Source organism: Anser cygnoides, chromosome 13, assembly GCF_040182565.1.
Source record: "Anser cygnoides isolate HZ-2024a breed goose chromosome 13, Taihu_goose_T2T_genome, whole genome shotgun sequence".
Lineage (NCBI taxonomy): Eukaryota > Metazoa > Chordata > Aves > Anseriformes > Anatidae > Anser > Anser cygnoides.
The window spans coordinates 6938863-7046457 of NC_089885.1; the positions used below are offsets into that span (position 1 = coordinate 6938863).

The 107595-nt window shown below is 48.3% G+C and overlaps 4 protein-coding genes and 1 long non-coding RNA gene across 18 annotated transcripts; 1 reads left to right on the forward strand and 4 right to left on the reverse strand.

Moving 5' to 3' along the window:
• Window positions 1–6761: 6761 nt before the first annotated feature.
• Window positions 6762–7595, reverse strand: LOC136791870 (uncharacterized). The gene is made up of 2 exons (XR_010834817.1): window positions 7349–7595; window positions 6762–7265 (listed from the first exon to the last, which is right to left on the reverse strand). It is a non-coding gene; the product is annotated as an uncharacterized lncRNA (long non-coding RNA).
• LOC106037642 (tumor necrosis factor ligand superfamily member 10-like) lies at window positions 7577–14804 on the forward strand. Its single transcript, XM_067005111.1, has 5 exons — window positions 7577–7855; window positions 11173–11319; window positions 11623–11656; window positions 12198–12305; window positions 12681–14804. Exons 1-5 carry the CDS (start codon window positions 7634–7636, stop codon window positions 13130–13132), a joined length of 963 nt encoding a protein of 320 aa, XP_066861212.1. The 5' UTR covers window positions 7577–7633; the 3' UTR covers window positions 13133–14804.
• A 7125-nt stretch (window positions 14805–21929) lies between these two features.
• Window positions 21930–72359, reverse strand: LOC106037710 (H(+)/Cl(-) exchange transporter 5). 10 transcript variants are annotated; one of them, XM_048080548.2, is made up of 14 exons: window positions 72278–72359; window positions 68202–68587; window positions 50801–50950; window positions 38245–38396; window positions 36052–36151; window positions 34379–34563; window positions 33658–33780; window positions 32887–33093; window positions 31767–31847; window positions 30331–30873; window positions 28858–29044; window positions 27577–27975; window positions 25452–25668; window positions 21930–24390 (listed from the first exon to the last, which is right to left on the reverse strand). In XM_048080548.2, exons 3-14 carry the CDS (start codon window positions 50931–50933, stop codon window positions 24300–24302), a joined length of 2418 nt encoding a protein of 805 aa, XP_047936505.2. In that variant the 5' UTR covers window positions 50934–50950; window positions 68202–68587; window positions 72278–72359; the 3' UTR covers window positions 21930–24299. The 10 variants fall into 10 exon arrangements, 9 of the variants coding, with proteins under 9 accessions (XP_047936505.2, XP_047936474.2, XP_066861199.1 ...); XM_048080517.2 differs by having other exon boundaries at window positions 68511–68587; window positions 72278–72347; XM_067005098.1 differs by lacking the exon at window positions 38245–38396.
• Window positions 72360–82767: 10408 nt separating this feature from the next.
• Window positions 82768–92281, reverse strand: LOC106037779 (regulator of cell cycle RGCC-like). The gene is made up of 5 exons (XM_067005112.1): window positions 86921–92281; window positions 86366–86521; window positions 85784–85864; window positions 84779–84841; window positions 82768–83659 (listed from the first exon to the last, which is right to left on the reverse strand). Exons 1-5 carry the CDS (start codon window positions 87291–87293, stop codon window positions 83652–83654), a joined length of 681 nt encoding a protein of 226 aa, XP_066861213.1. The 5' UTR covers window positions 87294–92281; the 3' UTR covers window positions 82768–83651.
• Window positions 92282–92424: 143 nt separating this feature from the next.
• On the reverse strand, window positions 92425–107313 carry ARHGAP36 (Rho GTPase activating protein 36). Of its 5 annotated transcripts, none has more exons than XM_048080627.2 (12): window positions 106980–107295; window positions 106180–106281; window positions 103133–103299; window positions 100333–100395; window positions 99489–99748; window positions 98488–98683; window positions 97917–97972; window positions 97349–97499; window positions 96453–96601; window positions 95429–95599; window positions 94676–94773; window positions 92425–93704 (listed from the first exon to the last, which is right to left on the reverse strand). In XM_048080627.2, exons 3-12 carry the CDS (start codon window positions 103245–103247, stop codon window positions 93572–93574), a joined length of 1392 nt encoding a protein of 463 aa, XP_047936584.2. In that variant the 5' UTR covers window positions 103248–103299; window positions 106180–106281; window positions 106980–107295; the 3' UTR covers window positions 92425–93571. The 5 variants fall into 5 exon arrangements, with proteins under 5 accessions (XP_047936584.2, XP_066861211.1, XP_013039075.3 ...); XM_048080637.2 differs by having other exon boundaries at window positions 93567–93704; window positions 94660–94773; window positions 106980–107300; XM_067005110.1 differs by lacking the exon at window positions 100333–100395 and having other exon boundaries at window positions 106980–107313.
• Window positions 107314–107595: the final 282 nt, after the last annotated feature.

A 107595-nucleotide genomic window follows, 5' to 3' on the forward strand; every position in this document is an offset into this window, starting at 1 on the left:
CGGCAGGTACAGGGGCTGGAGCCTGCTGCCCCCGAGCACTGTGCAGCCAAAGCCGGGCATACACTGACCCAGATCAAGCAAGGTGCACTCAGCAATTTCCAGAAGGATGTTTCTACTAAAATATTACTAGGCAGAGAGTACATCGGCCCTGTGAACTGCCTTGACAAGGGGAAGGGGTCCCTTGCAGTTCTGTGGGTAAAACCTAAATATACCTCAGCCTGCTGTCAAGGAGCTGGATAGTTCTGGGGATGGGGAGGGAGGAAGGCTGAAAAAGCCCTGAGCCAGCAGGAAACCTGCGGTGGGAAGCTCTGAGTCAGCTTCAACTACTGTTTTGCTGAAATCGGTCCTCCCCACAGCCTCCATATGGTTTGCATGTTTCTCCAAATTCCCTGGAACAAAGCAGAGGGTCTGCGTTCCTCACAAAGAAAGCACACACTGCCTGTGTCTGTGTCGGGTCTGCTTGTGTGTGTGTGGTGGTTTTACTCAGGTGGGCAGCCAAGCCCCACCACAACTGCTCTCTCGCTTCCCCCTCCTCAAAGGGAGAGAAAATACGATGAAAAGGGCTCAGGGGTTGAGATAAGGACAGAGATCACTCAACAATTACCATGACGGGTAAAACAGACTCAGAGTAGGGCGATTAGAGAAATGTATTGCCCATGACTAACGAGCTAGAGAAGTGAGAAACAAAGAAAACAAACCAAAAACACCTTCCTCCCACCCACCCTCTTCCACCTCCTCCCCCTCTCCCCTCATCCTCCCCCTTGCTCACGCCAAGATGCCACGAGGGACGTGCGAGCAGCCCTCCCAGCACCATGCGCAGGCAGCACGTCCCCGCACAGCAGCTGTGGCTGTCCTGCAGAGCCTCCAGAGCCACGCCTGACCTGGCTGTGCAGTGCTCCGCTTGCCCTTGTTGCTCCTTCACCAAGAGCTGGGACCGCCTTTCCTGAGGGATATTTGGGATGTGGCTGAGGAAGAAGAGTTTCTCTGAGTGTCTCTCAGAAACACAGATTCCTCCCATCACGAAAACTTTGGCTGAGGAGATTTGCTGCTGGTTCAAGAGTGGCCTTAGGCAGATTGGGACTGCCGATCCCACAGAGAAACTGGGTGCCCAGTTACTGCTGTATCAACACTTTGGCATTGTTAGACAACATTTCTGGAGTGCTGAGTCACGCTGTTTGGGTGCTGAGTCATGTCTGCCTGGGTTGCCCCTTCCTGGTCCTGATGACACAGAATCACAGAATCACAGAATCGGCTGAGGCTGGAAGGGACCTCTGGAGATCATCTGGCCCAACCCCCCTGCCAAGCAGGGTCACCTAGAGCACATTGCACAGGATCGCATCCAGGAAGGTTTTTAAACCAGAGAAGAAGACTCCACTCTGGGCAACCTGTTCAGAGCTCTGTCAGCCTCACAGTAAAGAAATGTTTTCTCATAGTCAGTCAGAAATTCCTGCATTTCAGTTTGTGCCAGTTGTGACTTGTCCTCTCTCTGGGCACCGCCGAAAAGAGTCTGGCCCATCTTCTTGACACCCTCCCTTCAGGTATTTGCACACGCTTATAAGACCCCCTCTCAGTCTTCCCTTCTCCAAGCTAAACAGGCACAGCTCTCCCAGCCTCTCCTCGTATGAGAGACGCTCCAGTCCCCTCATCATCTTCGTAGCCCTCCGCTGGACTCGCTCCAGGCGCTCCATGTCCCTCTTGTACTGGGGAGCCCAGAACTGGACACAGGACTCCAGGTAAGGCCTCACCAGGGCTGGCTGGATGGGCAGGATCCCCTCCCTCGGCCCGCTCGCAGCACTCTCCTGAATGCACCCCAGGAGACCATTGGCCTTCCTGGCCACGAGGGCACGTTGCTGGCTCGTGGTTAACGTGCTGTCCCCCAGGACTCCCAGGTCCTTCCCCGCAGGGCTGCTTTCCGTTCTAGGTGGAGGAGGAGATAAGAGAGCAGGCTTTAATCACCCCTCCTTGATCTAGGCAGCAGCAGGACTGCCATGGCCATCTCCAGCTGCTTTCTGCCCATGCCCGACGGAGGGATGGTAACTTTCTGCTTGGAAAGATGTTGCAAGGGAAAGCACTGCTTCTTGGAAAGTCCGACACTGGCTGCAGGAGCTGGGACCACGGTCCCAACGCTCTTGGTACTTCCCTCTTGGCATCCATCCCTTTGCACTATTTCCACATAATAAGCACCATGGGAGCTCTCCTGCTATTTACGTGTTTTCTGTAATCTGCACCCAGACCAGCCTTTCCTCCCTCTGAGAGAGCACGCTCAGCCAGGGCATGTCCCTGCAGCAGAGCATTTGCAGCATCCCCCAGGATAAACAAACACCAGGGCATTGTATAAGCTGGGCGTCTTCCTGCCAGTGATCTCAAGCACTTCGGCAGCCTCACAGGGAGCAAGGTCCTCTGAAAACCGATGCTAGACAGAGGGAAAATGAGGCACAGAGGGGCCGGGGCCAAGGCATGTCATTGGCACATCATCTTCTGTTTCTCAGGTTCCCGCTACCTGGTAAAATATTACACTGCCCCAAGGAGGGGGTGAACCACCCGGGCTTTGCTGGGCCACAGGAGAGGACTGGCCAAGGGAGCAGGGCTGGTTCCTGCCACCCCAGGAGCGGGTGCTCGCTGAGGGAGCAGAACCGATCACAGATGTCAGGCACAGATGTCACAGTGCATTCTCCACGTGGTTGGGGCAGACCTGCTCAGGAAGGTGAACTGATCCAGTACATCAGCTGGAAGCACTGAGCTTCCCATTGAAACTTGGAAGTATGGTGTGAAGGGGGAGAGTTTTTTTTTTTTTTTTTTTTTTTTTTTTTGCAAATAAGGCTTGGCACAGGAATTCATTGGTTCCAATCAAAAGACAAATGTTAGAGAGAGCATGCCAGGGAGGTTAGCAAAGTCATTCCTGAGTTGCACGCACTGATTTCACATCCCGGGGGGGCTGCTGTTTCCTGAGATCATGTAGCCAACACATGTTAGAAATCATCAGCTGCTCAAGCAAACGAGGCCAGGCTGGGGCTTGCCTTAAAGGAGCAGCCTCAGGAAAATGAGACCTGGATCTGGATCTCCGCTGCAGAAGATGCGAACTGGGAAAGAATGCTCTGTTGCTGACCATCCCAAGGGGGGTGTGGGGGAGTCCAATCTAGGCTAACCCGACAGATCCTGCACATACTATTGTCTCTGTAAAACCTGGGAAACTAACATGACTAAACTGCACATTCTTCCATCATGACTGAAGCAAAGCCAAAGTGAATCTAAGGGGCAGAGTGCAAAATCCCACACAACTCACATTATACAGGCAATCTCTGCCTAGTTTCCCCCCTCCAGTGCCTTGCTGATGACACAAGTAAGATCCCAGCAAAACACTCTCTCCCGCTTTTCTGCACTGATTCTGCATCACCCAGTGCTGAGGAAACAAACTTCCAGGCTCAGCTGGCCCAACTCTCCTACTGCACAGACCAGGAAACATTAAAAGTAAAAAAACAACTCAGCCAGTCTCAAGAGGCAGTTCTTCATCTGACTCCCATCCAATTTTCTTTGCACAGTTCAAGTTCTGGTCCTGCCCTCACTCACAGGCTTGGCTGCTTTGCAAACCTCCTATCTTCAAGGCACAGAGAGCAGCCCCAGGCTACTAAGTTCTTGTAGCTCCAGGCATCTACTCATCAGAAGAGCGCAGCTGGGTGCTTGCCCCATCCTACAGAGCAGCAAATGGACCAGGATCACAGCACATGGATGAGCAGTACCCAGGTTGCTTCTGCACATGCATCCATGTCCCAGACTGCAAATGCATTTGGCTCCTCAAGTCCAACTCCACCAAAAGCAGGGGTATGACCATCTCTGCTCTCTCCCCACACTGTCTGTCTGGTGCCTCTGACAGGCAAACCTTGCCCCTTGCATGTGGGGTTCCTGCAATCCCTCAGTGCATGCATCCCTTCAACACCCAAGCAGGCAGAATTGCTGCCTGAGACTAGGGCAAGATTTTGCAAGTGTTTCCACCCCCAGATGCACCTTTTTCTGGCTCTGCCTCCACTCTTGCTCAACCTGGTTCTGAAGGTACTGAGCCTTTTTAATGAGAACAACCAGCAGGGTTCAATCTCCACCGCATTTTTAGAAATGGATAGCCACCTTTCTCCTTGCTGAGTGCCCTTCCCCAGCTCCAACAGAAGCACCTTGCCTGTGGCAACAGCCATCACTGCATTTGGCATGTCACTTCACTTGTCTTCCACTTCCAGACACTGCCCAGAGCAGGGGCAGTGCCCACACTAGTGCCTGAGCAGAGCAATGCCTGCCTCTCGCAGGCTGTGGGCACCGTGTCATGCACTGACCTGGGGGAAACCACTTGACTTGGCAGGTGTTTTTGGCTGCAAGATCCCCTTGTCTCAGGAGTATCCTTCTTGACACAGCATGATTAGATCAGTGATCTAAAGACATTTGTACGGAGCTTGCATTATTCAAGGCTTGGTGAAGTCTTTCATAAAAGCAATAAAAGCAGATAAGGTGACCAGTTACCCACTTTCCCATGTCTGGGAGGTCATGACTGCTCGTCACGTGGCTCCTCTGCATGCAGGGCATGCCAGCAGCCTGGAGAAGCCTGACGTGCCTGGCCAGTGCTGCAGGGATTACTGAAAATTTGTGCGTACTTAGGGCTAAATTTGGGCTTGGGGATATGAAAGTGCTGAGACTGTGACCCTACCATCAATTCACAGCAAATCAAGCACGGGTGGAGGGAGGCCCATTGAGGAGACCCCTGCAAAACTGCTCCTGGGGTATGTGCCTTGCCAACCCAGCTGCGGTGCTGGGTCCAGAGAGCAAGGGTCGAGAGGTAGGATGAGTGCACAGGCATCAGTCTGAGGGGCAAGGAGGGAGCAAATACCAACCCCACAGGGAGACCTGCCCAGGGGCTATGGCAGGAAGCCATTGCCTGCAAAATGAAAGTGTCTGCTTTACAAGAAACATGAGGAAGGGTGGGCAGGGTGAGCGGCTGGGCAGGGGGCTCCCCAGCGTTGCTGCTGCGGCACAGCTGGACCTCTGCACAGCTGAGCACTCCAGGCAACAAAGAGCTTTTCCCTCCACAAAAACAAACAAACAAACTAAAAAAAAAAACCACTACCTTCTACCTCCAGCTCCTGTGCCCTTTGCCAGGGTGCAGCACCTCCACAATGGGTGTGAACTGCTGCAGAGACAACACCTGCTTCCAGGAAGGGCCACCAGCATGAGCCAGGAACATCCACAGGCCACCAAGAACGGCTGGTGCCGTGACCAGACAGCCAAGGATGATGAGGAAAGGAGAATGAAGGAGGCCCAGGGGTCGCTTCCAGTGCATGGGGACCACCTGCTTCACTGGAATGATTGCTCTAAATCAGGCACAAGAAAAAGATGGACCTGCTTGAGCCCTTGTCATGCTCTGTCTCCACGCAGGACCAGCTCAAATACCAGGGCCACCAGCCCACCTCCCTGCACGCTGAGTGGTAGCTGCATTTGGGATGGGCAATGGGGCACTCTCAGACAGAACCTCCTCCCAGCAGGGTCCGTCTCCTCCAGGCTGGCAGGGACCCCCAGAGAGCCTCACACTGCCTCACCCTCCAAACAGGGCAAAGAGCTCCAGTGCTCCAGGAACAATGAGGCCGTCTGTAGGGGCCAGAGAAGTATGCATAATTAAAGTAGGACTGGAAAGATGCTTGAGAGGTTTTAGTTCAAGCTCTTGCTCTGGCACTGAGGGAGGGACAATTCCTATCCCCCCTTACCATAGCCCACGGCAATTATGTACCAGACAGGAAGTTGATGCTTCCCTCCCAGACACGCAAAGGAATCAGAGCAGCCACAATGTTTTGTAAGAAGAGATACTGGAACTGCCCTTTTCCTTTTAATGTGATTGTACTTGTGAATAGCTCCGTCTCCCTGAATCCTGACCAACACCGTGTGTCCCACTGGGGCTCCCTGCTGGAAATTTGTCTGCAGAAAGACAGAGATTTCAGGATTCAGTGGAAAAGACAGTGCCTGTTGTGGTTTAACCCGGCCGGCAGCTAAACACCACACAGCCGTTCGCTCACCCTCCCCCCTCCCTCTCTGGGATGGGGGAGAGAAACGGGAAAGTGAAGCCTGTGAGCTGAGATAAAGACAGTTTATTAAGACAGGAAAATAATAATAACAACAATAATAATAGTAATAATGATAATAGTGTTACTACTAACAATGTGTACAAAACAAGTGATGCACAGTGCAATTGCTCACCACCCGCTGACCGATGCCCAGCCTATCCCCGAGCAGCCGCCCCCCCCACCCCGGCCAGCCACCCCTATATATTGTTTAGCATGACGCCAGATGGTATGGAATACCCCTTTGGCCCGTTTGGGTCAGCTGTCCTGGGTCTGTCCCCTCCCAGCTCCTGCTGCACCCCCAGCCTGCCGGCTGGCAGGACAGAGCGAGAAGCCGAAAAGTCCTTGGCCTGGTGTAAACACTGCTCTGCAACAATTAAAACATCAGCATGTTATCAGCGCTCTTCTCATCCTGATCCAAAACATAGCATCCTACCAGCTACTAGGAGGAAAATTAACTCTGTCCTAACTGAAACCAGGATGGTGCCATTTCTGGCAGGCAGGATGAGAAGTGGAACAAGTCCTTTTCTTAAAGGACAAAATGCCATTCATTGTGTGAGAGTGCTAGAAAAGCGAGCCACTGGCGAGCGGTCCCTTCCTAGCAGCTTCCTTCCCCAGTTCTGAGGTGGGGGAGGTTCCTCAGATGACACATGCTCTGCAAGATCCAGCCCAGAAAGCTGAAGCTTAAGGGGCAAATCCTGAATTGATTTTATTACTGAATTATCACAGACATTTTTAATACCCTCAAGGATCAAAGCTCAGCCTCGTGGAGCTGTGGCTCACAGCTGTCACGGACGGCGTGCAGCACGAGGTGGGGACCCGAAGGGCACGAAGGGAGCACAGCCGGGCTGGCACGGCGTAGCTCTGGCTCCATGGCCATGTCTCCGTGGCCACGTCCCTTTGAACAGCGGTTGCTGCAGCACCAGGCTGTGTCCCCGCCTAGGAACGGCTGCGTGGTGCAAAGACTTGGGAGGGCGGTGGGCCACGGGGCAGCTTCTTCCATCGTGGGTTTCACCGGGGTCCAGCCTCTCTCGCTCACAGTCAGGTCCTGTTTCGCCCTAAGCCATAAATTTGCCCCCAGCACACCACTCGGTGCTACTACAGCTGTCTGCGGGTTTGGGCTGGGGCCGGTCCACGGCTTCCCCATGTCCCATCCTCAGAGGAGAGAAGGCAGATCTGGGAAGACCGAAGTGTTCGTGTATTTCTTTAAGGTCTCACTTCCATTCCAGAGATAAAAGCACTAAAGGCCATAGACTCACCTGACCACGAAGTCGTCAGGCAGCAGCCTTTCTCCAGGCTTTCTGTTTGCTTTCCAAACAACCTTTCAGAGCAACCGGGAATGCTTTGGGATCGGCAGCCAGACGGCTGAGAGCACCGAAACTGCCTGCCCCTCTGCCAGCCGAGCCCTCTGACCAGCCCCTCCCGGCACCCGGCCCCGCTCCCCCGCCGCCCCCCGTCCCGGGACCACCCCCGCCGCCTCCCGCCCCGCGGCCCGCCCCGCCGCCGCTCCCTTCCCCTCGGAGCACGGCGGCGGCGGCCGGGCCATGGCCCCGCAGCAGCCCCGGGCCGGGCCGTACGGGCGCTCCGACAGCGGCGGCTCGGAGGCCCGCATGCTGGCGGACGGCCCCGGCGGCGGCCCCCGGGGCGGGGGGCGGCGGCGGCGGTGCGGGCCGCTGTGGGGCAGCGTGGCCGTCATGGCCATCGTCGCCCTGCAGATCGCCTCCACCACCGGCCTCTTCGTCTACTTCACCATGGCCATCTCCAAGGTGAGCCCGCCGCGGGGAACAAAGCCCCCGGCACCGGGAGGGGGCGGCGGGGGGCGGCGGGGCGGCGGCTGCCCCCCGGGAGAGCCCGGCCTGGGCTCGAGCTTCGGCGCGGAGCCGTGCTGGGGGCTGAAGCCCCGGCCGGGGGGGAGGGAGGCAGGGAGGGAGGCGGGGAGAAGGGCGCCCCGAGCCCCGTCCGCGGCGGGGCAGCGCCTGGCCCGGGTCCGCCCGGAGCCCCGGGTCCGCCTCGGAGGCCCGAGCCCGGGGAAGGGGGCTCGGCACCCGGCGGGGCTGCTAAAGCCTCTTTGTGAGCCTTTGGCCGGGGAGAACCCCCGCGCCAGCAGATCCCGGGCACTCGCTCCCGCTCAGTCACGGCAAGTGACCGGGCTGGGGTGCAGCCGTTCTTGCCCGCGCCCAGCGGCACTCACACCGACCCGTTCCCAAGCTCAGGACCCACGGGCCGGGTGCTGCGACCCGCCCCAGCCGCTGCTGGGACCCTGCAACTGCCCTGCCCCACTGCTGCCTGCTGGAGACCCCGAGCCCCAGAGCTTCAGGGCCCCCTGTGACCACTACACAGATGCTGTCCTTGCTGCAACGAACTTGCACACAATAGACCTGATCCTGTTACCAAACCCACCTACACACCTTACTGCCCCTGCTAAGACACAGCAATCCCCTAGCAGTGGAAAGGTCGAGGAGGCTAAACACTGAACAGAAGAGATCTTTGCTATGGACAAAGGGAAACTAAGTACTGCCAAGCAGCTTTCTGGGCAGCTCTACCAATGGGAACCGTCAGCTTTGGTGATGGAGGGCTCATCGTCAAGAAAAGAGCGCTGGAGTGCCAAGCATTGCACAAAACCACAACAGAGGGGGAAAAATTGGAAAAAGTGCTGCCCATGGATGCAGGAGGAACAGCCTGTCTGGTGCCCGGTCCAGCATCCTTTGGAGCAGACTCCCCTCCAGGCTTTGTTTCCATGCCTGGATCCCATGTGGCACCCACTGTGAAGGATTTACATGAAAGGCAGCAGTGAGAGGACAGAAATGTGGGCAGACAGAGCCTGGGGGAAGGTATGAAAGAAGATGGCCACTTAAATATACCTCTTGGGATAATTTTGGAGTCTGTTCGTCAGATCCCTGCATGGGATCGGTGCTAGGTATAGGCAATCAGAGCTCAGCACATCTGGGGACTCTGAATCACTCAACCCGGGCAGCCTGTCCTCACCCCAATGCACACGCATACACACAGTCCACCTTCTCCCCCTGCGCCCCCCTCCCCCAGTTTTACAGAATTTTCTCTCCTGCTTTTCACTGAATTTAAAGCCCTACCCTGTGCATGCTTCCCAGAAGGGGAGACAGACACGGCAGGCAGAGCGGCTACCCTCTAAAATGAGAAGTGCTGGTGGCACAGGCAGCCCGTCACAGCAAGCTTTATTGGAGGCAGTTAGCATTGCAGTCAGCGCCAGGCAGTTGTTAGTGGAGAGAGGGATAAAGCGCGTGGCTGCAGTGCCCGTGGTTATGCTGGGACTGTGCTACCTCGTTACCAGGACTGATCGGATGAGAGTTGACCCTGGTTATGCGTGCACGTGCTGTGATCTGTGCTCCTGGCAGTGCAGAGGAGCGTGCTGCGTTCACTGGCTTTGCCCAGCCATGTGCTCATGTTGTGGAGCTCCGTGTGAGCAGCCCCACTGCTTGGAGATTTACTTCTTCAGCAGGCGCTGTGCATCCACCCGCGCAGACAGGCACGTCTTTGCAAGACTGCAGCCTAGCTGCCTAAATCCACATGAGACAAAACTGCTAAGGCTACGCTCACCCTTTTGCAGTCATCCAGCTATACGAGCCACCACGTCGCTTCCTCTGTGTTCATCACTGCAACCCATCCCCCAAACACAGTGCTCCTGGCAAATCCAGCCAGCCAGCGCTAGGACTGACTGTTGGCCCAATAGGAAAAAAAAATACTTTTTATCTTACTTCATGTAGCCTTTCTGCTGGTACTAGAGTCTCCATTGATCCCAGTCAAGAGGCAGGCAGCGGTCTGGTGGGAGCTGCAGGGCTTAGAGCAGGCAGGGACCCTTTGGAAACACAGGATGCTGGTGAGACTGACAGTGTGGCCAAGCCCAAGGACTCCTGGGTTGTGTCCTGATCTGGGACAGACTAGGTGATAAAGGTGGGATGGTCAAGGTGCTTGTGTTCGTTCCTGGCTCCTGGCACACTGATTTCAGGGCAGTTGTCCCAGCTGTGCCTTGGTTTTCCCACGCCCTGTACAGCAGAACAGCAACCCAACAGCCAGCCATGCCTGTCATCCGTAGGGCAGCTCACCCCACTGGGACACCAGGGTCAGAACTGAGCCAGGTCAGCCTAGGGACACACTGGCGAGGCACAGTTCACCATGCAGCAGCTCACATCATATGGAAAGAAGGCTTCCCATCCCAAACCACGAGCCAGCAGACTAGAAAGTTTTTGAGATCTGCCTGGGCTCATTCTCCAGCCACCATTTTGTATGGCTCAGCCGTGGAAGGGAGAAGGTGCGTGAGAGCTCTGTTTGCAACAGGCTCAGTTCAGCAGCAGTAAGGCATGGAGCCTGGTCACCACGCAGCTGCCTGGACGCTTGCAGACTGGAGTGGGAGCTCTCACCTCTGTGCACAGCCCCTGTGCAGGCCTGGGGCACGTGGAGGGCAGTATTGCAGGGAAACTGCTTCCCCAGGATCTGCGAGTAGCTTGTTCAAAGCTAAGGCTGGGTTTTTCTGATCGAGACACCACATTTCCCAGGGCAGGAGCAGAAGAGGTGAAGGAGATGGAGAAGGGGATATTTTGATGCCTCTCCTTTACGTGGTGCTCTGCAGTTTGCAGGAGTTCATGTCTCCCTATCTCCTCATGCTCAGCACTGGGACGCAATGAAAGGGGCTGTCATGTTTCCCCAAGAGCTGGGATGAGCAAAACTTGCTTCTGCCAGCCATGAGGATCGTAGGAGGACAAGACGAGCTCTAATCAGTCCAATTCACAAAACAGATTTTTGACAGAACTCGGGATCCACCCAGCCTCCTGCCAACTAATTCCTTCCCAGCAGAGCAGCTTGTCAGTGTTTGTGTCCCAGTGGCACCAACTCATCCCACCACCAGCTCTGTGATCAGGGAAGTTCAGGGTCAGTCTCCATTTAGTGGTGTGGCTGTGGGCACCCTGACACAGGAGGAGCCAGGCCAAAGGCAGCTGAACCCATACGCATACCCCACAGGGGAATCGCCTCTGCATCCACCAGCCAAATCACACATACTGCCTTTGCCTGCTCTGAGCAATTCGTGGACGTCTGGGTGTTTCCATTCCAGCTCAAAGCCCAGTCACAAGGGAGCTCGGAGGAGCTGAGGTGTCTGCAGCTCATCAATCAGCAGCAGGAGGGCTCCAACTTGGAGGAGCTCATCAGCAACCAGCCTTGCCTCAAGCTGGCCAACACCATCAAAGCCTACGTGGCCATGGTGAGCACGGGCCTGTGGGTCTGGGGAGGGTGGGACACACAACAGGAGGGCTCCTGCTTGCCTCCCTGCATCAGTTTCCCCATCCGTCTCACAAGGGGGTGGCAGAGGCTTGATTTAAGCAGGATCGGAGGAGTGCAGCTGCACGCCAGGCCCTCTGCAGATCTCTGCATCGAGGAGCTGGTAGAGTCCAAAGGCACAGTGTGAAAGATGGAAAAGCCTGCAAAAGATGTGAGGAGCTGGGGAGCAGGAAATGTCCTTTGCATCTTTAAACCATGGGGCTGTTTTTCTTCTCTAACGGTTCAGGTGACGGAGAACATGATCCACAGGAGCGTGAAGGGTGAGTTCGTCCTGGCTGAGCACCTGGGGCAGGAGATGGGGCTCTGCTCCCTGGGGACTGGTGCTGCCAAGCAAGGATCTGTTTGCTCGCACCCGAACTGCAGCTGGACAGACGGAGCCACAGCCCACGTGTGCACCGCTCAGCGTGTGGCCAGGGATGCCAGCAGGCTGGGCTGCTCGGTTGCTCCCGGGGCAAACTCCACCAGGCAGGGCACCGCGGCTGTGAGCTGGGGTGGGACAGGGGGGCGCAGACTGTCCTGCTGGGCGGGGAGAGGGCTCACATCCCTCGACACAGGTTGGAGGGACAGCTGTGTCTGACTGGAGCCTGGGGAAGCAGGGCCTGTCTACCACAGGGACAGCACCGAATGTTAGATAATAATTGACCAGACATTTCCACTCCCAAGTAAACTCCCCCTTTGTAGGGTCAGTGGGGCATTGTCCTGCCCAGTTCTTTCTGGTCGCTAAGGACGTGCTCTGGTGGCATGGGTCTGGGGGTCCCCATGCACTCTGGCCTCTATAGCCATTCTTCTCTTTCCTCACAGAGGCCCGGAAGAGCTACTTCAATACCTCGGAGGGACAGGTTCCTCCCAAAACACCTGGCAAACCCTCAGCACATCTCACCCTCCGCCCGCAGAGCCTGGCCCTGGATGGTGAGTTGGGGGAGGCTAGCAGGGCACTGGAGAGTTTCCAGGGTGGGAAAAGGGAGGAGATCTCACCCGAAGGGCAGGGGGCTCAGCACGGGAGGTTGCATTTGGTGGCAGGTGGGGAGATGTTTCTCCTCTCCAGAATCACAGAATGGCCGAGGTTGGAAGGGACCTCTGAAGATCATCTAGTCCAACCCCCCTGCCAAGCAGGATCACCTAGAGCACATTGCACAGGTCTCCAGTCCAAGGCCACACTCTTTACCCCCACTCCAAGCTGCATGACCGTAAGAGAGTGAAAGGGCCGCCCCCTCCTTTCCTCCTGACCCTGAAGGATGCTTCCCAGCACAGTGCACTCCTTTGGTGACCCTTCCTTCTCCCCAGGAATCTCCAAGCGCTTTGGGAACCTCTCCCAATCCTGCCGCCACGCCATTGCTCGCTGGGAAGACAGCACCATCCACTCCCACCTGCAGAACATCACGTACCGGGATGGCCGGCTACGGGTCAACCAGGCGGGCAAGTACTACGTCTACTCCCAGATCTACTTCCGCTACCGCAGCGAGGGGGCCGAGGGGGCCAGCACCCGCGTCTCCGTCCCCCAGCTCGTGCAGTGCATCAACTGGAAGACATCCTACAGCCAGCCCATCCTCCTGCTCAAAGGGGTCGGCACCAAGTGCTGGGCACCCGAGGCAGACTACGGCCTCCACGCTCTCTACCAGGGGGGACTGTTTGAACTCAAGGCCGGCGATGAGCTGTTTGTCTCGGTCTCCTCGCTGGCCATCGACTACAACGATGCAGCAGCCAGCTATTTTGGGGCCTTCCGGCTCGACCTGTGACAGCCTCCTCATCCTCACGCCTCCCCTGTGCTCCTGCTGTATCGACTCTTCCGTGCGGCCCAGGGTGGCAGCTGTTTGAGCTGCTGCTGAATGCAGCTCCCACATGGCCGGGGGGCCTGGTGCAGCGTCGTTCCCTGCCTGTGTTGTGCCTTGTGGGTGTCTGCTGGAGCTGGGCGAGACTGCAGGGATCGCAGCGTGGGACAGGCCTCCAGCAAGAGCCGCACCACCAGGATACCTTGTGACCACCCCCCCCACCCTCCACAAAGCAGAGGCACAGGGGTCACAGCCACAAATGCAAGACCAGTTCTCCCTGGGGAAGGACAACCCCCAGCAACTCTGAATCCACGTTTGGCAGAGGCAGGTCCAGCAAGCCAGGCTGCGAGGCTCAGCGACCCTGAGCTGGAGGCGTTGGGGCAGAAGTCAGGATTAGCAGAGAGCAGTGGCACAGCGAGCACTGCGCCAGGGCCGCCCGCCACCCCAACAGCATCGGGGACAGCCTGCAGGCACAAGGCAGACCCAGCACCAGCTTCCAGAAAGCAGCAAAGGAGTTTCATTTCAGGATAGTTAGAAACCTGGACCAGTGCCAGCAATCAGCTTCTGAGGAGTCAAAGAGCAGGGCCACAAAGCTGGGATAATTACCAGCACAAGCAACCACACCTAGGCACGTGGCAGAGATGCGCACCTTGCCCCGGTGGATTAGACGTCTTCAGTGGCACTACAACAACAGAGCCCAGGGCTTAGCAAGTCTAGAGCAGCATCTTCTCTCCGTCCCCAAATAGCTGAGACTGCGTCACACCAATGAGTGTGCCACGCCATCAGGAGCCTGGGGAAGCCCATCAGAAGAGCAGAAAGCTGGGGGCGCTTCAGACCCTGGCACCCTGGTCTGGTCCTCAACAGGCTGGCACAAGCACCAGCGCCCGCAGACCCCCCCCCCCCCCCCCCCCAGGTGCTTCTTCGTGGCCCACACAAACCCCCGGCAGCAATGAAGATACTTCGAACCCCCAGATCAGCTGCTCCCTGGGAGCAGCCTGGCCTGTGGCAGCTCCCCATGAGCCTTGTGTGAGAGCAGTGGCATGCAGGGAAGGGGTGCCCAGCCCCCTGCTGCTGAGCTGTGCCAGCTTCGTCATGCTGCGGGTGAGCTGGTCCGTCCTGTGGGACAGGGTGCAGCTCAGATGGACAGAACCAAGCCGAGGTGCTTGGCATCAGGCCTCCCCTTTGCTTCTGACCAAGCATCCCTTTCCTGAGGGTTTTGTTTCTCCCAGCCCTGTTGGGCCAGCACAGCTGCTCTCTTGCTCACACCATGAGCCTTCGCAGCCGTTACCCTCCACAATTTCAGCTCAGGCCGTGCGTGAGCCCAGGCAGTAGCAGCACGGAGCCCAGCATGGACAAGACCAAACCCCCCTGTTGTTAAACTCCCAGGATGTGACAGACACAAAAGACGTGTTCGAGCAGAGCAGAGCATGATAAAGCTGGCTGGGACACTGGGGTGGATGCAGCCCACTTTTGTAATTACTTGTGTATGCTGTCATATTAAGTCTGTTGGTGTGCAAGTCGCTCTCCTGCACGGACAGGCCAGCAGCACAGACTTCCACGAAGGACGCAAGTACCCCTCCTGCTGACACAGCTCTGGGGGGGTCTCAGTGCCTGTTTAAATAAATCCTGTACTCCAGCACTGGCCTTGCACCTCTGCATCAGGTTCACCCTGCGTAATTAGCGCTATACCCCTGCACAGCCACAGTGCTGCCCAAACCTGACAGTTTGATGTCTGAGTCAGCTCACATGCTTTCCACCAACATGCTGCAGAGCATCTGGGTTTTGTGCAGCCCCCCCCTCACTGCAGGGCAGCCTTCTCTGCACCCCCCCCCCATGCCACATTCCTTGCCCTGGCAGATAATCCAGCACAAAATTGCAGCAGGCAGAGCGCTGCACGGGCTGGGAGCAGCGGGCTGGCCTGCCCCCTGCTTGCTTCAGCCCTCAGCCCTCATAGTTCCTCACCTGCCTGAACAGAGTCCTGCTGCCCTGACCTGCTCCCAGCCTGACCCCCCCACCACGAGGCATGGCGCAGCGGTACTGGTACGCCAGCAGCAGCAGTGAAACAGCTCAGGTGTCGGGGCAGAGCTGTGAGTGCCAAGGCTGCCCTGGGGAAGAGGCGTGTGTGGTTTCCAGCAGCTCCATCCCAGGGACTTGCAGGCAGACCCCAGTGAACGCTGCAGGCAGTAGCTGGTCCTGTCCCATCTTGCATCCCTAATCTCTCCAACGGCTCTGCAGCCCAGGCCAAGGTTGTGCCAGGGCAGCTGCTGCCACTCCCCTGTGGATGCCTGAGGCTTTCCCAGGGAGATGTACCCCTGCTTCTGACCCCCACCGGGGGGGTGCACGCTAGCTAAGCCCACCTGGCGCATTCAGCCTTCACACCATTCCTCTGCACCATCCTGAGCCAACTCTGCAGCTCTTCCCCACGGTGCTGGGAAAGGAAGCGCTTGGGCATGCCGTGCAGGAAGCAAACGGCTCCCATCAGCTCTTATCCACAAGTAGCAGGAGGCTGGGGGGTCTCATGGGCTACCTCCCAGTTTTCTGGGGTAGTTGGCATCCTTGTGCTGCTCCTCTCTGCTTTGGGATTGCCAAGCCCAGCCCAAGGCTGCTGGGACCTGGGACAGCTCAGCCAAACCAGGGCCAAACCCCAGGGTACTGAGATGGGCTTGTTCCCCTCCACATTGAAGCTGGGCAGGAGTTGCTCTTTGCTCCTGCCGTCCACCCCACAGCTTCCCAGGCCTGAGCCTTCTCTGTCTTCATCCTTGGCCGCCCCCACACTGCCCTGCTCTGCGCCCAGCACCCTCTGCGTTCCCCTTGCTCCACCGCCCCCTGGCATTTCTGTGTCACCAGTGCTGTGCCGCAGAGCCCTGCTTCAGCCCCAGCAGCCCCTCTCCGGAGGAAGTCCCATGGCCTCAGGGAAGGAGGGAGGGGAGGCTTGGCCACGCAGCGTGCTCGTCTCTGACCTTCATGTTTTGCTCTTGCCCAACACAAACAAAACAGCGAAGCCTGCAGCACAGCTGTGTCACACGTAATCCTGTTTAGCAAAGATCCCCAACCACACCAGTCCTCATTGCACGCCTGCAGACCAGCTGGCTTGTGCTGCTATTGCAAAACCCTTCCCTCAAGAAGTACCGTTCAAATGGGACTTTATTCTTACAAGTCTCATTTTCCCTCTTGCTTTCTGGGCTGCCTTGGTGACTAGCGACAGGAATCAGACTCCCAGGGCTCTTCCGAGAGCACCGAGCTCATCTGGGTTCCTGTGGCCTCAGCCCCTGAGCTGCCTTTGGCAACGGCTGTAGGAGCTCAGAGCTCAACCAGACAACTCAGAGCTGCAGGAAATGGAGCAGGTGGTGCAAAGGTTTTCGTTGAAACACAGCTTAGCTTTCCCCCAGCACGGAGGAGCAGCTAGGAGGTTGCTGTTTCCCATGCAGCAGCCAGGAGCCCATGGCATCCCAGGTAAACCATCCTGTTGCATGATCTGGGAGAGTCAGGCCCAAGTGGGGCTGCTCCACTTTCCTGCAGGGGAGATGACTTGTGGGCGGCTGTTCTTTATACAAGAACAAAAAGCATCAGGCCAAGTGGCATCCTCCTTAGTCTGGTGAGAGCCAGGCAATGCTGGGCAATGAGAGAAGTGACAGACTGGGGGAAAAAATAGCTAGCACAGGGAGGTGGAGCTTGGCTCTGGCCTGGGACCGTCCTGTCAAGGCACTGCAACATCGCTGGCAGCTCTGCAGCTTTTCCAGTTCCCCCGGTCTGTGTGCTTCACAGGGCCCAGCCCTAGGGAGAGAGGTTTGCAAGTGTCCCCCAGAACTGGACCTGCTGCCAGCTGCACCTCTGCCACCCCCAGGTATAGACCGGGCCTGTGGCCACCTTGGAGGAGACCAGGCTCCTGCAGAGCCCTGATGGAGCAAGTCCCCAGCCTGATTTAGCTCAGGGCTCTGGATCATTCCTCTTCCTTCGCTGGCTCTCAGACAGCTCAGGGAGCAGGTGTGCGTTCCAGCTGCTCCTGGCTTCTCTGGAAAAGCAACAGCAGTATTTTACAGGTGCTCCAGCCTCCATTTCGGGCATTACAGTCATGTAAAACTGCAACAACCATCACCAGAAAACCCTCTCTGCCTCACAAAGGGTGGTGTTTTGTGTCAGACCTAAGCTGCCTGGGATTTCACCAGCTGCAGACAGAAGGTGACCCCATTAACAGCACGGAAACAGAGCCCCACAGCCAGGATAAACAGACGGGCGGCAGGCACTGCTAGTGCTGCAGGGAACCACCCTAGGGAAGAAATCTGGGGCCCTGCTGCCTGCACCAGCGCTGTGGAGAAGGGCAGTGTGTCCCCTCGCTGGGAAGCAGGCCAGGCCCCGTGGCTGGCAGGAGCTGGGCCCCAGCTTGTCCCCCAGCACCCTGCCCATCTCCAGCCCCGGGAGCAGCCACCTCCACTCCCAGGGGGCCTCCTCGGGGCTGCTTCTGCACATCCCACCCAAGGTGGCAGGGAGACTCTGGGTTCATTCCCACAGACACACTGATGATCCCAGCACCAGGCAAAGCTGCCTCACTACTTGCTGGTACAAAAAACAGGCCCTGAATTTTTTAAGTTTGATTTTAATTGAAAGTCCTGATGACTGGGCAAGGTCAACCCAACAGCCACATGCACAACCACCCTCAGAAACTGAATGTCTTCATTTTAAAGGCTGCCTGGAGGAAGAACTTGGCTTGTGCCTTTCTCCACATTGTGATTTCATTTGCACAATGTTATACAAAGATCTTTTTTTAGGAATACCTGCAGAACACCCCGAAGACATGAAGAGGATGGGGAACCTTTAACCAAGGGATTTTGAGGTCAGAACTATAACCTGCTTAAGCGCTCATTATCTTATTTTCCTACAATTGCCAGAAATGGAAAAAGCAGTTTGAGTTAGCCAATAAATGAGAGCACAGAGCCAGCACTACTCATTTTCTTCATCAGAAGACTTGGTCACTCATTAAGCATCTGTGCCTCGACTACCTCACCTGTACTAGATGCCTAGTACGTCAGTCTTTGTAAAAGTCTCTGAGACCCACAGGTAAGAGCACGATATGGCACTGCAGCAGTGCAGCTTGCAGAGTACTTTTATCCACCACAGCAGCTCAAGGAAAGTCCAAAGCAATGTTCCCAGCAAGCATGGCTCTCATCTCCTCACCTGTCCCAGGGTGAATTTCTGGTGGCATGGACAACACTAGGCAAAGACCTTGATCTACTCCACGCCATGGATTTTACACCAAAAAGCCTGTACGTGCCTATGTGTGCGTGCACGTGTGCATAAATACAGATACTTTGCCACCTAGTAGCATATAAAATAATACCATCTGTTTCATTACTCATCTGTTTGCCCACTGCAGCGTTACTTTGCCCTGCAGTGATTTCTTCCTGAAACTGTGAAGGCAGAGCCAGAGGCAATGTCGGGCAAGGCGAGTGCAGGGTGTGTGCCAGCCTGCCTGCATTACCTGGGAGAAACTTGTGGCTTCAGGGAACAGGATCACTGCTAAACCTCAGTACTAGCAGCCCAGTTACCAAAACTGCTCCAGAACAGAAAAACCAGTTTGCCCCCCTTCACCGACCACAACCTCCTTGCTCCCCAGCCTGCTAGCGCTGCGAGGTGACATTTCACAAACCTCCCTTCCCTGATGCTTGAAAAAAAGATAGGGGGGGATGGAGGACGCAACAACAGCTCTAATAACATTTTCAGGTTGACCTTAATTCTCATGGCTTCATCATGTTTATTTGATCCAGACGCATACTCCTTCCTTGTAGTTGCTGCCAAGTAATGTCTTATCTTCACTGTCTCGAAGCTCTGCTTTCAATTCATTGTGTGGCTGCGCAGACAGCTCAGACAAACTTGCCAGACAGCCCAGGGTGTTTACAATGCTAACTTTGTTGCCCTTTGTCTCTAAATAAATTCTGGGGCTGATATTTTCTTTTTTTTTCATTTTTTCTTTTTTTTTTTTCCCTCTCTGTTGTTATTAACCAGTTCATCACTACGTCCAAGTCTTTTGTTTCCTTCCAGACAAGATTTGGTTTTACTTTCAAGTCCCAAGCCCAGAACAAGTTCTCAGACGTAAGGAGGAAATCCACACTGAAAAACATGTCAACACCCCAGGAAATCATTTCTTGGAACACTGTAAATAAAGTGTACAAAGAGAAAGCCCACGCGGGAGGTTATGACCTTACTATTGCACACACCCAGACACAAGAATTCAGAGAGCTTCCCTGTCCTGCAACTGCTCCTCCTGAACCTCCTTGCCCACCTCACTTCCCTGCACATCTTACAGTACAGCTCAGTACTGCTCTGAGATAGCTCATCCCCAAGCATTAGTTAAGCCTTGAAAGAGGAAAACGAAACACAGCAAACCTATTTCCTTCAGCAAAAAGGATTCGTGTAACTGGAGGAAGCAGGATGCTCATTAAACCAGCCCTACCTACGGGAAAACATTAATGCTCTTGCAACACGAGTGAGCAGTGAACCAGAAGAGGGAGACTGCTCTGAACATAGTTTCTCTGCCCTCCAAAAGCGATTTTCCTTTTACCGCCCAGACCTTGGACTCTGAGCAGCAGGCCTCAGATCTGCTGAAGCAATGAAACTGATTCCAGCAGCTCGGTCATTCCTCCATTTTCACTCACACAAACATCACCTCCTTCCTCTGGCGCTGTCCCAGACCTCCCTGCCAGCACAGCCAACTCCCTGGCTCTGAACACGCTCTCCGTTTGGGAAGAGCGAGCTGTATGCAACAAAACAGCTGAGGCAGCTCGATCCGGACCCATGTATGCAGAGCATGAAGGGAAAGGCTGTTTTCCTCTTCCCCGAGAGAGGCAAGCCGGGGATCCCAAGAAAAAGGATTCCAACACCTACTCCGTGTAGCAGCATTCCTGGGGCACAGCAGAGGCAGGAGGAGACCTGCCCCTCACTTCTCCCTCCTGCCCATCAGCAGAGCTGTTAACTAAGTTCTGACTCCAGTCCCAACACTGCCACTCCTGACTCCCACCTGCCTTGGGCCAGCTGGGAAGCTGGCAGGGTGGGAAGGGCTGGCATCAGGCCACCTTACACACGACATTTCACGGCGACAAAGTTCAGAGAACAGCAGTTTCTTTGTGGGCAGGTAGAGAGGATGGGCTTTCTCCTATGCTGGCTGCTCAGCTCACTAGCCCCATATCTCCATAACAAACTATCTCGTGAATTTTGCACCCTGTTCAAATCCTAGCACTACACTTCCTGGGAGGAAAAAACAACAAGCTCCAACTCATAACCCACCCCTAAGAAGGCCCAACAGGCATTTAAGCCTCTCCAAAATGATCCCAAATAATGTATTTCATAAATACAAAACTACCCCCAGGGAGGTGGGGGGTGTGTGTGTGTGTGTAGAGATTTGTATAATGAGCTGTTTGCTGAAGAGAAACTCCAGGGCTCCTCCTGGAGTCACTCCGAAAGTAAAACAATACAAAAGTAAGAAGAGGATAGGGCAAAACCCTTAACAGCAGCTAGAACTGCCCTAGGCAGGGGAACCCTTTCCCAAACCAGCACCATTGATTACAGGCAACGTGGAAAACGTTTGACCTCAAAACACTGATTGTGATATCTCCCCTGAATTTTTGATGAAACAGTTTAACACATTTTGGTAGGAATTAAAGTGAGGAGACACTCCATTAAACAAAAGCTCACACCAAACAGCTGGGAGTCCCTGTAACCAACATCTTACCTGCAGAAATGAAGGCACCAATCCCAGTACAGAGCTATCCACCCATAGCAGCATCATCCCCTAATGAGCCCTGGGTTCTGACACCCCTGCTGCAGCTAATGCAATAACATTGACTGTGTCATTTTGCTGCAAGTTCCCCTGTAGAAAACTACAGCTCAGAAACAGGGCTGGAGCTGAAATGAGTATTTTTGTTACATGGAAACCACTCCCATTGGTTTTATGTGGTCAGCAGGTTTTCACTCACAGAGCAGCTATGAAATCACTCTGAGCTTCTATTTTCACCTTACCCACATGTACCAGACCTCCATTCACTAAACTGTATTCTTGTTCACCAAAAAAATCTGTTTTCACACTAAAAAGATGCAGGAGTGGAGAAATGTGTTCAAGTAAGAGGAAAGTTCCTCTTCAGAAGCTTGCAAATAAAGGCCTTTTACTATTGCAAAACTTTTTTTATTTGCCCATCTTAATCATGTTTGGTTTGGCATTGTGAGGACTTGAAACCCTGCCTCCATCAAGGACTCAACTTCTCTAAAACTCTACCAGACTTTCCCACAAATCCTGTGTTTTCTCACACACTCATCTTCCTGTGTATGATTTTCTCAGGCCAACCTTTTGAGGACAATTCCTCCATACCAGGAAGCCGTGTGATAGGCACATTGATGGCTCTTTGTCCCCTTCTACCCACAACACTACTTTCAGAAATCCTAAAATTAATTTTGCAGCTTCATGCTCCCGCCCCCACACAACAGACTGGCTGTGGTCTGCTCTGAAAGGTTGCTCTCTCTGACCTGCCGATTTCCCCAAGAGCTTCTCCTTTGGACGCAGGGCACGAGCCAGCTGTGACACTCCAGCTTGCGACTGGGTTTTCCTGTCGGCACCTCTTGCAATTACCTGACATGCTGGACTAAGGCTATTGCAGCCTTCCCACAAGCAGTCCCTCCCTTTCCCTTCTCTGATAAGGGCACCTACCACAGTGACCGAGTCCAGCATTACATGTTAATGACTGTTAGAGAAATAAGCTGTCACGTACTGCAGATCTAATTATAACAGTCTTTATTTTTCAAGCTAGAGACTCCCTGCATATTGCAAAGTAAGCAAAAAAAGGGCACAAAACAGAAGCTTACGTCTTCCTGGTGTCCCACGCGTGCCGAAGAGAACAAAGCTTTCTGAACAGCATGCAACGGGCACCCCTAGCCTCCTTCAGTGCAGATATCCTCTGCAGGAAGCCTGCAAGGAAAAGAGGAGGCTTCTTCCCTGTTCTCAGACCCAGGCTCACAGAGCATCCTTCTTACTGGCAAGTGGGGGACAACCCTCTCAGAGCAGGGCAAAAGCATTTAAATGCACAGCTTCTGCCACCACCAGACAGCCTGCTGACAGTCAGCAGAGAGAGAACGCAAAGCATTTCAAGTTGCGAGCACCTTATGGGCACACGGTAGGCCTTGTTTCGAGTCTAAGATGACTCAAAAACCATTTGCTGCCGTACAAAAACACCACAAAGTTGTGGCATTTGCTTTATAAACATAAGATATTTCATCCATTGTTAACATCTTGGCTTGATTCAGCTTTAGGCCATACGAGAACTCAAGTGGTAGATATCACCTCACTACCATGTTAAAGTAGTGGCAACGGGTACTTAATGGTGGATGGCTTTGAAAAAAGAAATAAGCTGGCTTTTGTTCCAAGTACAATGAGGAATATATTTATATTTAAGAGAGCCTAAGACTGAGAAAATCTCTAGCCATCTCTAGTCAGGAGCCCCATTTGGCCACAGAAGTTTATCCTGCACAGAAGCAGCAGCCTCATATTGACAACCCATCACCTCCTGGCACTGCACCTCATCTTGCAGGTACTTCAGCCAGGGTGAGGGAGGTTGGTACTGTGGTGGCTGCGGCTGTGCAGAGTGCAACGCCTGCTTAGCGGCTGGAGGTTTGTCCATCAGGAAGCAGAGTACGGGCCCCTACTCATTTGTCACAGACATTACTCAACGGGTCAGCTCCTGCCAGCCAGATGGCCCTGGGCCCCCTCCTGCGCTGATGGTGGTGAACCAGAAGTGAAAGGGAGCTGTTTCCGTTGACGAGCCTCAGCCACAGACAACAAATGAAGTCTGCTTTAGACAGAAGCCATAATAACACTGATCTCCAAAAGGAATTTATATACGTTCAAAATTCCAGTTAACTGTCACATTTTTATTAACAGAAAATTAATTGGAACAGGGATTCAAGGAGCACAGACTTGGAACGGAGCAACTCTCAGGAACAAGTTACGTTGCTGACAGTTGTCAGGCAGGGTTCTTATTGCATAGTTAGTGAAACGAGACATCGAGTGGCAAACATACATAAAGTGGCAGTGTTCTCAATCCTAGAGCCAGGATCCGAGCCTGAGTTTGGTGCAGGGCTGAAGAGAGTAGCAGGGAACACAAAAAATGTATCCATGTAAACATTCTGGGCCCACGAGTCTCCATTAAGACATCCTCAGCAACATAAGACACTGCTGATTAAGGAAGAGGTCAGTTGCACAATAACTAATATGATCAGACTTTACTTAGAAGTGCAGTAAAGCCAGAGCTTTAGGATTCAGTCTGTGCAATTTTAATTACATGCTCAAGAGAAATCAAGAAGAAATCCTTATGCACATATCTAAAAAAAGAGAGCATGACAAGAATACAACTGTTAACTCTTCCTGTCTCCTACTCGGGATTCTCCTAGCAAGCTAGCATCAGAGAGTAATTAAATACATTCACAGAAGATTAATCAAAAACTTTTTCCCAATTGAAAAGTCTTAAGAAGACTGGTCTTCTGGGGGATTTTTTTTTTCCTTCTCTCAGCAAAACATTCTTAGCTAGCCAATATCGATAATTGAGGATAATTGAGCTCTTATATGGAATTAGTTACAGAACCACCTGACAATTTTATAAGTGTTTTTTTTTTTTTTTTTTTTTTTGACTGTACAAGGTTCTTATTTTCACTAATTGGCTCACTGGAAATACACTGCCCCTGAGTTACAACTGTATCCTTCCGCCACCACTTTAATACTGTGTGCAAAAATCATCCGCCTTCAAAATTTCTGAAGGTATACACCTTGTCTTTCCTCCCCACATTAGTAATAAGAATTCAGATAAAGTAAAAAGAAGAGAGATAATTCTGTAGCATTTTGCTTTTACTTCTTCATGGAATCTTTCCAATGCAACTTCACAAAAGCAACGTAGTCTTTTTTTCTTCTAAAAAGAAGATTAATTTTCCACAGACTATGTAGTGCAATTGGTTATCTTGTAGAAAAAAAATTATCTTCTTCAGCTCCATGAAAGGAAATGCTGAAATTAGTTCCAAGGTCTCAATAAAAATAGGAAAGAATATCCAGGTTCTTCTATAAAGTTTCTTTTGTGTTTAACACACAACACTTACTAGTCTGCCATTAATTGAAGAGTATAGAATCTGGGTCCTGGTTAGCCAGCTGTGCAATGTGCTTTAGTACATCCTTTTTGGTAATGATTCCAAGTAGCTTCCTGAAAAATTAAAACACATTTTCAGTGCATCAACATCCAAGGAACATATCCTTGCTCTTGCATAGCTTCTCATATGACAGTTTTAACTCCTTGCAGTAGCTCCAGTATTGTTTGGATCACAACGCTGACACTCCATGCAAAGTACAGTGCTTATAAGCCCAAACAGACACTCTATCAGTATCTTATACTGAAAAAGGTAAGACTTATAACCAAGACACAATTTTTATTAACACCCACCTGCCTTCTCCAAAAAGATCGACCTAAATGTCTAGGACTGCATTCTAAGTGCTGGTAGTCTCAACAGCTACACTTCCGTAAGTATAACTGATCAGTCATGATAGGTGCTAAGGAGTTGAACCCAACTTCCGTTAGGAAGCACTGTATGACAAAGCTATTTTTTATCTGAAACTGAAATGATCAACTGGTCCAATGGCATCACAGTGAAGAACAGGGAGAGAATCCCTTTTTGGTCTGGTCCTTCAAGGAAAGGACCATTTGTTTCTATTCTTTACCCTTGTCCCTTCCCACCTCACCAAGCTCACTGCTTCCGAATTGACACCGCAATGAGTTCAAATGGGGGCATGATACACATGACCAGATTTGCAATGGTCATTTGCTGAGCCCTTTCCATCAATTTTAGGGATATCAAACCCATCACCACATGGAGCTGTCTCTGACCATTTCACTAACCTTACAGGATTTATGTTACTCCTTTAACTGAAAGAGGTTCAGTGGTTTCACAGGTTTTTTTGTTTGTTTTTTTCCCGGATTACTTTTTTGCCCTAACTGACATTCAGTTCTACATATCGGAGGCCTTCTCTCACTTGAAGTTCTGACTGAGATGCAGAGGTTTAATCATCAAATCGTTTGAGTTGGAAGGGACCTTTAAAGTTCCAAACCCACTGCCATCTTACTCTCCTGCATGGAGTTTTCCTACTATAGTTGAGCTGAACAGCTCAAAGATACCAACTAATCCAGCATTACCCATTGGGACTCAGGCCCAAGATTGCATCTACAGGTAGTTTTTTTTTTTTTTTGTTTTGTTTTGTTTTTTTTTTTACCCATTATGAGTAACCAGGCACTGGCGCAATCCAAGCTTGCGAAATATATCCACAACAATTTCCATAGGTGTTTGGTCTGTCACTGTAAAAGGACTGAGATCCAGGATGCTCCTGAGTTTCAGCATAGAGGGGAAGCTTGGAGGCAGTGGAGGAGAGTGGTCAGTGAAATAAATAATTGAAGTGCTCACAATTCCATCCTGCTTCTTCCGGGCATTTTCTAGAAGAATAAATATTTGATTAAATAACCTTTCCTTTTTTAAGTTGAAGAACATATCCTTTTCTCTCTGCCACATTGGAATGGCTTTAGAGGTCCATTCCTTCACTTCACTTGCACTGTTTCTCAAAACATGTAACTAATGACCCAAGCAGGCAGTGAAGTGATTTGTACTTTTACCAGTCACTGATCTGGGACCTGTGCAGGGTAGCTGACTAATAAAATAAGTCTTTTTTTTTTTTTGAACAAGGCAAACCCAAGAATTCAGTCACACCACAAAGTAGCCTGACAGAAGGATATATGACAGAAGGATATAATATGATAGTGCAATTCTTCTGTATTTCATTACATTTTGTCATAAGCATTTGACCAGATACTTATCAGAAAAGCAATACTTACATACTCCAGAAGAATATATTGTATGCAAAACTGACACTGACAATTTACCTTAAAAGAGGGAACACACAGGGTTGTTTCATAGCTGCAAGCAACTTAATTATAGAAACTACTCTAATTGTGCCATGGTACAACCCCAGCTCAGGACCAAAAATTCTAACTTTCCATACAGAGAAGTATCAAGCTTGAGCTAAGACAGCACATTAAACCACGCATTGGAGATCACACCACAGAGCTCAGATGTGTTCAACCCTTAATAATCATGCTGTTTCCGTGATCACTTTCTGCTTCTGTCCAAGGTAACTGCCACCCTCCTTCCAGCAAGCATGCTCTCACCTGCTCTCTTTCACCAGCATTTGTGTGTCCCCACAGAGAGCCAAAACAGGGGACCGATCTGCAGGAAGCTAATCGAGCAATGACTGAGATATGTATACAGCTAGATCAGGTCTTCCATCCAGCTCACCACAGGGCTTGCACGGACTCTGCCTGGTGACGGCGTAAGGAAATGTGTGAGTAGGCATGGGAGCAACTCCAGCTCACTCAAGCTTAGCATAGATCCTTGGAGCCTGAGGTCCAACTGAATACAATCTATACAGACTAAACAGGCACGGAGCATGGATCTCGACTCCCTTACACCCAATCTTCATTACAGAGCAAGTGTGTTTTTTTGTGTGTGTGTTTTTTTTTTTTTTAAGACCTACATGCCAATGTACCCCTCAACCCTAACACAGATTTCTCCTGCTTCATCAACAGAAGAAACACTGCCTCACACAACCAGCAAGAGACAACATGACCACAACTTGTACTCAGGCCTCATGTTTGCAAGCATTACTTACAGGCTTCTAAGCAATATGTGAAGAAGAGGAACCTAACTGTGCCCTAATAATTGTAAAATACAATGCTGTTTCCAAAGGAACTCAACTCTCATGTCACAGACGAAAATCGTACGTGAGAGATGCCAGGACAGTGTCTACCAAATTCTGCCAGCACCACACATCAGCTGCCTCAGAAGAATGCTGGAGCACATGTGAAATGAGCAACAATTGGGATGGCTTTCAGTGGTGCAGAGAAAGGAAAGACTCTCCTTAAACATCAGTATCAATATTTACAGGTTTGATAACGCCACCTCAGAAGTGACCCAACATTCAGTACATGAACCAGACTTCTTCCTCTAATTAAATAAAATAAGGTTTGAGACATTAACAGTTAAGAAAGCCTTCTGCAGAGTCATCCAAAAGAAAAGGTGGCTTAGATCTTGCTGACAAGAAGCCTCATACTTCACAAGACTTTTGCATGTAGCACAGCCATTATAATTACAATAGACAAGCCATGCTGTCCCTTCACACTCAAGACATGCAAACCTCACACTGCAGGGGGATGGAGATGCAAGCTTCCGTAAGTATATCCACCATCACCACTGAGTGTTTAAATTTGTTAAGTCATTTACAGTTGGTGCCATTTAAGGCCTCTAACTGCACCATTTATCTACATAGCATCTTGCCTTCCTGCACTTACCGATTGAAATGATGAGGTCTCTCCTGAGAACAAATCCTACTAGTCTTTGGGACTCCCGTGACACCACCACTGGGTAGCCACTGTACGTAGTTTCATTGATTATGGTCTCAACATCTTCTACGGTCATGCTGTCCTGAGTAATGACAGTCAGAGGAGGATCATTCCTCCGTGGTCTCATTACATCCATTGCAAGTGTCTTGTGAGAGAACTCCTCCTTGGCTTCCAAGAAAGGGTAGCCGTTGAGACGAATATGGGCATCGTAAATGCCTTCCCGCCCGATAGCGTCAGCCATCCACTTGCTGGTCATGGCTGCTGCCATCAGAGGAACTATGTATTCCAGTCCACCCGTGAGCTCAAACATAATGACCACTAGTGACACGGTCATTCGGGTCACCCCTCCTACAAACAGAACACAGGAAGGCAGAAGACATTAATGTGTTTTGGAGGATTTCCAACCAGTAGAGCTGTTCTGACAGTTGCTACAACTGTCCTACACCAATGCATCTAGACAACGTATTATATCAGTAAAAGGTTGTATTGTTGGACTTCTAGCTAGAAAATAAGCGTCACATTTAGCATTGTAGTGGAAGCCAAACATGAACAGAACATACTGTTAAAGCCATCTGTCTGCTCCAAAATATCATGCTTGTTATGGGCCTTTCTGCTACTTTTTTTTTTGGGTCCTTTTAGGAAGCAACCTTAAAAGGCCATATTAGTTTCAAATCAGGTCATAAGAAATACCCTAGAGTCACGTGTCCTTGGATAGCACATCTTCTGAACTACAGAGATCCATGGGCGATGCGGTATGTCTGTCCAAAACTTACTTCTTAAGACTATATATCAATGAAATATTTCACAATGAAAGTTTGCTGGGAAGGTCATCCTGTTACTTAAACACAAAAGAAAGTGAACTAGCTGCAGAATAGTCTGTCATGCTGTGAAATGGCCTTACACACGTAAACCTGTTTTATCAGTGTATGGAGTGATCCCTATGATAGGCCATGCAAAAAAGACAAGTGGCATCTTGACATCCTCTGGCTACTATCATTAATTTTCCTAACAACATGGCTTCCCTACATGGGAATCTGAAGCCCCTGGACAGTCTCATTTGTTCTGGCTGCATATTCAGGAGATTTCCCACGGAAACCTATCATGTCCAATGATAGGTTGGTGCTGGTAAAAGAATGCAAATAGGATAAGAAACACATTATATGTCCTACTACAAAGTAGACCGAACCCCCAGACATGCAGCCTGGACTTCAAAAGAAATCTGTTGCTTACCTAGACATGCTGCAGCCCCAACCATTGCATATAGGCCTGGAGTGATACAGTCAGCTCCTTGACTGCACCAGCCACTGAAGATGACCCAGTCATGGTGGTAAAAGGCCAGCTGCTCCATTGCTACTCCTAGCAATCTTCCTGCTATAGCACCTACTGCCATGCTTGGGATGAAGAGCCCTGAAGGGACCTATGAAAAAACACATCAGTGAATAAGGCATTTCTCAGGGAGGCAGTATTCAAAGACTAGTGACAGAAGTTCAAACAAGACTGATTTAGAGGTTATCCTAAAGTTAAAACTGGTATGGATGCCATGCTCCATCATCTTTGCCCTTCCCGCACCAAAAGATGTGATGGGAGAACATCATCTTGTATCCTTGGATGGAAAAAGGGACAGCACTGGGTATGCCAAAAGCCGTCCTCACTGAAACAAAGCATGCTCTAAAACCTCTCTAACAGAGTATGAATTGTTTGCAGTTACTTCTTTCTGAGCAGGAGAAAGACCCACACAACAGTTTAGTGTGAAATAGAATATACTTTTTTTTTTGCAAAATTTTCCTAAAAAGCAAAGTTTATTTCCCAGAATAATAAAACAAAGTTTCATTTGCACGCCACTAACACTCCCCTGTGCCTTTCCAACTAACCGAGTACTTATTTATGAAATACACATGATCCTTCAAAGTGAGAGTGCTTGTAATTAGCATATTAGTGATACCCAGTAGAGCCACTGCCAGCAAGTTTCACCTCTGCACTTCAACTCTTTCTGGATTTCAAAAGCTCCTACTCTTTGAAGTCAGAGAATCACCCCCTTGCGCCCTTTACATATTTTTCATATAGCTTTCTCCTACACAGTGTATTTTTCCTCACAGTTTTGATAATTGCCCTTGAATGTCAGTGACAACCTCAGTGCAACAAGGAGGTGCAAACCTCTGAGGTAGGGTCACCTCTTTTGGACAATCCATTCAAGGGAGTGAGGGGCAGGGTTGATACACTTAGGATCCATCTAATAAAGCTCACTGAGGGAAAGCTCAGACCTAGGCAGTACATCCACAGCTCAGGAGACCGCCACTGAACAAGAGCAAAACAGCCTGATTAATGAACAGCTATCATAAGCATTTACAAATGAATATCTCAATTGCTTTGCAATTAGGAAAGGGGAGATATAATGGAAGTATCAAAAAGGCTTAAGTAAAGACAACTTAGAAGCATTCAATGTTTGGAAAATGGGCCATGAATCCCTAACCTAGCAGCTTCAGTGACTGCGTGTGGTGGCAACACACAGGATAAAAGATTTCTACCGCCCTCAGTTACTCACAATGGAACAAATAATTGCCATCTATCACCCCCTACAAAGCACAGTTTCTTCTCCTTAACAGAGCCTGGGGAGAAAAACATGTCTGTTTTTTAAATGGATAAAATCCTAGGGTTTCTGCATCAGATGAAAAGAACACGAGCTGCTTTACAGGTAACTCTCACCTTCATGCCAAAGGTGAAGATTGTGATGAAGACTTTCATTATAAGGGCCAAAGCCAGCTGCCACATGGCTGTGTAAACTCCTGGGCCAGCAGCTCGGTCTGGCAGGTCATCCCCTTTGGTGCTGTTGAAGTCATTCACATACTCACAGAGCTTGGAAGAGTCCAAAATCCCACAGTCATTGAAGAGTTCTGAGATCAGCTCACTGGTGCTCATTCTGGTATACTCATTAGGGAAGGCCAGGATGGCTGTGATGGCAGTCACTACAAACACCTCCAGCACAGGGTATTTACCAAGTTTGGTTGTCTTACGTCGCCTGCACCAAGCAATGTTGCTGCGAATGAAGAAAGCTCCCCAAAGCCCACCAAATATTCCCAAGAGGACGAATGGCACAAGCTCCAGAAGATGCCATGGCATGTGAAACTCCACGTAGAAGAGAACCAGGCGGCTGTTCCCAAAAGGATTGATGGAGCGCAAAGTAAAGGCAGCCACCAGAGCAGCAAAGAAGGAACGCCACAGTGTCTTGAGAGGAAAATAGTAACTGACCTAAAAAGGAAAAACAAAGCAGACTCAGTCACTTGTCACTACCCTGATTGGTGCCCAGTAACATCACTACTGTATGAAGTACAAGAAAGGACTGAGACTGGTGTGAAATGAGGACTGAAAGGACTGAGACCGATGTACCTTCCCCTTCAGCCAAGACTTGATTATGAGGTCCCCTCTATACAGACTACAATGACCAGGATGGATCCTGGTGTGTGTGCTTGCAGCAAATGCCCTCTATGATTCCTGAGGCGTAGATGATTTATTCAAATAATAAAAGTTGCTACAAATCACCTATGAGCTGAAACCAGAGAAGTATTTGCCTTTCATGCTCTGCAAGGTCCAGAAGTGCCAAACAATGGTGTTTGCCATAGTAGCCGAGCATGACTATTGCTCAGCTGAGCAGAACCATCCCACTCTTTCTCTGAGTTAGGCCCTGAAGCCAGAAATGGTGATCCGTTTCATGTCTGGATCAAAAGAACATGAATTAGAAATTACTTGGTAAGAAAAAGAGTTTGATAAGCAAGGTAAGTTTGTTCTGAGGTACTCTGAGACAGAGCTGTCTGGAGAGAGTGGACATATGGAATGACAGAGGCTGTGGCTGTGAGCAGTCAGTGTTGCTGAGCATGGACAGATCAGGGAAAAACAGCAGGTTTATTTTAAAGCCAGATATATACATCATTCAAAATAAGTTCTACAGTATTCATAAGAATTACCTGTAACCCCAGTAAAGTTTAGGTTGCCTGGCAGACCTTGTAAATACACCACCAATCAGTATTCAACAGAGTCTCCTTTCCACACCCAAGCAGTTATGAGTGGACTGTATTTTAAAACCAGCAGGGTCAGTTCTTGCAATAAAACAGCTCACCAGAGCTAATAAAAAATGCTGGTGTTACCTCTTCCAGACTAAAGAGCACTCCTCCAATCGGTGCACCAAAAGCTACAGACACACCAGCAGCTGCAGCTGCTGATAAAACCTATGAAAGAAACTGAAGTCAGTCACACATTTTCAGCTCCCCCCTCAAAATCTTTCCCCTTTTTTTGTTGGACGTCTACTGAAATGTGTACAGTTTTTATCTCCAATGATTGCAGAATAAGCTAATGTTTGCCTTGTTTTAAAGACAACAGGGAAAAAATGGACTGAGTTAATTCCCTAAGAAATATTCTAGATGATCTTGGAGGTCTTTTCCAACCTTAATGATTCTATTGCAATCCACAACTTAAAAAAAGCATTACCATTTAAACAGTTCCAACCCTAAATCAGTAGAACTGACATCAATTGCAATTACCTTGTTCTTTTTCACCTGATTTCTTGCTATGCTTGCAGCCTAGATAAAGCTTTAGTAAGACAGAACAGCAGTACTTCCACTTCCCAGAACATGACTTTTGCTACATTTGCCTGCCTCACGTCTGTACCTTTTCTCAGAAGAGAACAACATAGCGTAACTAGAGATGTTGTGAAGACATCCAAAACCTTGCCTGCTCACTGTGTGGATTCTGTCATTGCTGTGTTTAACAGAAGATAAGTTGGCCAATACTTCTACACATTTCACACTAGTCATTCTCCAGTGACTTGTCCAGAAAAAAAACCTTACATCGTGAGGAAACACTTATGAGCTTCACATTAGATGTTAAATTGGTCCTTACACCATGTCCTTCCCAACAGCACCAGGTCCCTGAAAGTGAAGCCCTTCAGCCTACTCCTACAGCTAGGTCCAAGTCCCTCAAACAGTCTTAATGTAGCCTATGAGGCTGTATGACAAATGCAAGCAAACTTTGCAAAACTGGGTGTGCAGTGGGCTAGCATCAGTGAATGTTCCTCTCACAACTGAGATGACTACCTGTGCTGGGGAAAAGCTGCAGCGTCACTGAGATTGCTTTTGCTCCAAAGAAGTGTCGCACTGAGACGCTCCGAGAATATGCCAAAACAAGAGCTTATATTCATCACAAAGCACCAAACCCACCAGCTTTCCCATGCTATCTCAACAGTTTAACAGTAACACAGTATCATTTTACCTCTCTGCGCTTGGCTTCATTCTTCCTGTACTTGGTGAAGAGGTGACACAAGATATTTCCACAGCAGCAGGCAACATGCACCAGGGGGCCCTCTTTTCCCAAGCTCAGGCCAGAGGACACCGCCAACACTAAGGTAATGGTTTTGATGATCAGCGTCCACTTGCCCAAGTAGCCTCTAATGATGAAACCACTTAAGATAGTTTTGATCTGGAAGTCAAGCACACAGAGCTCTACAGGCTTTCATTCAAGTCCTGGTCAGAGCTCCAGTTTTACTAGGCTCTCCCAGACCTGCTTTCAGCTTTTCCCTACAGCTTTCACAGTCCCTCCCAAGCTAACAAAAGTAAAATACAGTCAGTAAAAATACCTCTACGTGCAAAGACAGAAGGTGCCCTTTACAGAAGGTGCCCCTTTGAGTCCTTCCTTCAGGACTGTTTTTCCTACTGAAAAATAATCTGATGCTGCTTTTGCAGTCTTCCACAAATGGTGCGCTTTTGTTTGTACCTTGCATTTACTTTTAGTAAATTTATTTTAGTTTTTAAAGGGATTCTGTGGAAACTTAAGTACTAGACATGTTTTAGGAATAAAGTTTGGAGCAAAAACAAAAAAGCATATATTAAGCCACCATACATTTCTAGAATATAAGGAAGTATTATTCCATAGCAGGCAAGCATAATCTTTGGATGGTGGATCCCTACCCCACCTTAAAACAAACTAACACCACCACCCCCCAAAAAAAAAACAACAAAAAACATCACTTTCATTCTTGCTCACCTCTGGAATTCCTGAGCCACAGGCATAAGGAGCAAAGCCCTTCACAAGTAACACGGCAAGAAGTGAGAATAACAAAGCCCAGATAACATACATCAAGTAGTTGAGAATGTATGCAAAAGCCCCCTGTAATGCAGAGAAAGTTAACAGATTTGTATCACTTCAGCTGAGATTATGTCAAACCAGTACACTGAAGCAAGTGCACAGAAATAGCAGGTAATCTCAAATACAGTTATCATCAGCCAAAAATAACAGGGATCATAATAAGTCTGTAGTTCCAAGGACAAGTTACATTTGCTGGGTTACAGGAATGTGAGCCACCCATACTTCCAAAGACCACTTTATAAAATGGCAAACAAGTTATACAAATACTGTCCCAGTCAAGCTGGCTGCTCCACTGGATAGAACTGCCAGAACTTGGTTCTATCCAGAACACAGGACTTGAACTTTAAAGTGTTCATGGGCAAAAACATTCTCCAAGCAGTAACTCTCAAACACAACTAAAGCAGTACGCTTGTAAATGTGTCGATGTTTTGCTTCCCCACTGAGGAAAATACATAAGTAACTTATTTACACCCTTCAAAAGACCCCAACATTCGAATTTACATCACTGAAATATCTTCAGTTAGCACTTCTGGCATATACATACAGATCATACAAAGAGACAATACAGGCTGGGGAAATGGGACATTCAGCAGCAGAAGTAGTTCTAGGCACACATTACCTCTCCATGGCCAATAATAAGCTGTGACCAGCTCTTCCATTCGGGACACTTGTCTCTGTCTGTAAAGGTAGTGTTGGATTTCCAGCAGCAGTGTTCATGGTTAAACCAGAAGCCTGCTAAACACACTCCTTCTTTCAAATCTGTCATCCAGTGGGCAGAAATGTCTATCAGACCTGCTAAGGAACCTGGTTTAAAAAAAAAAACAAAGGTGAAAACTTAATAACCATCTTATGCAGGCTCACATATCTGAAGGTTACAGTCTGCCCCTACTTTGACTCACCTACAAGCAAATAGGAGCAGCACTGATATTTTTGCCTACAATTAACTTTTATTCTTAAGAGGGCTAAAGGGAAGATTTGCTTAAGCATACATTGAAAAGAGTAGGTCACAAAACTAAGTGTGGCTAACAACATTTCCAAGGTTGACCCCAGCAAACTGCATTAAAACCTACCCTAAGTCACTAGAAATTAATTCTTCTCAATTAGACTGAACAACCACATTAAATATATCATGGCAAGTAGTCAGAGGCAAGGAGGGATTTATGTTTCCAAAGAACATAAAACATGTCACTGGTCTCCAGCACAAGAGCTGAAATCCACAAGTTACACTAACAATGCTAAGACTGTGCAAGGAATAACTTTGAATTTGGAGGAAACATTTCCAATCCCAATTAAAAACAAAAACCAAACAACTAACAAAAAAACAGAAGGGAAAGTTACAACTACGCCAAATAATACAACCAGAGAGTCAGTAAGGAAAGTAATTCACAATTTAAAAAAGAAAGCTTCAAGCAATTTTATGTTTTTCTGTTAAGGAAAACTCCTATAGCCCCCCCCCCCAATAAATGCTGTAATTGGCTCCGTTCTCAGGTAAAATGCCACATCAACACAGAAGCCAGGAATACAGACCTCTGATCTGCATGATCAGAGGCTCCAGAGCCAGCACTAAACATTTAGCAAATCTTCCAGTTAATGAAAAACTTGCTAGCAGCTTTCCTATGTAAATATTTAACAGAAGACTTAATTTCATCCCGCATGATGAATGTTTAGCTGCCTTCTATCAAGAAGATTTGCATCCAACTGATTTACTACTTTTGCACTTGGGTCCAAAGTTTGCTTCTGAAATAATATAAAAGGCCTCAGCCAGTCAACCTCTTAAAGAAGCCTGACTTTCCAAGAAATACTGCTCACCTTTTATTTTTAAGTATAGTGGGCCTTTTTTTTTTTTTTTTTTTTAAGTATAGTGTGTGTGTGTGGGGGGGGTAATAAAATTTAACACTCCTTGACATCAGCCTCTCCAGCGTCAAAGAGCATTCAGCAAAAATGATTCACATCATGATACTTCCCTCTGAACCACCATTTTGATCACCTCCATTTTGCTACCTACTATTATTTCAGAGCTCTGTACCACTATCAGATCAAGAACAGTCCCCAGGACAGCCTTCAGTCTGAGTTTTGTATCTTGGTATTTATACGGATAGGGTCTCGGGGCATTTAAAAATAACTCTCCTTAAATTGCAAAACAGTGGCAGAGCCATAAGTATCAGTGTAGCTTCTCAGCCCTTGTTTCTGGGACAAAATCTCCTGCTTTAATGATATAACAGGGTTTGTGCTAGGAATCAGTAGTGATGGTACAGAACCAGGACTCAGTTTTATATTAAGGTTTGCTCTTACCTGCTAACAACCCAATGAACAGCATCAACAACCAGCCAGAAAAAGCATCGCTCACGCTGTGTATCAGGGCCCATGTTGACTCTTTACTTCTGCTGGTAATCTAGAAGAATTAAAAAAAAGAATCCATTAGGACACCGATCTAATTCCCTGTAAATACCTTAAGAGTTACTTGGTAGCATTGTAAGTTGGAGATACACCCCTAATGTTCACTACAACAATCGTAGTACATTCTGTTTTGAGGGACAAGACGGAAAACATCAGACAGTGGCTGGGTTTACAGCTGGTATAGTCCAATGCAGCTCCAGTTCAGACATGAACAAGAATTAATCAAGGATACTTCCACTCTTCCCAGCATTCATGTAACGTTTTCCTCTTAAAAAACTTTTGAATAAGAAGAAAACAAAATCCACCCTTTAGCTTTTAAAAGACGTTTCTTATTAGCAATAACTAGTTACTACTAACCTGATGCCACAAGCAAATGTGAATGCTCAAGGGACCCTCACAGCACTTTGCCCCCAGCAACTTACCCACGCTGCCTCACGGGTATTGACACCACACCAACTGGGAAGCAAACAGAAGTTGTCACCAACTTCTCGTAGTCTTCAGCTACTCCCTCAGTATTTGTAATACAAACTAGATGTTACTCTGAGCACAGCAGACTGCCAAGCACTGCTTGCCATAAATCAGCCTCCTCAGCCGGACACAAGAAGGTTAGCAGGTTTCAAACCAACAGAGCGTGGATGAGTTATGAGTCCTGGAACCTACATGTGCTGATTGCATTTGAAAGCAGGACTCAGAGCCACGTAAAGAGGCCTCAGCCCAGCGAGCTCCTCTGGCCAGGCCCTGCCAGCCTGGCTGCACCTGGCGATGGCACGAAGGGGCGCGAGCAGCCTGCCCGCTGCCCTGGCGCCAGCACACCACCATCATTCCCTGGTGACAAGGCACATTGAGGAAAAAAACATTCTCACTAAACGAGGAAGAATCCTTTCTTCCTCAATGATTTTCATTTTTTCCCTCTAGATTTTGTCTTTCAAATGCTGCACGCTTCATCGGCATCACTGCTACTGAATGAAGGTGGGAGTTCAGGCGGTGGCCAAAACTATTCCCTTGACATTTGTTTTTATTTGACCAAACGTACATCTCTTTGACCAGCAGTAATTTCTGTCTTTACCTGATTTCAACTTCTTGTGATAAAAAATGTCTTTCTGTAGATAGGGAACAGATTGTCCTTTTCCAAACTCACAGACATCATCCTTGACATGCCTGTGTGTGAGCGTACACATGTGAGATTTGGAGTCTGTACTCGTAATGCACAGATAGAAACAGTTTGGGTTTTTTGGACACTAGGTATTGGGCATGGGGCCTCTTAGTTGAGTCCTTACTTGCTCAGATGTGGGCGTTATACTGTAATTCCCACACACTGAGCAGCAGGGATGGAGTTCAGCTTGTGCACTACGATTGTTTAAGATGAGTTGTTTTGTAAGGCTCAAAAATAAAATGTCAAAGAATATTTTGGCAAGTAAACAGCAAAGTTTAGTTCAGTCATCACCCTCCAAAAGTTCCACCAACAAGGGTTTCTCATGAATCAGGAGCATGCTGGGGACATCAGTACTTTATTTAAAACAACCCTTGTGTTCTAAGCAGATTCCTTTAATTGCAAAGAGCAATGAAGCCCCAGAAGCAGAATTTGTTCCAGTTTTCTCAACCATGCAGCACAAACTTCAGTAGGAAGAGTATCCCATTTCTTTATCAATAAGCAAATGTGTATAATGGAGTCATGGGTGCTTATATTCTTACATATAATCCAGGAATAGTAATATAGTTCTTCTAAACAATGCATGCATCTTCCATGGCTAGGACTGTAAGTTTTGCTACACTTCAGAACTGAGCAAGCTTAACAATGCATAAGGAAATGAGTGATCAAGGCATCTAAGCCATATATCAGAAGAACGTATCATTAAAGCTTTTAAAATAAAGCCTTGGACAGAAAAGTAGCAATGGGTAAACTGCAACACATTCAATTTAGTGTTTCTTTTCCTCAAAAGGTAGAGGCTTTCAGTTTCCCCCTTACAGCAATCCCTTGGTATTTTTCATGTAACTGGCTCCCTAGTAAGGTAATTAGAACTACGATTAGCTCTAAGCAAGTTAATATTTCCGCCTTCAATGCCAGCAAGGAGTAGTAAGAAATGTTACCTCTCTGTGCCTGTCCCGGTCCCTGGACTTCTCTCGCACCCAATCTATAGTGTTAAAATCTTCATAGGTCCCCACACCAGGAAGAGGTTCCTCCAGGAAATCCATCATTTTGCTTGTGCCGTTCATCTCTCCTCCATTATATGAGGAAAATCCTGATGGGGGAGTGAGGGGGGAGAATTGAACATTTCTTAGTTTTCCCCCTTTTTAGAAAAAAAACTTCAAAAACATCACTGAAGTGCTGACTTAAGTGGAACAATACAGATTTCAGGGTAAGTAAACAGCTTACGAGCTGTTCCTTCAGCTACATGCACCAAGCAAGCGTCCCAGGGATTAACTGCTCAGCACCCATATGCACGTCCCCAGCTTCAACAGTTCATAAGGAGATGGGCTCTTTTCTGGAAACATTTGTTCAGGAACCAAAGTAAACTAGCACCTAGATTTTACTGTTCCCTAAATCCAGGGCATAGTGTGGCTGTGCTCTGACGCTTGAGGGAAACAGCGGGGAAAGGAAGAAGGGAAACTGAATAAATATTTAAGACTTCCACCAGAGCTGAAGGGATTTCAGTGAGATCCAGTGCAAGAATAAAGCAGGAACCAAACTAGGACTGTGAATGGCAGCAGGGAGAAGCAAATGCCCACCTGACCCTATCCTCCCCAGCCATCGCTTGAGGGGAGACAGCAGTGCACACAAAGCAGAGACAGCAATCGGAGCTTGAGAAGAGCCACGTTTCCCCGTTACCCGAAGGGCTTGCTGTCTCCTTTCAGGTCAAATAAACCCAGCCAACTACCAATCACTTGACTTTGTCTAATCTGCTCCAGCCCATGATGTTGAATAGGAAGCTCCCAAAATTTTGGTCACAAGACCATCTCTTCACAGTTAGAAGCACTGACCAAGGGTGTGGGGCAGGCATAGTAAGTGCTTGCAGAAAACTATTAATCTACAGTGTGACGAGGGTTGACCTTGTCCATCTGGAGATGGCATACAAAAGCTCCGCGTAGCTTCAAACCCATGCTTCAAAGTAAAACCTCCTGAGCGTCATTCCTACAGTTCCAACACCCTCTGCCAAGTAGAAAATATTAATTCTGGACCCCGTCGCAGGAAGTGGGTTAAACCCAGCGGATTAGTGTTGTCTTTGTGCCCAGATGCCAGGCCCCTGCCACCTTCCGGCCTATCCCTCTGCCGCGCGATTCCTCCTCCCGTGAGGGCCCCACTTCCAGCTCCTGTGCTCCGGCCGCAGGCCTCCCAGGTGCCTCGAGGGAGATGCTCCTCCACGTCCAGCAGCTAGAAACAGCCATCGGGAACTGAGCAGCACTACTGACCTCAGCACTGATCAATTCTCTGACTCCCCCAGCACCGGTGGTTAACCAGTGCTGCCTAGCAGGCTTTACTGGCTAAACAAAAAGGATTTTTTTTTTTCAGCCATTGGGACAGAGACCTTCAGCAAAGAGGGCCTCCAAATGAAGTAAGAGGCAGAGAAGGCAAATTGCCCAAGAGCACAGGGTTCGGTGAGTAAGGGGAGAGAAAATCTTGCCCAGCACCCTGCCCTCCTCACTGCTCCACCTGAAGGAAAAGGCCGCGGGCAGAAAAGCAGCAGAACGGAGCCGACGCTATGGCTTCCAAGGCAGAAACCTTGGACCTGCGTGGTTTTTAACTGCCCTGGAAAACGCACTTAGATCTCTTCCACCTGGAAAACACTCACAAATCTATTCCTGCTTTTCTTTGCTCCTAAAATAAAATATTGGCATCTTTGATCTGAAAAGAAACTTTGGAAATCCCACTAGTGTAACGCTTACTCCTTGCTCCTTTAAAAACTTGTTTCTTAAAGCCCCGTTCAAGCAGTTTGATGGTGTTGAAACACATCAGGGTAGGTGGGGAAACACACAGAAGTCTTTTAAACTTTAGCCAGGGAAATCAAGGAGTTCTCCTGACAGATTGACATGGAACAAGTTCTTCCGTGCAATTCAGCCCGAGCTTCATTCTTTTGCTTGTGCAAGCACTGAGGCCTCTGCTCCAAGTCAATAACAACAGAATTCTTCATTAATTTTACTCCATGTATTTTCTTGCTAAGCCACCAAATGCTGAAAGGGCAAAAACTTGCTGGGTTACTGCAAGAAACAGTGTGTTAAATTTCAGTGGAGATGAAAGGTGCCCTACAGTATTTTCCAGTATACAAAAGTGTCCTCTTAAGATAAAAATGATGCTACTTTACATACTGAATACTAATTTTGAAACTCCCTTAAGAAGCTTTTCATGCTACCTTCGTTCCCAAAAGCTCTCTCCATGTCCCTAACAGCCAAAGAGCTCCTAAGCTTTACCTTAGTCTGCTACGGTGCTATTTGCTTCTTCATTTAAAAAAAAAAAATCACACTAAAGAAAAATGACTATTTCAAAAGTACAAACCAGGAAGGGTTTCTTAGAACTGATAGCTGACAACTCCGTTCTTTGCAGAGCTTTAGTTCTTCTGAACTGCAGCCTTCACTCACTGACAGTTATGATCCAAACCAAGCTCAAGTGAAAGAACACCTTTCCTAAAACAAAGCTGTGCGTCACACGATCAAGAAGGGAGTTGCACAGATCAAGTCCCTGTCATCCCAGCTCTGCAGACCTCTTAAAGTAGGCTTGTACAACACATATTCCTGTTTGGAAAGTGGGAAGAGAAAGGTGCTGCCAGCCAGACTGCACGCTGAGCAACCTCAGTAAGTAGTTGCCAGCCAGCAACAAACCAAAGGGAAGTAGAGGACATAAGCTATGAAAAGGCAGCAAGAGACTAAGGTACTCAGTAGACAGCTTCTCATTTGAGTTAGCAACCCCCTAACTGATACAATCAGGAATCATTCACTTGGCAGTCCGGAAAAAAACAAATGCCACCTAAACACTTTATGTTCTGCAGAGCAAGCATCAGCTCACATAGTCCTCATAACCCCATCATGCGTGTTCCAGTCCACCATGCATGGTCTTCCCCCCAAGATTACACTGCTACGGAGAACTTCCAAGGGTGTACAGATGGAGACACTCTTGGTAGAGAGGTTGATTTATCAGACTTGGGCAGGAGAATAAATCTAGGTGCAGTTCTGTAAGACATGAAGTGTTTACAGTTATTCAGAGGCAAAAAAAAGATAAAACAAAAACTGGGTCAAAATTGAAAGGCAGTAAATGAAAAAGTATTAGAATTCCCATATAAAAAAGATAATGTTTAGTATTTCATTTATAGAATCATAGAATCACTGAGGTTGGAAAAGACCTCCAAGATCATCCAGTCCAACCTTTAACCTAGTACTGACAGGTCCACCACTAACCCTTGCTACTAAGATCTACAGCCACGCGTTTCTTGAAGACCTCCAGGGATGGTGACTCAACCACCTCCCTGGGCAGCCTGTTCCAATGCCATAGTGAAGTCTAGGTAGACAACATCCACAGCTTTTCCCTCATCCAGAGTGCGGTACCTTCTCACAGAAGGAGATCAGGTTCATCAAGCAGGACCTGCCTTTCGTAAGTCCATGCTGACTGGGCCTGATTGCCTGGTTGTCCTGCAAGTGCTGCATGATGGCACTCAGGATGACCTGCTCCATCTCTGGCACTGAGGTCAGACTGACAGGCCTGTAGTTCCCCGGGTCCTCCTTCAGGCCTTTCTTGTAGATGGGTGTCACATTTGCTAGCCACCAGTTGGCTAGGACCTCCCCAGATAGCCAGGACTGATGATAAGTAAATGATGGAAAGCAGCTTGGTGAGCACTTCTGCCAGCTCCCCCAGTATCGTCACATGGATCCCATCTGGCCCCATAGACTTGTGTATGTCTAAGTGGTGTAGTAGTTCACTAACCATTTCCTCGTGGATTATGAGGGCTTTATTCTGCTCCCCGTCCCTATCTACCAGCTCAGGGTGCTGAGTACCCAGAGAACAACTGGTCAGTACCCAGAGAACAACTGGTCTTTCTGCTAATGACTGAGGCAAAGAAGGCATTAAGAAAAAAAAATAATGAAGAAAACAAGATCAGTCTCATAGCACACTTGAAAAGTACCACAAAATAACCTACTTCAGGAAGAAAAAGAAAAAATCCTTGCTTCATTTAGGATAAAAAAAAAAGGTTAAGTGAGTTTCTCCAGAGATCTCCCCAACCAGTGGAGTTCACAGACCATGAATCCAACCCACCCAACTTGCACTGTAAAGAAAACAGTACACATTTGTTGAGAGCCTGGAAGTACTCTGTTTTCAACAACATTTTTGCACTCAACAGAAAATACACAAACTGGTATCAATGTTTTCAAAGACTTCCCCATTCAAGTATGCCCACTGGAAATCCCAAGTACTATTCTACAGATCTGACAGACCAAAATCTCCTCAACCACCCGTAACAGTGGCACAGAAAAACGATCTTGTGACTAACAGTAGAGGCAACAGATTCAGTACATCCAGCAAAGGTTACTGACTGCTTTGAACAGCATTAAGGAAAGTCAGCATCCATCCAGACATTATTTAGGGGACGGAGCTAAAAATAAAGGAACCACCGTTGCAACATCACTTTTAGAATAGCTTCAGATTGAAACAACAAGATAGCACTACTGGGAGGTCTTTGAGGCTTTGCTAAGTGTGGGTGATGAGGCTTTTTGTTTCTTTTTTTTTTTTAATACCATGCCCAGTTATCCTAAGACTACATTACTTCTGCCTTGAGAAACGTAAAATGAGATAAACTACCAACTCCTGAACACACCTCTCAAAACCAAGCACATCAGTCAAAATAGTTCGTTATTGCTTCTAAAGGAATGACCAAAACTTCTAGAAGTGCCATAGCATTTCATACATCCATACTGGAGACAGCACATTTTCACTGTTTGCTCAGTTTATCCGGGGACACTTACCACAGTCTTTCTTCAAGATAAAAATTAAGGCCAAAGAAAAAGTATCAAAAGTGGTGTTAAACCAAGCTGATACAACATTGAGAAGCATTTTCTGCTGAAAGATGAGATGGCTGTCATTCCTTGCTCGATCTTCTGAAATAACTGCCCAGGCCAGTGACTTTCAGCTGCCCTGGGAACCTCCTCCCAGCTCAGAGCTACCACAGAGCAACACGGACCAGACCTAAAGGGCACAGCGTCAGTACAGAGCACTGCTCAGCAAGCGAAAGGGGCTGCAGTAACTGAATCCTCAGGTCTGCCCGGTTAAACAGGGCCAAAAGTCACACAGGTATCAGCCTCCACATTCCATCAAGACGGCAGCCAGCAACCGCACTGTGAGTCTCTGCAAAGAGGTCAAGCACAGAAAGGACAGTTCACCTTGACTCGCCTGCCCAGGAACAGCCAGGTGCATTCTGGAGACCGAACCTGCTCTCCAGACACTGATCCCATTCAGCAGCACAGTCTCCCGTGCCTAAAGTGACTGGATTTCATATTACCAAATCAGAACCCCGAAGTCCCCAAGCAATACATGACAACTTCATGGCTGTGCAAGTGGATAAGCAGTCTATTTCACAAAAAATAATGAGAAAATGTCCTTATATTTTTTTCCCTGATTAATACTAAACTATAAAATGGCTGACAGCCATAAATATTTATCAAGATCGTATTTCCTGCCTCAGCTTGTTCAAATAAAGAATCCTAGGAAATTCATATAGGAATAAATCAGGAAAATCTGCTCAGTAATGCCTTGTCAAAACACAATCATGATGATCCTGTAGGTCTCTCCAATTCCTAACATATATACCTCCAAATCAGTATTTAAAACCCAGAGACAGCAAGTTCAATACAGTCCTGTCAGAGAAGTACTGTTCATATTTAAACAGATTTTATTTTTATTTTTGGATCACCTCTTCTTCCCTAAATGGGTTAATGCTCCATTTTAGAGATTCTTCCTGGCTTAAAAAAAAAGAAGGCAGTGCTCTTTAAAGTTACAGGCATCTGTCATTTGCAATACAGGAAACCTACAGCGCTTTATTAATTGGCCTGCCAACACAGCACATGCAAGAGAAGTGTCCTATGCTGCTTTCCCATAACAAATACGGAAAAAGAATCATATTTTTTTTTCAGACAAAAGGAAGAACTGCTGTACACAATCATCACACAGCAGAAATCCAAAAGACCACCCTGGCTGCTCACCCTTTGCAATCAAACCCTTCGTCTGAGGAGAAACCAGAGCAGCTTCAGAGCCGTGAGCAGCAGTTTGCTGCCTCACAGCCCCTGCAGTGTGCATCTACAGGCAGATGTGTTCCCCTTCCTCCCTGGAAACCATCTCCTTACCCTCACTCGCTCCTTTTCCTGCAGAAGGACCTTCACCAGCCCATCGCACAGCGACGCGAGTCAAGGGAAAATGGGTGTTGGTTCCTCTACGGCAGCGCTCGCTGCATCCTTTTCCCTCGGACTCAGGTGAAGACAAACGCGGGCAGTGCTGGGCTCTCCCTGCTCCCCAAGCATGTCGTCAGCAGCCACCGTCACATGAGCCAGCCCTTCCACCGCCTGGAAGGGGCAGGATCTCGGCAGCACAGGGAGAGGCTCCCGCTTGCAGGCAGGGAAGAAAGGGCAAAGAGCGGACTACATCCACGGATTGCGACTCCTGATTTACGGAAAGAGGTCTCATCCTGAAGCTGCAACCAGAGCTCCTCTGACAGCCTTCAGGACATTTTGTCCGGCGGCATACATTCCCCAGCACTAATATCCGCCTGCTTGCTGTGCTGCACAGACTCAGTGCGCAGATGGCTGAAGCTGGCTGCGCAGGGGCTTTGAGATGCAGAATAACTTGTTGCTAATGCTGTTTGCTCTCTGAAGTCGGGTGGGTTAGAGCTGTATGCTGAGAATTTCCAGATACCCTTCACCCCAACAATCCGATTCCAAAGACTGACAAAAAATGCCAACTAACAACCTCATCCGCAGTCTGTCTGTGGAGGGATGACCCCTATCACGAGCACTGACAGTTAAACATGTCAGATGAGAGCAAGGGCTATGATGCTCCTGGCACACACGCCTGGGACCAAGCCAAACTACATTGCAGGAAAACACATTTAGCAGCGGAGTTTCCTGAGTGGGGGAATCAGTCACAGATGTACTGCAAAGTCTTTCTTCTCCCACTTCGTTGTCATTTTGCTCACTAAAAGGCTAGTGGCAATGCTCTTTGCTTACCGCCTTCTAGCAGGCAGACAATTCATTTATTTTTTACCCTCAAGCAATATGTCATTGTGCCGTCTGCAACCCCTCCAGGGCCTCATTAGCACTATTTATCTTGCCATTCAATGTACATAAGAACTCAAAGGGGCTCGTGATTAAGTTTTTCTGGCTTCAATTACTAGTGATAACTTGTCATTTAAACCTTGTCTCACAAGTCTGAAACACTACACATTAGCAAACGTTAACTTTGGTCTTATCGTCTTATCATTGTGCTGGGTAGAGGCTCAGCAGGGCATCCTACTGCTCTGGCAATATGGAATTCAAGGACAAATGCAGCTGAAGAATATGCCAGAAGTACTGCCAGATGAAGCAACAACAGTAACATGTGGACTTGCAGGTCTGAATTTAGCAAATACAGCTGCAGAGAGCTGACAATACCACTTCCACCAGATGTATTCAGTGTTATGGTTCCAATAGCAGATCTGGCAGCCAGGACTGAATGCCTATCTTCAGCTGGTCCTCTTCTCACAGCCCTGTGTATTAACTTATTATCCTGCTTATTAGCTTATCCTGCAACACTTTAGGGCATACTCCTAACACTACTCTAATTCTCAATTCTTCCCTTAGAGCTCAAAAGAAAAAAGAAACCTTAAATTGTATAACAAGAGACCTTTCCAGCCTTTAAATGTTTTAAGTCTTTCTCCTGAAGAAGTGGGGAACACAGTCCTGCTTTTGTCCCCTACAATTTAAAGTACATCCAGAGGCTACTGTGATACCCAAGCACTGCACCTTGTTCCTCCCGTTCCCAGTACCTGCCTCACCACTGTAATGAGTTGAGGAAGAGCCGCGAAAGAAAAGCGCAAAATAAGTTGGCATCATTGACTAACTTATACACCCAACCAGAACTACTGTTCAGAGAAAACTATCTGTAGATACAAATTTAATAGTTGGGAAAAGGAATACCAAGTACAACTTACCTTCATAACAAACAACAGAAGCAATAGCTGAGCTAGGAGACTCAGTATTTGCTAAGGCATCTGTTCCAACAGAGCTTTTGTTACAGGAATTAGACCATGTAAATCTTGTATTTCTTCCAAAAAGCAACAGGACCACAGACATAATAACTGACAATGTATTTGGGTATCCCTGAAGCTTTTTACAGAACCTTCTTTAGAGGGTCTTACGCAAATAAAGCTTTCTGGGAATCACTGGGAAAGTTCTCTCACAGAAGACCAACTGGATGAAGATACAGGATGCTAATGGCTAAATTCACTGGTTTTCCAAACAGGAGAAAGGAAATGGTGGAATCTCACTCATTTTTGCTTGTATTGGACTACACAGCATATTTGTAAGTCGTCCAAGAAAGCAGTGCCTACACTTACCTTAACTTGTACTGGGTAACTAGCATCTCTTCAGACAGCTTTGAAGGACTACAAAAGGGCAGGATTACAAAAGGAAGGATTACAAAAGGGCAAAAGAAACTCAAGTGTTAACAAAGCAAGGCAAGGGAGAGGGAGATATGACAACACAACTCTAAACAATGTCATGCTCTAAGTCAGTATGTCTGACAAAAAATCAAGTGTCTGTGGATAATTCTCTGAAAATGACTGCTCAATACTCAACAGCAGTTAATCAACAAGGAAATAGCTTTTTCTAAATCCTTTAAACTAAAAAGATAAAAGATTTGCTGCTGTATAAATGCACCTTGAATATCCTGTGTAGGTCAGGTTACCTTTACTATGGCACAGAAAGGAAGAAATGCCGTAAGACAGAATAACTTACAGAAAGCACAACTGCATCCTTAAGAGCACTGTGTCACCCTACCTATCTTTTGGGCAAGGATACAATTTATGCTTTCTCCTAGATTTCTAGAAACACCTAAGGTAAGACTAAGGCAGTATCAGAAAGAAGTCTGTGGCCTTTGATACATCTTCTAATTTAGCACAGCTGCTGAGGTGCTAACAACTTTGACAAACCACAGCTAGGATTCAGTTGCTGCCTGGCATAAGAAATACTATTGCCTTAGTGTCAAGATAGGGAAAACTAGAGAAGTATCAGTGGATTTTATAAAAAAAAAAAAAGAAAGTCAAGTTTGATTCTCAAGCACATTGTGTAAAAGCAAGGAGACTTACCTGTTATCATTTATTGACAAAATGCTGAAGTCCAAACAAAAAAAGATAAGAGTAATATCGTGTTACTCATGGTGACTTTTCATTAACGCAGACAGCACAGTAGCAGGCATTAAAAGTACCTGCAGTCTTGCAAATCATTTCGACTGAACCAAGCCTGAAGAACTCAGAATATCTACAACTATATCAAGCTCTCATAGAACTCAAGACTTTAGAAAGTAGGTGCATTCATGCAAATACCAGTTAGGAACAAAGTCTCACACTCTGTATAGATCCTGTGAAAAAGGTATTTTTCAATACAAGCATCACATGTTACAGGCCACGTGCAAGGCTGCCTGTTTCCATCTGAGACCTAACACAGCAAGAAAATCCTGTCTCTCATTAGTCAGGGCTCTTAAGGAAAGCTTGAAAGATCACTGGCTGTGAAATGCAATCCAGATACACAAATTTATCAAAAAGCACGTGATACTTCTTCAAGTCATTTCACAGGATCTAAAAGCTCCAGTTGCAATCATTTTCATACTTGAGATGCCACAACTAATTTGCAGGAGAGTTTCTAAGACACTGCTAGTCTTGGAGAAGGTGAAAGAGGACTGGATTCTGGATTCAAATGGCATCACTAAAAAACCTCCATTCTTCAACGTGTCACAGCAAATGCAGCACATGAGAAATACAGGTCCCAACCAGAAGTTTGCAGAAGACTCCACCACAAGAGAACTTCAATTACCATGGCTCCAGCTCAGGTAAAGCACGTGTCACTGCTACACCTTTGAAGGACAGGTTGGGCACTTGACACCCAAGTATTTGTCAACAAACATTTTCTGAGTTCAGTAGGGGAAATCCATAGAGAACTGAAACCAGCATTCAGGGAGGCAACTACTTCCCTTTTTAAATTTCCTCTTTTCCTTCAATGTCAAAACCAGCAAAGATTTATACTTCCTGTTAACAGAAAGAGCCCCTTTTGCTGAAACTGCTTCTCTCCATGATTAAGTTTGCTAAAATCGCAAGAAACAGACAAACAGTTGTTAAACTGCAGAGTAGCAGTCTGCGGCCTCCTCAAGTGCTGCCCCCACCACCTTTATTCCAATTCATGTTTTAGTGGGGCATACTTAACCACTCCAAGGACCAAGGCCAGCTGTGCTAAACTGAAGTCCGCTTCCCTGGAAGTGATTCCTGCCACCAAGTTTTTTTCATAGTAGGTGTCACAGGCCTTCAAAATGCACTGAGCAGAGGTGGAAAATTCCTACTTAAACAAGGAGGGAAACAACTGAGTACTGTTTCAGACAAGCGGCAAAACATTTTGAGGGGATAAAGAGGGGATGAAGTTTCAGAGCAGGAGTTTCAGGCAAACAGCAAAACAAACTCAAGTTATCTGCCACTGCATGTTACATTACCTACCACTGCTTTGAAACCCCATAAAGTAATTAATTTCCTTACAAAAAGTTAGAGAAATAATTTAGCTCATTCTCTCTAAATATTAAACACAAACACATTTAACTTCAGATAGCTCATACCCAAACAGCTACAGAAAAAGCATCTTGCAAGAGGAGATGCATTAACAACATGCATAAAGTAATTATTTTTATGTATCTAATTCTGCACATAGTAGTAATTAATGTATGTTCAGAAGAACTTCAGTCACAAGTTATTATTTCATGTTATATGTGAGGAATTTTGAAGTGGACTCCCAGACTCACAGGTTGCCAAGAGACGTTGTGGAGTCTCCTTCTCCTGAGATATTCGAAACCCGCCTGGATGCCATCCTGCACAATGTGCGCTAGGTGATCCTGCTCGGCAGGGGGGCTGGACTAGATGATCTTCAGAGGTCCCTTCCAACCTTGGCCATTCTGTGATATGTCCGTTTCTAAAAGTCATGGACATCACGAGGTCAGGCTGGAGGAGTATACCGCCTGCTATCTGTGACAGCGCGAACCTGTCAGTACTAGCCACTGCCTTTCACGTTAGATGGAGTCAGCATAACCCACGAAATACCACGTTCAAGACGCACATCTTTCACACATTCCCTTTGTAGACTTATAGAACTTCATAACCACAAAGTCGCGCTTATCACTCAGAACTGATGCAATTGATACAGAAACAGTAATTCTTCTCATGCTTGAGCCTGGAAGCGATGAAAGGGGCCCAGACAAGAAGAAAACCACATAGTACTCACATAGTACTCACAGTATCGCCAGCAGAAGAGCCAGTTCAGCTACTGGCAGGTGACAGGCGCTTGAGGAAGTCTCTTCATTTGTACTACCTCAAGATCACACAGTCAAGAATCAAAATAGAAAGATTTCTTTTTAGTTTTTACCCTAAGACAAACAAGGATGGGAGAAAAAGATGACAAAAGGCTTATGGGAAGTCACAGAGACTTGCAGTTGGCTGTCCAAAATAAAATATTTTCACTTTTAAACTAATTTATGATAATTCATGGAAGACAAAAACCAGGTATATCTTGCTTATTTAGTGCCAAAGGTCAGCAAAAGAATGTGCATTCATCTCTCCCGCATTAATTTCACTAATTCAGGCTCAGACAGAAGTAATAACAGATCCTCTCTTGACAGACAAGAGGTGGCAGGGGAAGCCAAGTGTTTCATACTGCTCAGCATCAAATCCTTTTACTCTCTTAATCTTTTGAGATTCTCTCCACTGCAGCAAGGCCAAGGACAACCTTTAAAATTGTAGGTAAGGAAGACAGGAAGGGGAGGGGGCAGTCTTTGTTCACATCACAGCCCCCTAGGAATCACTCTGCACTGTCATCTCCACCTTTCACACTGACGATAAAGATACTTCCCTCATAGCACGGTCAGCTCTTCCCTGCAGCAGCTACTTTTGGAAGTTCTAGAAACTTTTCTATTCAGGAACCTTAAAAGCAAGTGATGAGACAGGATATACTACGTTTTATAGTAAGATGACCACACAGATGGCTAAAGAACAGTATTCCTCCTTGCCACTGGAAGCACACAGCCAGCAGTAGGCAGCTCAGTCACTAGAGCTAAACAAGCAGCGCCTCCCCACCACCACCCTGAAGTCAACCACGTGCTTCTTGCAATTGCCATTTATTTTAAGGATATTTTCTGCTTGTACTGGACACACACCTCCCATCAACCACCTTTAAAAAAGCAGTATCAGATGCCAAGCATGACATGTGAGTGTTCTGCAGAAACCTATTCATGGATATAATGCAGTGCAGAATACTCCAAAATATTTGTATTGGTGCCAAAATGCTAGTCTTTCACACTAGAAAAGTGAGATCCACAGAGCAAATATTTACATTAAATCCTGCCAAAAGACATTATGAAAAAAGAAGTGGAGAGATGCATGAGTATTACCTCCCATTTCTCTGTCGAGTGGTGGGTCATCATCGGCCATGGGGAAGTCCAGAGATGCTCCTGCTATTTCTAGCATATCTTCATCGCTAGTGCTGCTCTGGAAACTTCCTCGTCGATAGCCTTTTTGATCCATGGCCAGAACTTCCAAACCTGAAAAAAAGGGAAATTTTTTAGAGCACAAACGTGAAGACTCATTTTCTAAACCAACTGGATGGATGTCTACTTGGCATTCTGTCCTGAAGTACGGGAGGCACCAATGCACAGTACCAAAGCACACAGCAGACCCTGTCCTGGGACCGTAAGTGCATCCCAGACAGCTTGTGCAGGTGTGCTAACTCTCCAGCTTTGAATGAGGGCAGCACATACGACAGATCCAGCATGCAGGAGGAAAGGGCCAACAGCAGCCCCTCCTCCTGCTGCTGGGCTCCACGGCCTGCAAAACTAGCACAGCAAATAGCTCCTAAACACTGCAGCCTAGGAGCACAGCATTAGTTTTTTGCAGGATGTGAGCTCCTGACCTTACAGACAGCAGGGTTATAAACCCCTTCCTGTGATGCTCAGTTAAACTGAAAATGGTAGTATATGAAATATGCTTAAAAATGATTTTGAAACACAGCGAGCCAGCTGCCAGACATGAGACAGGTTTAATCAGGGCAATGAGACTGACAAACTATAAGCAAAGAACAACCCCCTGAAAAACTGGAAACAGACACTACTTCAGCTGACCATAGCCCATACGTATTGTCACATGTCACTCACCACCAGTTTTCACTCCTGTGAATCAGATGTCAGTGTGATCATTTGGAAAATTAAATGCTATACATACAAAGTCCAACATCCAGTAACAATGCATGAGTCAACACAAGCTTCTGCAACTAGGAACTCAAACCCAAGAGCAGCCTGAATGCCTCAGATGTTTTTCTCTGCAGAGAAACAAATATTTCTACAGATATTGGTCTAAAAAGACACTCAAAGCATTTCCTTTTTCTCCAAATACTTGTCTTTGGATGACCCACAAAGACTGCAAATCAATTTATATTTGCTGATCAATACCAGACAGAGCAGTTAAAAATCCACTCTGATGGCAGGTAAAGAACGACTCCGGTCACCACCATGTTAGTTAGACAAGGCATGTGACATCCATTGGTGTATTTTCTAAATAATCTCTGCATGTGCTTCCAACAAGTATACAGTGACATTTGGCCTTTTTATTTTTTTTTTTTTGACTATTTCACCTCCCACTGTGTCCTTGTATTTATTGCTAGACCGTCACGCAAAACCCGTAACGGAGAAAGGAACCTCGCAAACACAGCTGGGTGGTGTTCTTCAGACATGCTGTGCTCACTGACCTACCTGCCCTGATACAGACAAAATTATCAAAACAACCCAAGTTAATATTGACTTTTCACTACCTAAACACGATGCTTCAAAATGCAGTTCACTCATGGAAGCGTGCTATTAAACTTCATAAATAATCCTGATGAAGTGTCCCTAACCTGCTGCCTGCCCTACCCATCCCAAGGAGGTGCCTGTACCAGACCATGACACAAGACCTGTCTCCCCTCCTCCCCTCCTCTTCCCGAGGATGGTAGGGAAACTAAGAGCACAAACTCTGAACACTTAATCCTAACATAATTTGGAAAAAAAATAAATCAGGTCATAGCCTCAAAAAGAGACCTTGCAACCTGAAAAATGGAGATCTTTTCACCTTAACGAGACGGTAGGCCACGTTCGCTTTTTTCTCGCGAACAGACATTTTTCAAGAGAATTAGAGAGGAACCAAATATGCAGCTCAGCCTTATTTCAGGAAGGGAAAAAGACAGCATTTGCAAACAGTATGAATTACACAGCCTGCAGAAAGCACTTCCTTTTACAAAAAAAGGCACCACACCACCCAAAAATATCTTGGCATTACACAAAGCGACACACTGAGCTCTTTACTGAGCCTTACCCCGTGGAGCACAATGTTGCTTAACTTTTAAGCCCTGTTCACTCATTAAACTGGTGCAGAACACACAGAGTAAAGAAAGTGCTGAGCACTTGCTGATGCAAACTCATCAGTTGAATCCTTGCTGATGGGCGGTCAGGAAGGCACGTGAGCTGCTGCACTCTGCCCTGCCACAAACAATGCCTTTAACACATTCTGAAAGCACAAAGACATACCTCGATCAGCAGAAAACCAAAGACTTCAGTTTTTTAAGGATTCAAAGCTATTTGCGAGCTAACGATAAAATTGAATTTCAAGAGCGTGCTGTGCTGTCCCTCAGACAGGCTGCTCCTAGGAAGCACAGGGCTCCAGTTCCCAGCAGACAAGGCCTGATGCACCCCAGAGGAGAGCCAAGAAACTCTGTGCCTGTGTGTCACAATAGGTATTTTCAAGTAAGACTGTGCAATATGTGAGTAGGTTTAAAAGAAGTCTGTATTCACGTATTCTGTTTGCACTAAAAGCACAAATTTATAGCCTGCTAAAAGCTGAGTCCCTTCTCTGACAAGAAGCATAAGTGCCTGTGCTGAAAAGAAGGAATTGGAGTTATGTCAGCTCCCCGTTCCTCCCTCTTTATCTCCAAATTTGTTCTCACCATTTAGAAAACAAAAGCAAAAAGCAAAACACTTTTTAGTCCTAACAGAACCCAGATAACATCTAACATGCAGAAAAAATGCACACAGAAGATAATTCAATTACGTGTTACAAGTCCTAAAGCAGCCCTCAGAGATACAAATTTAAGCCACCTTCCCCCCCACCCCAAGAATACTCCCTCTACAGGCAAGCAAAGCTTTTCCAGGCTAAACCACGCACACAAAGACACAATGACTGTTCTCACGCTTATCTTATGGTTAATTTACCACAATACTTCAGTGGGCAACTGCTGCTTGTTTCCTACCAGATCTCACAGAACTGCTGGCACAGTTCACGCGCTCTCCAGGACTCCCATGGCAGGCATACGTACCAAAAGGCTCCAGGTGCTCCCAGGGCTTGCGGGCATAAGAAGCCATTCTGCTGGAGACGCTTCCATTAATCTCTCCTACTTTTTTCAGTCTGGCATTTTTTTCCATCTCAATCAGGCAAAGGGAAGCAAAGAAATAAGCCTGAAGAAGTTGGCTCTGTAATGCCTGGAAGTGACTCTGATGACAGCAACTGCAACCAGGAAGCGAGAGCACCCACTGCCATCCTGGCAGAACAGAACCACCCCTAGCCCAGTGTCAGCTCCATCGCTTGCAATATACAACTCAACACCAGATACTGCAGGCTCCTCTTAGTCCATGCTTCAACATCACCTCTCACATGCAGTAACATCTGCTCCTCTGCTCGCTGGAGTGCCGGTCCTGGCGCTGCCTTGGCACCAGCAGGATTTCCCCGTCCCCTCGCAAGGCACCAGCCCAGAGGTACGGAACTGCAGCAGCGACCGCAAGCCTGCCAGTGCCTGCCTGGCTGCTGCTAAGCCATGCGGGGGGCTTTAAAAAGCTTTTCCAGCATGCAAACCTGCATCTTTCAAAAAGTCAGAGCATGCTGAATGTTTCCAAAACACTTTTTCTTCCCTGTCTGACACAAGGCTTGGCTTCAGCTCCACCACCAGCACAAGGACATTATGTGAGAAGAAGAAATCTTGAAAAAGAGCACAGAGTAATTCTGATCAGCTGCCTTCGTGAGTCATTCTTCCTGTGAGGAAGGAGCAAGTTTACCACCTAGCGGCTACTTTAATCTGAAAAACCAAAGCCCAGATCACAAGACTGCTCTTTTTCAGAGATTAGAAAACCAAAGATGAGCTTTGAAGTTCAGGGCACTTTTTCCTCCCCGCTCCCACCTTCACTTTTCCTCCTGAGCCCCATGTTGTCCCCGCAGGATCTCCGCACACAGACAGGCACGTTCCTTTGCACAATGCCAAGATTCAGCCATACACAAATGAAAAACACATGAGAAAGCAATTGTAACTGGGAAAAAAAAAGAAATCATGTAATTATGTCAATACTTGTTGTGTCAATACCTGCCTTGGTGCCAGCAGAGCTTTACTACAACATCATCACTCCAGATGCTCACAGTGCTGTAAGGAAAAAAAAAGGAGGGAAAGCATTTCATGACAGAGGAGCTTACTCTACGAGGGAAACCTCAGTGCACTGGCAGACTAAGCAAGCTGTTTCAGACTTCCTCATATCACAGTCCATGACACGTAAACCTCATAGTCCCAGGTCCCTACATGCAGGCTGTAAGTTACAAGAGGGAAGTGGCCAGCAAACGCTGCTCGTTAGAAAAATGCTTGGAGGCCTGGGTCAGATGAGCCCCAAAGTTTAACAGGTCCCAAAGCAGCCCTCTCAGCTTGCCCTCGGGTTCACCTTCACGTGGGATGAAGCTGCAGAGCGCGCTCTGGGTGCTTTGTGAAAAGACAGAGGAAGGGGGATTTGTTTTTTTCTTTCCGATTTTAATGAAAGATCAAAAGGAAACTTTTGATCTTAACAGAGAATTGTAATTTCTTCTTTAACTGCTAAACATCAAGAGACCATGCATACAAAGTTGGAGGTAGTAACTTCAGAAGACCTCCACAAGTGCTTCTCCCGTGGTTACCCCGGGTCCGGCCGCCTAAGGGAAGACAACGCCAGGCACTAATTGCAGAACAACAGAGATTACTGCAAACACCTGCTGTAACAGCCGCGGAGATTTATAGGAAGATTTGAACTAAGCAGCTTTATGCCCTGCCAGTGCCAAAACAAATACCCCCAGGACAGGGAAAGCAGCTCTGTCGCGTGCACTGTGACGAAAAGCAGAACGCTCTTTGTTGCGGCAGGGCTGCTCTGCAGCACCCTACCCCTCGCAAAGCTCTCAGAGCCCACGGGAGGGATTCCACCACCACAGCACACAGCATAAAGGTGCCAAATGCGAGAGGAGCTCTCCCCTTTGGAATTAGCGTTCCTTGAGAGCTAAGTTTGCCCCCTCCTGAAAACAAGATTTCAGTTCAGATACCAGGGCAGCCTTTGAAAGCGGCGTGAAGTGATACACGAAAGGCACACGAAGTGACCAACGGGTGAGCTGAAAACCAACGGGATTTTTTAAGCCACGTTTTGGCTCCCTTCGGGTGCAGAATGTGACGTACAAAAATCTTCAGGGAAAAATGCAATGTTCTTTCAAAACGTAAACCATGTTATTAGCAATGCCTCAATTTCCCAAGCAGTGCATAAATCATTCAGCAGAAGGGTTTAATGGCTCAGTTAAGATTATCAACGTGCCTTTTGTTATTGCAATTTTAAACATTGACAAATAAATGCTTGTATGACCATATGCTTACATTCTTGCTGTCTGGCCGCCTGTTTCTATTCTGAAGAGCAGACAACCGCTTCTTCCTCACGCATTAGTACACTTTGCTCACGTGAGGTGGTGAAAGGGCTCTGGGGCTTCTCACAGCCACAGCACAGAGACGAGGCGAGGAGGAGGCTGCCCCTGCCCCTCCTGTGCTCGCTGACAACGCGCAGGGTGGATTTGGCTGGAGGGCTGCAGCTCCACTCCTCCCCTCAAAGCCCCATCGCACGTTTTCCACAACCCTGCTCGGTCGCTCCCTCAGCTGCTGTTTGAACAACGGCAAAGAACTGCTGTACAGCCAGACTGGGCTGAAACACTCGGCTGCTTTAAAGAAGCTGGGAAGCCTCCCAACACAACCTACATACAAACACTTAGAGGTTTAGCGTTTATATGGGGTTCCTTTGTTTATTTTAAACGTAATCCTACAAGCCCCAAGGAGATGAGCGGTAAATCACAACAGAATATTCTATGCTAGGATCTGCCATAGTCATAGTGAGATAACGTTGTCATGTTTTACCAGGTAACGCTACACAGAAAGCAGCACACAAACCCTGCAACGTTTCAGGTTTCCTGGACGCTTGTGTGAGTTGGGCTGATACACGCAGCATGTTAACAGACTGATTGCCATCCACGTATGCTTGCTTACTGACAGCCATACAGAGACTTAAACGTGATGTCTTTAAGCCTGCATTACTCTCACCTCATCTCGAATAAGTCATCATTTCACTTACATCACGCAGCCCAGTACAGTGGAAAACTCAATTGGAGGCAAACATCAGTCACAGCTGATTTCATCCAGCTCATGAGCAGCTATACTTTCCTTCAGAGTGACTCGTTTCTGCGAGTGTTAACAATCATATATAATTGTCAGATAACCTCCAAAAATTGAGATGTCTCAGTATTTCATTTACTAGATTAAAAATCCCCCACAACTATCCAAAATTGATTAAAAAAATGGCTTACTGCAGTACATGCTTTGCATAAAAGGGATTTTCTAGAAATAAGAAATTGAATCGAATTTGCACAGCTCTTGTCAGAGGTATTCAGAGCAAGTCAGAAGAATGAATGGAAGCAGAACATACCGACAGGGTGAGTTTGCAGGAAAGCTTCTTGACTTTGTTCAAGTGAAGAGATCAGGGTTGGATAGTGTGTGCGTGCGTTAGTTTTCATGGAAGAGGAACACAAGAAGCCGAAGACCTCTCCTGGTGTTTTTCACATAATAAACCATGAAAACACGTAACATCTACAACGCAAGAAGTTTTTACAGATTTCAACTGTTCATGTCCTAGGTCTGAAGAAACCTCTACTTATTTCCAGTGGATCAAAGGAGAGCACAGTGGTATGTCATGTGAAGATAAACACCTCTTTAGTCAGATCACAATCAAGGAAGTGCAGAGTTGTCCCACAATCCAACTTTTAAACTAATTTACAAATACTTTTTCCCATCAGTACCTAAAAGGCATGTATCTTGATAAAGGCATCATAAAACCTTATAAAACTGGTATTTCAAAGAAAAGTTTTCACAATCTTCATAAGCATAAACATTGTGCATGCTGCTCCTTCCTAATCCCTGGGTATGAGCACATTTAAAAAAATAAATAATCCAGGTAAGAATGTGCTTACTGCTATTATTCACCACGCACTTGGTAAGAGGAGGATAGGCACTATGGAAGCATCTGTCTTTCTGATGGGAAAACAAAGACAAAGGATATCCACAAAGTGTCCTGCCTTGTTCATGCCTCTACAGCACATCAGCCAGTTTGACCACCCACTACCACAGAGACTCACAGACCTTACAGGCTCCATAAAAAAAAAAAAAAAGGCAAGAGATGGAAAAAAGAAGCACAGGGATGGTAAAATCCCCTGCCAAGGGTCATCTCCAGAAACCAAATGCTTCAGGTACACGTTTCTTTCATTACGGCTCTGGGGAAAGTGCATACAACTGTACAAAGTCTGCCATTACACCTTTCAGTACCAATAGGGAAAAAGACATGAAAGAGACAAGGCAGCGCAAACCTCACAGAACAACTCTGTAGTTTTAGCTAAATCATTATCTGCATCACTGTCTCCATCAGCTGAAACAGGCAAAACACACAGGCCTGGAAGAAGCTGGTTCTGAACTACTTGCATGAAAGGGAACTGTGCATCCAGACGAGTACTGGGGGTAACTCGCTCTGCAGTGTTTCACTAAAAACAGTGGATGATAAAATCACTTCTAGAAGCAGACTGCTGTGTTCATAGTCCCCATCCTAAAAAAGCACTTGGAGGTTTTTGTGGTTTTTTTTTTAGTGTTTAAAAAAAACAACAAAAACATGTAAAGGCACTGGGAGCTCCTACACCAGCACAGCTGCTAACCTCAGGTATGATTCAAAGCAAGTGGCAGCTGGGACCAGCGGCTTTGGCCGTGCGATGCTTCCAGGCACACGGATGGAACCAGAGGCATTCCGCTTCCAACCCAAAGCAAGACCAGGGTCAGTCCTCCAAAAATGACTGGGAAAAACAAAACAAAGCATTGTTTCATACAAGTTCAGCTCAGCTGCCACTGGTAACAACAGTAAATCATAACTCATTACTAGTAATATATTTTCTTTACTACTTCCTCCCAGTTATCTGCTGCATCAATTGGCCTATCCAGGAAACCTCGTTGTCCCTCCCTCTTCCTGTACACTCTCAAGCTCTTTGAAATATTAATCACGCTAGGTACAGTTTTAAGGAATTGTGCTATAACGTTGCCAAGTCACATTTAACTCAATAAGTCTGTTCAAAATTGAATTGGGATCACTAAGCTTTAGGCAGCTAAATCACCTCTGGTTACCAGGTCCTGTTCTGACAGGTGGCAAATTCGTATTACAAATTTCATAAGATGCTGTAAGGCAGCAACAGGATAAGCTCTTGTTCAAAGAGGAGTTCTCAGCAAGTTTTTATGAACAAAAGTGAAGACAGCACGGGAAGTAAAAGAACTAACCAACACTGGCCACCGATCTGTAAACAATATTCAAGTTTCCTACAAATTCTGCAGAAAACAGGTTTCTAAACAGCCTTTGACAAGGCTACATTAGCTCCCTAACCCACACAGAGCCTTTCTTGCCTTTAGGGCTTTCCCACCTGGTGTGAATTCAGAAGCAGTTCTACAAGTGGATTACATTTCCAACAGATAGCTTCTTTTCAGTATGTTACATCACCTTGCACCACTTCCTAAAAGCTGAGAAATGGCTCTTCCTCATAATTATTGATAGAGCAAACACAGCTTTGAATCTCCCACTGATAAAGCTGTAAATTTCCATTTAAACATTTTTGTTGATCACAGAACCACAGAACTGTAGGGGTTGGGAGGGACCTCGAGAGATCACCGGGTCCAACCCCCCTGCCAAAGCAGGTTCCCTAGAGCAGGCTGCCCAGGTAGGTGTCCAGACAGGCCTTGAATATCTCCAGAGAAGGAGACCCCACAACCTCCCTGGGCAGCCTGTCCCAGTGCTCCCTCACCCTCACCGTGACAAAGTTCTTTCTCATGTTGGTGCAGAACTTCCTGTGCTCCATCTTGTGGCCATTGCCCCTTGTCCTGTCCCCACAAACCACTGAAAAGAGGTTGGTCAAATCCCTCTGTCTCCCACACTTAAGGTAGCTATAAATATTAATAAGATCCCCTCTCAGTTGACATTGCCATTTTTTCTCGTTAGCCGTGCCTCTGAACTGGGTCCCTGCAGGCTGCGATAGCTACACACACCCACGGATGCAAACAGCCGGAGGTGCAGAGCAAGGCAAGCCTGCCGCACAAGGAGCTACCTGAGGAAGGCTGTGAGAAGATGAACACAGGTCGGCAGACCCTGACTCCACTCCGAACTGCTATGCTCTTTTCTCAGAGGGTGGGATTTCTTCCTGTTTCATCCAGAACAAACCCCTGTGACAGCTCAGATAACCTGCCTATTGGAGATACAGACTGCACCTTAGATTTCACAATACCCACTTCTGTTTCCGAAGTTAAGCGCTGCTTACATCTCCTCCCAGACCAGGCACTTCTGCTTCCAATCCACATGCTCTGCATTGCAATCCGCCCAGCTTCTCTGCCAGGAAGTGATTCAGGAGATAAAACCCACAGCAAAGCCAGCCCAGGCCCTGCTACACAATTACCATTCACATTTCCAAAAGACTGTTTAATTGGCTGCTGTCTTGTGACACTAACTACGGGCCCGTGACAGCTCCTGGGCCCAGGCTAGCTTCCTGTTTTGTCTCCTAGCTTTCTCTAACAGCTTTGCTTTTTCTCCTCTTCTTGCTTCTCTTCCCTATGCTCATTACAGGAAGGCACGAGTGCCCAACAACTCCAGAGACAATAAATTTTCAGGTGTCGTTCTCCAGGAATGGCACCTCCAGCACAACTTCATATTCCTCAGCTGTCTGGTCAAAAACATAACAGGTCATCATGAGCACGTGGGTCCAAATCAAAGCAGTCTGACCAGCAGATTTACCATGATCACAGACCTTTCAGTGCTCTTCTCCAGGAACTCCTATTTTTGTAGGACGCTTCATTGTACAGAAACACAACAAATGCCAAGATGCAAATCAGACTGCCTTGTTTTCACTGTTTTTTTTTTCTTTCTAAGCTTTTTATAATCTCCATTTTCATCTTAAAGCCACAAGCTAAACAAATCTGTAGGAATGCAACAGCATAGTCTTACACATGTGCTCTAAGGTTAACACAGTAAAAAAGACGAGAATCACCACATATTGGCATGGCTATCCTGTACCTTTCTTATTTTCAGCATAACCACGGCCCCTTGCGTGAGCAAAACAGGTTGCAATTCTGCACACACGCCATGAGCATGCTGCCCTTCCTGCTGCAGAACCTACTGCAGGGTAGGGTTTTGTCAAGACGTGGCTCAGAACACTGTCTTCTGATTTCTGTGGGCTGTTTTAACCGTAACACGTCACAGATGAATACAAGATGAAGTTTCAGCCTTCAAATTTGAGATAAAAGTTTTCCATTTTCCAGCAGAGAGACCACCACCCATCCTTTCCTCTATACACTTATGGAAATACAAGGGGCTGCTAATGCCGAAGGTAAAGCCTGGGTCACCACGAACAAGAAAAACCCCATGCTTCTGCTGAATTGTGGGAGATGCTGAATCTTTAAGACTATCCCATTTCAGAGAACAAATTAAGCATTTAAAGGTTTTCCCCACCAAGATTAGACAACTGACAGATCAACTCTACATGGAATTCGGGAGGCCAAATCTGGCCAATATGAGAAAGTTGAGAGAAGGGGCATTTTGAGGCTTGAAAGCAGATTTTTGTGTTTGAAAAAAAATATATGTTTCTCTCTCATGTGAAATTACAAGCAGACATGAAAAGTCCCTCTTCAAGCACCAAGCGACTTTAGGAAAGGCAACATGTTCAACTCACATTAAAGTTTGTGAGTGTACACGTTGCAGTGTTGGGCAGTGACCAACACACGTGTATCGCTTACACTTCGCTGCATAACGTCAAAGCCTTTCCCTTCGATGCTGCTTGCCCTTTGCTCATTTGCCCTAAGTCCCAGGATGAAGAGAGTTCCAAGGGTTTCTGCTGGGCTCTTCTAAAGGGAGACCACCAGTTACTCTGGAGCAGGGCTGGGCAGCATGTGAGAATAACTTTTAGTTCCAGACAGTCCATCTTTGCACAATTTTCTTTCCTAGGACAGATTTTCTTGCCTGAAGATGCACAAAACCATCCTTTGCTCGCATCTGGAAGGGCAGTCTGTTGTACTCCCACTTCAAACCTATCGGTGGAAGTTTTATATCCACCTAGCAGTAAGGATGCCCTTGCTTTCTCTGACTAAAGGAGGTGGTGTAAAGCAAAGCGAAGAGAGGATCAATTAATTGGTCTTCCTTCAGACATCCCCAGGAAGATACACGCCGAACATTAGCAAGTGACCTGTACGTGTATTTGTGAAAAGAAGTCCTTTAAGGGAGCGACCAGAGGAAAAAGTGTTTGGTTTCCAAGAAAACAAGTTACAGGTCCTCACACATCTTTCTGCCCTTCAGTTGAATAAATTGTGACCCAAAAGTCTTCCTCATACGTTTATGAAACACCGTGCGTTTCAGTAAACAGGTCACCCTAAATTTACAGGCAGTTTGTAACTGTGCTATGCAGCAGACTGTTGGGGGGGCAGGGTGGGCACACACACACACAAACTTTTTTTTGGTAAAGATTTCTGTATTTTCTAGACCAAATTCAGTTACTTACAACAGTTCCCATACTGAAACACGGAATCGACAGCTTCTCTGCCACTACTGCCCACTTTGGAAATCCAGGATGCTAGAACAGGTAAATTATCAGATGTCTGCGTAGCAGCATCAACCAAGCTACAGTCTTGCTTTTAAAACATAACCGTGTAGCTAAGTGATGATTAAAAAGTATCTACAGGCCATCCTCAAGTTAGCAAACCTTCAAGAACATGCAATCAGATTTCCTTGAATTTATCTAGCCTTCCCAATGCAAATCAGAAGAGCATGATCCTAAAATGACACAGCCAGACTAAGCACACGTTTTTCATCACAAGGACAGCATTAAGATCAGACACGCTTTTCATCCTGAAAACATCAAAATCTTGGATAATGACTCTGAAGTCAGCTCCTGCCAAAATCTCTAGTTTAACTGGATCACAACCAAAGCTGTCCTCGCAGCCAAATCCTTTACTAGGAGAGCTCGAGGAAGCAGAACCACCCTACAGGCCTGTTTTCATTAGCAAGGTAGGCTTCTTCCCCTTTCCTCGGCAACTATTTCCAACGTAAGATCGCCATAGCACTGTGCTGAAGTAGCTACAGCCAAATTTCACACCTAGGAAAAGTAGAGGTGAGCCAAGGGGTCCAAGATCCGTGGCACTGAATGCATTCGCACGCCCGAAGGCTGCAGCACCTCCCTCCATCCTCTCCCCCCAAGCATCAGGAGGCACCAGCCCCTGCGGTCAGTCCAGCATCCATTTTTCAGTCCAGCGCAGTGCAGTAAGTTTGAGCTTGTAGCTGGGTGTGCTCTAGGCTGCACCCACGGGTGCCAGGGCTTGTGGCAGCTCTAAAAGGCACGTCCCTGTCGGTCAACTCAGCTTTAGCCTGTATCAAATTACCATCTACCATTCAACCACAGCAGTCACAGCCCCTACACCTTAGCTTCTCTGTGCCACGCACCACGCAAGACCATTCTATACCACAAAAACCCACGATGTGCCAGGCAGCAGCATTTTTAAATACTGGTCCTCTCCTGTTTACACGAGTAGGGTAAACAAGAAAAATCAGTTAATTTATTAGAGACGCAGATAAACTTTTACTTCCTGACTAAAAGAAGTTACTGGAGCCACAAACCTAATGCTTTGTAAATTCACTTTTCAGGTTAAACACAAACCTCCTCATGGTCACACTATTGGTACCATAATCACTAGTTGTGCAACCAACACGACGACGGAGGATCTTTTCTTTTGAGTATGTGACTTACAACAGTGTAATCATCCCATTATTTCCGTATCCGTTGCATTTAGTTATTTTACTGGAATTCAAAAAGGACAAGAATTTGACGTTACAGAGCTGAAGTCTTCCAGATCTGATGAAAACAGCTGATGCTCAAAACTTTGTCAGACAAAAAAGCCAAATAACCACTGATAAAATATTATGTCTGCTTAAAACACCACCTTTTAAAATTATTTTTATAAGGACCATCGTGGTTACAATGGTACAATTTGAACAAAAATTTCCAATTACGTTTTATAGTCCACTTTTGTTTCGAGCTTGCATAAAGGTTCAGCTGGAAAACAGTCATTCCATACTTTTGTTAAGCGATGAGTAGTGTATTTCTTCCAGCAGCTTACCTTTACCTTTTACGTTGGCTTTTATGAGACATTTCACAGCACACCCTTAAATTCAAACAGCACAAAGTGGTGTCAAGTAATATGTATTCTGGGGAGACCGCTTTTCTCTTTGCTTGACAATATAGAAAAAGCTCGAATTACTGAAATATAAACTACAACAGACTTAAGAGGGAATTTTCAGAGGCACAAAGAAAACATAAAGCACCCAGTTTGCACAAAATTCTCATTGAGAAAACAATACTTAACTTCCCTTTGCAATTGTAAGCAGGTCATAGGAGGAGAACCAGAACACTGAAGAGAACTACTCTTAAATTTCCCTAGGGAGGTTGTGGTTAGTGATTCAAAGAAATGTTACCAAATTGCACCGAAAATTGCACCTGGCACATACTGAATACTATTAAGTAGCCAAGCCCTGAGTGTTGTATACACAAGTTACCTTCCAAGCATCTCCCTCTCCATGAAATACACCTGAGCTTCTCCGCGCACACCATGCCGCTGATTTTATAGATTTTTCTCAAAGCAATGGATCTCATTCTGCTCATAGACACTTCCTCAGACTGACTATTTAATCCAAACTATATGCACTTTTTTCTTTTGCAGTCACTAGATGTCTAGCAAATTGTAATTCTACAGTTTTGAAACCCATTTCACTGAACCAGAACAAGCTGGCACACAAACGACAGGGTAGCCAAAGGCTAACTCACTGACTCAAATATCTAAGCAGCTGTCAGGACTCACCAAATTTCTACAGGCATTTTGGTCCCCTGCAAAAGAAGAATGCACATTCAACAGTTCCCTTTCCACTCTCCAGCAACAGAAGGCAGCTGCCAGGTAGCATAAGGAGATAAAACATTTCAGCGTACAAACATTTTGTAGCTACCCAGAACTCCAGCTCCCTCAAAATATGAGGAGATTGCCATATCCCCTTTGAGAAAAGTTATATTTCTCTAAAGAGTAACGCAGCTAAGGACACAGAAGTAGGCAGCCTAACCCTCTACTCGATTTCCAGCAAGTTTCTCAGGAAGCCCATTTATCTAGCAGTCTAACATTTCCTAGAACCAGGCTGGTGATGGAATACTTTCCTTACCCGTGACAGATAGCACAGTCAACACAAGGGTTTCTGATCTCCATGTAATATTTGCTGAATACCTACCATGTTGTTTGCTACAAGATGTCCTGGAAAATCTAAATGCACATACATTTCACCAGTAACCATTCAATTTATTGTTATAAAGCACTTTAGAGAACTTGGACACTACACAAACACACAAATGACTTGCCCTTTATGGATATGGTTCTTTTGAACCATATCTTCTCCTTCTCGAAGGATAGCATAAATGGATTGCCACTCACCACTGCAGTATACCTTTTTATTTAAAGTGATATTGTAGCATATGTTATTAAAAAAGGCAACTTTATGTATCCTCTGTAGATCTTAGGACTAGTAGATAGTACTATAATTTCTTGAGAATTTTCTGCTTAAATAAAAAGCCCGTGAAGAAGCAAGAGGACTATCAAGACAGAAATAACGGACGGAATGAAGGAACGTACGAACTCCTTTCTCTTCAGCTGCCTCCCCACCTCAATCCCTCACAGGTTGCCTCTATCCAACCAAAGTGCTTATTTGGGTATCCTTGTCACCCATAACTGTTTTACCCAAACATGCCTACAGTGTTCTCCTTCTGAAAAAATACAAACACACCCAGTACACAAACAAATCAAAGGTTCAATTAATTGCCTGAGTTCAGTCGCAAAAGAGCCATACAGAGACACAGGCAGCTTCCATGGAAGACAGCTCTGTGCTGGAGAACTACAGGAGATTTTGCCCTACTCTGCAGCTACGTCTTCTCCAGATAACAACAGGGTGCTGCAAAAGCCACCTTCTCTGCATACAGTCTCTTCGCTGTTGAGGAAATCCTTGGTGGTTTCACATGGTTAAGCATGCAGGGACAGGCATCTTGCAAGACTCAGCTACACAGAAAAACAACAACTATGAGATAATACTACCAGCGTCACCACAACAGGCCCTTGAATAATAGTTAAGGTCTTTTAACACCACTTCACAGTATCCAAGCATTTGCCTGAAACTGCAAGTACTAAACAAACTTCGGCAGCTTAAACAGTAATGGGCATACAAAGCTACAGAACGCTAAATCACGTACTTTACAGCTTCTCATCATCACAGTTACCTTAACCACTGCGTCTAGTCTGTACCACGCAGCAGGCTCCCCAAGGGCCCTGTGGAAGCTCACTCATCTGTTTCGCCTTTGAACGCTGTTCAAACTACATTTAGGAGATGGGTGGTCTCCATGTACCTCCATTCTCAAGGGACTCATTCAGAAAACGATCTTCCAAAACCAGGGTTTGCAGTGCTTCAGAAACAAGTACAAATGAAACCGTGCTGCATAATCAAAAGAGTAAGTTGTTATATCAGCATGAATAATTAAAAACGTGATGGAAAAAATATATAAATATTCAAACTCACACACCTGATGTCAAATTTTGCAGTCAGGGACTGCGACCTGAATTCAAAGTCATGGACAAACCAGCTGGATTGGTTTAGGGCCAGCCTGATGGCAACATCAGCCAGCCTCAGTTCTTTCCTTGTTAGCACTCAGTTTGGAATGCAGCCTGCAAGCACAGCCTAAGAGGCAGCTCCTTACCGAAGAGGCTCCCCACACCATTAGACTTCATTCACTTCAATTTTTCCAGAACACCTGAATGAAGCTGCCCACAAAGGCCATGAAAGCGAAGGCCCAGGTACACTGGGTGTTTGTCATGTCCTATGGATCAGCTGTATCCCTATATAAAAATTGTAAAGATGATGAATTTGAGGGGGGTGGGTTTGCCATCTTTCACCAGTGACTGTATACCACTTGATACAGGTGTTGCCTTCCATATAACTCCAGCAACAACGATGGAGCAAGAAAACTAGGGAACACATCAGAAGGAAAGAGATAATACAGGCATTGGGGCTGAGGAGCACAGGGGGGATACAGGGCAAAAGCGCAGAAGAAACAGGTCAGCCTTAAGTACCCACAGAGCTGAAGAAAGCACCTAGATCAGAGGGGAGAATGCCACCACCAAAGCACAGACACATGCTTGAAAATAGACAGTCATTTACAAAACCATTCTGAGGTCAATAAATATATCACCTGCGCTTAAAATTCCTACGCCAACCTATACTGTAGTAGTACAAGCCTACGTGATGTGAAAGGTGTTTCCAAGCTCCCTAAGAGCAGGTGACCCTCCACAAGAACAAAGCCACCTGCCACTGCCCCACTGCAGAGCTGCTGCCTGGCTCAGGGACACAGCGCTGAGCGCCCTCCTGCTGCCCCACACAACGCCTGGTGCAGGCAGAGCTCCCTGGCAGCTTGAGTTCACGACTCACAAAATCCACAGAAAGACTGCAGGAAATTTGCTATTATGTTTTCAAGTGTGTATGGTATATGAAGGGCGGAGAAGGTGCAATGCAACTACATAAAAAAACAAACACATTTGGTGTCAGATGTTCCTCCCAATCCATTTCAGCTTTTGGAGTTAACAGAGAACAACAGTTTTCCACAATATCCTGGACACACCAAAATAAAACCAAAACAAAAACAAAAACACCAAAACAAACAAAAAATACCAACTAAAAAAAGACAAATCCAAAGCTCAAATATATTTTAGTGCAACCTGTTTTAAGGTCTTATACCAAAAAACGTCACCTATCACCATGCAGAGGACAGGAGACTATTTTAGAAAGGGGCGGTTCAGCAGGCAGTTCTGGCAGCCAAGAAATTGATTAGCCTGCTGCATCACAATTAAAAATAATTATCTATTTCATATCACTATTGTTCAAATGGTATTTAAACAACAACAACAGAAGTCCTGTAGTTTTCAAGTTCTTCTGTGAAGAAATGGAAAAAAAAAAGTTACAGTGAAATATTCCAGCCACGTATCCCTGCTGCCAGCCACGCACCAGCATTCGCAGTCCAGCCCCACATCCCTACTCTGTCTGCTAGGTCAGGAGACCAGTTTGGCTAACAGCAGAACTGAACACGAAGCATCTTGAAAATTAGGAAATTCTGCTGACTATTAGCATTTTACAAACACCTGCTTTGCACAAGTACGAAAAATTAAATACTTTATTTCATTCCGCTTACAAAGAAATTTGAGGAACAAGTTTCAAGATTAATGAAGGCTTTAAAACTCTGACAAACTAAAGCTAACAACATCCAGAAGCTGGTTACACGTATTGTATTAAAAGACTGCCAAATTCTGGCTGACAGATTTCTCACCCTGTCTATTCCTGGACGCCTCCTCAGACAGGATTTTTCTTCAAGCACCCAAACAAATCAAGAGGGAAGCCACCTGCGATCATTTGCTCTTCCAGCAGAATCAGAAAAAAAATGAAAAGAGGGTGTTCTTCTCTAGTGCTAAGCAGCACTCTGTTCTTGGGCTACAGACCACTGTCCTCTGTAAATATCTGCTGGAAAGTCCACATCACAGCAAGCTGTTCAGTCCAACAATCACTCCAAGGTTTCCATTCTGAGCATCAGCATACATCCCCAGGAGAGGTGAACCGAAATTAGGAGAGGAACATTTACCCATCAAACAGCTTCAGTATCTTCTCCCAAGGCTCAGTTACTCCTTCCTTCACTCTGATGCTTCTTGGAACCGTAAGCTGGAAAAGAAAAAGTAACTTGCTCAGGCGCGTAGACACTGGTGGGACACCCAGCCTTTACTAGATGATGAACTGTCAGCAGTAAATGTCAGTTCTATGATTCAGAGCTACGCAGCAGTAAAAGGGAAGGCCCCTACTGAAGTTGTGCCAATTCTCATCAAGAACATCACTGCACTTGCAAAGGGAATTGATGAATTTTCCCATTTCGTATTTCTCTTAGTTTCCTCCTGTCAGCTTTGTCAAGAGCTCCTGCTTCTTACCTCCATTTCTAGCACTGGCGCAGTACGGACTAGAGAAGACCAATTTAATGTTAGCTGACATAAGCATTAAGCCCGTACCGGAAAGAGAGGTCACGCGGTGGGGCAGGTAAATCGACAGACTTAAAAATCAGCTCTTAGCTTTTAACTATATTTTGAAAACTTCGTATGTTTGAACCTGGAACACAATGTGACAATGAAAGAGAGAATTTTCATTTCCAGTAGCAGTTTCTAAAACATTTATAGGAGTTCAGCAGATAACACTGTTTTCCCAAGGAGTAAGGAGTACAGACTCCCTAAACACTCTCCTTACAAACTGACGAGATTCACATTTCTTCTGGAAAGAACCCAAGCCTGAGCAATGGACTGGATATAAAGCCTGACCTAGCAGATGGCTAAACACTGCTGAGGGAAGTCATTCTCACGCTATTTTAGTTTAAACCTGCCTTTCCACCTTACTATTGAGAATGAAGTTTTAGACTGATGCAGCCCGATGAGAGGTTCAGCACCAAGAAATCACAGCGGAGGAGAGGAGGGAGGGAAGTATCCCTCCTTCATCCCACCCAACGCAGGCAGCGAGCTAGAACTACGATGCTTTGGATCCTTCCCCTCTGCAGCCTACCCCAACATCTCACATGACCGAGCACTTCAGAGCAAAGAACAGCGGGACCTCGATACTGACTGCAGGCTGGCAAAAGGCTAGCGTGGACCATGCTGCGTGCCCTTAGCAAATGCAGCAGGATCCTCCAGCTGCTTAGGCACTGCTGCCAGATGCCCTGATCCCAGGGCGCTAGCTGCTCCTCCCTGCTGACACCTACCCCACGCTTCAGGTCACCTGAGACAAGCACTAGCCTGAAGGATTCCTACGTCATCATCACTGCTAAGACCAGCACTTTGGATAACACATGTCCTTTTGAGCTTACCTTGAGCAGTTTTATTTCTTAGCAGATAAAAAAAAAAAGGCAAGAAAACAACAGCCTAGCAATCTTCCTCCAACTCCCTCTCCTCCACATAATGAGATAAAATTTCTCACACTGATCTGAGAGAACTATTACCAACATGCCTGGCTAATCATCACGAACACATCCTCATTATTTATTAGCTGTTCACTCCCACTGTTGGTGACAAGACTGGCAATCTTGCCTCCCATGTGAGCCACTTCACCTTGTCAAAACAGAGTAAGAAGATACAGCACGTGGTTACACACTTAGCTCTGAGCAATCCTCACCGAGTCTCAAATACATGTTTTGAGACTCACACGGCTCTGCCTCACTGGGAAGACACTGCAGGAGACTTTGGGTTTATTCGATGCTTGGAGAGGCATCTCTGCCACAGAGCACCAGTTTGCAGGGAGGGTTTTCCTGCACTGCACAGCTGACAACACTTCTAGAGGGAAGTGCATCTATTTGCAGATCACAGCCTGCCACTTCCAAAAACCACTGCTGCAAGGTGCAAACTACTGTAGTCACAAAATACCACTGTTCCTCCAGCAGCATACCGGCTTGCCTACAGTTTCCTATGGCAGTCGTTTAGCCAGAGGAAGAAAACAAGCAGCCATCCTTCATTCGCTTCAGGGCCACGCGCAAGCCACCACGAAGGCCACCCAGAGCCAGCTGCGCTGCCATGAGCTCAGGCAGGCTAGCCGAGCTCTCTCTGATCCCCAGCAGAAAGCTGCAGACCTCGACTGTAACTGCCACCAGAACCAGGCAGGGGTGATCCTGCAACCATTTCCAACATACCAGGAGCATCACCAGAAAGATGAGGCTACAGCTGCCTGAATGCCCATCAGCTGGGCTGCTACAGCAGGTGGCATGCAGCCACTTAGACCACGCCAGCCAGGAGGTGAATCTAAACCATGCCCACTCCTATGGCTTTTCACAGCAATGTGTTACCTACTGATGCAAAGATATTCGTACCAAGCAGCTTAAAGTCCACGCTGCCATCCTCAGTATGATGGGAATGCAGACACAGCAAAACGCAGACTGCTGTCTTCAAGCTGCACTACATTTGCAAACCATTTCAACCATTAGAAAGGACAGAAACACAAGGCTCTCAGCAGCGCCATCAGCTTCCTCCAGTGTTCAAACCCACGTTCCAGTTCTTCCACCAACAACCAAAGAGCTTCAGGAGCCAGCTAAAAGTTTTGAGAGTAACCTTCAAGGATTGGTGTGTTAAAACCCATAATTCTTCTGCAAAACCGCCAAAATGATCACAAGAAAGACACAGGAGGAAAAAAAAAAGCCAGCTCAAAGAATATTCCTGTACACCAATGTCCTAGAGGGCAATAAACAAAGCCACAGTCTAATCTTTAGGAAGCATTATAAATCCTTTCTTGTTAAAGCCCTCCACCAAAACTAGTGCAATAGTTCTCATTTCACAGGACCACAGAATATCTGAGCTGGAAGGGACCCACAAGGATCATGAAGTCCAACTCCTGGGTCCCCAAAGGGCCATCCCAAAATCAGACCCTGTGTCTGAGAGCGTTGTCCAAACACTTCTTGAACTCCAGCAGCTCGGTGCTGTGACCACTGCCCTGTGGAGCCTGTCCCAGTGCCCAACCACCTCTGGGTGCAGAACCTTTCCCTAACACCCAGCCTGACCCTCCCCTGTCCCAGCTCCATGCCGTTCCCTCGGGTCCTGTCGCTGTCCCCAGAGAGCAGAGCTCAGCGCCTGCCCCTCCGCTCCCCTCGTGAGGGAGCTGCAGGCCGCCATGAGGCCTCCCCTCGGCCTGCTCTGCTCTGGGATGAACAAACCCAGGGACCTCAGCCACTCCTCATACATTTTGCCCTCCAGACCCTTCACCATCTTACCATCAATTTCCTCACTTCACCTCTGAAAAACCAATCCACCAAAGCCACAAACAACAAGGGCACGACTCCCTGCACGCCGCAGCCAGCCCACCGCAGCTCCAAGGCCTTCCCTGCCATCAGCGCATCGCACCTGACACACCGTGCCCGGTCTCACGACGGGCACAACGCGACAGCCTCCAGCAGCCGCCCGGTGCCCGGCGGGGAGCAGGGGACACGGGTCCTGCCTCCCGGTAGGAAATGGGGGAGCCATAACAGCCCCCCGCACCCCCGGGCGCTACTGCTGCCCTGACAGCTACCGCGCTGCGCAACCCAGCCCGGGTGTTGTCCGACGACCTCCCTGAGATTTTTCCCGTGTTCGGCTCCAGGAGAAAGGCCCTTTCAGTTTAAAAGAATAAAGAGGATTTTGAAACACTTAAAGTTAAGGCAGAACCTGGCTTCACCTCCCCGTTGCCACCACAGGGCCCAACTCCATCCCGCCCCCCAGCCAGCAGCCGGCCCGCGGCAGGCGCAGCCCCTGCCTGCACCCACGGGGGGACGCGGGGCTGGGGCAGCCCCGGGGCGCTCACGCCGCCGCCCTGCCCCGTCCCCATCCCGCAGGCAGCGCCGCGACCCCCGCCCCTCACCTCCGCTCCGCCGAGCCCCGCCCCGGCCCCGGCCCCGGCCCCGGCCCCGGCCCCGCTCCGCTCCACCGCCCCCCGGCCCGCCCTGCCCGTTCCGGTCCCGCCCGTTCCGGCCCGCTCCGCGGCGCCATCTTGGGCCCGGGCCGGCACCTCGCGGGCGGGTGTCTCTTGTTGGTAAATCTTGTCAGAACTCCCCAGAAATAAGCGCCCGCTCTGCCCCCTCCTGCACTTCCCAGTGGGAGGGAGCAGGGACAAGCACGTTTAAAGGAGCCTGAGGGGCACGGAGGAGCTTCTTGACTTGAAGACCTAGGCTGGCACCTTCCTACAGCTAGAGAATGCATCCTTATAAATGCTGGCTCCGTGTTACAATATATTTATAGGTGGTATGTGCCATGGTTTGGCTTTAGGAGCAAAATAATGCTGGTAACACGCTGATGTTTTAGTTGTTTCCCCACTCAGGGAGGGGGAAGTGAATGAACGTCTTTGTGGCACTTAGCTGCCTGCTGAGTTAAACGTCCCGCTATCAACGCACTAAATATTTACATGGTGTTAGCGGTTTGTGTGCTCAGGGGGCCCTCAGACCACTTGTGCCTTGGCACCAGCTCCCTGAGCTTGGTGGCTCTCAGTCTCAGTGTTTCTTTTGGTGTCAGGTCACCATTGTGGCCCCATCAGGAACAGGATCCAGCCTGTGCTCTGCACCCAGCAGCACGTCTGCGCCCAGGAAAAAGCCAGACAGCCAAGGCAGCAGGGATGTAGAACAGGTATAACCCAGCGTGGCACAGATGACTTTTCTCTGCCTCAGTTTCCCAAAAGCTGAGGAAGAGGAAGAGAATGACAAACTCGTGAACGCTGGGAAAGTGTTTTGAGATGCCTGGAAGAAACAAACTGAAGGCATGCAATGTACTGCTACAGTGACAGCAGCCTGGATCAGAATCACCAGAGGCACTGGTTTGGGGAACAGCCTCTCTGCTAACACCCTGCCAATGGGCAGGTGTTAGACACCTCTGGAGCAGAGCAGCAGCAGCAGCACAGAGCTGGCAGCTCCCATGCCCCTGGGGGGCTCCAGGGAAGGCTCCGTCTCCTGTCACTCCCCCTTGCTCCTGTCTCCAAAGGGAACAAGCCTGGAGGAGAAAAGACAATTTTAATGAGCTGATATAGTTGGGTTTTAGGACTGTTGCTTTTTGAGGCAGTGACTCGTGTCTCAGACTGGGATGTCAGATGCTGTGCTGTCCACTCTGGTGGAATGCTCTGCAGCTGTCATGAGTGCTGTCACACAGCATGTCCTACATCCAGCAAACCTCTGCTTCCTCCTTCCTTTTAGGCATCGGAACAGGCTCCCCACAGAAGGGGTCACAGCACCAAGCCTGCCAGACTTCAAGAATTGTTTGGACAATGCTCTAAGAAATATGGTCTGATTTTTGGGTGGCCCTGTGAGGAGCCAGAAGCTGGACTTGATGATCTTCGTGCAGGTTTTACAGACATTCCCCCCCAGCCACTCACGCTCACCCTCGGTGTGGTGGCAGCCTTAACACCACTAAGCTCTTTGGAGCAGCAGCTGGGGGGGGTTAAGTGTCGTGCACCCAGCACCTGGTACAAATCATTCCCAGGCAGAGTCCCCAGATTCTCCTGCGATACAGATTTTAAACAGCCTCCCCTACTGCAGCCGGCTACCAGATCCCACATCCCAGTCCCTCACCCGTCACGCCAGTCTGTCCGGGACCAGGCAGGGGAACAGACGCTGGCAGCACTAGAGGGCAGCAATGGTGCAGCCAGGAGCAGCCCGGAGTCTCTGAACGGCCTCGAGCACCTGGCTGGCACTCCCTGCTGTCCCCTCGGAGAAACTTTTAATTCTGTCTGGCTGCTCCGCAGGTCACAGCCCGTTGCATATCTCCCCTGAAGCACAGGACAGTCAGAAAACGGCCTGAGCCCCTGGAGGCTTCTTATCCTCTTCCCATGGAGACTGGCTTAAAACCCAGCTGATTTCTTCTCTGGGCCTGGAAGCACAGCTGATCCCCGCTGGGAGATATCCCAGAACAGCATAAAGACATGCTCAGGACACAGCAGAGTGACACAGATGTAATTGGAGCAAAAAACTTGTCCCAGGAACAGAAGTCCATGTGGCTGGAGGGTCTCCTGAAGCTCCTCGGGGTGAGTCCTCAGGACAGAGCAGATGTGTTTGCTTCTCTGAGGAATGTCTGCTCAGCCACTTCTCATCTGATGGCACGTGAAAAACCCTACATCCCTTATTCAAAGGCTTCCACCCAGTGCCCGGTGTCCTGGTACCTTCAGGCCTCCCATGGCACTCCAGGCGGGGGTGGGAGGCGAGGTGCAAAGAGGATGAATATCATGGTGGGGCTGGCAATGCTCATGTTTTAGGGATGTGGGAGAAAAGACACTGGTTTTAGCATAACAACTGCCATACAAGATAGCATCGGCATCATGCCATGTATGTGAAAGTCCTTTAAAAGAAGAAGACCCTGCCACAAATCCTGAAGGGATGAACCCTGGATTTTTCTGATCTTCTGTGATTACACAGCTTGGCCAGATTCCCCCAGTGATTAGTGGTGGGAAATGAACACCAGCTCCTCTAGCCTCAACTCCAGGCTGTGCTACTGGACACAGCCAGCCCCACCACATCCCTGTGCTATCCCACAGTGTGAGCAAGTTGTGGTACACCCAGTGTTCTCCTCTTTAGACATGCACTGGCCTGGTGCATGTTCTTGGCTGCCTCCAAGGGAGCTGAGGCTGCTGGATTTGGCTTTCCACCTTCTTCCACCCGTGCTCGGTGCACTGGGGCTGATGGGGAGTAGCAGGCAGCCAACAGCTCCCTCCCTAGAGATGGCCAGCTTGGCAAGGGCAGCCATACCTGTGCTCTGCCCAGAGGCCCAGCACATGAGAAGGGCTCTCCTGCCCTGGTTGCTCTCCTGGTCTCTTTCTTATCCCCTTCTCACTTCTTCTCTGAGTTACTGACGCAGGCCTGTGGAAATCCATGTGGCCTACGGAGGAGGTCCTTGCTGTCAGAGCTCCTGAGAGCAGCCCTTTGTGGAGCTCCCATGGGACTGACAGCCCCAGCAGGTGCCAGCTCGGCATTCCTCCTGCTGCTGGCTGCCCTCCTCTTGGACAGCTCCCACCCACAACTGCCTGCCCCCAGTGTGCCAGCAGACTCCTCGACAAGAGTCCTGAGGCAGGCTGAAAACCTCCCATCAGGGTGTTTCCAGGTGGGAAAAGAGATTTTTCCTTTAAATAGACTTCTCATTTATTCCCCCTGGAAATCAGAATTTGTTTTTTTTCACTTGCCTAGTATGCAAAAGGCCTGGGACAACCAGAGACAAATAGCACAGGGTGGTGAACCTTGGAAACCTCAGCAGAAAATAGACTTTCTGCAAAGCAATGGTCTCTGGGAGAGAGGAGCAGGGGTGTGGAACTAGGGACGAATGGAGAGGGGTCTGCTCCATGATGCCAGTGTCACGCTCTTCTTGACAGAGAGAAGCAATTCTGTGCTGACTGTCTGGGCAGCTCAATGGGGAAACTTCAGTAACAGAAACCCAGATTTGGAGGTACTCACAGACAGATGCAGACATGCACAAACAATACATGTACCGAGGAGCCAGGGAAGGGAAAGGCAGGCAGCTTCAACCCATTTTCCTGTCCATTGTTTTCTATGCTACTTGCCTGAGAGCTTCACCAGAAGAAAAATTCCTCTGTCTGAATGTGAAAGTCAGACCCATCATATGAAGGCAGTGACAGCCCCACAGTTGCCTGTTTTGTCCCCAGCGTGCTGGGAAAACACTTGTTTTAGGGAAACAGGAAGCCCTGAAATAGCAGAAGCTGGAAACACGTGGCTGGCTGGGGCTGACAGGGAGGTGAGGAGCAGGGCCAGGAGCACCCAGCATCCTGACACCCCCCGTGCAAGCAAGATTTGCTCCTCAGCATCATTTTGTGCCTTTTCCTCACCTGCCATTGCGCTATCCACCCTGTCCAAAACCCTGGTCCACAGCACTGGGACAAATTCCTGCCACGCTGTGAGCCACACTCGATCTGGAATCCCACCTGGAGAGCACACCCAGAGAGAGGCGCAGCCTCTCGCTGCTGCCTGCGGAACAGCAGCCTTTCTGCTGCTGCCTGTCTGATGCAGAGCTCAGCCGCACACATCCCCTGTGGTGGGGAGAAATGGAGACAATCCTCAGGAGAGAAACAACCAGCTGCTTAAGTGTCTCTGCAAGGACATTGTTCAGGGACAGAGCTGTTGGCCCTGTGATGCAGGCAGAGCAGGAACCCCTTAGACATGTCCAAGCCACCCACACAGAGGAAAGAGCAGGTTCTCTGTACTATGCGAGGCTGCAGGGAGGCTGCTGCAGCACCTCCTGCTGCTTTATCCACGTGATATTTGTATGTGTCATCTATCAGCAATTTGACTCAACATTGATCTTCCAGTTGCCGACAGCCAGCGCACATTTGGGAGACAGAAGATGTCAAGGAACACATCCAAAGAAAGCAAGCTTCACAGCAAAACGTGAAAAGAGTTGAACTTTAAATTCTAAACATATCCTATAGAGGTAGGACAGACAGGACAAGAAAACTCAAGTGATACAGTGGGGAAAGAAGCACGTGGCTGGTCATCATACTAACAAAACCAATTAAAAGAATTACAAAAGAAAAGGTATTTCAGATACAAAGATCACTGCAAATAGTATGAAAAGGCTGCGCACCTCTGAGTGCAGAAAATCTGAGGTAAAGAATTTGCAGGTTTAGCTGGTGGGCTTGAATGCAGGCTTGGTGCCAGAGGGATGGTGACACAGGGCTGTATCATCCTGGTATTAGTTTAATTAGTTTAATTGTGAGGTTAATGTCATCTAAGCCAGCAGGGAGCCTGAGCATGGATCAGCTGTGTTCTGTTCTCCCTCAATTTTGCCCTAACCTGAGCCAGTCTTTCCAACGTCAGACAAAGGGTTTTGGCAAGGGTGGAAATCAGGCTCCTGCCCCTGGGTCAGGGCTGGTTGACATTGCTGTTGGTAGGGAGTGCCAGAGGGCAGCTCCCAAAGAAGTAGGAGGAAGGGCGGCAGGAGAAAGCCAAGAGAGACAGGATAACCTTCCCGTGCCATTGTCCCATGCAACAGGTAAGCTTTGCCATTGAATGAAATTCCACTGGCCAAGAGACATGCGACACTTGTCCATTCCTTGTCTCCAGGGATGGCCAGCAGCCAACCCTTGTCCTTAGCAGAGCAGAACAATCCAGGGAAGTGACCTAGGGAGGTGAGGAGACAGGATGCTGTGCTGGCTGCCACTGCCTGTATTGTGCCTTTGGATACCCTGGGGACGAAGTCAGACCCCAGCCTGCTACAGACATCACTGCTCTGCAGTCTGTACAGACGGGCGCTGGAGACAGTACTGCACTGCTCACTGTGGGGATGAAGTTGTTCACTGAAGGAGTTCGCGTAGGGAAAGTCCTTCAGGCTCTGGTTGGAGCAGGGATGCAGCTCACAGGCTGTAAAGCATCCCGAAATATGGCCCAGGAGAGATTCACTGTTCATTGGCAAAAATCCTACTGAAGGCTGATGTAGCTGGGAACGCCTCGGTCGGCTGTAAAGGATGCTGCAAGGTGACTGAGGAGAAGCATGCTCAGACTGGCTTTCTGAACACCTTGTGTTTGATAGAGACCTCACATTTCAGCTTTGCCAAATTCATCCTGTTCTTCCTTGCAAGTAGGAAGTTCCTGAACTCACCATGGCTGTTAAAGCCCCTAGCTTCTTGCCTTGCCTGTAAGGGCCACTTTGCTGTGTTCTGCAGCCACGTTCCCTTCGCTCGCAGTGGAGATCTGAGCTGGTCAGCCTGAACTACAGCTCTCCTTGCAGCTCTGCTCCAACCAGCCTCCCTCCTTCGTGCCTTTCCCTCTAGCAGTTGGGCTGGCTGCTCTGGGGAATTTCCAGCACAATGGCGACCTGTGAAGTCCCTAGTTTCCTATGTCCTCACTGGATCCCTCCGTGGTTTCACATCCCTCCACGGCATCACTGCTAAAATCTGCTGTCTCCGAGGTGGAAGTTGTGGTCGAGGCCAGTAGAGAGATGATGGCCTAGTGTCTCTGGGCTACACCACCCCTTTCACTTCTGAGAAGGAAGCTTGTTTCTGAGGAGCTGGTGAAGCAGTCAAAGCCTATTCTTATTTTCCCCCTTGCCTAGGTGCAGGTTCCCACTGGAGGAGACAAAGCCACCCCATTTAACACAGAGGGGTGACCCCTGTCTGGGGTGGCCAAAGGCCACTGATGTTTTAAAAGAGAGATGGCTGGGTTCATTATGTCTGGAGGCGGGCAGGGTCACCATGCCAGTCTTCCCTTGGTCCTCAGAATTGACTTGCACCCCAGGAACTTGTATCTGGCTGTGATGATCGGGCACGGTGAGGGATGGTGGCTCCCTGCAGGTGAAGCCAGGGCCAAGGACAACAGCCCACAGGCAGGGAGGGGAGGGCAAGGCAGGGGCCTCGCGGCAGCAAAGACAAACTCATGTCATAAAAACATCACAGGATGGGCTGGGGAGGTGGAGAGCAATGAGCCGTGCTTTTGGGAGGGGAATTATGTGAAGTACAGGGAGATCTGCTTCCTGCCCTCCTGCACCTCTCCAGGAAAATAAAAAAAAAAGCATGCTGAAAAATATGCTCTTACACCAGGACCTGAAACTGCCCCATATCTCCCTTTTCCATAAACATGGAAAGATCCCCCCAAAACATGCCAGAAGATTTGTCAGAAAAGAGAGGAAGCAGCAGGTATCATCCCTAGGGTTAGTTATCTCCCAAAATAGTTACAACATCTTGAGTCACCATAGCCAGCCCAACTGTCTGGAGGTCTAGATACTTCCCTCCCCACGAAGGATGTGGTTACTCTCTGAAACGCAGCGTGGTGCACAAGTCCCCAAGCCAGCAAGTGCACCCAGCCCTGGGCAGCACTGTGCAAACATCCTCGCTTGGCTGCTGGACGGGAGAGCACCTGCTGGGGCTGGCGGGGCTCAGAGCAGGACCACAGGCAGTCTGGAGAGGGTTGGAGAGCTCTGGTTATACGTGGATGAGGGAGACATGTTGGTGGAATATTGAGTTTCTGATCCAAACTGAGGTCCATGTGAGATCCAAGTGAGGTCCCTCTCATTACTTGGTTTTAAGGCCAGCAAGAGCAGCAGATCTTCTCCTTGGTGTTTTCATGAAGAAATACCTCAGCATATGTTCCTTTCCCATGGCTGACATGGGCTAGCTACATGCAAAGAAGGAAATTCTGTCCATTAACCCGTAATTTATTTTGAAGAACAGTGGTAACTCCTTTTACCCTCCCCTGAGGTGGGGGAGATCTCTCCGTGTGGGAACAGCTTCATCAAGGAACATCGAGGCTGTGGTGGTCTGAGGAAGTACATCCTGCTCCATCAGCCTCCATACACAGACAGAAGGCCTGACATCTGCATGCCTGCCCTCCTCCCCTCAAACCTCAAGGGAGGCCACCATGCAACAAACCTTCCTGTGGATGGTAGGGATGGGAAAAGCGAGAGGGCCTGTGAGCACAAGGAGGCACAGGCAATATCTGCCCGGAGGTGGCTCCTGTGGTGGTAGCCACCAGGGAGGTTTCTGGATGCCCTCTGTGCTGCAAGGGAGGGAGGTGGCTGGTAGCCAGCCAGCCCACGTGTGGCCATGGGCCACCTCTTCTAAACCTCCACCTCCATCCCAACATAGCTGTTCGGGCCTCCAGGATGCCATCAGAACTGTTCCTCTGTTATCTTGCGTCGCGGCTGGAGCTAAATGCCCCCAGCCTGGAACTGGAGGGACTCAAAGACCTGTGAAGAGACCAGAGACCGTATGAGACCTGCTGCTAGAGCAGCGCCTGTTCCACAGGTAAATAAACACTCCGTTCTCTGAAAAGGCTATGGTTGCAGCTGAGCTTGTAGGAAAAGGTGCAGGCAGGAGGCTGCGATTGCCTTGACTCTGGTTAGCCACTTCCCGTCCTTTGTCAGCCCTGCATGCGCTATTCTTGCTTCTAAGAAAACGTGAGGCAGCAGACCGCACTGTAGCGAACACACACGGCTGGAAGCGGTGCCTGCCTTGCAGACACCCTGCCTAGGGCTGCGTGTCCTCCCAGACTGCAGGCTGGGGGCTGCTGCTCACTTTCCCTGCCTCTGCTTCCTGTGCCCCGGCCTTACCGAGGAGGGCTGGAACACTCCCAGCACCCCAGGAAACCCCAGTTTGCACTTGGCTGTGCTGCCAGCCCCTATTTGCGCGGTGTGATCAACGAGGGGTCTCCCCTCTCCCCACCAGCATGGGCCCATCTCTCCCTGCTCGTGCCATAGGCTCCAGCCTCCCGGGCTGTTCCCTGCTCCTCCAGCACCCCGTATGCCCTGACAGCACCACGGGTGCGGGAGGCACCCTGAGCCCTGCAGAGGACCCTGCCCGCCGTGGGCTGGCTCAGCCTTACAGCGCGGGCTGCCAACCTGACTCAGGGGGCTGGATGGCCAGGAAACAACCAAGCCCTTCTCCTGGCGCACCCACAACAAACAACCCCTCTGGTGCGTCACGGTGTTATTTTGCTGCAGGGGTGTATTCAGAGCAGCAAATTTTGGGGGTTGAAAGTATTTACATACGCAGTCGCTTAGCAACATTTGCAGCAGCCTCGCTATTGCGAAGCCAGCGAGCAGCAGCTGGGGCCATGGCAGCGCATAGCGCAGGGTGCCCCAGCCGAGCACCCAGCGCCACGGCTACCCGGTGGGAGACCATGCTATCAGCCAGGTTGGGGGCAAGGTTTTAAGAATACCCTTCCCCCATGTGCACGTAACGCATGAGTGATACTCACAGGGAAAATGGGACCGTGGGTGGAATAAATACCACACTCAGAGTAAGAGTGCAAGGGAGAAACTCCTGCACACAATGAATCAGAGGGGAAAAAAAGCGTCCCAAGTGACATCAAGGGGCACTGCCATCACCAGCCACCCACTACGTAGACAACATGAGCAATCTCGGCAGCTTCTGCTGCCCCGGCCCCTCTGATGTGGGATGAGTCTCGCTGCAGAGCAGGGTGCTTCACACCCCAGGACAGGAGCACAGGAACGCTGTCACGCAGCATCTCCACCTCCAGCCCCACAGCACTGCTGTCACCCCCACCCTTTAGCTGCCCTTTGAGGGCTCAGGGGTCCATCCTGGGAGGCAGCTCTGCAGCCATGTCACACAGCATGGGAAGAGTGGTGTCAGAATTTGTCCCACGCGCAGCCTGCCCTTTGCCGGGCTCTGCTCAGACAGCTCAGAAGCCCTGCTGCTTCCTTGCCCAAGTGCTCGAGTTCACCGGACCAGCGTTTTGTCAGCAGACTTCTGGGACAGAATTAGCACCCAAGCTGACTGACTACATGACCAGTAGCCTCAACATCAGCGTATCACATAAACCAAGGGGTGAGGGGAGAAGCTAAATCTGTCTCGTTTCCTGCTCAGACAATTGCAACAGAGCTGCACATGTCCGTGCTTCACAAGGACGTCACAGGGAAGGAAGGGCAGCATCAACAGCTGAAGCAAGCAGCCTCCCCCCCCCCCCCAACCTCTCCCTGTGTTCCTCCCAGTCGTCATGCTGCTCAAAGGGCAGCTTCTGTGTGGGGGAAAATTCTGTGTAGGGGAAAACCCAAAGAAAGCATCAGCAGGGCCTCTCCCCTAGTGAGCAGGAGCTGCTAAGAGCAGTGTCTGTACACGGTGTTACCCACAGACATCTTCACCTTTCCGAACGTATTGGGAATAAACACACAGCTGCAAACCTGGCTCCACAGCAAGGAATCTTGTTCTCTTCTTGTTTCTTTAGGACAGTCAAGAAATACTCCCTGTAATGTACTTTCAGGGTGGAATAGATGGCTCATCACCTCCAGCTCAACAGATGGAGATGGAACAGAGTGGATTCTGCCCGAGGCACTTTTCCTCCCCTCCAGCCAGCAAGGCCAAGGCCATGCAGCAGGGTACCTCCAGCCCTACTAGGGCAGTCAGGCTCTCTGCCAGCTCCTGAGACTTCTCCAGGGAGTCCCAAACTAAGAGACTAATATGTCCCACCCGGGCACTTCCCCAGGGGGTCACAAGTCAAGATGATTTGAGTCCTCAGGACACAAAGGACTGGGGCTCATTGCATAAGGCTCTGCTAAGGCCCCCCAGCAGAAGCTGGCTCCCTCCTTTGGTCTGTCCATCCATCACTGCTCAACAGAGTTCAGTGGACATCAGCAGAAGAGCACATCCACTAGCAGTCTAGCTTCCAGTGTCAGCCAGGTACAGACAACCTGAGCCCAGGCAAGGGCAGAGAGGACCACGGTGTCCCACTGGGGTCCCCCATCCGTCTCCAGGCAGAGGAGGGCTGCTCAACTCATTCTGAGCTCCCCCACAACTGCTCACAGCCCACTGGCTGGCAGTACTCAAAGCTGGAGCAGGGTTTGCTCCCACCCCCGCAGGCAGCTCCAAAGATGAAAGGAGCCCACAGGAACTGGCTGGACAAAAACACAGACAAGTGCAGAGACTTAAAATCCCATTCATAAAAATACAGCAACTGTACAGTGTACAACATCATTTTTACAGTGTTTATAGCAGAAGCCAGGGCAAAGGTACCTGGGGTCCAGGCAGGGGCCTTATTTGCAGATACCCATGCAAAGCAAAGGGCAAGCAGTGGCTGCTGCATGGCATACCACAGCAGAAACAGGCTTCCTGAACCAGGAGAGGACACCAAGGTATCACTGAAGCACTGCAAGCTCATCTCCCCCCATCATCCTCTGGCTTCAGTGGCATAAATCCCCCAAACCCACTTGGTCTATGGATGCCCAGCCCTCCCTCATAGAGCAGAGTCTGGTGCCTGTGATTACATTAAAGCAGAGCTGCCTATGCCATTCCAGCCAGCAGACCGCAGGAGATCTCCCAGCAGGCCAAAAGCAAGGCTGAGGAGAGAGCTGCTCTATGGCTGTGCCCACACCACCAGGGAGGAGCACCCTCAGGCTCCCATTGCCCTCCCAGCAGCCTGCCCTGCCCAGACCCCCGGGCCTGAACAAGCCATGAACACAGAGCTGCCACAGGCCTGAGCCCATCGGTGCCAGGAGACTGGCACAAGCACAGCTGCCCCAGCACCCCAGCCCCACAGCCCCAGAAACGCATCCCAGCTCTCCTGCTGCTGGTCCAGAAGGCAGCTGTGAAGGCAGGCTGGAGGAGGCTGGCCTGCTCAGGCAGGATCAGTCCATGCTTGTGGTTTTCCTTGCCTTTCCCTGACACGGAGTAGCACGTCCCATGGCATAGAAGAGCTGTCATCCACTCAGGAGGGGAGCGGCGGGGCACAGAAGCAGAGGGTACATCGGGGAGGCACTGTGTGCATCTACTGTGGATGCTCCTCCAAACGCTCCAAAGCCACATCTCACATCTCTGCAGGACAAGCAATGGGGGGAAGAAGTGGTGAGACCTCAGCTGGGGAGGCTGCACAGTACACTGGACATCCCCACCACTACATCCAGCATCACCTGCAGCAGGGTTAGAGCAGAGATCTGCTCTCAGGGCCATGTCTCCCTTCCTGGTTTACTGACTCCAGCTATGACTCAGAACCAGCAGAAGCAACACTTCCCCACGAGACAACTCATTTTGGACACTCAGAAGGGAAGGAAAGTAACAGGTACTGAGAACTGTGACCTATGTAGCGTACTGGGGAGGAGAGGAATAAAAATAATCACATTCTAACTCAGGAACCCTTTTAGAGAGGAGTTGTGGACCCCATGCCTCAGTTTCCCCAGCTAGAAAGCTCCTGGGGACTCTCCTCACGATACTGTAGCGCTGCCTGGGTAAACCTGCCTAAGAGGTCCCGCATGGTATCACATCCTCCCCAGGGATACCTGCAACCCAGCCCTTTGTCAGGAAGAGGGAATCTGCAGAGTGATACCACAACCTGCTTGTGCTCCCAGAGTACTGGGATTCCCCTGTCACTGCACATAACACGCGAAGTGGTTTCTGCTCTGCAGAAGTCCCACTATGATAGACTTGCCTACTGCCAACATGTCCCAAGTGGCATTTGCTAGGTGGTACTTATCAAGTCTGAATCTTCGCATTCCTCACTCCACACGGGATATTTCCACAGGGCCATACCACTAGTACAAATACTCTCCCCCCTCCTGCTCACCCACTCTGTTGCCTGTTGCAAAGAAAAGCCTTTGAGCAGGTATGACGTAGGTAAAGAACCACAAGTGTCTTGAGATCTTCCTGAAAATGCCAATAGCCCTAAACGATGCTATGTTTAGCCACTTTTCTCCAAGTCTCTCTTTCATCCTGCTATGCTGGATGCACCTACCTGGGGGGTATTTCCTAGAACAAGGGAACACCAGAATACAGCCAGACCAACTACAGGAAATAGGCACTCTGAGACAGAGGGGATAAGTCATGCCCCAGCTCCACACCAGTGGAAGAGCACAGCCAGCTCTGGAGAAACCACACTGATGTGTTAGAGGCATTCCCATGTCTGTGCCCAAAGTGTGGTGACCAGGGCTGCATACGTACCCTCTAACACTTTGTCGAGATCCGCAATGAACTCCTCCAGCTCCTGTGTGTCTCCAAGTTTAGCTAGTGGACAGAAACAGACACCATCAGTCCTCTTTCTTTCTTCCCCTCCTCTAGTCTAAGAGAAGATCTCTGCCCCCTGGTTTTGACTACAATTACTCAAGCTGTCTGCTCTTTTCACAACAGTCATGCAAATTTGCAGACTGCCTGGGAGTATGTGGGCAAGGGTTTATGCAATGGCTGCATAGACACTTGTGGGGGGGCAGATGTTCCACACCCACAATATTGCCCAAAGACAGCGCAGAAAGGAAAACCCCAGGACTAGCTCTTACCTGCAGATACAATCTTTCCACCCTCCAGCGCTAGCTGCCTCCACACAAAGCCTCACAGCCCACCAACCCAGTCCTCTCTGCTCCCAGTTCCAGACTTGGGCTCTTGGGCTACGATAGTGCCAACAGGCATCACCATGCAGATCAGCATCCTATACAGCAGCCAGTGGCAATATAGGCTTGTAATCAGAGAAAACAGAAAGGCAGGGACACATCCTCCCATGCACATGATATGAGGTAAGTCAGTATGGACTCAGCTGAGGCCAGGGAATTGGATTAGTATGTAGTGGGAGGAAGACAAGTTCCCTGTGTTTTCTTATCCCTGTAAGATCCTGTGCTTCCCAGGTCAAAGCTTCATGCTAAGACCCTCCTAAAGAGACCCCTTGTCAGCCTAGCCTTGACTGGGAACATACCAATTCAACTTCATATCTCTCTCGGGATCCAGCCAGGGCCTCAAGCCTCATTCCCACCTCCAGATCCTGCAGTGCACCACTGGCACAGCTGCACACACACACACACACCTCACAGAGCAGGTGGGTATCCACTGCTGCTGAGCCAGGAAGGGGTGACCTCAGCTGCCCGACATGGGAATTTCTTCACCGTTTTAAAGACTTCTCCCAAACATGCACAAGGAAACGCTGGCAAACAGCCTTTCAGACAGATCTTTTAGCCTTACCTTTAGAGGGGTAAGCACTGGCATGTGTGTTAAGATCCTCCTCACTGGAGTTTAGACTGCTTGCTGGGGATGTACTGGTACCTGCAGATGCAAAGCATCAGTCAATGTTCAAGGCCACAGGCACCTTGTAAACAAGTTGCAGGACCAGGGACCGATCTTGTCCATGGAATAGGACCCCGGTCTACCCCGACTCTTGCCCAGCCCACCTGCTCTTCCCTGGCTACAAGGAATGCTTGTAGGTTGCCTGGGCATGGCCATGGGCATTCCTCAGGGTTACTACAGAGTGCTGCTTCCTTTTGATGTTCCCTGTTATCTCAAGTTACCAGCAGTCCTACAGAAGCCAACCCAGCAGAAACAGAACCAGATGTTGGCAGGCCCTGGACCAAGATCCCATGGTAATCACAGCCCTCCCAACGTTACTCATCCAGCCCTCAGGGGATGAGTCAGGTAGGCAGCCCAGAGCTAAGTCAGCAGGGAGCTTTAGCAATTTACCATGGAAGAACCCCATAGCTCTTAAAGCAACTCCATCCTGATGGATGCCATCCTCCCACACCCCTCCTTATTCCCCAGCTCCAGACTCACTCTCCAGCTCATCAATGCCGCTATCATATACACTGTGGCCTGCTTTCCTCTTCAGCTCCTCCAGATGCTGCTCGGACTGACAGGCAGGGCCTCTGTCAAAGTCCTCCATCGCCTCGTTGAACTCCCGCAACAGGTCACTGAAGTCGTCAGACATTGCTGCGGGCAAGAAATCAGCAGTGAAGTGCTTGGGACATGCACCAGGCGAACAGCCTCCGCCAAGTCCCTTCAGGAGCTGCACTGCTGAGCACCTCTGTGCAGTCAGGGCACCGGCTTTTACTGATCCTGGACCCAGCCGCACCCCATGCCTTCAGGTGAGATGACAGCAGGGCTGAGGTGGGCCCTGGGCTATTTTGAGCTGCAGCAAAAGCGCGCTGAAAGCCCACGAGGGACCTGCTGAGAGCTGGCCCCAGGGACGTGCCAGGGACCACCTCAGGGGGCTGCGCTCAGGGCGGCTCCGGGGAGGTCTCAGACACCTGCTGGGCGCTGGGAGGACGAGGGCTTGGGACCCCCCCCCCCCCGTGACGGGTCTCCCTCCCCGGGGCCGCCCTCACTCACCGCGTCTCGGGGTGCCGGGGCCGGCGCTGCTCGGGCGGGGCGGGCGTTGGGCCCGCGGCCGTTTTGTGCCGGCGGCACCGCCCCGAGGCCGCCCCGCGCCAACCGGAGCCAGCGGCCGGGGCTCGGGGCCCGGCCCCCAGGGAAGGCCCGGGGCCGCCTCCAGGCCAGCCGGGGCCGCCCCTCGGCGTGGTTCTCCCGGGGCTGAAGGCAGCCCGTGTCCGTGAGGTTCTCGGCTTCCTCCCGTCCTCACGCCCTCGGCGTGTGAGGAGCTGCTTTGCAGCGAATGTATATATTCGTGTGTTTTAGCCTCTTGCACGTCTGTGTGCTCAGCATAGGCACAGCTGCGTAACACAGATTTGTAGTCTACAGCCATTTCTGCCTTTGTGCCCTCTCTCTTGAGGTCTGGCCTTTTTGGTACAGAGCTTCTGATCCATGAGTGAGCTCCCCAGCAGGATTTCCCCAGCTCGTCCTCACAGCAGAGCCATCCTCTGCGACCCGAGGAGGTTGCAGGAAGCCCCCACCACACTCCGTAGGTACAGGTTGAATTTAAACCTTGCCAGTTCCTATTCCTTGGTAGCAATGGAATTCACCAGGTCACCATTTCTTGCTTAAGCACTAGCTGCCTGTACTAATCAAATAGCCCAGCTCTTCACAGCAAAAAGAGACGGAGTTTTTAACCTCCAGTTGGCTGATATCTGCAAGTTGTCACAAAGCTGCTGATGGTGCACTTGAGTTTTGCCCTGGCCTGAAAAACTGACCTGCAACAAGGGTGAGCGGCTGAGCCCAGGGGATGGTGATCAGCGGCATGAAGTCTGGTTAGATGCAAGTAACTAGCGGTGGAACATGACACAGAGGGAGACTACAGTCTGTAGATTAAAACAAAGGGTGTTTCTGTGTTTTCTAGCTGCGATGGCTTGGAGCTTTCTTTAACTCTTACTCCTGTACAGAACCATCAGCTCATGCTGACACCTTTGTGGCTCCAGGTGGAAGTCTATACAGGCAAGCTCCTGTTCTTCAGTTTTACTTGTAAGTTTTCATGTTGAGAGGTCTGTGTCTGGACAACACTCCCACAAGTGATAGGTGCAGCAAACACCACTGTTCTGCCTGGAGCTGAATAATTTCAGCACCTACAATTGGCAAATAGAAGAGGTCCTCAACCATCAAACTGTCTGACTGCTTGATGAAGAGACAAGAACAAATACTGGAACATCATCTAGAGAAGATTGCCTAGCAATTGTGGACTGTGCTGGGAAGCCTCCTATGTTTTTGCACCTTTCCCGTTAAATGTATACTGCAGGGCAGAGGAAGGCATTCACTGCCCCTTGCTGCTGGTTTGTGGATATGGATACTCTAGGAGTAGAGTCTAGTTTATTGTTGCAGATGGACAGTATCTTTAGTATTAATTTAATTTTTTTTAATTGTTTTGGATAGCCATACCAATAAATCGATGATGTCAGCAGCATTTGTCAGTGTCTCTAATTCTTTTCAGTGCAGGGTGGTGCACAACATTTCAACCCAATTCACAGCAATTCACATACAGAAAGGAGTATGTATACAAGTGCTGTACTGCCCTCAAGTGGAGGTTTTAGCAATATCCCAATGTTCATCCTGTACTAAGCAGTTTTCAGTCTTGTGATGTGGTGGAAGGTCCTTGCAATCACAGTCATTTTTACATTTTCTGAATTAAAAAACTTCAGCTTTGAAAGGTGGATTTCTCTGAGTTGACTGCAAAAGACACCACGGTTACAGTGTTTGGAAAAGCAAACTTGAAAAGCAATTTTCTTGCAAAGCAAAGCAAACAGCATTTCAGAGTACCTGTCACCTTCAGGTTATCATAAGCTTGAACAGTAACTCAATGTTCTCTGTAGTGGCTTTTTTGAAAAGGGCTCTGCAATGCCCTGCACTTCTTCCCATGGCCCAAGGGGATCAGCACATGAAATACAACAGTGAGCTTGTGTGCGCACATTTAAATTAAATTTGAGGGCAGCCAGCCTGTCTGCCAGGAAGCCTCTACAGGGCTGACTTAATCCTCTTCTAGGCTGTCTGCTGTAAGGCACGGTGGTGATCACAAACCTTTTGGTCACCTTTAAGTCCCTGTGTGGCTTCCAAGGGGGCTATGCACATAGGTTGCTTGACAATACAGTCTAGTGTAGACCTGTTGGTCAAAGCATCTGCAATCTGCACACCTCTCCATCCTCACATTTGGTGTGGCTCTGCAGAGTGTGTTTCCCAAAAGTGCATGGGATGTTTTGGTGTTTTGCTTGCATCTTCAAGAGGATATGTCAGAATGCACGTTATCCACTATAATTGCTCAGTGCTTGGTTCTTAGAGAGAGGCATATGGAAAGCTCAGTGAAATTAAAGCTCAGAGGAATCAAAGTAGGGAAGCCAATGGTGCTGATAGCATTAATCTATGCCACAACCATTCTCTGAGTGACTTGCTAAAGTGAGGGGGAACATGGAAATGTTCGCTCCGGTTGTGTTTTTCTTTCTTGATACTGAAAAATTTGATCAAAAACATGATGGCAACAGATGTCTGAATTTCTCACCGTTAACTTCAGTGCTAGATCAGGTGCCGCTGGTATTAGTGACAAGCCAAAACCATACCTAGAAGCAGTGTGATCATGTTGTGCTCTGGCCACGACAGGACATAAAGCACTTCGCTGTTTTGTACTGTGCTTGAGATCCTAATGTCAGCCTTGATGCTTCTGGCTTCCTCCTTTGCAAGCACATAAACAGCTGCAGCTGCTGAAATGTTTAGGCAGCAAAGTTCTTGTAATGTTCTCACAATGAACAAAGATGAGGGATGCGGAAGGTTTGTGCCATCTCTGTCCATTTTCTATGTCTCAGTCTTGCCAGCACCACATACAGGCAGCGGACTCTGTCTCCAGCACTGCTAGCAGTGGTGTGCCATTCTGCTTGTCTGTGTCCCTCCCCATTGTGCATTATGAGTTTCCAGACGTTGCATCACCACTACTGCTACTGCACACTTGTGCCCTTCCTTTACCTCTTCCATAACCTCCTCCATTAGAATATGCTATATACTATTCAGTCCCCAAGGAATCCCATATATGACACTTTTAGGAAGGTCCTTCCCAGGATATCTCATCAACCCACTGCACTTACCAAGACTTATCCATCCATTCCCCATACGTCCAGGACTCAGACACTTCATATTCCCACATGATGACAAAAAAGCTGATTCGCAGTCCAAGTTTCAGCTTGGCATCATGGTTTGAATGTGCTTTTATCCAATTAAAGTTATAGAGATCATCTGCTTTCTCTTGGATTCAAAATTATTGGTGAATGTTTGTAATGACTCCTCCCAAGCTGAGGATTTTTCCCCTTCTTAATGCTCCCTTTCAAAAGGGATGCAGAAAAGGTGTCCTGGTGTTGTATATTCCCCCTTCCCTGATCTGCCAACAGCAACAGTTACTAGGACACCTTATCCTTGGCAGTCCTTTGCACCACGTGGGAACAGTGAGACCAATGCTGGCAGTTGACTGAGGAGCAGAGTCTCACTGACATGCCAGAGTCTTTTAGGAAGAAACTTGGAAGGTCCCCCAGAGGGTCTGCTCTTGCAGCAGGAATAATCCTGCAGACTGTCTGCACAGAGCAGCTGCTGCCTCCTTGGATGTGGTCTTGGTTACACAGCTGATGCCTGAGTGTGCTTAGTGACCCCAGAAGCATTCAGCAGACTCATGGTGTCCTGGGTTTATCTGTTTTTTGCAGATTCAACAGCACTGTTAATCTTTGAAGTTTATCAGTTTTGCGGAGGCTTTCACCAGCTATCTCTCAGCACACTCTTCTCTCTTCAGCTTGCTGTTCTCCAGGTACTATGTCTCCACCCATACTGACTGTACTCGTGCAGAGAAGGGGCCTTTTCAAAACAAGAGTTCAACCCTGAGCAGTGCACCATCACTGGACAGATGCAACTGAGGCTACAGTGTAATATCTCTCCCTGACTGATGGCAAAGAAGGCTCATGCATTCATTAACAGCCCTCTCGATGCTACAAAGGGTGGCCGAAGCCGTAACACCGCAATGGCAAGCGTAGGGCACATGAGCTGAGCTGTGGACTCCCTGCTCACAAAACGGGCAAGGCATCGGCATTGCTGGAGCACACTGGTCCGCACCAAGGTGTCAAGCATTTCTTCCTGCCTCAGTGTGGCAACTGGCAAACCAGCCCAGCTCGCCTCAGGCTGGTCCCTGGCTGCTGTTCCTCCTTGAGGAACATGCCTGCAGAAAAGCAAGTCCTGACACATGGGGCCATGGCTGGGCCCTGATCTCATTGATGGTGGCTGTTCTGTGCTCTCACCCTCAACTGCCTTAGCTCAGTTTGGTATGGGCTCATTTTATTTCAAGGGGCTCCTCTGGGCTGCAGGAGCTGGTTCCCTGGGCTAGAACGACCATCCGTTTTATGGGGCCACTGCTGTCACCTAAGCAACATTCAGAATTAGACTGGAAAACTGAGGACTCACACTGTCAAAACACAATGCTTGGGGAAAGAGGGGTAGGATGCTCCATATCTCCTGTAGGAACTGCTGTCAGCTCCCTCTTTGAAGGGAGACACTGATCAAAGGCCTGAGCTCAGCCTTGCCCGGTCTCTCTATCATTAGCTTTGCCATGGAGCCAGGGCTCCCCTGGGGTGCACCAAAAGGCATTCAGAGGCTGCCCCTGGGGTGCATCAAGTAAGGGCCACATGATGGAGCCAATTCTGTGGGACCACAATGGAAAGCTGCTGTGATGGGCTATTTTTCCACCAAGCAACGAAGGACCAAGTCCAGCATGCCTTCTTCACCTCTTTCCTCTTCTTCCATGAACAAATCACAGGCTCCATGGGAACTCAGGGAGGGACTGGCTCCTCTGGGAGGACGTTTCCTATAACCAGAGCAAAACAGCAGCCCCCCAAGGTCAGTGCCATGAGGAAAGGGCTGCTCCTGGGAGGGAGGGAGGCAGCTACAGGGCCATGGAGCCCTCAGCAACCTGAAAAGTGCAGGAGCACTGGGGCCCAGCTCCCTGCTTGTACCAGTTTGACCCACTGGATCATGGTTCCACTATGGGGCCTTCCCAGTCTGACCAGCACCAAGACGACAATGACACTGACCCTGTGTGTTACCCCTTCCCTAGCTTGTCACCCCCACAATTGTTCCCATGTAGAAAAGCATTGGTGGTGCAACCATTTTTTGGATGTGACCACATCCCAGATGATGGTCAGGCTTTTTTCCCAGCTGTCCAAATGGAGCAGGACTCCTGGGAATCCCACTCAGGAGGCCACAGAGCCTCACCCAAACCCTGACCTAACACCAGCTAGAGCAAAGCACAAAGCCTCTCAGCTCCCAGTGCACATCACTGCTGGGAGGACTCATACCTCCCGTGCACCATGGCATTGCCCTGAGGGTGCCTCCGTCCAAACAGAACAGCAGCATAACTTAACTGTGGCAATAAAATTGTCCCTAGTCTGACAGGCTGGGCAATAGCAGAAGACTTTCCCTGGCTCCCAAAGTCAGCTGAACACAAAACTTTATAGATACAGAACAAACCAAACCAGACATTTCTCAGACAAAGATCATGAAAAAAACCACCAGAATCTCTACAACCCATTAGATGGTCTTCTTCCTGAATATTAACTCAAGGAAAAAAAGAAGTTCATAATCTTCTGAGTATTTTGTTCCCTCTTACTTTCTACACTAGCTATATATTTTGTGGTCAATACTGTGTTTTATGTCTATAAAATAAGCAGTTGGGAACCTGAATTCAAAAGGAAGGAAGGAAGGAAGGCAGTGACAGGATAACACATGGCAAATGGGATATCAAAACACAAATTGCATGAAGTTTAACTGCATTTTTCTGTCCTTACTGCCCTGCTAGCAGTCCCCATCCACTTGTGTCTCAGGCTGTGTTGGCCCGGTCTGTGCAGCAGGTCTCAGCCCAGGCCACTGCTGCTCTCCAAGCCCTGTCCCTGTGAGCAGGTGGCCGGCAGCCAGGCCCCCAGCAGAGCCCAGCTGCACCCATCCCAGCAGGTGACCGGAGGTCCCATCCACTGAGCATGACACGGAGCTGTTGGAGACCTCTGCCAGCTGCTCCTCAGCCTCCTGCAGTTTGCTGTCCCGGTGCGCTGGTGGTTATTCAGAGGGGGAGAGGCTGTCCTCCCCAGGCAGTCCCACTGCCAGCCAGTGTGTTGGTAACCCTCAGCTGTGAGCCGTGCACAGCTCTGGGGACAAACTCCTGTGAAGCAGTAGACCACAGAGGCAGTGCTGTGCTGAAGGCACTGCACTGCTTCAGATGTACAAGAAGGCTACAGGACATGCCAATCGCTTTTTGGCTTGCTCACAAGGCACACTCACCTATGTACACCACTGCCTACAAAGCCATACAGGCACAAGCACGCAGGTTTCTTTGCTGCCATCTAGCAATAAACCCACATCAGGAAACCCTTCCTGCTGGCAACAAGCAAACACATCTCCTGCTGCAGGTCTGCCTACACCAGAACATTTTGGCATGCCTACTGTTAGCAAAGATGCTCCCACAAATATTTATACACTCTTCATCTCTCCACTCCTCCAAAGTGGGATAGAGAACGTATTTTCGCGATAGAAATGTTGCACAGTTTTGTCCATGGAAGGCAGTGCAGAGGGCCTGGCCCAGGCTTGCTAGATGTCAACATCCAGGTTTAGGAATGAGATACTGCTGTAAAATTCTGACGAGACAGAGTTGGTTTCCAAGGCCTGACCAGACAGTGGGGTTGGAACATGCTCCTCTGTCAAATTCTCACTTTCTATGCTCCTAAGAAAGGAAGAAAAAAAAATAGGATTTTCAAAGAAGTGCTTCTATTCCAAACTCCCCTTCCACAGGATTGCTAGCAGCGACCCCAAGCATTTGTCATCTCTTTGAACAGTCCTAAAAGGAATGCGAAGTAAGACAAGAAGCAGTAGCAGGGATGACTTGTAAGGTCTGTGGTCCAGGCAGCCATTTCACACAGGACAGTCTGTGTATATTGAAGGAGTTCCCAGATCTACAAGCAGACTGAAGGCTGGTGAGCTCCCCTACTTCAGATTGCAGGGGATTGAAATACCTCCTGTGTTACAAGTCACGATAAAGACCCAGATCATGGGCCACGAGGCCCTTTTACCCCATCTTCCTTGATCACAGGGAAGTGCATGAGCTCACATTCTGGGCGTCTATGGGACTATCCTATCCTGCAGCCAAGAAGTAGATTTACAGACATAGCTGGCAGACACACACAGATACATGCACATGCCTATTCACACAGATGAAGGAGAGGCAAAAAATGAGCGGAAATGCAGACAACACCAAGAGTGAAGAAACTTTGGAGGAGGCTGGTGATGGAGCTGAAAATGGAGCAGTCATCAGTGTGTGATCCTAAGAGCCTGGAGAAGTGGAGGGGACTGGGAGCGCAGCAGGACTAGAGCTTTGTAGATATACATACAACAAAATGTGCAATGGAGGAATTCTGAGAGAGCGTGACACAGACGAGGGAGAAAAAAAGAATAGGGAGGTCCAAGGGACAGAGAAAAGCCATGATGTTTCAACTGGTAGAAGGCATTAACACAGAAAATGAAGGATTTTGGATGGGTGGTTTATGACCAAAAGTGATGGAAGGAACAGGAAGGATGGGTAGTGAGGGGAGCACACAAAAGGTCAGCAGGACTTGTGTTTGACTTGCCAGTAGTGCAATGAGTGTTGCTGTACAGTGCAGTGAGGTGCCCTCCAGCTGTACCTTGAGCATGACTTACAGCACAGTATTGAATTTCCTGCGCAAAAGGTAGTCAATGACATCAGGGTCTGTCTGAAACAGTCTTCTTAAGATGTCATGCTGCATTTCTGGAGAGACCTAGGAGGGATACACAAACACACCTGCTCATGGCACCTCCTCCTCTCTGAAGGCAAAAAAGCAGACAGCCAAGGCCCTGTGCTGCAGAGCCAAAAGGACGCTGGGTCAGTACTTGCTCACAGACCTGTAGAAGTAAGACCTAAGTGGAATTTCACAGAGAGGGAGATGTGATGAATGGTTGGAGGTTAGTCACAGAAGATTAGGCCATAAATACGCAAGCAAAGAAAGCCTGGCTCAAGGAAAGGGAGGATTAGAATCATAGAATCATTAAGGCTGGAAAGGACCTCCAAGATCATCTGGTCCAATCATTCCCCTACCACCAATGTCACCCACTAAGCCCACTAAACCCACTAAACCCACCCACTAGTCTAGCAGGAGGGTGGAGAGAGGATGGAGCCAAACCCTTCCCAGAGGTGCCTGGGCACAAGCCAAGGTACAGCAGGGACAATTCTGATAAAGAGATAATTCTTCCCCTGGTGGGGGATCCATCCCAAATTAATATTCACGTGTCATGAACAATGAATCACATTTACGCAAGCTGACTCAAGTTACCTACTGTTAAATGGGGCTGTGAATACATCCTTGCTACTATTAGGAAACAGTTCAGATGGGAAGAAAAGGTCTAGAAAAGCTGTCCTGAGAAAGCCTCACCTACCATGAACAGGGTCTGGTAATGTTCAATCAACCTCTGAACCACCAGTATGATGGCAGTGCTGTCTTCAAAGTTCTTGGCACCAGCATCTTTTTCTCCAGGCTTCTCTTTCTGCAGTATGTTGGGGCCAAAGACTGTGGCCAAGTTTGAAACTGTCATTTTATTCCCAGGAATCTAGCAGGCAAGCACAAAGAGAAATTACAGATTATGTATGCACCAGCACAAGACCACCCTAGGACAGGAACACAAACTATTGAGTGAGGATCGAGTGCTGATCTGGGTCCAGTTTGGTCCTCCCTGAATGCAGGGCTAGCTTGAAAGGTGTGTGGTGCTGGAGTACATGTTCACCCCTTCTTTGCATCAGAGCTTCCATCTCCCTCTAATTCACTTTCACAACCTGTGCAAGAAGTTAACAGCTGATATTTCTACATTGTCTTACAATAGAGGGGGGTGGGGGGAACAGTCTCCTTCCATCATGGAGAGACTTAGAGCTCAAATTGTCCAGAGAAACCAAAATCAACCTCAATGCATGATGGTGAGTTCTTCATGAAAGTTGGAGGTAGAATACTAAAGAGGTCCCTTGTGCTGCCTACAAGGGGTACAGCCAGGTCTCTCTGGGGTTACTGAAAACCAGAAAATCACTTAACTGGACTGGGAGCGACCCAGACTCACCACAGAAAATGAAATTTATTAACAATTTGTTTTTTTAAGTCTTCTTTTTCTTTCTCTTCTTCTTTAAATGTTGCCTGCCTCAGTTTCTGTAAGAACAAAACCCAGTCCCTAACTAGCTGTACAACAGAGGGCAGCCTGAACTGTCACCTTTAATTGATCTAATTAAAACATTGGCTAAAAATTGAAAAAAATCCTCAGCATTTGGCTGGCTCAACAGTATCCAACGGAGAGAGCCATCGTGAACCCAAGGTGTCAAAGGAATAACTGAGGCTTGCACGAAACTCTGCTGGGTTTTAAGCAACAAAGTTTGAACAATCCCTTCTTCATGCAGTTGATCCTTGTGGGCCAGCCTTACCTCCTGGCCATTGGGGCCCCGGGAGCTCTTGGCATGCTGGGCCACCTTGCTGAGGAACCGCAGAAGGCGGTGCAGCGTGTCACTGTGGCAGGGGGGCAGCACGAAGAGCAGCAGCTGGAGCACAACCAGCTGTGCCGGGACTTCCATGGCTAGGCAGAGAGAAACCCATTGTTAGTGCAGTTTTCAGCCTGCTATACACATATTTCCATCTGGACAGCCCTAGTTTAAATCCTCAGTAACAAGCTCTGGAGGGACCCAGACTGGTGTCCTACCCTTTACAGTAAAGCATGTAGTTCTGGCCAGTCTTTCATCCTGTCTGTGCAGAGATGACACTCTGGGAGAACCCATTAAAATCTATGATGTGATTGCACTTGGTATTTTACAGCTCACAGCCAAAGACTGTCCTAGATCAGACGGACTATAATGTGGTTATTGATGTGGAGAATCAAATACCAGAAGAGAAGGATGGAAAGGGGAAGGCAAAGAGATGGTGAACAAGACCAGGAAAGAGCGAGGATGGAAGCAGTGGAAGCAGCCCAAAGACTCAGTCACCCTAAATATGGAGGGTAGGTGGACCTGGGCAAAGAAATCCTTAACGGTGCAGACTGCTGGGCTAGGCCCCAAGCTCTACAACATCAAAACACTCTAATATAGAGAGACACACCACTGCCCCTCCTTTGTTGCCTGTCCCTTCTGAAGAGCTTATAGCCATCCATTGCAGCACTCCAGTTGTGGGAATGGTCCTACCACGTTTCAGTGATGGCAACTAAGGTATAGTTTGCCTGCTGCACAATAGCTTCCAGCTCCTCCTGTATGTTGCCCATGCTGCATGCATTACCGCAGATGCACTTCAGTTGAGTCACTGTCCTAATGTGTGCACCTAAGTGGGTACTTACAGGCTGTGCTGAGGAAGGCTGCATAGAGCTCTCTGGGAATCAATGAATCTGACATGTCCCGAAGAAACTCTTTGAGCAGAGCAGCCACATCATGAACGCTTTGATGTTCATCCAAGAAAACATCCAGCCCTTGGTCAAACTCTTCCCTCAGCTTAAAGATAGAAATGAGAAGAATAAAAGCAACAGTCAGTTCTTCCTTTTTATATAAGTAATGCTGTCAAGAACTTCTCCCTGTGCAGAGCTACTGCAAGAAAGCATGCCAGAGCCCAAAAGCTTGCTACTGACCAGAGGGAGCGCCTTGGCTGGTGAAGAGAACCCAGAGGGAGCTCTGAAGTGCCACCAGGGGAAGGAGGCTCCTATGCTAAAGGCAGCTTGGAGAGATGAAGCCTGCTTTCCATAGCTGCAAAAAAGGACCCAGCAGTTTACAGATATTCTGCTCCAGCATGGCCTGTGATATTTTAGAACTCTGCATGCCAACGTCTGCTTTATTCATTCACCTCCCATACAGGTATTTGTCCTTTGGATACGATATTAACAATATGAGGATGCAGCAAGTGTCTCACTTTACCTGCTGAACTCTTTTCTTGGAGCTCCCAACTCGGAAGATGCCCACTGTCTGGAGACCTGTGGGACAGACGGGTTAGTGCTCTGCATTCTCGCAGCTCCCTGCTGCCCCAACCTGTCCTTAGAGCACCTGAACATATAAATGTCATGGAAACAGTTCTCTTGACCTGCACATGAGGCAGTGTGTCCTTCCCCATTTCTGGCAGAGAGGATAAGAAAAAAGGTTTTGGAGCCATAAGATTTGCTGGGGTTGATTGTCTGTGGATCAGGGAGGAAAAGCCACCTTTACAGTCACTCTGAGATTTAAACTGGATTTGCAGGGGAGGTTAAGGCCAGCACACCAGGAAAGGGTCACTGATACACACAGGTGACATTCACCTCTCGGTCTAACGGCTACCTCCAGCCTGGAGGACTCTTCCTGGGTGACCGTTCAGCAGTGTACCCTGCCCCAGAAATGCTGTCTCCTCCTGTATCTGGGAGCTTCCAGGCCAAACTGCCCTGGCCCAGCACTTGCAATGGGTTTTACCAACGTACTCTGGGACAGACCACCCGACTGGAGAGAAATCTGTATTTACCGTATGTTTCAATATGTTTGCAACATCTGTCCACAATCCGTGGGACCTGCCAGGTGATGGGGTTGAGGCTTAGCATCTTTTTCTTGCCCAGGCTTCTCCGTGGATGCAGCTCGTGGGGGTGTGACAACTGCAGTGCCTCCAGCAGCTTGGAACTGTTGTCACTCAGATCAGTGATGGAGTCCACGGACATTGCCCCCTGAGATGGAGGAGAGGTCATTCACAGGGTGGCAGGAACTGCCCCACAAGATCCCACTGCACCATCATTCCTGTGACCTCAGAAGTTTGTGGGAAAGGTAAGTATCACCTCCAAATGAGTGCAGAGGTCTACAAAGAGCCTATCCTGGGTTGCAACAGAATCACAGAAGCAGTTTTCATCTCACACATTTGTTTATGCACATTGCTCCTAGTGGGAGGTGTTTCTAAACACAGCCTTCCTACTGGGGCAGAGCCCATGCTGCATGCAGACACGGGGAAAGAGGAAACATCCCCAAATCTTTCATCTTTGATTGTGCAATATACTGGATTTAGTTACCTACATTGGAGCTGCTCTACACCAGGATTTACAGGGACACAGCAGGAGCTGGGATGGGTCTCTATTCCAAAGAGATGAGGCAAACCAAAATCAAGTTAATACCCACCTCTCCACGCAGGAAACAGAACTAAAGCCAAGAAGCCTGTTTCTTATCTGTCATGACAGGAATTTGGCCATGTTCTTCTGCTAACTTTGGTTTTCCTCAGCTTTCTGCCTCCATAAAAGACGAGCTAGTAGAGACTGGCCCACCCCTCACAGTCCATCTCTTGGGTGGAAGTAGCCCCTGAGTGTGTGAACTGTGGCTATCTCATTTCTCTGAGGGCAGGTAGGGACACAGCATGAGTAACTCACGCTCGTTAAAAAAAGGCCCTGGAAAACCAGATTTATTGCTGAAGTCAGGGCTTCCCCCAACCTACAATACTATCATGACACGTCTGCCAGAGAATTTAGTCCATTTTTGCAATCATACCCTTCTCTGACTCCAGGAAGAGCTATGGTCCAGAAAAGCTGGGGAAAGAGGCTCTTCAGGGAACATCTCACAAGGTACCAGCCAACAGCTCCTGCCCATTTGGGACCTCTTCTGCATCTGAGCCCGAAAGTTTGTCACTGTTGCTTCCACCTCCAGGCACAGCCGGCGGCTACTCTTCACAGTTTCTTGCAGCTGCTTGTATGCACGATCATTGGCAATGACTTGGAAAAGCGGGATCCCAAAAGTCTGAGGAGAATAGTCTAGGAAAAGAACATGGAAGAAATTGAAAAGTGTTGCTACCAGTGAAAAAACAAGAGGGAGCAAGTGCAGCATAGGCCAGCTGCCAAGGATACATATGAATATCTGGATAAAGTCATTAGCCGGCAGAAGAGAATAACAGATATAAAATATCAGACTGCTACTTAAAAATTGCCTTGAGTAGACTTTGTACTTGTGTGAAAAAAAAATACATAATGTTAAGTGCTCATTCCCAGCTGACTGCACTCTACGTTTCTGTTTTCCCCCACTTTCCAGCTGATATCCTTCAAGAGACCAGAAAAGAAACCAGAACTCAAACCAGCAAGACTAGGGGTAAAATGTGCAGGTAGGCAAGTGAACGTCTTTACATATGCACATTCATGCACACACTCATATGCACTCTTCGACATACTCTCATGTTTGTGTAATTATGATTCCACACCACACTGAAAAAACAACAAAACAACATTGGTCTGGGACAAAGCATTTTGCTGACTTTGAAGACTTCCCATCTCAGCCCCATCAAAAAATCACAAATTCGGTTTGAGATGATGACCAAAACCTGGGTAAAAGGAAGGCTGCTCACCTTTCTTCTCCTTTGAAAAGCTCTCCAGTTTCTGGCGGATAGATTTACTGCCTTTAGGTCCAACTATGGGGACAAGAGAAAGCAAAGGCTGTGCTTCATTAGGCTGCTTTAGTACAGTCCCACCTTAAAGCCATTTTCCTTTCTGTACCCTCACAGGTTGAGTGCGGCCACAGGCACCTCCCTTGGGTGAGTGAATGCTGTGAAGCTGACAAAGCAGTGGCACACTTGTTAGACAAAACACATACCACCCAGAAATCCCATCCTGATCCTAGACAGTCAAGCTCCATATTTAAATATGCTCCAAGACATACATTCAGAAGCATCAGTCATCATTTTTTATTGGAACTATGAACTGAAAACTCATGCATTAACCATACTAAATCATGCCAGAACACATCATCCTGCTCTGGCTTGTGCTCTTTATTCCTTAAGAATTCTCTTCCTAGACACAGCTTATATAAATGTTTGGGTTATTTTGTAAGATTTAGAAGAAAGCCATGTTGGTATGAACAGTATTTGTATAAAGAATAGCCTAAGTTAATCATTATACAGCACGACATGTGTTGTTTCATTCAAATGACTAGTTAGCAAGAAGATGAAGAACAATCTGGAGCCAAAAAAAGTACCTAGATAAGGAAGAAAAATGTCAGCGAAACTCCACTGCTTGAATACCATCACAATAACTCCACTCCTAAAGCTTTCCAAATGTTCCCAATGGAAACAAACCAGGAGGCAGCAGATAGTAAAGAAACCATCAAGCTCCCCCTGTCCAGAAGGCATGAGCTGGCATCTCTGTGAGAGAGTAACACATAAAGCCCACTTCAAACGTGGAAGACAAGGATGACCTCTTTTCACTTAGAGATGTACCTCCTGCAGAGATTTCATCTTTCTTGTTCATCTCTTGCTTGAACCACATACTTACTCTTGCAGACTTGGACAAAATGAGATTGTAGTGCCCATCAAATGTTTCCTTTGCAGTTCGGAAGGGTAATCCTGAAAGTGGCTGTTTGCTCTAATGTCTAAGACGCTGCAGAAGATTGTTGGGACTGAATGAGGCAAAGACTGGAGGAAGGAAAAGAGCAGCCCAGAGAGTATCAAAGCTCAAGGCAGCCCCACAGGATGGTTCACAAGGAGAGGCACACCCTGTGTTCCTCGTAGTCTAGGTCCTCTCTGGAGATATGAGGATTAAAACAGATGATGAACACCTTTTCATTGAGGAAAATAATAACTGGGCAATGGCTATTTATTAAAGAAGGCAGAAATTGCAAACAGGTGATTGTTGGGGAACAGGTACAGACAGGTGGATGGACTCAAATGGAGACTGCATAGCCTAAATTCAGGCATTTCCAGATGTTATGAACCTGTCTTTAAAACGCTGAGATAGGAGAATGGTGTTGCAGGTACAATATTTTCATAGCTAACCCTCATTTGGTATCTTACATTGGCTCCCTGTCAACCAACCGAAACAAACAAACAAAAAAAAAAATATAGCAGTTAGAAATCTAACAGGTACAAAGATGGCCCAAAGGAAAGAGGAATTCACCTGACAGCAGTTGCAACATGAGTGGGGTGTTCAAAGTACATACAAGGATGAGACTGAGACTTTACAGTCTCTGTGCTTATCCTGCAGGAATAGAGGAGCCCCACTGACAAAATGCAGCACACAACAGCAAAGAAGGAAAGACTGCTTTTTTTTGTTTGTTTGTTTTCACTGAAATGTTCCACAGAGAAGCTCCTGCTGCAGGGTATCACTGAGAATGGTTCACAAGAGATAAAAAAAAAAAAAAAAAAAAAAAAAGAAACGGGAGTGAGAGGGAAGCTTTCTCTCTTTTACTCTTCTTGAAGCCATTTAATAGCAAACAAAACTTGGATGTCACCCAGAATGAGTAGGCGCGGTTACATTCTGGCACCTACTTGCCATTCAGTATGAGGTTGAGGATGGGTGTTAAAAAAGCTTCTTCCCTGGGACAGTGCCCCAGAAAGGTGGGGGGCTCCATCCTTGGAGGGTCCCAACCCCAGCCTCCTGGCTGGTGCTGGTGCTGTAGTGGGGCTGGAGAACCCCTAGGCTCCTTTTGCAACCGCTCTGCTGGTAGCGGGTGACCGTATAGCTGGTAAACTATATGTGAACTGTATTTTCTGCCCTGCTGGGATGCCAAAATACAGTGTAGTGAATAGAGCTGGTCTGTCCGCTGTTAAGTAACAAGTACAATTGGGGAAGGAGTCTACCGATTCCCATCTCATTGCACTTGCTTGGTTAGATGTGAAGACATCAGGGGCACAGGCGGTTATGGGAACGCAGATAATGCCTGTATTTCTTTGTAGGCTAGGGTAGAGGAGCACAGTCCCTGTGGAACTTCTATATTTATCTCACCATTAATTCCAGTAGCATATCCTCTAGCCTTGCATAAGCCCCATCCCAGCGTCAGAACTTTGTGCTGAACACTAATGCACAAAGCAAAGCTTCTCCCATCCCAACGGAATTAAGATGGCCCTGCTGAAAGACCTTGCTGAATCATGTTGCATCTGTTTTGGATTAGGAGAACCAGAGGCAAACAACAGACAAGGTCATATTCTCACACTCATATAGCCACACAAACCTTCTTTAGAAGGCTCATTAGGCCTTCAAAGCTCATACCAAAACAGGAAACAAAAAATTAAATGGAACAAAACTCTTAAGTGTCACAAATGTCATTCCATAAACATTATCCCACATTATGAAGTGCAGGAGTGAAGATGAATAACAATAATGGCTCAGGTCTTGTTCCTTCCCTGGCAAAAGCCATCCTCTCCCATCCTCTACCTTTAGCCAAGCTGAGATCTCCAACAAGCAGCTTTTCCTGCAGCTGGTAGAGGGCTAGCTCTTGCAGACTGGCTCTTTCCAACTCCGAAAGGCTGTGTAGGGACACAGGCTGCATTTTAGTGCTTTGTCCTGGCAGGAGAGCTGAGAGGTCTGAGCTGAAAGGTCCTCTGAAAAACACACATGTAAAAGTAAAAGACTCAGGAGCACATTGCAGACACACCTGCTTTGGAAGAGAAGCTACGGAAAATGTCACACGGTGACTTTCCAAGTGCAAAGGACACTTGCCCCTCTTTCACCTCTCCAAAGAGCCTGCTGATCTGTAGGTGCCCTGGACATACTGGCTCTCTTTGCCCTTCCAAGCAAAGGCCCTTGAAGGCGTCAGGGATCTCCGTCCTGGCTCTTGAGACGCAGCAGGCTCCCTGAGGCATCTCACCGCTTAGCAGAGAGGTTCCTGGCTAGTTCTGGCTGCCTCTGTTTTCACGTGAAGCCCAACACTATCAGGCTCATGTACACAAGACAGGGCACATCCTAGCTAGCCAGAGTAGGAACCACAGTCCCGATGCTGGCAATTGGCAGTTCTTCACCATGGGAACATAGTTCCTGGCTGGTGCCAGCACCTAGACCATGCTCCACGTGAGCAAAGTCAGGATAGACGCATGTGTGGCCATCTCCTTACCAAAACCAGAACAAATAACAATTCCAAAGCTTGACAAAACCTCACGAGAGGAAAACAAAAGCAGCACTTATCCCTGCTTGGTCTAACACCTTATCTCACATGCCGCTCTTCCCCTTTCTCCACTCACATGAGATTTGCTCAGCAGACAACAAACTCGTGAAGCCAGGGGCTCTCCTTCCATCTCATCACGTCCTCACAGACCTAACCCTCAGCTGCATTTGTTTGCAGCTACGTTGGGATCAACTCTGGATTTGTTCACAGACTTTCTTTGCCTTCCACCCCTCCCTTTCTCCCTCCCAGAACTAATACCTGATAAAAACCTCCCGGTGGCCTGAGCATTTCCCAGCTCCCCCAAGCACCTCCCCTTGCTTCGTCCCAGCCCTCCAACAGACCCCGCCGACTGCTCCATCCCAGGTGCAGCATCTGACACTTGCTCTTGTTAAACTTTATCTTGTTTTGTCTTGTTAAACTTTATCTTGTTGTCTTGTTAAACAGGTGTTGATTACCCAGACCTTTAATTTGTCGAGATCTCTCTGCAAGGCCTCTCTACCCTTGAGGGAGTCAAGAGCGCCTCCCAGTCATTCGCAAACCTCTAAAATCTGAAAATTAGCACGCATCCCACATCCCACTAAATAAGTCTTATGGCCCCATTTTATTCATAAACTGTTCTTCTCTGCCTTCTTTCCCCATTATAAATTGATTAATTTCTGAATTTAATAATTAACACCGAGCTCTGTTTCTTCTAAATCACAAACCCATGGGGTCAAAGCCTCAATGTCTTTACTCTCAGCAGTGGATGGACTACAGCTGACAGCTCACAGCCCCATGTAGGTCACAGTTGACCGCTGAATGCCCCGTCCCCAGCCAGGCAGCATGTCATCAGCCTCCAGGCAGTGGTTGCTGACCACTTTCCCTGCAACTTTGCCTCTCCCAGTTATTTGCAGAGAGGCTGTGGTGGGGCTTGCCCTTTCTCCCTGATCCTTCAGCACTCCTTGCAACACCTCTGCTGGCACCCATCAAACGCAAGCCACAGTCCAAAGAGCAAAAAGCAGCAGTAAAAAGGAGAAATGACCAGGGTTAGTAGCATGTACATAGAGAAGATGTAGTCAAAGTACAAGCTACAAAGGAGCTGTCCCAAGGAGGGCTTTAAAGCAATATCAAAAAATAAGTTTCTGGAAATCTAGAGTGAGTGATGAGAGTGAAAACACTCAGGAGTGCTGGCCCAGGCAGTGTGACCACGCAGCCTGCACAGGCTCTTGTATTAGCCCCAGCACACCTCCATCCTCTGTGCCTGGGGAGGAATGTTGTCAGCCATAGTGTTTGTTTTGGCCAGGTTTCCAGTTCTTAAACAGATTTAGAAAGTTATATAAATTAAAAAAAGAAAAAAGAAAAAAGAAAAGAGTTGCTATGAACTCCCCAGAAGGGCAAACCAAAAAGGGAATTTAGCTAAAAGTGAAGATATTCTTGAAAATTTTGAAGTTTATTACAAAAACTATGTGCCTCTGTTAGGATTTGGTGACAAAAATGAGATGCAATACAGCCAAGTTTTCTGGTAACTGCTCAACACTGTTGTAAGTTAAAAACCTTCCAAACCTGCTCGCAAACCTGAGCACCAACCCAGGTGCTCACAGCTATTTAATACACTGGATCCGGGTGAATCTCCCAGAAAGAGTTGTGCAATGCTACATACATTGCAGCTAACCCTGCATACAGCCAGATTTAGCACCGACCACTCTACGGCTTTTGGAGCTTGGGGGATACATTAGCAAAGAGCCCAGAGAGTCACAACACCTGCTGGAATTTGAAGTCAAGCACAGTCCATGAAGGCATTCATGTCTTGCCTGAAAAGGGACTTTTTCATTATTACATTGTTAAACAACATCAGGATCTGCAGCTTGTTTGACTTCCCCTTAGCTGATCTGCCCCTCCATGCGAGCCTTCCCGAGACAGGCTCAACAGAGACCCATAGCTTTCAACTTCGCTTTTTATAACTTTAATAATGGAAAAAAAAATGAAGGAAGGAGGGAAGGATGGAAAACATTTCATTTACTGCCTGAAAGGGACTGCAAGTAAGCAGTCAGACTTAAGTGACTAACTGGTCCTACCAAGTTTTACAAACAGAGCTCCTGAGACATGAAGTCCCCTGGGGTAGGCTGGGTGGGAGAAGGAGACGGATAAAAATGGTGGCTTTGGCAAGCAAGAACATCTCCATTTGCCAGCAATAGCTCATGTGTTTCTGACATGACAGAAGCCAGGGATGGGCAGAAGTGGTGCCTGACCAGAAGTCTCCTGGCAGCACATGAGCTCTGCTACCAGCAAATGCTGCAGATGGAGAGACAGCCCCTGAGACAGTCAAAGCGAAGGAAATTACCTTTCTGTAGGTGAAGCTCACAGATCCAGACAGAGCCCACATTCACAGCCCCTGCCTGAGCTGAGAGAATGGTCTGCGCAGAGTCACTGGGGATGCAGCTGCCTTGAGGAAAGGAGGAGGAAACCCAATTAGAATAGACAGCAGAAGAGAGAGAGAAAGCAGGAAGTTGTGGAAACCCTCTGCTTATCTGGTGCTAGTCTACACCCTACAAGAATAGCCATATAAAATGCCACCATCACTAGCTTTAAGATAAACTTGTTAATGGTTAATACCAAAACACCTGGCATTACTTCGTGCAACTACTTTATGTTTGTGCTCACAGGAGCAAGCTAGATTGGGAACACCAGCGACTTCTAAATCTCCCTGGTCACAGCACAGCAACTCAGTGGACCCCAGGGGTGTCCTGAGTTGTGCGATGTCCTGCAGAGCCCCCGTATGAGAGTAGGGCAGGCAGGTATCAGTGGAAGAGCCTGGGCACTGGTGCTCCCTTAAAGGAGGGAAATACACAGCTGGGGAAAAGCCAGAGTACTACAAATCCTACTTCAGAGGTGGATGCCATAAAAGGAATTGTATTAATCCTAAAACAGAAATAAAAAGCTTTTTATTGGGAATGCTAACATTGCACTTCCTCTCTGCCATGACTTTCTGCGCTTATTTTTAGGACTAGGTCTTATTTAAATAATTTCAGGGGAAAAGCTCAGCTCAGCTGCCCCTTCTAGTCCCAGAGAGCTGCATTTTCTCCCCCATTTTCAGAAGTAAAGTTGCCCTCTTTCCAGCTGGAATGAAGGACTTGAATTTACCTTTTTCGTTTTCTTCTCACAGCATGACCAGTGACAGCCCGGGCTCACTTCTTTTCCTTCAAGATGATGAATTTTAAAGCAGCGTCTCCACCGTGTCCTGCACAGCCCCTTACAGAGGGTGAGGGAACCTTCCCTGCTTGCAGTGAGGATGAGAAGTGATGGGGAAGAAAGTCTAAATGCAGCCAAGGGGAGGAGAAGGGTGGTGAGAAAATGAATTTTCTGCCAAGAGAAATGAGAGCCAGAAACATCGTGTTGAGATAGAGGGCAGGGTTAGATGGGAAGGAACAGCACTTCCCACGCCTGACAGTGTTTATTCCTTGGCAGAAAGGATCGTTGCTCAATCCCCTGTCCCCATGCTTTCCCTACCCTCCTCTATCAATAACTAGGACACCCACAAAAGCAGTGGCTGTTCTGGCAGATTAAACCTGAAAGGGAAATTTGCTCCTTAGGTGCTGGTCTGTGAAGTGGCTGGGTTTCATCTTGGCTCTCCATGCTCTGAACTGGTCCATCACATTCTCTTAGAAATGACCAAGTCTCTTAGTGCAGCTTGGCACAGGCAGGCTGGGCCAGGCACACGGCTGCCCTCCGTACCCCATGAAGGATCTGAGGGGCCACC

Excerpts from the sequence above, each read along its gene's own strand:
- LOC106037779 (XM_067005112.1), bottom strand. The coding sequence starts at position 87,293 with ATGGCTGTAGACTACAAATCTGTGTTACGCAGCTGTGCCTATGCTGAG. Across the intron at positions 86,522-86,920 it reads CCCCGGCACCCCGAGACGCG|CAATGTCTGACGACTTCAGT; the intron begins GTGAGTGAGGGC and ends TCTTGCCCGCAG. Across the intron at positions 84,842-85,783 it reads CAGTGCTTACCCCTCTAAAG|CTAAACTTGGAGACACACAG; the intron begins GTAAGGCTAAAA and ends TCTGTCCACTAG.
- LOC106037642 (XM_067005111.1), top strand. The coding sequence starts at position 7,634 with ATGGCCCCGCAGCAGCCCCGGGCCGGGCCGTACGGGCGCTCCGACAGC. Across the intron at positions 7,856-11,172 it reads TCACCATGGCCATCTCCAAG|CTCAAAGCCCAGTCACAAGG; the intron begins GTGAGCCCGCCG and ends TTTCCATTCCAG. Across the intron at positions 12,306-12,680 it reads GCAGAGCCTGGCCCTGGATG|GAATCTCCAAGCGCTTTGGG; the intron begins GTGAGTTGGGGG and ends CCTTCTCCCCAG.
- LOC106037710 (XM_048080498.2), bottom strand. The coding sequence starts at position 53,854 with ATGGAAAAAAATGCCAGACTGAAAAAAGTAGGAGAGATTAATGGAAGC. Across the intron at positions 50,951-53,748 it reads GGAGCACCTGGAGCCTTTTG|GTTTGGAAGTTCTGGCCATG; the intron begins GTACGTATGCCT and ends CCTTTTTTTCAG. Across the intron at positions 33,094-33,657 it reads GTGGCTCAGGAATTCCAGAG|ATCAAAACTATCTTAAGTGG; the intron begins GTGAGCAAGAAT and ends CTTGACTTCCAG.
- ARHGAP36 (XM_048080627.2), bottom strand. The coding sequence starts at position 103,247 with ATGCAGCCTGTGTCCCTACACAGCCTTTCGGAGTTGGAAAGAGCCAGT. Across the intron at positions 100,396-103,132 it reads AGATCTCAGCTTGGCTAAAG|TTGGACCTAAAGGCAGTAAA; the intron begins GTAGAGGATGGG and ends TTGTCCCCATAG. Across the intron at positions 94,774-95,428 it reads ATTACCAGACCCTGTTCATG|GTCTCTCCAGAAATGCAGCA; the intron begins GTAGGTGAGGCT and ends TATCCCTCCTAG.